The sequence below is a fragment of the Athene noctua genome, chromosome 23 (assembly GCF_965140245.1).
Source record: "Athene noctua chromosome 23, bAthNoc1.hap1.1, whole genome shotgun sequence".
NCBI lineage: Eukaryota > Metazoa > Chordata > Aves > Strigiformes > Strigidae > Athene > Athene noctua.
Genome location: NC_134059.1, coordinates 8,383,341 through 8,518,255, shown reverse-complemented (window position 1 = coordinate 8,518,255; position 134,915 = coordinate 8,383,341). Strand labels below are relative to the sequence as shown.

Genomic DNA, 134,915 nt, shown 5'->3' with positions numbered 1-134,915 from the left:
TTCTGCCAGCAGCAGCGGCGGATCGGTTCATGCAGCTGGATTTAAGACTCTCTCTTTTTCCTGCAGACTTCACAGCTCCTCCCGCGGGAAGCCCCCGGGACACGTGGGCTGGCGAGGCCGCGCAGGCGCTCGTTGGTGTCCAACAGGCGTGGGTGCTCTTGTAACTTCTAATAAATGAGCTCAATTAGAGCCACACATGTGACTGGTACCCACTTCCTTGACGGTCGCCTGTGATCTGCCGGCTCGGCGGGGCTGGGGGAAGCGAGCGGCACAGCCTGGGCGGTGGCTGCTGCAGATGGAGAAGCCCCCCCGGTTCCCCGAGGAGCCGTCGCGGAGCTGGTCGGCCCCTGCGAGGGGCCCATGTCCCGCCCGGGCACCGCAGCCCCACCCCGCCCGTCCTCCCACCCGGTGCTGTGGCCGACGCGGGCGCGGGGAAGCCGGGCTCAGGGAGGCTGGAGCTCAGGCGGACGCTGGACAAAGGGCCAAACCCGTTTGCCCTTGGACCAGCACTGGGTGCCAGCTCTGCTGCCGTGGGCAAGCGCTGGAAACCAGGTGAAGGATTTATTCGAGGATACTCCGGTGAGGTGGGGGGAGAGAAACGCTTCTCCCTGCCGCTGCCACCACGGGCTGCCCTGGGTCCAGGCTCCCGCTGAGCTGAGCCGAGCTGAGCCAAACCGAGCCGAGCCGAGGGTCTCCGCAGGAAAGGTCGCTGTGCAGAGAACAAATAAACGCTGCTCACTGTAGAAAATGAACTCAAATTGTAGGTCTTGTACAGAAGAGTGAGCAGGGGCTGGGAACAGGCAGAGATGGGAGAGGATGTATAATTTCACTGGTCTTAATAGTAGGTGACGAAGCCAGTTTTGAATAAATTGGTGAAGGAACTGGTAGTGGCTTTCCCTCGTGTCAACAGGCCAAGAAACATCTGTGGGTTTACCATCTCCTGTTTCCTCTCTTCCCGTTTACCACACTGCCCTGGATTGCTTCCTTTCACACTTCATTAGGATCAATAAAATATGTAAAACTGCAAGGAGATCAAACAGAATTTTGAACACTTCTTCCTCTGCCTGTGATCTGGCCGTGTGCATCCCGGTAATTCCAGGCAATGTTTATTTTATCTCTGCAGAACATTGCTGTCAAAACCAACCTGGTCTGGGACATGAGCTGTGCTCCCCAAGAACGCAAAAGCATTTTATTCTAAAATCGCAAGTACTTTGTTTCATTTTCTTTCCTAATCTTAAATAAAAAGAACAATCCCACTGTCTTGTAATTAAGTGCCCCGGAGTATTTCAGCTCTCCAAGAGGCCTCAATTTTCCAGCGAGTGTTGGTGCCTCTCACTGACAGGTGAAGCAGCTTAAAGGGTAGGAAACACAACTGACAAATCAGGGGACTTCAAAACAGTTCCTGCAGCTCTGATTTTTTTATCCTGCAAGCATGTGCATACATGGCATCACTCAGCAAGTGAGCTAAACCCTTGGGGTGTAAAGCATACATTAAAAGTACAGGATTGAAGTCAAAGTGACGAATTTAAGGAGATTATTTCTGTAAGTGCGATTGTGAATTTTCTGTCCTTTTCTTTGCAAGAACATTTTTATCCCCTCCAGACACCCAATTTCCATACCAAGCTCATTGTTGTAATCGCAGCCAATTTTTTTGTACGTAGATTTGATTTAAAACTGTTTTCTGTTGATCGCCAATGTTTAACCAGCTCATTAGGAGCTTTGTGAAAAGGCATAAAGCCCACCCAGACATTGGAAAGGCTGACGTGAGGAGCCCAAGCCCAGGCCCCACGTCTCACGGCTCTGGGAGGTCGGTGACGCTGGCGGAGACGCAAGGCCGGGCGGGTGAAGCTGGGCCCGAGCTCTGCCCCTGCCCTCGGCATCGCGGCTGCGAGGAGCGATCGAGGACCGGGGTGTCCCCCCCTGCAGCCGAACTCACCCCTGCAGGCTGTCCCCAGGGAAGAGGAGCTGCCTGAGTGAGAGGACGGTGTTAGCGGAGGGATAACGAGGTCTGAACTGAGGAATAAATTTAGTCTGGAATTATAAAAAGGTTTCTAAGCTCAAAGCAGTGTGGGTCTGTGGAGCAGCGCTTTGATGAGTCTCACGCGGGCCTGCGGGGAGCGGCGCTGGTGATGGGAAGCCACTGGTGAGGAGTTCCCCTCCGGCCCTCAGGAGAGCCGCAGTGCCCGGGGCAGACGCGCCACGTCCTGCCAAGCCCCCGCTTTGCTTCAGCGGGACCAGAGTGCCCGTGCTGGGGGGCTGCTGGCGGGGACACCCCCGGTGCGGGGCTGGGGCCGCTCTGGAGCGGGGTCAGCACGGCCGTGAGAGCTTCCAGGGGCGCCGCCAGAAAGGCCCTGCACTTCTGCTGAACGGGATCGCTCCCTGCGGTGCTGGCAGGAGCCAGAAATTCTTAAAAAAAAACCCCAAACCAATACACCAAAAAGACAAAAAAAAACAACCCATAGCACCAGCCAAAGACATACAGGGACAAACAGGAATCTTCTTCCAGTCTCTAGGAAACACCAGCGGGAATCGCCCCGTGCTCGGCAGGGCTCACACTCTGCTCCCTTCCTCAGCCAAACGCATCCCCTGGAAAAAGTATTGATTACATGAATGCAGACTAATGAGAGGCAGGCAGCATCAATGAAGGCAGTTAATTGCTTATTGCGCTTTCCTTTGGCTGGTCCCTGGTGATTTTTTCACCGATGAATAATTCAACAGCCACTGACACATAAGTAATATCTCCTGATTTGCATTGAGCATCATTCATTAGGAAGAGGATGAAAACCTCACCTATCCACCAGCTAATGCCAGGGAAAGGGATACGCCACGGCTTCAGCTCCGTGTCTGGGCCTGGAGGCACGACGGGGCGGGAGGGACATGCCCTGATCCCCGGGAGCCCAGCACCTGCCAGGGGCGTGGGGGGCTGTCGCCCCATCCAGCCCCGTCCACGTGTGGCCTCCAGGCGCCGCCACCGTGGGGACGAGGCCTCTCAGAATCCGCTTTATTTCCAGCATCAGCCTTTTGGCATTTTAAATCACTGAGCACTACGCAGAGCTGATAATCAGATTTAGTGATGGAGCTCCTCTGTCTCAGAGACCCAACAAATCCCTTTTAATCCTTTTCTTAAACTCTTTCTTACAAGTGCTTACAACAGAGTTTATCTTTCAGCTTTGGGTCTAATTTTGGTTTCCAAATGTGTTTTCTTTTCAAACGAGGCTGTAGCTGCACTCGTTATTTCTAAATGACTGAAGTGGAGCCTATTCCGCACACTTTACAAATATTCCAGCACGCTCCCAGGCCACCTGCCAGCCCCCCCACCATTCCGGGAAGCGCATTGGACCCGGCTGTACCCCGGGGGGGCCGGGTAAGGCTTTGCTGCCCCGAAGGGCACAGGCAGGCAGCTGGGGGCCAGCACTGACCGCTCAGCCTGGACCTGAACCCGGCCACGCGAAGACATTTAAACCCTTTAAACCAGAACCGCCTCACCTGTCCCCGAGCCCCGAGCCGTCCCCAGCAACACCGGGGCATCCCCCCGCTCCAGGCTGACAGCAGGGAGGGTTTCAGCTCAGGGATGTTTTGTAGGAGAGCTGGGTGGGTTTGTGGCAGGTGACACACTGCCAGGACAGGGACACGGCAGTGCCACAGCTTGTCAAGGTCCTTTCCACAGCTGGCAAGACTCTCCCACATGGAAAAAAAAATCCATTTTTAACCTGTGGCCAGTACTGGTGAGACAAAGCCGAGCAAGGGCAAGGGGAGGAAGAGCCTCTTGCCTTCCCCCTGGCAGCAGATACTCCCCATGCCTTAGCAGTGATCTTTGCCAGTGAAGTTACAGGTGATTTAGAAACCAGGAGACAAAAATAAATCACCCACTCCTCTTTTTTTTTTTTTTTTTTTTTTAAAGTAGGAGCTACAGTCGTTGCAAAAAGTGATGAGATTGTTCTCCTGTGAACATCTCCTCATTACATTGCAACTCAGGCACCAAGGCACCTTTTGGGATGGCTGCAAATTATATAAAAGCCCAGCCTGAGTCACACCAATTAATCTCTGCATCAGCAGCACCACTCACTGCTTTTCCTGCCGCTTCTGCACGTGGTTTTCTCATCAACCAGCTCAGCCTGTTCCCATAGAAACCAAGCAGCACATCACTGGAGTCACGGCTTCTGGGGTTTTTTAAGTTATCATCAGACCTTTATTCTACCCCCAGGAAAGCCACGCGGACAGCTGGGACTGGGGACGGCCACTCCGCCTGGCTCCAGCAGAAAACGGGGCTCAGCTGCGAGAGCGCCCGTGCGCGGCGCCTGGGGAGCTCGGGGGGCTGCAGGAACCTCCCTGTCAATATTTGCATCTCATGAATCTACTCCAGCTGCAGCTTCATCTTCTGCATCTGCCGCCCGCAAGCATTCGTCTCTTCCCTGGGCGGCGTGTGGGAAGTTTTCCCGGCCCCGAGGCTCCCTCGCCCTTGGCGGGAGGAGGCACCTGCCCCTCGCCAGGCCCTTCACACAGGGAGATGGAGCTTAAGGCCCCCAGTCTGGGTGCACGTCCCAGGGGAGGAACAGAAGTGGTTAAAGATGCTTCTGGAGCAAACGCTTGCCTAGGGCTGGGGTGCAGAGACCCAGGGGCTCCCGCTGCAAGGACCCGGGCAAAGGTGCCGCGGGGTCCCGCTCTGCTGGGGAGAGCGGCACGGAGAGAGCGAGTCTCAGCTGCAGCTGGTGGGAAACCTCGGATGTGTTGCCTGCAGTATTGTTTTTCTATCAAAAGCTGCTAATGTAAATATTTACTGGCAACTATTCCCATCCTATTAGTGACAGGGCTTTGTGCAGACTGTGTTTCTTAAGGAAATGTTTTCAAAATCGGCTTGATATATTTAAATCATCTTCATGTATTCATTTAATTTGCCTCTTTTTTTTTTTTTCAGGAGTGAAACTCCTGCACATATGGCTATGCTTATGCAACTAGTTGATTAGATTTTACATTTCCATGTGTAATTTATGGTAAATTGCCCAAAGACTCTTTAAAACACCCCCCCCCTCCCCTCCTTTAAATATGTCCTGAATAATCTCTTCCATGCATTTTGTATAGAACAAAAATACTGTGATTCTGTATTCTAAAGGGACACCTACTGATAAGAACGTGTTGCATTTGTAGTAGTTTAAATGCAGGATATAGAAAATGTCTATCTTGCTGGGATTTTTAAAGCCCCACCAAAATGTATGTCAAGGAATCAGTCAGTTCTGAGTCAAAGTACAAGAATTGCTTTAATAAATCTAAATAGATGTGTCAGGCTCTAAGTGAATCGCACATTAAATGAAATCTGATTCTTCATCGAATGTATTGATTATTGTCATTAAGAGCATATTTGTTACGCTTTCTGAGCAGGGGGCTGCTGGAAATCAGAGCAGCAGCCAGCAGCGTTGAGCGCGCAGGCGGCCGCGGGCTCCGGAGGGGCGACCCGTGTGTCCCCGGGAGCCCCGGCAACGCCTCAGACCTCCGTCCCACACCGGAGAGGCCTCGGCCCCCACGTGTCTCCATCGTACATCCCTTAAGCGGGCACGAAGCACGGGAGGGATGTATTCCGTGTGCACCCCTGCGAAGCAGCGCGGCTGTCTCCATGGGCACCCTCCCGGCTGCGGAGCGCCCGGGGCGAGGGCGTGAGCTCGGCCCAGGCTGGGAACGGCTCCGCCTGGGCTCTGGACACGAGGCCAGTCCTGCTCCGGCCCGAGTCACCCAGCCCTGGCCCGGCGCAGCCTCGGGTCATCGCTCGTGCGCGGGGGACGATGGCGAAAGTCCAACAGTTGAACGCTGCGCTCGGGTTCGGTAAATCAGCTTTGCTGGGGAACGCACTCGGCTGCTGGCGGCGCGGAGCAGGACGAGGGGTTTAGCCCCATGTCGTGGGTGCCCGGAGCAGCACGCGGTGGGGGGAGCAGGGGTGCTCCCAGCACCGAGAGCATCCGGCACTGGCGGGGCCAACCACGGTACAGGGACGCCTGCTTTTCCTTCACACATTTCACTTTCATTTGCCCTTAGGTTTTCTTCATCCCTGTTAGGCAGTTTGGGACAGGTATTCCATAAATGTATTTTCTCCCCAAAAAGCTGTTTTCCAAGTGTGGGTTTGATGTACAATAAGCTGTTCCAATGTCTGATTTATAAGGCATATGAAGTTTCTGACTGAAAAAAAATATGATTAATTTCTCAGGTGTCTCACTGATTTATTGACCATGTGGCAATTTATAAGTCATGTCAGCAACTTCATAAGTAACACAATTAATTCTGAAGTTATCCCGGAGTTACCCAAGTCCTGTGTCACTGATGAATACGTGATGGGTCTGAGTTATAGGCTGGCTCTGAACTATGACTGACTCTGAAATAAGTCACAAAGCTGAGTCATAAATCACAAGAGATGGATCTGGGTACACCGCTGAGCTGCGAGCGTGTTGTTGGATCACACACCCCGATTTACCGGCTGGCGAGGTGGCGTCTGCATTATCTCATGCTCATGAGTAAATGCCGGGTGTAAATCTGGGACGGTGCTGCCGTCGGGGCAAGGAGCCAGCGGGCCCTGGCGGCCCCTCGCGCTGTCCGCGCTGCCCAGGAAAGGGCAAATGGCTCAACAGCCACCGGAGAGAGGGGTAATGCCTGACAGGGCAAGAGGCTGCTGCCCGAAGGCAGGTTCCTCCATCGCTGGAGCGTCTCCAGCACGGATCGAGCCAGGGTGAAGGTGCCCGAACGCTGCCCTGGCCCAGCTGGTCCGTCCCCCGCACCCCCAGAGCCCCCGGGGTTGGATTCACCGTCACTATCAGAGATGCTGCGTCAGCCCCGCCGGCAGCGGGCGGGCAGGGGCACCGTGACGGGCACGGCGCTGCCGAGGGACCGTGCTGGGGTGGGACGGGGACACCGCCGGCGGGTCCAAAGGGAGGGATGCGAAGGGACGGTGACACCGAGGATGGACACTGCTACTCGCCAGCAGAGGTGGCTGCTCGCCCTCGCCCCCATCCCTCCCGCTTGCCCTTTTGGAGTGGAAGGAGGTCATCTTCGGTCTTTCAACTTGCCTGTTGTTTACAGGAACCAACCCCAGGCAGCTCCGGGCCCTGAGGGTAGAGCCCACCTCTACAGCAGGGCGGCTGCTCCCAGGGAATCGGCCGGGACACCCAATGCGCCGAGCTTACGACTTTCACTGGCACTTGGCGTTTGCCCGAGCGAGAGGGGGCGGCTGGCCGTGTCCTCGGCCATCGCCAGCGGGTGACATCCACGTCTGCCACCGGCGTGTCCATCCGCTCTCCTGCAGCAGCGTGTGTGGGCCCGGTGAGAGCAGCAGCGCAGCCGCGCTGGCCCCGCCACTCGTCTCAATGACACCGATCAGCAGGCAGGCACACGGAGGGGGTGCACCCTCCCACCAGCCTGGCCCCGCACCTCGCTTGCACCCACAGGCACACGTTGGCCCCTCGCCGTGCCCTGCAGGTGCCGAGGCGTTTGCCGCCGTCCTGCTCGTGGCCGCAGTCGGGGCGAGCGCAGAGTCCGAGTGACTGCGGCCGAGCCGCGGGTCTCTCCCTCCTCGCTCTTCCTGGGGCACCGACTCGCGCAAGCCTGGCTGGCACCGGCAGATATCATAGGCTATTAATTAAGATGTCATTTACAGGCCCACTGGGTGACCTTAATTAAACTGTAAAATGGCAAACACTAATAAGAAAGATGATATCCCTGTGGGTGGTGGATCAAGTACATTAACCTCCCCGTGAGGAAGCTTTCCTTCATCTGACGGGAACAGAGATCTCCCCGCTTGCTGCAGGGGCCGAGCCCCGGTGTCACGCTCGGTGGCAGCGGCTCCCCTGCCCACGGGACACCGTCCTCCTGCACCCGCGGCACGGCCACGGCTCCTCCTGAGTGTGACGGGACGGATAACTCCTGCAGACCTCACGCTGGCAAAGGGACGGTCCTTGGGCCTTTCCTCAGAGCATCAGGCACCTCGCTGAGGCACCACCAGATGCGTTTCCCTTCTCCTTCCGGGGATCCTCTCCCCTCTCTGTTGCGCTGGCGTTTGCCACGGACGGGGACGGAGATCACCAGAAACTGCACCGGAGCTTTTCTGTTTGTTTTCCTTCCTGTGCATAATTCAGATGCTGTTACACTAAACACTCATTTCATATTCCCGGGAGGTGAGGGAGATGTCATGGGAGACACATTTACATTTGTAAACTGCAATCAAAACTAATTAAAACCAAGGCAAATACTGATTAATAGAAGAGGGAACCTGATGCCAAGTCCCATGGCCCCACCCCAAATAACAGCAGCTTATTTTTTAAGCGGCGGATTTGCTTGTTCTCTTTCATTCCCAACATCTGGTGGCACATCGCCGGGTCCCGGCTCGGCGGCAGCCTGGCAGCTGTGCTGCCTTTGGGAGTGATGCGGGGGGGACGATCCGACAGCCGGGGCTTGTGCTGCCTGAAACGCAACTTTTCTGTCAAAACCTCACCGTGGGGACGAGATGAGGTAAGCTCCATCCCTGCTCCCGTTTTGCGCTAGGCCACTGGTTTTGGTTTATTTCATTGAAGCTGAATTTATTCCTGCAAAGCAGTTAAAATATTCATCTCTAGTCTCACCTCCCTTAAGGCTCCCGGCTCCCCGCGCTGCCCCTAATCGCCGACTCCGGGCAGAGCGGGGTGTCAGCTCTCCCGGAGAGGCCTCGCCTGGAGCAGGCGCTGACGGAAGGAGTCGGAGGTGCAAGCAGCTCACACCAGAGCCAGCTGCCTCACGAGCACGTTGTCACCAACCCCGTGACGAGCACAAGCAGCAAGAAAAACCCTTCGCACATGGACTGGGTGAGAAAACGCCCAGCACGTAGCTTGCTAAACATGTAAATGGAGCACTGAGCGGAACCAGATGGAAATGGCTCTAAGCGGAGCAGGAAGCCAGTTTGTTTAAAAAGCAAATTATTGATTAATGTGCAGAGAAAACAAGCAGAACTGCTGGATGGGGTACGAGTGATGGACATTTTTAGGAATATAGATTTGAAAGTGGTAACTGTGGCATCAACCACCAGCCCTGTCCTGGAAGAAACGGACCCACCTGCCCAAGCATCTGCCAGCACAGGGGCACCAACGGGGGGGGCCTGTCCCCCGGCCCTGCCCTCCCCCCTGAGCCTGGGACCCAGCGAGCAGCCCCCAGGGCAGGAGGGGCCGAACGCGGGACGTGGGCAGGGGAGCGCAGCGGGGAGAGGCTGCAGGCAGGGTCCTCGGGGCTGCCCTCCCCGTCCCAGGCTGCCCCCGCAGACCCTCGGCTCCGTCTGTGCCGGATTTTCTGCTGCAGCTTCTCGTAGCACCCAGGCAGGTGCCAGCACGGGGGGACGCCTGGCTGGGCTGGGCCGTGGGCGAGTGATTCCTGTCCATGAAGCGGCCGCTTTTACACCAGCTCATCTGGCTTCTCCCTCGCAGGGAGCTGGGACGGTGCCTCCCAGTCACTATTTTCACATCACATTTTTTCACGGTAAAAGGCTCCTTTCCCCAGGCAGCCAGCAGGGATTTTATTGTTTAAATAGTGTGAAATCCTTCTTTATGAGGGCACTCGCCTTCTGGTCTACAAGAACGGCCTTTTGCAGCATTTAATGTCTCCTGTTATCCCCGATGCTCTGTGTTAGAGGCAGCCTGTCCACACCGGCCCCGCTGTCCTGCTCTGCAGTTGCAAATCACTGAGGATTTAAAGATAAAATGACCGATGCTGCGGGTGAGGACTGCCAGGTGCTGCAGCCACAGGTGGTTAATCTTCCCGTTTCTTGCAAAGGATTTTAACATCATTTCCTCGTGGAAATGGGAGAGTCGCTCTCCTTACGCCTCCCAGCTCTGCCGTGCAGGGCTTCCGATTCAGGGGGGAGGTGGGGGAGCCAAAACCAAACAGTAATCAGACCCCGCAGAGCCACAGCGCCCACCTGCCTTTTCCCAGGAGCAGCGTCGGTCCTGACAGAGCCAGCGCCAGGGGCTGAGCACGAGGAGGGGCTGCCCAGAGCCCCCTCTGCCCCCTGGCCCCGGCCAACGCCGATCTCTGGCGCGGGGACTGCCCCGACGTCGGTGGGGTTCAGGGTGCAGACACCCCGCATGGCGACGGCACCGCCTCGCTCGTCAGCATGACTGTCCAAGGTTGATAGTCCGCCTTCAGCTCAACTTATTAACCCAGTGTTCCTTTCAAACAAAATATCACCCCGCTTAATTATTTTTTGGCTAACCGTTTGCAAATGCCATCCATTACCGAAAACATGACACCGCTGCCTTTTGCCAGGCTCTGGAATCAGACTCCATGTCACCCTCTGACAGGAGCATCGTAAAACTGCATTAATCAAATTGCATATCAGTCACAAAAATTGAGGAGTAATTTGTCAAAGTCACAGCTGTGCTCAATAACCGTTTGGAGATGACTAAGTAATTAATCAATAACGCATTCTCACCTTTTCATTCCCCATGGTTTCTGTGACTGGAAAATCACGGACGGAGTTGCCCGGTGGCTTTAGAAGGAGCAGCTGGTGTTACTGGGGGGCTCGTTCGGGCCAGCCCGGGCCGGGCCCTCCTCCGCCGCTCGTCCGCGGGGCTCCCGCAGCCCAGGCTGCGCCTCCCGGCCACACGAGCCAACGCTCCTGAGCCCGACTGGGGCCAGGAGGCACCAAACGGGGCCTGGCACCGCGGGCGCCACGCGCAGAGGCACCGCCGGAGGGACGGAAAGTGCTGCCGAGGGCACCCAGGCGGATCCTGCCCGAACCCTGCGCTGGGCTGGATCACCACGGAGCCGGACACACGCTCCAGCTCCATCAATCCAAACCAGGCGTTTAACCTCAACACTCGCCCTGTAATCTAAACAACTGCTTATCAGAGATACTGTTAATTTAGTCTAAATTCTTCTTTCTTAATGTTCTTGAAATAACACTCTCCCTAATGCAATCCAAGAATAACCCATCAGTGTAATGAAAAAATTTCCCTGCGAGACTGAGCTGCTAATTCTTGAATGCCCTAAAAGTGATAATTTGATTAATAAAATGGTCAGATTTGCAGTACCGAAGGGCTTTTCAACTCAGAATCAATCACTTTACATCTATTACTCAATGCCGGATTCACTGAATGCGTTGTTGAACTCATTGAAAACTGTGTTAGTGATATTAAGTAATTAGTAAGATTAATGCTGTTGCAGAGCTATAACCTGGGCAGAATCCAGATTGATTAGAGTTAATTATCTTCTGCCTGCTTAAATAATTTATATACTGTTTTCCCCACTATGTAAGAGCAGAAAACACAGAAGAAAGGTTCCCTTCCTCTGCACCGCGGGCGCGGGCCTGAGCCCGGCACCGTGAGCACCCGGCAACTGGGGGGTTGCCGCCGCCTCCTCCTCCTCCTCCTCCTCCTCCTCCAGGTCAGTCCATTCAGCGCCTCCAACCGCCAGCGCTCGCCGCCCGGCCCCGTCGCCCACCCCGCTGCCCGGCCAGCTCGGGCACCCCCACCTCTGCAAAGCCAAAAGGTTTTCAGCTGAACTCACCACCGCTACACGCTGTTTGGCCCGGAGGGCTGATGCAATAACTTATGCATGATCCTGGCTTTCTAATCAAAATGTCATTATTATAAATGATTGCAAAAGTTTTCATATTCTACATTTTGTCTTTGCAGAGAATTTTAAGCACTCTTTAATATTGTCCCTCGGTGCTGGTGTGTGTAATAACCCCGCTGATCCATATTCATATCCTCCCGGCCTTGCAGCTCCTGCACGGGTTTCACAACTCGTGGAATCATTTTCTTAAAGAACAGAATATCCACAATATTTGTTATTGTTATTAAGGCAACATGATTTCAGCCCCTTTAATAATCACAGGACATGACTCCCAGTGTATTTAAATAATTGATTGACTTAGAGCTCACTAATATGAATGCATCCACAAGTATTTAATTGGGTCGTTACTTGATCCTGGCTCCGTGCAGTGCATCATGTTACCAATAAATCAATTATGCATCTCTCTGCTCACAGAACCTCTCTCCTGGTGGCTCAAGGACCAGGCTGGGCCGGGAGCGCTGCGGAGGGGTCGGGCACTGCCCCCCCGGGGGTCTCTGAGGGAGGAGGCGATGGGAGGGTCCCTGTTCCACGGGACCCACGGCACAGCCGGCTCCCAGCCCACGTGGGGAAGCTGGGACCAGAGAAAAGCCCATCCTCCGAAGGCAATGGAGCATGTGCTAATTTGTGCGTGTTTTCGGCTAGTAGGCATTTATTAGGGAAGTCTGACTTATTCGTATTCAGGTCAACCCGCTAATATTATATTAACCTCTGCTGTGCACCGCAAAAATCCAAACCATGCTTGGGAGGGATTTCACACGCTGGCCAAGGCATCTCCTGGCCGTGCTCAGTGTGCTGCCGGCCAGAGGCACCGCTGGGTACCCCCATAGCGCCCACCAGCCCCCCCCAGCGCCCGCCAGACCCCTGGCAGAGGGCACAGGAGAGCTCGTCCTGCCCATGGGAACCACGAAGACTGGGCCCGATTCTGCAGCAGCACGTCAGCGCCCCGCGACACTGCACCGACCCCCGTGCCGCGACAGGGGCTTCACGCAGGTGCAGACGGGTCTGTCCCGCACCCAGCGCAGGTTCCGTCTCCCAGAGCGTCTCACAGCAGCTTCAGTCCCTGCAGGGGACGGGGCTGCCGGGGCAGCAGCACCACCAGCCCCTTCCAGGGGAGCAGCTCCTGCTTTAGGGTGCTGGGGCCCGAACCTGACCGTGGGGGATCGGGACCCCCTGAGATGGGCAGCGGGGGATGCCGGGCAGGCCAGGAGAGCAAGTGCTGGATCGTCGGTTGAACGTTCCTGCAAACGTCAACACAATCATACACATATTTTCCTTTTTACCTGTTTCACCCGTTAACCAACTACAGAATTTCTCAGTAATCCCCAGCAGATGAGCATCAAAGAGAAGACCTATGGTCCAAGCTAATCCCTTTATTATGAAGTAATGCTACAGAAATCAAATACCAGCAGTAAATCGGGAGATTAACAGTCTGGGAAGTGCGCAGATTAAATTGTATTCTCCCTCGCTGCTTTGCCCCAGCCAGTGGCTCCGTTTCTGCTGTGGCCACTGTAGCCCCCCCAGCAGGAAAACAAGGTTAGAAATCACTTTATAAAAATAAAAGATTCCTTTAATCCCGGCTGCAGGCAGGGAGCGGAGCCTGCCCAGAATGAGCCGATGCCCAAGCCACCCGGCCCTGTCTCCGAGCGCCTCTCGCCGGGGCAGGGGAGGGCGTTTGGCTTTGCCAAACTCTCGGGGATCAACTCTGGAGGCAGAGCTGTGCCCGGGAGAGGGGCCGAGGGCCACCGGGGACCCCCGGGGCACAGCAGGGCCGGGTCTGCAGCTGACCCCCAGCAGCACGGTTTGTGCCCTGACTCTGCTTTTATTGCACGGTAACAGCTGAATGAATATTTTATTCGTTCCCTTAAGAACATCCCCACAAATGCCCATTTCAATAAAACATGAGGATGCATTTTTGGAAGAGCCATCTAATGCTTCAGACAGCCCCATCACAGCCTATTAACCAGAGCAAAGGCTGCGCCGTTGTATTTTTATCTCGGTGACTCTAATGGAGTCCCACTGTGAGGGAGGCGATGGGGAAGGTGCCCCCAGCCCCGTGTCCCCGGGGGGGCCCGGCAGCACCCAGGGCTGCGGCTGCTCCTGCTTCCAGCCCCAGGGCCAGTGGGACGGAGAACGCGGGAGCCATTCGCTTCACCCCCTGCACCCCCCTCGGTCAAACAGGGATGTATCTGCTTATGAGCCTGACAGAGAGAAAAAACACAGAGAGGTTCTCAGTGAAAGGTCTCAGCAAACTAGAGAAACACTGAACCACAGGCTCACGTGCAAACACACGCAGGTGCCGCAAGAGCTGCACGCACCTTCCAGCCACTCGATTCATGTGAACTGGGCGAGAGGGACGCCCCTTCCCATCTGATAAAGCCGATTTTGGTTTTCCACATCCCTAAAGATGTGATGGGAGCCGCATGGTAGTTTTTTTTCTGTAGCTGAGGTGATTCCAGCAAAAATCTTGCTGCTTCTGGAAAGACGAAATTTTGGCTTGTGTTTGAATTCATTGTGAAAGCAGCAACGAACAGAATGGCCGGAGAGGAGCAAGCTGGGTGACAGCAGTGGGATGGAGGAGGCAGAGGTTACTTCTGCCTCTTCCTGCTACAGGGAAAAGGAGCCAATTAAGTCTGAGAGGAGGAAATTTAAAGCCAGTGACAGAAAACCTTCCCCCAGCCCTACCCTGGGCTCTTCAACTCCCGGGAGCCAGAGGCCACCGAAGGTGATTTCCCAGCGGGGTGAGGTAGGAGCTCGCTGGCAGGAGTCCCAGGGGTCGTTGGTTACAGCAGCAAACCCCCCGGGAGAGCGGCCCAGAGCTGGGGAGGGGCACAGGCCGCCCCGCAGGCTGGGCGAGGGCAAGGGACCGAGCGCTCGGCTCCTGGAGGCATCGGCGGCTCCCCGGAGCCGCGCGGCTCGGGGACAGCAGAGCTCCTGCTCTGGAAGGGCTCTGCATTGCTGCTGACAGGTAGCGCTGATTTATAAAGCAGGAATAAATGAGGCTGCTCTGCAATTTCACCTAATTTTGTCTCCCATTTCAATTTGCCATCTTTCAGCGTAATGCCGGGTGGTTAATTATGTTTCCATCTTATTTCTCAGATAATACCCCCCTTGTACTGCGTATCGTAGCCACTCAAAGGTTTCATTTTACCTTTCATTTCACCTCCTAGCACAGCTCTAAATTTAGTCAGCTTGTAATTTTGGGGTATTTTATACATTATGCCTTTATTATTGTGAGGTAAAATGGAATCCTTGTCTTTTAATTCACTCTCTAATAATTCTCCACTAAGCCTTAATACAAAAGGCTTTTTTTCCTGAAGACTAATTGAGTGGGGTGTAATTATAATACCCAGGGAGATGATATTGAAAGTACCTTAACTGTGACAGTTTCCTCTGACTAATCGCCCCTTCCGCGACTCGCAAGTCTCGGCTGCGCAAGCTCCCACCAGTTACTGCACTAACGTGCCCAGAGCTGGGGGGGATTTGGGCCCGGTGCTGCTCCCGGACGGCATCTCCAGGTCTCTGAGCCACCGAGGCAGCCGCAGGGGCCTCTCTGCCCCCCAGGACCAGCAGCCTGGTCCCAGGCACAGAGAAGGGGACGGGGTGTCCGTGGCAGCCGCGGGGGTGGCACCGTCCCGCCGAGGGACCGAAGACGCGGGGCATCGCGCAGGGAGCGGGTGTCCAGCAGCCCCAGCGCAAGATGTTCCCACCCCCCTTACCCTCCGCCTTGGCGTAACGCTCCTGCTAGAAACGTCCTGCCTGTTTGGCCCCAGGAAAGCACTGAAAACACAGAGAGCGAGGCAAGGCCGGAGTGCCAGGAGCATCCTCCGCGGCTCCCCCCGAGAGAGACAGGAGATAAAGCCAGCAGGGCTGCAGCGCTTTCCTCCGAAAAGCGTTTACCTGCCGGGAGGGGAGCAGCGATTTTCCGTATTTGTGTACTTTACCGAGATAGCAGCACACAACAGGCAAGGTCAGCACTCAGCAGAGACACCAAGGGGCTATTTCCTCACTAAACCACGGCTTGCGGTAAGTGAAAAATAAACGTTAAGGGTGGCTATTATGCAGACAATAAAATGTTCTTTATACCAGTGTAGGTGTCAAGCTCAACACTTCTGCCGAGTGGTTCCTTCACGTTGTGAGCCGACTCCGGCTGTGCTCAGCCGAGCAGGGACGCTCCCAGCAGCAGCCCCGTGTTTGTCATTAGAAATAACAGGTTTCCACCCTGCACTCGCCAGGGAGGGCTCCTGCTGGGGGATGGTACGCACACAGGCTGCCCTGGGCCGGGGTGGCATCTGCGGGGACATCGCGCTGCAGCCGTGGGAGCCACCGTGCAGAGGAGAAGGGACATGGCGGGGGCAGCGCCCTGCCAAACCTCCTGGAGAAACGAATGCCCGCTGGTCAGGGATCGCTGGCAGCTAATCAGCCTTTGCTGGCCAGAGCGGGCTTCCAGCTCTCCTCCAGAGCCAGACATTTTTCTTTCCCTCAAGCACACATGCGTTGAGGCTGCTGCCAGTACCAGAGGGGACGAAGGAGTTTAAGCAGAGCTCGCCAGCCTCCAGCCCCGTGATCGCTTGAACTAACAGGGGTCAGGTCTGGGGGTGGGGGTTTCCCAAGGTGCAGTTTACTCACGGTTAAGCTTCTGCCACCCCGGCTGAGCGGATGCAGGGATCTGCTCCCGGGGGCACAGCAGCACTGGTACCCCCGTGCACCCCCAGGCCGCTCACCCTCCGGCTGCACGTGCCCCCTGATGAGCCCTCGCTGCTGCTTCCCCGGTGCAGTTGGGGATCACCCATTTCTGGCATCTCCCTGGTTAAACTTCCTTGGCCAGAATCCACTTGGGTATAGACTAGTCCTAAAAGCCTTGAGAGCAGAAACCTCAGCAGGGAACAACACCAAGAAATGACACGGCCAGAGCCTGGAAGCAGGGGGAGAGATGGGAGGCCCTCCCCGCACCAGGCACCGAGATACCTCCACTGCCCAGGACACAGCAGCAGGGCACTGCAGAGACGCCCCAACAGCCCAGTACAAACCAGAACTGGGAAAAGAGAGACACAGGAAGGTCGCTAAGAAAGCACACAGCCAGAGCATCCTCTCAGAGACACATTGCTCCCCAAGAGCAGAAGAACCAGCAAGAAAAGTTAAGAGCAGTACCTCCTCCTGCAGCAACCCCTCCCGCAGCAAGACATATTGCTGATTGCCCCCAGCTGCCCCCACTCTGCACCCTCCTGCCCCCCCAGCTCCCAGGACACAGCCCCTCTGGCCCTGGTCACGCCGGGGAAGCGGCAGCTCCTGCTGACAGCCCCGTGCTGGGGCTGGGGGCACCAGCCCAGGGGCTCCAGGCCTTCACCAGGCGGGCTCCAGCAGAGCCGAGCCGAGGGGCGCGCTGGTTTATGCAGCCCAGCCTCCCGCACCAGCCCCGGCTCTCTCCCGAGCTGAGGGTAAATTATTCATGCTGTGAGCTGCGCTCGATAACGGAGCTCGGTGGGGTGTTTGCTCCAGCCTGGCAGCCCTGGCCCTCAGCCCGTGCCCTGGCCTGGAGCGGAGCACGAGTTGTCCCGTCCTGTCCCCTGCCCTCCCTCCTTGCTAGTGCTGCCCCGTGCTCAGGGGACGAGTCACAGAATCCCAGAATCATCCGGGTTGAAAAATCCCTTGCAGCTCCCCCAGCCCAACCATGAGCCTCCCCCTGACCCTTCCCAGCTCCCCCAGATCCCTCAGCGCTGGCTCAGCCCGACTCTTCAACCCCCCCAGGGATGGGGACTCCCCCCCTGCCCTGGGCAGCCCATTCCAACGCCCAACAGCCCCTTCTGCACAGAAATCCTTCCTAAGGGCCAGTCTAAAAACTGGCTCTCTGCCAGGACAGACCCTCTTCTCTTCAATGTGGAGAAATCTCTTGCCAATTACCCTGAATGTTTCTTTTTTCCTCCCTCCAATTCCTGTTTTTAACTGATAAGATCTCCCACCAGTCACGGCTCTGCAGCAGGAGAGGTACAGAAAGCCGACGGTGGGTTTTTCTGTATCTTTTGTCCATCTCATTCTTTCCCCAGGGAAGGAGGCTCCCGCTGTGCATCCCTTCCCCGTTAGCTTGTGGCCCAGGCATCTCTCACTCCTTTTGATGGAGGAAAGAGATCTCAAGGGTATTTTTGTGCCTTCACCTGCCCAAGACAAAGTCAGGGCGCAGCCAGGGCTGTCCCACCGGGAGCTCAGCGATGTCCTGATGTTGGGAGAGCTCGATGGCCCTGGGTGTGCGGGCAGCTGCCGGCTCCTCCTCTGCGGGGCTTTGCCCTCTGCTGCTCCTCAAACCCTTCCAGCCAGCGCAACGGGGAAGAACAAAAAAATGTAGTTAAACACTTGACAAAAGAAAAAGGGTCTCGAGGCATGGCTACCTGCCCGCCGGGGCCGGGCAGGTTCTCAGGGGTCAGGTCTCAGCGTGTGGAAACGGGGAGACACAGGCAGGCTCATCCCTGCCGCAACGTCAGTGAAATCGAGACAAAACCCAGCATCGCCTGAACTGTTCCTCTGCGGTTCGGCTAAATGAAAGAGTATGCCTTTTTAATGCAACGTGTAATTAGAGAGTGTAAGTCACAGCCAAAAGATTTTATTGAGCCAGAGAATTAGACAGTTGCATGAGTAATGAGAGCGGCCGCCGCTGCACGAGCCGGTTGGGATTGGAACGGCTGGGGCAGAGCCCCCAGCCCCTCCGCCTCGGATCTGGTCGGCAAGAGAAGCGCTCCCACAGCCTCCCTTCGCTGCAGAATTAAAAGATCCTTTGCAGAGATTAAAATGAATTTATTATTTCACAGTCTGGTATTTACATCACATCTGGAGCAGGTATTATACACCCCGTTACAAAAACACCTAAATAACGAGTCCTGCCAGCGGCAGCCGAGCACGGCTCCAGCCCCGGCCCCTCCTGAGCCGACACATCCCCCCGGAGCGGGGCCGGGGTGCTCGGGGGGGGCTTTGGCCCCGCGCCCTGCAGCTCTTGCTCCAGCCATGTGCCACCAGCCCCACCAGTACAGCTGCCCTGGGGACCCCGGCCCTGCCGATGTCGGGGCCACAGGGTTCCCATCCTCTCCCCTTCGACCTGCCACGCAGGGGGAGTTGCGTGTCCTGGAGAAGGCCACGAGCTCGGGGCCAGGAGATGGTACCTTTCTCTTTATTTTGAATTAATGCAGTGAAGCCTGGCTGGGTCTGGTCCCTGGTGGGCACCTGCACAGCGCCAGGCACGCCAGGCCCGCGGGCAGGAGAGGCTTCCCCCGCATTACTCTGACATTCCATTGCGAACACAAGCAGGAACTCGGTGCCTGGGACTTGCACGGTAGAGAACAGGTATTAAACTCACAGCCTGATTAATGCAGTTACCGAGGAAGGAGAAACCAGCAGCACGCTCCATGAGACATTTCACCATCTCCGGGGGCTGATGGGGTGTCAGACACCCCCGGCCACGCTGCCGCATCCGCCCCACGTGGTCGCAGGAGCCGGGTCCCGTGGCAGGGCGAGCACAACGCTGGGGGTCGGAGCAGCCCCCCGGCCCCTGGGTGACACGAGATCAGGCCGGGGCTTGGCGCTGGCTCCTGGGAACCCACCGGGCCAGGAGCCAGGACCCAAACGGGGGAGGGCTTCACACAACCACTGGCTCCCCAATTCCTGACAGCGACCCCGATTCGGCATCTTGGGAGATGGGGAAAGGTGACTCACAGCAATGACTTCAGCTATTTCAGAACAAAGCCCGTTCTGGGGGGCTGCTGTCTGTCTGTCTCTGTCCTGTCAACAGCTCTTACATGACTGGCGTATTTTATTTAACGGGATAGGAAAACGAGCCCATTTCTTGGTCAGCGAGTGTGTCCACAGAGGCGGAGGGGACCATGGAGTGACAGGAGTCTTGCAGCTGCGCTGGGCTCCCATAGCCGCAGCCTCCGGGGCAGCCGGGGCTCAGTGGGTGCTCGGATCAGAGCAGCCCCCGAGCATCCCGCATCCCGCTGGGCCACGTCCGGCTGCTGAGGGACCCGCGCCGAGGCTGGTCGGCCACCACTGAGCTGCACGGGGGCTACCGTGTGACCTGCGGGCAAGGAGAGAGCGTGGCGGGGGCCTGCTCACAGAAACCCTCAACCTCTTTGCAGCGGGCGAGTTACCCAACACATCCAGCTGATTCCCCTCCGCCGCGAACAGCCTCAGGAGATGCAGACAGGATCTGCTCTCTGTGTCCATTTAACGGGGTGGCTGTTCCAAATTTCAGCTTCTGGGTCGTTGTGAACCCCAAGCTCTGGTTGTAGCTGCCCCCGGGGCTCTGTCGGCAGAGGGGACGGGGAGGGGCAAATCCAGCCCCCTGGGCAGGGTTCCTGACAGGGCATGGAAAGTCCTTTTGAAACACAGGTCTGCATTTCCAAAACGCCACCTCCCCGAGGCGGGCAAGGGACCCAAAAGGGGTGTTGGAGGGTGGCCACGGAGGTTGGGGCTGCTGGACAAGGGAGGAGAGCCCTGGGGTCCTGCGGATGGGAATGGTCCCCAGCGAGAGCCCCGGACAGCACGGCCAGAGCAGAGGCTGTGGGCTGAGTTAGCAGCTGGGGGAAGAATGAACAAAAAATACTGCAGGAAAAAGACAACGAGCTGAATGTAGAACTGCAGTTACTGGTCAGCGATGGATGCCCAGGGCCAGAGGAACCTTCTTGGACATCCAAAAAGGCACGTGAGCACGAAAGTGCTTTCTGTGCACAAAAATATTAGCGATAATGAAAAAAAAATCCCCACATAACAATACGATAATTTTACGGCAGAGGAGGTGGGGTGAGAAAAACTAAAGCATAAGGAATAATTACACTCAACAGTATGAACAATGATTACAAAATTATGCAACTGATTAACCATGGCATATATGTAATTACTAATGAGTTTGATAAAATTTTAATTACACCTTGTTCTTTGGGGCATTCAGCAAGCCATGAAAATAATAATCATGTAGCGCTGTGTCGCAGACGGCTGCCTCGGACGGGGGAGCGGTGACAGATTCAGGGCCGGGCCCAGCAACCTGCTGCCCCGACGCGGCGGCGATGCCGGGGGGCGGCCAGGACGGCCCCGCAGCCCCCCCGGGGCTGGTACGGAAACATCCCCAGCGCGTCTGCTCGCGGGCTGAGCCACGCAACGCCCTCCTCCCCGGGGAGCTGCCGCTCATCAGCACAGCCCTGGGCCCCGCCGGGGTCTGCGCTACCCCTGCCAGCCCCGGCGGCCGCAGCCCGGCCCTTCTGCTCGGCCCCGGTGCATCCCCTTCCCCCGCGGACTCTGGCGACACTTCCCTGGGTTCTGCTTGCCCGGGGCAAGCGCGGCCGGGCTTTGCCAGGGGACATACCTTGGTCGTCTTCACTTTGTTGCCGCTACTGCAGCTCCAGCCTGAGAGGTCGGGCAGCACCTTGCACTCCTCCCCGGCGAGGCAGGGCTCCATCTGGCACCACCACTTCTGCAGCACGATGGAGGCTGGGGGCGAGGAGGCCGTCAGCGGCCGGAGGGACAGCCCCTCTCCCGGCACAGCCCACGTCTGCAGCGACCCTGCCAGGAGCCGTTTGCCGCCCGCCTGGCCTCCTGTGACCCAACTGTTCCCCCGGCCTCCCAAACACTCTGTTTTCTCCCACTACCCCGGGTAAAAAGCCTAATGGCAGCCCTGTGCTCCCAGCGCTGTCCAGTGGCCTCTTGGGGCTCCTCTCGCCGGGGCAGACGGACTCTGCTCTGCACGGCCCGTGTAATTTGTGACTCCAATGCGGGTAACCAGAGCAGGGCCCCTTCTGTTTGGGAACGACGACACACACAACCTCTTTGGGACAACAAAAGCCTTCCCTGACTCATCCTGGCATTTCTTGGTGTTGCACATGTATGTGCTCGCGGAAGTGGTGAATCGATACCGCGTTGGCGGAGGCTGCCGCTGGCTCTGCCGCCTCCTCGGTGACGCCACGTGGTGCCATGTGATAAAATACACACGGTGTGAGCTCTGCTGAGTGCTGCTCGCCAGTGACGGCACTGCCCGGCTGCAGTCATGCCCCTGCCCCTGGCTGCAGGGCCCTGGGCAGCAGACGCGCAGGGATCGATGCTGCGGCGCCGGCCCCACCGCAGCGACGCGCCGGAGGAGCCCCCACCGCTGCAGCACCGTAACCCTCCCGTGGCACGCAGCACCCCGGGGCTGCTCGGCGTGGGGTAACACAGCCACACTGACAGGGAGTGTCCCCAAAACGCTCCCTCTCCCCCTCGGCTCCGCTGACCATCCCAGGGGCACGGAAGTCCCACAGCGACCGGGAGGAGGCAGCCGGGGTTGGAGGGGACCCGCCGGTGGCTGCGAGGTACCCGGTGTACCCGGTGGCCGCGGGGTACTCACCATCCACGCAGGACGGAGCCGCCCGCGTGGTCCCCGCCACCTGCCCCGGGAAGCAGGAGCATTTCACCGTCTGGGAGCGCTCCTCGATCTTGTTCTTATTGCAGCACCGGTGAGCTGCGATGACTTCGCACGTGCCCGGCTCTACGTGCACTGCGGGAGGAGAAACGGCTGCCGTCAGCGGGGCTGTGCCCTGGGCCCCCCCGGGTCACCCCCTGCTCACCGTCTCGGTGCGTGACCGTGACCGAGGCACCGGCAATCACCCCAGAACTGCCAGTGACGTACACGTGGCTCAGCCCAGCACCTCCCAGCCCACTGCTCCTGCTCCAGGCCTCCTGCATCTGGGCTCTGAGTCCTACCCAGGCCACGCCAAGAGCTTTATTGAAAGGAGGGAGCACATCAGTTAATTGCAGCTGATAACGAGACACACACTTCGCTACAAGAGGGGATGGTGCGTGGCGCTGCCTTTGGCTTCAGCGTGCCACCACCACCAGCCCCAGCCAAGCCAGCACTCCCCTCTCGCCATCTCGCACCGCGCTCTGGCTGCAGGAGGGAGCACCGGGGTGGCGTTTCCACCCTGCGGTGACACAGCAAATCCGGGCGGTTCTGCTGCTCCCCCTCCCAGCGCCATTAAAATATGAAGGAAGAAAGAAAACTAATGTATTGGGTTATCACCTCTGGGATGCGGCTTTGGAAGCTTGTTAGCATCAGGAATCAGTGACTTCTGCTGGGTAATGGCCCACACAGGCACGACGCAAATTAGCCAGACAGGGCTGGACAGACTCACTGTCGTGATCGAGAGAGCGGGGGGCGATCCCTGCAGCTCCTGTTTAACGAGCTCCGGAGGAGCCAGGCCCCGAGGAGTGTGTGCCCAGGGGTTTGTGCCGGTGTCCCCTGCCCCGCTCTGTGGGACGTGACACACGAAGGGGGCCGGGAGCTGACCTGTGCCCTGGTGAGCGCTCCCATGGCTCCCCGGGAACAGCGGCGTGTCCCCACGCTCACCAGCGCACGCCGCCCACCCACCAGTGGCTCCAGGGAAGCCGCTGCTTCCCCTTCTCAAATGCAAGCTCAGGGCAATGGGATCCCTCCCCCGGCGCCGGGGGAAGCCCTTGCAGCCAGGTCTTCACATCCCTGCGGGGGAACGCGGATCCAGCACAGCCTCACGGCTTGTGCCAAAGCTGTCCTGGCCCCTCGCCTGCTCCCAGCGCCGGGACACGGGGGGCAGGACGCGAGGATGCCCCCGGGCAGACACTCGACGGCTGCCGTGAGGAACGTGGGCCGAGCGGGAACGTGGGCAGCGACAGCAGCGCTCGGCCCTCGCCGCCTGCCCCGTCCGGGAGCCACACAGCCCTGCCCCTGCCCCCCCGGCACTCGGGCAGGATGGGCCACGCAATTACCACGGGTTTAATTTGCCTTTATTTATTGTTATTTCATGGTCATTTTCTTTTAATGAACCATCACTTTCATTTCTGCCCATAATAATTACACAATTACCTATCCTGGAAGTATTTTGTAGCAGCATCTCTGGCCATAAATTCTACCCTCCCTCTTAAATGCCATCATAATTCAGCTTTAATGATAATTTCCATTCTTTTTGTATGCAGAAATGGTAGACTTCCGTGAAAGTGAGAAGGAAAGCAACTCATTACAGAATGAACGTGACTGGTTTGCTCCGTTTTTATGGTTAATGGGATTTTTCAAATAATCTGAGGAATAAGCAGAGGTTTTGGCTGACTATGAGCCCACATTCCCACCACGCTCTGGTCCAGGACCACAAGGAGCCACTCACACTCTCCTGCATCCCAACACAGCCCCCCCCACCCCAACAGGGAATTTTATACCCTCCAACTTCAGCGCTCACACCTAGCTGTGGTTTTGACTCATTTTTATAAAAACTTCCCTGCAAAGCTTCATTAGCAGAGCTCTTCCCAGGAGGAAGGGCCAGACGACCCCTCTGCTCCCTCTCACTTCTGCTCTCTGGCTTCTCATTTTCAGCTAATTTGAAAAGGTTCAGCAGAGGAGAGCCAGGCAGAACTGAGAAATTGCTCATTACAGCCATGCAGTAAGAGTTTGCCAACGTGCCAAAGCCCTTTGAATTTGCTCGGAAAGGTGCAGCACCGAGATAAAGAAAATTTTGCCTCTCCTCCACCTCCCTGCGGCTGGCTGAGCACGGCGGCACCGCGGTGCCGGACCCGCGGCCTCGGAGCCCGCGGGCACCCACCGTGTCCCTGCCAGCCGCACCGAGGACGCCCGGCCGTCCCGGCCGACACTCGGGCACGGTCCCACCAGGACAGACAGACGTGGCCCCTCTCCAGCTCGCAGCTCGCCCCCAGCCCACCGCGCGGGGAAGGCAAAACCCGCGGCACACGAGGGGCTCTCCAGCCCCTGGCAGACGCTCTTGCTGGGAAGATGCGGGGAGCACGGGGGGCGGCCGCGAGCCTCGGAACAGAAAGGTTCAGAAAGTCTTTGTTTTCCCTCAAAAGCGTACAGCTTCCCTTTGAGCCAGGCAGGGCCCAGGCAGCCGCAGCCCGCGGGCTCAGGCAGCAAACTGCAGTGCCTCTGCCCCGGGAAGAGAACCCTGGTGGGACAGACACCCCATCGCCCGCAGGCTGGTCCCTGCTCCGGGATCCAAACCCTGAACAGCTCCAAGACAAACCGACGCTCCACGGGGGTGAGCAGAGAGCCTGAGCCTGAGCCCGAGCCTGAGCCCAAGCGCCCGGAGAGCGCCGGGCTCCTCCAGAGCTCCCTGCGGCTGCTGCTCCTCTGGCTGAGCAGCAGGAAACTTCGAACCAGATAGGACTGAGAACACAAGCCGGATGGATGGTGTTTTTAACACCGAGAGCAGGAAACCCCCAGAGAGCCTGGGATAAGTTCCAGAGCTTCTGGCATGCTTCTCCCTCTCATTTAACTGGTATTTCCCCACTGGAACCCTTTTCAAAAAAATCTTATCTCATGGAACCATAAAAGCATTGTAAGAACACACGGCCTTTGAATCCTTCACGCAAAAATAAAATAAGAACGCTGTCCTACTCTGGCTGACCTTTAAGTCAGCGGCAGAACATGGTTTTTTATGGCATAACCTGAATGACACATCTTGTGTGTCTCAGGGAGGCGTGGGCACAGCTCCACATGTTCAGTGTAAAATATCGCTCTGCTTGCTGGTGGAGAGTTGTAAAACGAAGAGAAGCTGGATGCAAGTAACTGCCAGGCAGTGCCCAACCCCTCTGCGTCAAAACCCCTTCCCGCTGGGCACCGAGACACCCTTCGAGGGGTCCAGGTGTCTGGGGAGGGCTGAGCGGCACACGGGGACGGGCAGAACCCGCGGGGAGGCAGAGGGGGGGCTCGGAGGGTCTGTGCGAGGCGGCACGGCCCGGGGGGCTCCAGGGAACGGGCGGCCCCTGGGCAGGGCTGGGCAGCCACGACCTGACTCGTCTGTGTCCCGTGCCCCGCAACAACTCCACTACTAATATTCACTAAATAATTAACATCTTAAAATCACTACTGCCTTAGAGGCATGCATTATTTAAGAGGGTTTCAGAGAGAAGCAGGCTTGTTTTTATTGCTCGTTATCACTGCATATCAGCTGGGATTTTTTACTATCTTGTCACCTCATGACTCCGTATCATAGAATTCTAGAATGGTTTGGGTGGGAAGTGACCTTAGAGATCACCCAGTGCCACCCCCTGCCCCGGGCAGGGCCACCTTCCCCCAGCCCAGGTTGCCCAAAGCCCCGTCCAACCTGGCCTTGAACCCTTCCAGGGAGGGGGCAGCCGCAGCTGCTCTGGGCAGCCTGTGCCAGGGCCTCACCCCCCTCACAGGGGAGAATTTCTGCCTCAGATCTGATCTAAATCTCCCCTCTGTCAGTTTAAACCCATTTCCCCTCATCCTGTCCCTCCCTCCTTTCCCTGGGGGGCCGCTCTAAGGTCTCCTCGCAGCCTTGTTGAACTTCATGAGGTTGCCATGGACCCACCACTCATGCTCTGTCCCCCCTGTTGCACGAGCGAGTGTGTGCACGTCCACGAACTGCTCGTGCAAATCCTGTCACTTCGCGCTTGCAAGCAGAAAACCAAATGCCTGGAGCGTGGGGAGAGCAGCCGAGCGGCCGCTGGGCGACAGATGCACCTGCGGGTGGGGGATGCAGCTCCCTGCCTTCCTCCGCGGCGCTTCCCACGCGCCCAGCGCCGCTCCTGCCTCATCTAGAGAGGGTGGCTTAGAAAAATACTCCGTCTTGATGTAAAGGCTGCACATGACGGAGAAGCCAACGCTTCCCCAAGCGAGAGGGAATCCTGCAGAAGCATCTCACAAATGAACGCCGCAGGGCCACCGCCTTCACTCCACGCAGCGACGCGCTGACCAGTAAATCTCTTACAGGATCATCAGGAACCGGTGCTCCGCTCCCCATTCACTCGGAGAACCTCATTTCCCGAAAGCAAATCCCAGCTGACTAAACGCCTTTACTTCTGCTCCGGCTCCGGCCAGAGTGATGAATGTGAACTCAGGCAAGGGCGGCACTTCGATTATCAGCATTCGGGGGCTTTATCTGAAGACGCTGGGGCCACCTCTGCGGGGGCTGCATCCAGGCTCGTCCTTCGCGACGAGCTCAACGTGTTACGGGGGGGTTAAACTGCCGGTGAATGATTCTTCACTGAGGAGTCTCCCATTCCATTTCCAAATGACTTCATCTCTGCACTTGATTCACGTGGCTCTTTAAATCCGAGCACGTACCCCAGGACCCGTCAGCGCTGCCCGTGTGCTGGGGCAGCCCCAGGGGTCAGACCCGGTTTCTGCAGCCAGATGTTCACAGCGCGGCGTTTCCCTGGACAGGGGCTGCAGGGGGGGGGGCTCTCGGCAAGAAATTAATAACTTTGGGTGCTCAGAAACAGTGTGGCCGCCCTGTCACAACTAAAGGCCTTCCTCTGCGATTGCTCATTTTTGGGTGCCACACCTGGTTTTAGCTGTGAATAATAAACGCAGCGCTCTAAACTGAAATCTCTGGATGAGTCTGTCCCTTTGTGCAGCCAGTCCCTCGGCATCCCCGGCTCTGGGGGTCACGGGCAGCCCCACAACCATCCCCCCCCCCCCCCCCCCCCCCAGGAACGTAACTGCGGCTTCCCAGGACAAAAATGTCATTGCAGCCAAGAATGGAACCTTGTGAACCTGTGTTTCAAACATCACTTTTACCAAAACCTGTCCCAAACGAAGCAAAAGCAGTGGAGAGACAACAGGTAAATAAATCCCATGAAGTCAGCAAGCAGACTAAGAATTCCTGCTTTGAGCCCATGGAAATCCAGCCCAGGAGAGGAGGCAGCCACACAAAACACTCACAGTGCCAGGAAACCAGGAGGTGCAGAGAGAAACCGTGTTAATACAGACACAGAGCGGGGTCAAACTTTTAAGTATTTGCTCCTTGTACGCCCTCTTTGCTGTGGATTAGAATTTGCTGAATAAAATGTACAAGATTTGGTTCACTGTGGATAAATCTGTGTGAGGGAAAAATCCCCAGCTCCCTGCCTGCGAGCACGTGAATACGTGAGCCTGTCTCCTTACGTATGGAGCGAGATTTATCCATAATTCACACCCCGTGAGTACACTTGGGCATCTGCACTTTAAACCTGGGTGAGCTGCTGCTCGGGTAATGCCAGGCCTGAGTGTTCCCCGAAGGAGCAGGTCCCCTGCAACCGCTCCAGCCGGGGAGCAGGGGGCTCTGCGGGGCTCTGCGGGGCCGGCCCCAGGGACTGGGCAGGTTGGGCGAGTGCCCGAGCCCGTGTCCCAGGGAGTCCAGACCTGGTGCCAAAAAGTCTTTCCAGAAACAACTGAGGAGTTTTATCTTCTCGTGCACCTATGTCAGAAAGAGGAAGGCAGGGAAGTGCCGGCTGGCGGGTTGAGGGAGTCGCTCTGGAAGGCTCATTTTGGTTTTAAGCAATGAGGATGGGGATTATAGGATTAGAGCTGCTTTAACTGTCAGGCAAAAATGACAGAAATAGAACAGGGTTTGGTGTGGGGTCAGGCGAGAGCATGAACAGTTTCAAATTAACCCTTAAATACCTCCTTTTCCAAACACAGGCACACGGAGCGGGCGGCGCGTGCCCCAGGATTGCTCCGTACTCCAAGCACCCGCTGCTGCACAGCTCTGCCAGCACGACTGGCTCCCACCCACCCCATCCTCCCACCGCGCACCAAGGAGAGGAACCCCCAGCCCTGGAGCACCAGATCCCCGCTCCAGCGCGGCCCGTTGGGCCCCACGCCCGGCACACGGACGCGAAGGGCTGAGCACAATCTCTCAGCTGCTTCCCAAGCCACAAGCTTCAACCGTGGGTTCACGTAACCCCCCAAAGTCACATCGACGGCACAGAGCAGCGTGCCAGCGCACCCGCATCGGGGGGATCTCGAAGCCACCGCTGGGAGTAACAAATTCACACCCCAGAGCCAAGGCTACGCTGCCCAGCAAGACCTTCAGTTCTACATCAATTTATACTCGTTCCAGGTTTCAAGATGATCTTTACAACCAGAGAGCTGAAGGTAAGTGGAGTGTCCATCACCCAACAAGTGTGGTTTGTGACACTCATTGCAACTTAGGTGGAAAGAGTTATGTCTCCCTGCTCCCAGATCATGAATTACCTCGGTAATATCTAGAATGTCTAGAAGTGTCTCAGATTTTGCTACAGACGTGAAGAAATTTGCTTTTCAGCTCCCCAGACCAGCTAGGCTCACCGAGCAACAGTTTTTAAATGCCCCAGATTAAGTATTTACAATTTATAACTCCCAGGAACAGCTTTACTGCTATATGGCTCCAGGCTGCTTCCGAGGAGCAGCCCAGGGAGCTCCCTGCACACGTGGACACTTGAAGTCTAAATCCCACGGCCATCGCAGCAGCACCAGAGAGAAAATGTCAGCGCCTCTTGATGTTTGCTGGCTGGATTCTGCCCTGCACCTTCAGCACACTCATCCTTACCGCCCGGACCCCAGCCACAGGGCTGGACACCGAGGTCCCCCGGGCCGATGGCTCCCGAGACACCCGCCCGCTCCCGCAGCCGCTGCGTGACACGACTCGAGACCACCGGCACTCGCCCAGGAATGAGGGACGGACCCTCAAACATCTTGGCCCCACGTCAACCCCTCCCCAGGCATCCCATGGAGACCCCAAGGTGCCACCAGTGTCACGGGGGCCTGGGGCGATTGCACGGGAGCGCGATGCACGTGGCGAGGACGCCGCTTCCCCTACCTGGATGGCTTCTGTGATGGGTGGAGGCCAGCGTCAGTCTTCCCCACAGCGTGGTAAGGCAGAGAGTGAGCACAAAAACCCATCTGCTCAGGCTCTGTATGTCTCTCTCACTCATTCTACCAAAAACAAGAGGAGACGCACGGAGGAAGCGGGGCTGAGGAGGGTTGGGAGGTGCAGCCCCCACTCCTCGAGGCCGCTGCACGCAGCCGAGCGGCCCCCAGGTGCCTGTGGCCGCGGGGACGGGGCGGCCTGGCTGCGGGGACACGGCCCCGGGAGACAGGACACGCGCCCGGGGCTCACCCACCACCCTTGGATGGGCTCAGGCTCCTCCAGCAGCGCTGGCCGTCGCGGCGGGACAGAGAGAATCCCAGCAGCGGGAGCACGGAGCAGTGATAGTTACCTTTTACTGGAGGTTCACACTCACGCCTGCGCATCTGCCAACCCGGGGGGGGTCAGGTCTTTGCAAGGGGCAGACATCAGCGCATCTGAAAGGAGAGAGAGGAATATGGGGAGTACGAGCTGCCGTGTCCCCCCGGGAGAGTGGGGGACACCCCGGAGCTTGGACGGCCCCACATCAGCACACGAGCACACACCAAAACCTCTCTGGGGAATGAGCCCGTAGCCCTGCTCACCCCTCGCCACGCCAGCGGGGCTCCGATTCCTCCTGCCAGAGCACCCAGCCGGGCTGTTACAGCAGCTAACGCAGACCACAGACAGCGAATACAGCCCCGGGGTGTGCGGGAAGAGCCAGAGGAAAGAGCACTGAGCCAGTCCAGGTGTTGCCTTTTCCGCGTGCGGTTACTGCGGTTACGCGCTGTCATCGCCCCTGTGTCACCGAGGTCCCTGGCGGTGACGCCCAAGGTTTGGCTCTCACAGGCTGGGCACTGTTCACCGACAGACAGACGGACAGACCGACCGCCCCGGCCGTCCCAGGGCCCAGCCACCTCCTGCTCCGCGGGCAGACGAGGAACGGGGCGGCTGATGCCCAGGGGGACACGCACGGCCCGTGGCAGTGCCGGGACCCACACCCCGCCGTCCCCACCATGCCACCTCCCGGGGCTGCTTCTCCTCTCAGTACAGCTGCGAAGTTCATAAACCGACGCAAACCCACGGCCTCTGAACACACCAGGAACCTCCCCGGGCGGCTCCGCGCACCGCGGCACGGCGCTGGCACCCGCTCCCGCGCCACCCGGGACATGTGTGGTGGGAAGGAGCCCGGTTTTATATCATCTGGAGCCCTTAAGGAAAAATTTAAATCCTCAAAGAGTTGGTATTTTACTGTCGACTGCTTTAAATACATTCCCTGTACTATTTATCAGCCACCGCCCTGCAGGTGGAAACGGCTCCAGGGCTCCGGCGGCAGCAGGAGCGGTAACGGCTTTGACAGCAACGTCTCTGCTGTCAAACAACGCGGAGCAAATACCAACGTCCCCCATAAAACTTCAGTGCCGGCTCATCATTTATTAACGAGAGGCCGTGAAGACGAGTGGCGATGAGGCCGAGGCTCGGGAGCGCGGCCAGGAGAGGCCGTGGGTGCCCGGGCTGCCCCTCAGTGCCCTCCCCGGGGAGCTCCGCCGCACCATCCCCGCTGCCCGCACCGCCGGGGCCCACGGAGGCAGCGAGGGCAGCGCGGGGCTTCGGCCGGGCACTGGACAAACTGGGGCTGCTGCCAGAAGAAATCTTTTCATTTTCAACCATCTCCTAAATTTCTGCCTGCTCTGGACCAGGCTGAGACAGGGCAAGAGACTCCTACGATGAAGCGCCAGAACAGAAAATGCTGACGGTTTTAATCAAAACAAAATGATTTGAGGTGGTAAAAGGGCATTTCTTGTTTTGAAGCATTTCAAAATGAATTGCTCTGTTTTAAACTGACATTTTAAAATGAAAAATGTTTCATTCTAAAATGCTGATTTAAAGTGGTATTTTCCATTTTGATTCTCCCAGCTGGAAAAAAAAAAAATAAATCAGAAAATGTCACCAAAAACGTTGACATTTGCCCAGGAAAAAAAAAAAAAAAAAAAGAAAGGTATCTTGACAAAAACACATATTTTATGCTAGGAAAGAATCCAGAGGTAAGAAAATACTCCTAATTAACACCGTGGGGTAGTCAGCTCGTCCAGGAGCAGGCGGAAGCGTGGTCGGGGAGGTCAGGGAGGCGCCGGCGTCCTGCTCACCCTCCTGGTGCCATCCCTGCCTGCCGGGTGATGAGGGGCTGATCCTGCACGCTGCGCTGCGGGGCCCGGGGGGGCTGCGCAGACCAGCCCCGCTGCCCAGGGCCAGGCAGCCCCGAGCCCCCTCCGCCACCACATCGCCAGAGCGGGCCCGAGGTGCCTCAGTGCGCCGGGAAGCCATCGCTCCCTGGAGCGGGCACGAGCCGCTGCGACCAGACTGCGCCCACTCCCTCGGGTGAAGCCGAATTTCAGCACCCTCCGGCGCTCTGGCTGTCGGCAGAATCTGCTCCTTGCAGCGGGGGGATTTCCACACAACAGCCTGCGCTGCCGGAGTCCCTTCGGGGATGTCACAGCCCGTCGTGTAAATATTGATGCCAGTTTGGAACGCGTGCAATCTCCTCGAGGAAAAAGTAAACAGCCCGGAGCTGGTCAGCCCTGCCCATAAACCCAGGGGCAGCGCGGGCGTCAGCACTGCGCCCGGCCGGGAGCCCTCCCGCCCCCCGACCACGCTGGGCCAGGGAGAAGCTGTGCCCACATCTGTCCTGCCCTGGGAAGGGCACATCTGCCAGCCCAGATGTGAGGACAGCAGACACGACGCTGTCCCCAGCCTCCACGTGTCTCGCAGCAGCGAGTCCCCGACACCAACACACCCCGTGCAGAGCAGCCCCTCTGCCTGCGCCCGGAGCCCCTGGGCACAGCCCAGCTCCCAGGCATGAGCCCCCAGCCCCGCAGCACGCTCCGGAGCCCCCCCCAAGAGCCCGGCCCCAGCTCTGGCCTGTGGGACCCTCCGGCTCTCGCGAGGTCTCCGGGAATGTCCCCAGGTCTCTCGGCTGGGCCAAAAAGCCAGCGCAGCGCTGGCCACCTCCATCCCACACAGGGCAGGGACACACTCCCAGCGCAAACTATATTTAACTCGGAAAGGCCGAGCTGTTTGCTATAGCCACGGAAGGATAAATAAATCCCGGAGTTATCAATAATGCAGCCTGCGCTGCCCACGCCGCGCTCAGAGAGAAGCTGCCACGCCAAGCAGCAGGAGCCGAGTTGGCGGCCGGGGAGAGCATGGGGGGGCTGGAGGAGCACGGGGCCGAGGGGGGCTGGAGGAGCACGGCGCCGAGGGGGGCCATCCCCCTCAGCGGCTGTCGGAGCCACGCTCCCCCCGGGAGCCGCGCAGGCACTCGGGGCTCCCACTCAGGCACAAACTCCCATTAGAAAACAGCTTCGCAGAAATTGCTATTTTGACAGTTATCAACCTCCATCGTCGTGAGACTCCAGCTACAAATGTTTGGTCTGACTTGAAATTCTTCAGCCTGGAATGTCATTTTGAAATGAAGAGTGGTGTTCTGGCACGTCAAGGCACTTAATTTTGATTGAAAATATCAGTATTCTCTCCTCTGCTCTGTCTGGAATTTTGTGGAATTTTTCATTAACATTTTTTGGTTCGCTGTTTTCCGCCTTTCGGTTCTGAGCTGGGACTGGAGGGCAGGCGAGGAAACGCTCAGACACGCAGAGGCTGGAGGTTTGGGCCCGGGGTCTCCGAGAGTGCTGCTGCCCGTCCCAGGAATGAGCTGCGAGGTCGGGGGTCCCTGGGGGGGCTGGTCAGCAGGACACTGCCATCCTCTGAGCAGGGACCCCTCGGCACCCGCAGCTCGGGGCTCCTCAGCACAGGCCAGCGGCCCAGCTACACCCCAGCCCCGAGGACGCTCCGTTAAGGCAAAGGCGAGAGGTCGGAGCGACGGCGGCCGCAGAGGCCGGTGTGTCCGCGGGAGCTTCGCCCAGCAACTCCTGAGCCCTCCCCGGACGCCACACCGCTCCTCCCCGAGGGGAATCCCTCCGCAGGGGCGCCTGGCCCGAGCCCCAGAGCTCCAGGTTGAGCCGAGTCCTTTTGCACCCTTCGTTTCTGCTCCTCCTCGGGGTGCACCAGCAGCGCTCCAGCCCCGCAGAGGTGCCAGCGAGGGCAGCCCGAGGCACGTGCCCTCCGGCCGGGCACGGAGGCAGCAGGGCAGCGCGCCGCAGCACAGAGGACTCCTTCCCCGAAGCGTGCTCGCTCGTCCTCTCCTCTACCCTGATTTATTTCCAGCTCTTTGCTCATTCCTCCAACGTCTGCAGCATTTCCTTCCCAGCCAAGGTGAGCTGGAGAGTTTTTAGCTAATTCCGCCCAAGCACGGGCCTGTCCCTGCTCCCTCCCGCGGCGCATCCCACCGCCCCACTGCCGCTGGCGTTGTGAAGGTCGGTTCTGCTGGCAGCTCGAACCTCATCCAGAGCCAGGAACTCGCTGGCCGAGCGCGACTGCTCACGGGGGGTTGACACCCAAGGTCAAGAGCAGCTCAGTCCCTCTTGTCAGGGGAGGAGAGCAGAGGACTCGGCTCACGGGGTTTCCCCAGGAGATACAACCCCCCCGTGCCGGCTCCTCGCTGGGGTGCGGGTGCCCCGGCGCAGACGAGCTCTCCCGGGCCCCGGGCAAGGGCACCTGCGCACCCACTAGCCCCCAGGCCTCAAAGGGGATGGCTAACGGGCAGGAGGAGGGGGCTCCTGCTCCCTGCCCACCGCCATGCCGCGGATCCGCTCCCGCCCGTGTCCGGCACAAGCTCCCGCTCCGCCGCGGCCCTCGGGGTGAGGGGACAGGGGACACGCGGCCGGTGCCAGCTGGCCCCGTCCTGCGCCCTCGAGCCCTGCCCCGCTCCAGCCCGGCCCCACCGGGCGAGGCGGAGGGAGAGGGAACCCCCCGTCCATCCCGGGGCTCCGGCTGCGGGGCAGCTCGCCGGGGCCAGGCGGGGGCTGGTCTCGCGTCCCCCTCCCGGGGTGACGGAGGGTTTTGGGCTGCCGGAACCTCGGATCTCTCAGCGGAGCTTCGCCTCCCGCAGCCGAGCGGCTTCGCGGGCCGGGCAGGATCGTTTCACCGGGGGTAAATCGCACCCTTGGCCGGAGCTCGCCCCCGCCGCAGGCCCCGGCCAGACCCGAGCCCCAGCGGGGCGAGCACCCCCCCCGCGGGCAGAGCCCCCCGCCGCGGGGCGGGCAGGGGCCGGCCGGGACCCGGGGGGGAACCGAGCCCTCGGCTGGAGCCGCCGCGGAGAAACTTACCGGGAAGACCCGCCCGAGCCCCGGGCCGGCGGAGCAAGGGTTGGGGGCCCGCGAAGCTCCGGGAGCCTCGCACCGCCCCGGGGGGCGACACGGGACCGGGACACGCTGCACCCCCGCAGCGACGTGCGGGGACCGGGACCGGGCGCGGGACCCCGACGGCGCCACCGCCGCGCCGCGCCCGGCACCGGGGCCGTCCCGGGGGCCCCGTCCCACAACTTTCCGCCCGAGCCGCACGTACCTGCCGGTGCCGTCCGTGCGGGCCGGGGCCGCCGCTGCCCATGGCCGCCGTCCGCCCGCTCCGCCGGGTCAGCGCCGCCTCCGCGGGCCGCTGCGGCCGGGGGCCGGGGGCCGCGGGCAGCGCCGGGCGGCGGCGCCGGCAGCGCTCGGCTCGGCTCGGCTCGGCTGGGCTCGGCTGGGCTCGGCTCGGCTCGGCTCGGCTCGGCTGGGCTCGGCTCGGCTCGGCTGGGCTCGGCTCGGCTCGGCGGGGCTCGGCTCGGCTCGGCGCGGTGCGGAGCGGGGCGGCGCGGGGCTGGGCGGGGGCGGCGGGCGCGGAGCCGAGCGGGCCCGGGGCGCGGGAAGGGGCGCAGCGCCCCCTGCTGGCACCGGGAGCGGCACCGGGGATCCCGGGAACGGAACGGCACCGGCACCGGGAACGGGCCTGGCACCGGCTCCGGGACTGGGAGCAGGACTGGGGATCCTGGGCTGGCACCAGGACCAGTGCTGGGAGTGGGACCAGCGATCCCACACTGGCACTGGGACCGACACCGGGCCTGGCTGGCACCGGGAGCGTGACCAGCAATCCCGGGCTGGCACCGGGCCTGGCACCGGCACTGGGAGTGGGACTGGAGATCCTGGGCTGGCACCAGTGATACTGGGCCTGGCACTGGAGATCCCGGCCTGGCACCAGTGATCCCGGGCTGGCACTGGGTCTGTTCATTTACCTGAGAACCAGCTTCCACCTCCAAAAAAAAGGTGTGACGTGCCTGGCAAGCAAGGACTGGTACAGTACGGTGACAGACGGACGGACGGACGGACAGCCCCGCTCCCGCGGCACCCTCCTGCGCCAAGCGGGTCCTCGGCTTCGGCTCAGCCCGGCACACCCCGGCTCTCCTGGAGCCAGGAACTGCTGAGACACCGGTACCGGCCCGGCCCCAGCTCTGCCAAGACCCTCGAGCCCGACACAGGGGACCCCAACACCGGCCCGGGGTGGCCGGTTCCCAACTGACGGGCCCAGCCCACCCCCCTGGGCCCCCCCGGGCCCCCCCGGACCCGGCTCTGCAGGCGCTGCTGGTACAACCGGCAGCAAGAGGCTGTGAAATGCCGACGGGCAGCAAAAGCCAGGGTTGAATTTTCACAGTTGCTGCCAGGAGCGAGTCCCACAACCTCAGGACGGCTGAGAGGAGAGGCTGGAATTACACACAACTCATTTTCTGTGCTTTACTCAAACCCGTTTGTATATCAGGGAAAGCCTTTGGTTTCTGAAGACCGCTCAGTTCACTCCCAGACCTTTCAAGCTCAGCTGGAGGCACTGAACGATTTCTAAGACGGATCTGAGTTACAGATCAATGAGCTGTTCAGGCACCCACGTGTGGGCAGTTTGCAGCTCTCCCAGCCATTTTCTCTCCATGAGCTCACCGAAGCCTCCGTGCGTCCCCTCTCGCACAGGGCTCAGCCGAAGGCCCGGGCAAGAGCCACGCTGGGGGCAACCTCACCCGGCACCCGCTGGCCCCGGGTCTGTACAAGCCCTGTGGCCCCCGAGCGCGGCGGGGGCAGCACCTTGCCTCTCCACACACCCAGGGACACTCCAGCCACCGCCAAGCCGGGCCCCTCGCTGCCACCCAGCACCCGCGCCCGGGGCTTTGCCGCTTCCCAGAGCCCTGCTCGGCTCCTCCGGCGCTCCTGACCAGCCTCCCCTGCCCCGTTTTCCTTCCTCTGGTCCGAGCGGGTCTCGAGCAAACCCCAGCACCCCCACAGCAGAGCTTTCCGCTTTTCCCCAGGAAAGGACGCGGGGCAGGGCCGGTCCCCCCACTGCGGAAGGTTTCTCTCCCCTTCACGTGTCCGCAGCAGAAACCTGGACCTGTCCCTCTTTAATCTCGGTTTGATTTATAACAGCTCCAGATCAGGGGAACCAATTTGTGCTGGAGAAAGCAGAGCGCAGGGCCCAGCCCCAGGCGGGCTCCCCCTGGCAGAGGCAGATGTCCCAAGGGCACCCACCAGCTCCTGGGGACACCAGACCTTGGCCGCCGCTTCCCTGGGGCACCCGAAATGCACACGGGGAGCCAGGGGAAAGTACCTCGGCTTTAAGAGGCCCATGATAAGAACAGGTTTCTCTGATATTTTATCTAAGGCAGCTGAGTTCTTTTTTTTCCCTTTAAGAGTAGAAATTGCCATATGTTAAATTCCAATTAATTAGTCTTGGTTGCTCAAAAGAAAAAGGGAAAAGCTCTACAAGATTAACCCAAACCCCAGTAATAAGATATTAAAGAAATACAAGCATCTCATTCTTCAGATCAGAGGGGTTTAATAATAATGGCAAAAATCAATATGAAACTAAATTAAATCTGCTGTGTATATTCATCAGGTGATTTGATAGAGAGTCTGCCAATTCAGGTCTCTATTGCTATGATAAGTAAATATAAACCTATTACTTTTCAGATCACAAAGTTGTAATGGAAATGATCAAGAGCAGATGCAATCAAAACTACCTTTCACACCAGCCAAATTCCAATTAAATTAAGCCAGATTATTCAATAAGGAAGCCCACAAAAATCAAGCTCTTTATTGATGTAATGGTTCAGAAATACAAACTTGCTGCTTTCCAGATCACAGCATCTCAATGCAGGGGAAGAATTAAGACTTCAGTAAAACTGATTTCATTTACATTCCGCTGGCAGTGAGCACAGTAATTCCTCCTCCCCGCGACTTCTCCTTTGCCTGCCCAGAGCAGCCCTCAGCTTTGCTCTCCCGCGGGCTGTGAGACTCCCAGGAGCCCGTTATTTTACCGGGGAGGACGGGGGGCACGGCGGGGAGGACTGCTTAGTATCCATAACAAGTGTGGCAAGGAAAAGAGCTGCACTAGAAAACCTCAGTGATGAACATCCCCTCTAGAGGGGAAGAAATCTTTTCCCCTTAGACTGGCCGGCCGGCCCCTACCTGGGCCCCCCTGAACCCGCCAGACAACCAACTGGCTTTTCCTCAGGAAGAAAACTCGGGGTTTTCGACAACGACTTGTGTCAGATGGTTCTGCCGAGGCAGCTGGGCTCGCCAGAAGACTTTAAATCCTCAGTGCAATCAACTTACCGGCAGCAACACACAAACGATTTTATTAAAGCCGGAAGAGGCAGAACTCCTGACGTTTTATCCCTGGGGAAGATTTGTCACACCCCATTTTCAGTGGGTCACTGAGTTAAGATTCAAACTTACTTATCCCCTTCCTCTGAGGCACACGGGTGCCTCCGGGCTGTCTCAGCCCCCAGCTCTGAGGGTTTTGCTCCCTTTTGGGGAGGCTTGGCTGGCACGGGGCATCTCGGGGCGGGTCCCTGGCGGTGCAGGAGGGAGCCTGGGCACCCTCCGCACAGGCAGGGCCCAGTCCCGCAGCCTCTGGGCTTCCGATCTGAAAAATAAAATCCCTAAAGGCTCCGTAAATTCCAGTCAGCCTTGCTATCACACACTGGCTATTGTCCTTCCGTGCTCCCGCTGCCAGGTGATGTCACACCAGAAGTGGCGGCTCCGGAGGCCGAGAGCAGAGTTTATCACAGAGACCTCACAGGGGTGAGGGAGTTTCGGCAGCAGCAGAGGGGGAAAAGCCAAGTGACCCAAGGACGGGAGGAGCGACGGTAAAAACCCGCAGGAAATTGCACCAACTCCCAGCGATCTGCTCTGCAAAACCCCGACTGCACCTGCCTGCGGGGAGGTCACGCGCGCCCGGGGCCGCGGCGCTCCAGAGGCTCCTCGGCCTCGCGCAGGAGCAGGCGCGGGATGAAGATGTGTGCTTGCAACCGAATTATCCCTTGGAAGAAATAACAATAAATCCCAAACTTCCCAATTACAGGGGACAGGCAAACCTTGGAAACCATTAAGAGCTGCTTCTTCTGCTGATGAATTATCCAGAGTGCACAGAGCTATTTGCTGAGCTTCACTGTATTACACTAATTATAAATTAATATATTGCTCATTACACAGTAAAGCTGTGCAGTCAACTAATGCACTGCTGCAAAGAGCCTCTTTTAAAACATCCTCCAGTACTTTTATGATCTAGATGTTTAATTTACTTCTGTTCTGCCATAAATGCCACCAACATGTCATTCTTTCAACTCGAAATATCTCTCTGGCTTCATCCTACCTCCTTTGGGGCTCGGCAACACGGAAGAATGATGAAACTTAGGTTTTTTTAATGCTAAACATTGCATGAGAAATTAAGCAAAACAACATAATTTAAGCCTAATTCCTGGGTTAGTAGTCTTTAAATCAGTGTTTATCCCGGCAGCAGGCTGGCAGGAGGTTATCGGTCCTGGTGCCAGTGCTCCCCGTGCCCAGGGAGCTGCTGCCCCGGTGAGCTCAGCTCCTCCTGCCCTGCAGAGACGGGCAGAACCAGCAAGAGATCTGCTCCTGGTGAGGAAAAATGGCATTAAAACCTGAAAGGCATTGAAACCTCCACTCCTTCGCAATAAGCTTTTCATTTAAAAAGGGCTTGGGAAAATTGTTCCTCCGGTCCTCCCCTAGAAATTAAAAGGAATCATTTTCATCACCATTTTCACAAAGCTTTGTCCAGAAACGAGGGGATGTCGTAACCTTACATCTCCTGCGCTCTGCACAGCAAACCCCGGGCAAGGAGGCAGGGGAGGACCGGAGGGAAGGGAGCTCATCGGGGAGGCTCCGTGGGGAAGGAGACGCCCGCGTCCAGGTCCAGCAGAAACCCTCAAACGACGCTGAGTGACGCAGAAACCTGGCGTCGATCAGCCTGCACGATCCCCACAGCTCTGGAGGCTGCAGGAGAGTCTCGCCAGCTTTGCACCCACTCGAGGAGAGTTTCTGCTCCGCTGCAGTCGCCCGGCGCAGCCCGGGGGTGAAGAAGCGTCTCCAGAGCGTGGAAGCAGGCAGTGGCTGTGGCAGGAATCCCGCGGGACAGCAGTCTGTCCCGTCAGGCATCGGAGGCTCACGAGGAGCCGTGCCCGGCCTGTGCTCGGGCAGAGGGACACGTCCCGCGGGACAGAGGGGCAGAGGGCAGAGCTGCGGGCGGCCAGCGCCGCGTTTACCAGCATCAGCCTCCCCGGGCCGGGACTCTGACTCGGTCTGGAACTGCCCCGTCCTGCCAGGCAGCCCGGGAGGGGGGACACTGGCCCCCCACAAGGAGGAAACGTCACTTTGACCCGGCAGGAGGGATGAATGGGAGGAAGCGTAGCCCTCTGTCTTGGAAACCGTTCAGCGGCACCGCATTGTCCCAGGAGCGTTCTTGCAGCGTGGTTTTATGTCAGAGCGCTCTTCCTGCGCAGCGCTTGGCGTAAAGGAAACAACAAAGCCCAGGGAGGCTCAGCCCGCCACGGGAGGCATTTTGGCAACTGCCATTTCCTTCTTTCCAAGGAGAGCATCCCGGTGACTCAGCAGCACAGGGCCGAGCGGCAGCCGGGGGGAGGAGAGGAACATTCCCTGGAGGAACCGGTGATGTTCAGCCTCAATAACACGAAGGACATTGCACTCCCCATACCTGACCCCCCCGCGCGAGCGGCAGCAGGACACGCTGCAAGGGGGAGGGTGTGCGGGGCAAAGAGAGAGGCGCCGGGGATGCTGGCGAGGGACAGGGGGGCTGCTGGCCTCCAGGCTACCACAGGTCCACCGCTGCCCACCACAGGTCCCGGCCACACTGGGGCAGCCCCGGGCCCCCCCGCTGTCCCCCCATGCCCAAAGCTGCCAGCGCAACAGAGCCAGAAGGCACCGGGGAGCCAGGAGGGGAGAGATGGGCCCAGCACCTGAAATAGGAGCCGCGTGTAACCCGGGCGTGTGCCAGGCTGCCAACCCGGCCAAACCGCGGGGCTCCCGGCCCCCCCGCCGGGACGAGCCCCGCCGCGCCTGACGGGGAGCTGCACCGAGGAAGGGGCCCAGGAATAATTTGTAGGAGGCAGCTGCACGCTCCGTCCCTGCCACCCCCCCGCCAAGGGAAGGGCCGGCGGTGCCAGGCACCCACCGGCAGGTTTTCCAGCCCGGGGGGGTCGGGGCCGGCCCCGGGGCCGTAGCGCAGCCTGTGTCGCCATCCAGCGCCACCTCGGGTCCCTGCACACACCCCCCCCCGGCGTCGCTGCGCACCCCCGGACGGAGCTCGGTCCCCTCGCGTTGACTCCCTGCCCCTCCCGGGCCGGGGGGGGCTATTAATAGCCCCGGCTGGCTGCGCGGGGGTCGGGTGTCCCTGGGGAGCGCTGTGGGGGGCGACAGAGCCCCCGCCACTCCCAGGGGACGTTCTATCCGAGCAGGTGGCTCTGCCGGAGCCCCGGGAACGCCATGTGCCCCCCCCCCCCCGCCGGTAAACCCCCCTCTCCTCGCTGCTTCTGGGGGGCCGCCGAGCCGCGGAGCTCGGCCCCGTCCCCCCGGGGCTGACAGCGGCGACCCCCCCACACCCCCCCAGCTCCTGGGTGACCTCCTCAGGGGCTCCCCCTCTGCCCGGGCCGGGGGGGGCCCTGCGGGGCGATGCGCGGACGCGCTGCGGCGGGGAGCTGTCGCGCCCCCCCGACTTTCTCCTCCTCCTCCTCCTCCCCGCGACGGGGCGGGGCGGCGGGCTGGGCCGAGCTGGGCTGAGCTGGGCCGGGCTGGGCCGAGCTGGGCCGGGCTCCGCTGGGCCGGGCCGGGCTGAGCTGGGCCCATGCTGCTGCGGGTGCGCGCCGCCGTGGCGCAGCTGGTGGCGGGGGCGAGCGCGCAGCCCCCCGCGGAGCCCCGGGGGGGCGGCGGCGGCGGGGGGGGTGGCGAGGGGGACTCGTCCTTCTGCCGTCCGGCCTTCCTGCAGCTCAGCGCCGAGGAGCTGCGCCGCGCCGATGACCACGGGGGCCGGGCGGTGCAGAGCCCCGACGGCCGCCGCCGCCGCCTGCCCTGGAGCACGGGCTACGCCGAGTGAGCTGGGGGGGCCCGGGGGGGGCTTCGCAGCTCGGGGCGGGGGGAACCGGCACCGCAGCGGGGCCCCTGGGGGTGAAGTGGGTCGCAGCCGGACGGGTTTGTTTCTCCAGGAGTAGCGGCGGGGGGGGGCTGCGCCTTGCACGGGAAACCGTCGGTGGGGGTTTATGCTCTCACCCCCCCGTCCCCGCGGGGTTCCGGGCTCCTCTGTCCCTCGTTCTCCGCTCGGATCTGCGCAACAGCCGGTGTCGCTGATGGGGAACCGACCCCGAGGGGTGGAGGAGCTGCTGCGGGGCTCGGCGGGAGGAGGGGCTCGAAGCTGCCTTGGGAGTGGGGCCGGATTTGGGGTTCCCCTTCGAGGGCCCGATCCTCTTCTCCTTTTCCTCGCGGCGGGTTTCACCGTCACCGCGGGCCGGGGGGGGCCGGGGGGGATGTCAGGCGTCGGAGCCGTCAACCCGCTCCCGCATCCCTTTTTCAGGCTGACCTTCCCCATACCCGCGGGAGCTTTTCGAGGTGTTAATTTGCCCCAGGAGGTACTGGAGAGCAACCCCCCCCCTCTGCTCAGCAGCGAGACTTCTCTTCCATCTCCCAGGACTTCTCTTTGCAAACCACTTGCAAAGTCTCTGCCCAAAGGGCCCGTCCCGCCGGGCACGTTTACAGCTTCCTCCCGTGAGCAGGTTTTGCAATTCAGAAATCTGCAGAGGGGGTGAAAAGTTGACGTGACTCTTTCTGCAAAAGTTCTGCTGGTTCCATCCTTGTCACCTTCTCCCTCTCCTCCTCGGGGAGGGAGCCCTGCCCCTGCGCCCCGGCTGTGGGTGCACCTTGGGGCTGGATTTGGGGCAGTCGCCGCGGTTGGGACCTTCAGCAAAACCAGCTTTTACTGGTCGCCCCCCTAGGTGCTGGTGGGGGCAAGTGCTGCTGCTGGCCCCGGACAGACTGATCGGGGACATCCCGCCCGGGCGCTGCCCCGGCAGGACGGGAGCACCCGCAGAGCCCCCGATGTGGGGCACGGGCAGGCGTCAGGGGGCTGGGGGCCCCTGGGGTGGGAAAGGAAGAGCCCTTACACCGTGTTTCCTCCCGGCAGGGTGATCAATGCGGGGAAGAGCCAGCACAACGAGGACCAGGCGTGCTGCGAGGTGGTGTTTGTGGAGAGGAGGCCCTGCCCCAGGGGCCAGCCGCCATCCCGGGAAGGTGGCGGGGAGCTGGACGGGGTGAGAGCCCGCGCAGGCGGGGACGCGATGGGGGGACGCGAGGTGGGGCACGTGGCGATGTCTGTGTGCTGAGGGTTCCCTCGGTCCCCGGGCTGGCTGCCCCTGCTCCTGCCAGCGTCCCTGCTGCACTGACCAGGGCTGGCTGGCCCGGGGCGGCCACCGGCCCGTGTGCCCCGGCAGGCTGCGGAGGTGCCTCCCCTTCGGAGGAGCCGGCTGCCGGGGACGCGCTGCTGGCAGCACGAGGTGTCTGACGCAGCCAGGGGCTGGAGCCAGGGACCAGCTGTGTCTGGACAGCCTGGATCAGCTGCCCGTGTCACCTCTGCCTGCGCTGGCTGCCAACCGGAGGCGAAGCCCCGCGTGTTGTCCTCAGCTGGTGACCCCACTGCTCTGAATTTCCCATCCCATCTGCTTCCTCGCAGGCTCGTTTAACCTTCCTTCCTCTCCCCGCAGGGCAGGAGGGGTTTTTATTTCCACTACTGGGCCTTGTTCGATGGCCATGCGGGCAGCGGCGCTGCTGTCCTGGCATCCAAGAGGCTCCATCTGCACATCTGTGAGCAGCTCCGGGACCTCGTGGACATCCTGCAGGACCCCTCCCCACCTCCCATCTGCCTCTCACATGACACCCGGGCCGGCCCCACCGAGCCGAGCCGGGTCCCCCCGGCAGAGGACAGTGGGGAGGTCCCCAACGATGCTGTGCCACGGTTTCACCTGGAGAAAGAGGTCTCCCACGAGAGCCTGGTGATCGGCGCCATCGAGAACGCCTTCAAGCACATGGTGAGTGAGACCCCACCCGCGGGGATGCCCGGGGCACCCCCGGGAGCATCTCCCTGCTGTCCCTGTCTGCACCGGCACGTCCCCTCCGGCGAAAGCAGCTCTGCAGCAGGGAGGGGGCTGCGGTGAGGGCTCCGAGCAGGGCGGGCTTGGAGGGGCACTGTGATGCTCTCCCGTATTTCGGGGGCTCAGGACGCAGGCACCTGGGTCTCCGGTGTGGGTGCAGAAGGCTTCTCTGCGCTTCGTCCCCAGCCCTGCAGCCGCCCTGCATGGGGAAGGGTGCCCGGCCCCGCCTGGAGCAGGCTCTGGGCTGGGCTTGTAGCCCAGGTGCTGCCGGAGCAGCCGGGTGCTATTTTGGGCTGCTTGCTTTGGTTTGTACCTTTGCCTGCCCGCCCTGCCTGGAGCCACGCTCTGTCTCCCCAGGACGACCAGATCGAGCGGGAGCGAGTGTCCCAGCGCCTGCCCGGGGGCTGCTGCGCCCTGGCCGCCGTCTACCTCATGGGCAAGTTCTACGTGGCCAACGCCGGCGACAGCAGGTACGGCCCCGCGGAGCAGCTCCCGCCTTTCGCCCCGTAATCGAGGAGCTCCCCGGCGCTGGAGGCTGCTGAGGAGCAGCCGGCTCCGTCCCTGAAGCTGGGCTGTCTTGGGGAGGGCAGAGGCAGCGGGACTGGGCAGAGCCGTGCACCGGGGACAGTGTGTCCTGCCACCGTCCCCGCGTTTGCCCGGCGCGCAGAGCGGGCTGCAGAGTCACCTCCCAAAATCTGGGACTTGCTCCTTCCTTCCCGTCTGCTTCTGGATCACACCCCAGCCCCTGCTGCCAGCGCTGGTTTGGGCTGCAAGTTGGGGAGGGAAAATTGCCCTCAGCAAAGCTTTCGGAAATGTTCAATAAGTTATTTTAGGGCACACTTTGTACCGGTGAACTGTTTCAGGAGAAGGACACACAAATCTTTGTGCAGAGAAGTCCCGTGGGAGCGCAGGGACTTTGGCTGATCTGTGCGTTGCCGTGGGTGCGTTGCTGTAACTGGGCCTGCGTGTGTTCCTACCCCCGAGCCATGGCAGGAGGGCAAGTCCACCTTGTGCTGGGGGTGAAGCTGGGTTGAGTAGCTCTGTATTTACTCCAGGGTTTGCTTGTCCTCGGCAGGGTCAGGCCAGCAAATACAGGCTCTGTAATTGTCTGAGGCTGGAGGATGTGCTTCCAGCTCTGGGATGGAGGGAGAGGAGGAGGAGGAAGACCTTCATGCCTCCAGTTTTGGGTGCGGGGCCCCTCCGTGGCCGTGCGGGACGTGCGCGGGGCCCCGGGGCTGTAACGGTGCCTCTGGGCGAGGGTCTGTTCCCTCCTCGGGCTCTGGACGCTGCCAGGGCTGGGCTCAGAGCTGGGCTCAGAGCTGGGCTCAGCCAGGCCCGGCATCGCTGGGGCAGAGCCGCAGCCCTGGAGGGACAGCGGGGGGGACAGCTGGGCCACCACTGCTGGAGATCCTCGATCCCCCCATGCCATCCAGAAACATCTCATAATCAGACTTTTAGGTTTTTTAGCACATTAAACCGTCGGAGCAGCCCCAGCCGTGTCCTGCTGCTGCCGAATTCTGCCTGGCTGGCGTGTGGCTCCCCTCTGGGGGGGGGTCCCAATTTGTGCTCCTCCTTTACTAACCATAGCCTGCCCTTTGGTTTGCTCTGCTTCATTCCCCTCTGCCCCATGCTTCTCTTCCATTTTCTCTGCCTCGCAGCCCATCCCGCACGGGCGGGGGACGTGCCCTGCGTTACGCAGCGGATTCAGGCCGCAGCCCCCGGCCCGGGGCTGGGAAGGGGCTGGCAGCCAGGGGAAGGGCTGCACCGCCCGCAGCCCCGCAGGGAATCGCCCCGGAGCGCCGGGCTCAGCTCCCCCGCCACGGCTCCGCTCCGCCTCTCTAATCCATCCTTCCATGTTTCATTGCAGGGCCATTATCATCCGTAATGGGGAAATCATTCCAATGTCCAGGGAGTTTACTCCAGAGACAGAGAGGCAGAGGCTGCAGTTTTTAGTAAGAAAGACCTTTCTTCTAACCTCATCCCTGCTGAACCACTTCCTGGCCCCTTCTCAGCCCCCCGCGCTGCCTCCTTGCGGGGGTCCCGGGGCCGAGGGACCCGCCGGGACCTGCCGGTGGCTTTGTCCATCCCGGCCAGCTCGCTGGGTTGGGGAGGGGTGTTGGGACGTGGGGAGCTGCCCTGGCCCACTGCCGGGGGGCATCTCCTGGCCGGTGGAGCCCCGGTTTGCTGCGGGGTCAGCGTGGGGGTCTGCGCCCAGCCAGCACCTGGGGACCCCGGGCTCTCAGCGTGGGGCCGGTTGGGTGCAGCTGCATGGAGCCAGTTCGGTCCCTCTGGCCCTGCTCCTGCCCGGGGTGGCAGCGGGCTGGCTGGGCGGCGACCGGGAGGAGCGGGGCTCCGCTCCCTCCCCCCGTCCTGCTCCCTCGCACGCTCCGAGGAGCCGCAGCGCTTGCGCCGAGTCCTGGTTTCTTCCCCGGCTGCTCCCTGGGGAGGCAGGGAGCTGACGTGTGCCAGCGGGTTTCTAGCTCTCTTCCCAAAAGCTCCTCTCTGCCCGGCCTGGACAAACCCCCCGTGCCACACAGGGAGCCTTTTTAAGGTTATAAAGACCTCTCTGACGGCAGCACGGAGGAGGAGGCGCTTGTGCTGGAGGAGGTCTTGCTGGATGCGATTTCCTGGCTTTCAACATACTTGGAAAAACACTGAGGCATTTTTTTCTTGGATCTATTTTTGAATGACTGAGAGGAGGGAGCTGCTGTGAGCAGGATCCTCTCCAGCCGGCTACGATGGGCAGGGTGCAGGCAGGGGGCCAGGCACACTCTTGCTCTGCTGCACAGAGCCCAGGCTGTGGTCAGGGCCCCCCCGGCGCGGGACGGGGCTCTCCGTGCCTCTGCACTGGGCCCTCCCGTGTTCCCAAGGGCTCTCCTGCTTTCTTTCAGCTCTTTCTTCCTCCACCTGCATTTCCCAACGCTGTCCCTGTTCCCGGTGCCCTGGGGCTGCGGGTGCTGCCCGGGGAGGGGGCCCTGTGCTGCTTCTTGGCCAGGACACGGTTCCTGAAAAGATCCTTCAGCTCTTATCCTTGGACAAGCGCCGTGCCCGGTGCTGGGCCCGGGGTCCCGGGAGGTCTGTGGCTGACTCCTCCTGGCAAAATTCCAGCTTCTCCTGGAGTTTGCTGTGTTTTGACCCCTTTTGGAGATCCTCATTTCCCAAAACTCTCCATGCAAAAGCTTCGCTTCTTGCTGGGTGTTGGCGTGGCTGTCCCCGGCTCCTGTCTGCCCTCTGGGTGTAGCGCAGACGGGTGGTTGGAAGCTGCTTTACCACGGCCCAGAGCAGCTGACGTTACCCCTGCGGCCCGACGGAGGGGCCGGGGTGCTGGCGGGCCCCGTGCCGCGGCGGCCGGTGAGGTGCTGCGGCTGAGCCGCCGCTTCGTCCCGCAGGCGTTCCTGAGGCCCGAGCTGCTGGGGAAGGAGTTCACCCACCTCGAGTTCCCCCGCAGGATCCAGCCCAAGGAGCTGGGGAAGAAGATGCTGTACAGAGACCAAAACATGAACGGCTGGTAACGCCCCGTCCCGTCCCGCTGCGCCCGGCTCCAGCAGCCCGTCCCGTGGGCCGGGGCTGTGCCACGCCGCGTCCCCGGGTCTGGAGGGGCCTTACCCTGGGGGAGGCCCTGTCCTGAGCGGGCAGGGGAGGTGCTGGGAGCCTTCGCCTGCTGACACGCCGTCTGGTTTGTTTTAACCAGGGCTTACAAAAAGGTAGAAGAAGATGACCTGAAGTTTCCGCTTATCTACGGGGAAGGCAAAAAGGTGAAGTGCTGTGGCAGGAGCTGTGTGGGGGTCACACCCTGCCCACCCTTGATGAATCCGGGGGTTCCAGCCCCTTTTTGCTAACGCTGTCGCCAATGCCAGCGTATCTCAGCTGGGATTGAAGCGGCTTAAAGTTTCCTTTTGATTTCTCCCTTCTCCAGGCTCGGGTGATGGCCACGATTGGAGTCACGCGGGGCCTGGGAGACCACGACCTCAAGGTGTTCAGCTCCAACATCCACATCAAGCCTTTCCTGTCCTGCTTCCCCGAGGTGAGCCTGGCTGCCGGCCCCTCTGCTCCCGGCGGTTCCTGCAGCGGCCGGAGCCTGTCGGGGTGACCAGACCCGTGGTGCGCCCAGAGCAGCAGGAGCCTCCTCTGCCTCTGCCCCTCACCCTTGCACTTGCCCCGTCGCTTGCCAGGTCAGGGTGTACGACCTCACGGAGTATGAGCACTGTCCCGATGACGTTCTGGTCTTGGGCACCGATGGGCTCTGGGATGTCACCAACGACAAGGAGGTGGCTGGCGTGGTGATGGAGGTGCTGACGAGCTACGAGCCCAACGACCCGTGCAGGTGAGCCACGAGTGGGCAGCGGGACGCGCGTGTCCTGCACTCCAGCACCTCCTCTTGCTCCGTGGAGCCGTGTCGTGGCCGTGAATCCCTCCGGCCTCGGGGCTGGTGCTGTCTGCAGCGTGCCCCGCTCCCCTGCGCGCGTGTCTGAGCTCAGAGCTCTCCGAGACCCTTTCCTGCACCGCTGGCTCCTCCAGCTTCTCCGTCCTTGCCAGGGACCGCAGGAGGCTGCATCAGGGGGTCTGGGGTGCCTTGCTGAGCCATGCGGTGCTGTGCCCCCCAGGTACACCATGGTGGCCCAGGAGCTGGTGCTGCGCTCCAGGGGGGTGCTGAAGGAGCGGGGCTGGCGGCTGGCCAACGACAAGCTGGGCTCTGGTGACGACATCTCTGTCTTCGTGATCCCTCTGGGTGGCCCGGGCAACTACACGTGATGCCCGATGAGCCCGGGGCAGCGGGGCTCGCCTCTGCCTGGACGGAGCCGAGTGGATGCTGGCGCTGCCTCGGGGCCACGTCTCCCGCGAGCACTTGTCTCCTGAGCCGACCGCGAGAAGAGAAAGAAACCCAGAGCCTCCGTCTGTGCCCCGGCCTAGAGCATCCCCCTCCACGTGCTGCCCCCCAGCCCGGGTGGAGGTGGAAGGGCCTCGGACAGAGGGTGGGGATGGGGATTCGGGAGATTTTTTTTGTGCTGCCACTTTCTTGATTGCTGTGAAAAGCCTCAAGGCTCCCGGCCCTCGGTGCGTCCTTCGCCCCGGGCTGGGTGCGCTGGTTCCCACCGTGTGCCGCGGCCGTTGGGGCACTCGCACCTGGCGAGGCCTGTGCTGCTGCTGCAGTCGTCCCCCCCGGCCCTGTGACACTCGCGCCGGTGACACCGACGCCGCTGCTGGGGCTGGGCCGGGCCGGGGCCCGGGGTGAAGCCCAGCTGGCAGCCGGGCAGTGCTCAGCCGGCAGAAGTCTGGTTGTGGGGCCGAGCCCCACGCCCCACACCCTGGTTTTGTGCTTGTGGCCCCCCGCGCCCTCGTCCCGGCCACAGGCCGTGTCTTAGTCTTGGGTTTGGGAGGATGGGGCCGCGCTCGGTCGCTGCGGGGCACCGCGAGCCCCGGGCAGGGAGTGGGCTGTTGCACTGCACGGGCTGAGCCGCGGGTTCTGCCCTCACCCCTCTTCATGCCTTGGCTCACTGCTGTGTTTCTGGAGCCAATTAATTATTATTAACTGGAGAGCCGAGCTGGAAAAGGTCTGAATCCTTTCTTGGTGAGGGGAGTCGCTATGAACGTGTCTGCACTTCTGAGCGGCTCTAAGCTGGCCGCTGCTGAGCCGCCGCTGCACGGAGCAGCCCTGTTCAGCCGAGCTTAACGGCTTAAATGTGCTGCGTAGATCTGCTTAGCTGAGGGCTGGAAACCCACGATAAAAGCACTTTGATTGTGACTGGGGGGGCGGGGAAGACAACTCCTCCTTTTTTCGTAATAATCTTGAAGCTGGTGCTGAGCAGAGCTGTAGCAGCAGTTGATCACTGCCCAGGGTCTTTGCACCACGCACACCTCTGACCCCGAGGACCCATTCCCTGGATCTCTGCAGAGCGTCGCGTCCTCCCGGAACGCGAGGGGTGGGCCCGGCGTGGTGGGGGGAGAGCTGGGCCCTGTCCCTTGCTGTGGGAAGGCTCCATGGCACCAGTAGCCTGTGTCCTGCTGTCACTGACTGGAGCCACTTCTTGTCAAGTGTCACCTCTGGTGAATGTTGTTTGTCTCTTGTAATCAGTGGGATGTAAATAAACTGGGTACACTTGATGGGAAGTGAAAGTGATCCAGTGAGATTTTAACCTGTTGGCGTCTGTGCTGAAGGGAGCGGGGAGTGATGCTGGGGCCAGGAGCCTGTCCTTGCGTAGCACTGTGCATGTAAATAAAGGTTTTGCCACTCACGATCCCGGTTCAAAGTCTTTCTTGCAGAGCTCCTGCAAAGGCCTACCTAAAAGCCAATTAGCTCTGATTAATTTACGTAGGCAGGCTGGGTAGCAAACAGACCCAGGCAGAGCCCTGTGAGCTCCTGCCGTCCCTCTGCCCTTGGCGCTGCCCAGACCCTGTGGGGTTTCTCGCCCTGGGGAGTGGGAACGGTGGCCGTGCGGCCCGGGGGGGGCTGCCCAGGGCTGGGGGGCAGCGGCGATGCCTGGTCAGGTCAGACTGACCCCAGAAGGGTCACAGGGTGGGTCCGTAACCCAGAGCAGGCCCAGGCTGGCGATGGCTGCGCTGGGCTTGGGTGAGGATTGAGAAGCAGCACGCCCCAGGCTGGGCCCCCCCGGCCGCAGGCAGCGCCCGGACGGACGGACGCGGGCGGTGGAGGGGAGGAAGGGCTGATGGTTCCCCCGCCCGAAGGGTCCCTCCTTCAGGGAGCGGGTGGCTCCCGGGGAGCTCCCAGGGACGCGACCATGCCGGAGAGGCGGGATCCCTCTCTGGGGGGGTCCCCCGTCCCCCTGACGGGTGCTCCTCATGCTCACAGACGTTTTCCCCGCTCCCCCACAGTTGTTTGTGCAGCCCCATTCCCCGGCGCGATGCTCCTGGTGGTGGTTCGGCTTCTCCGGGTCACGGCCTGGGACCTGCGGGGTGAGGCGAGGAGGCAGAGGCTGCATCTAAAGCTCCCTCTGTGGTCCCCTTTTTCGCTAAGGAAACATTTCCTTTGGAACCAGCTCCTGGCCCGGGGCTTGATAAATTAAGAAAAATTGTCTCGGAGCCCTTAAAATAGCAGCGGTGGATGAGCCCGGGTCGGGGCCAGGCCCCCGGGGCCGCCTTTCCCTGCCCGAGCGGCCGGGGCACTGCGGGCAGGAGCAGCCACCCGGTCCCTGCCCAGGGCACGTCCCCAGCCCGGTGGGAGCGGGAACGGCGGCCGGGCAGCACGGGGGGAGGCAGGAGGGGCGCGACGGCGTCCGGCTGCCGGGCACCGCTGCCTCCGCCGGGACCTGCCTCATTGGGCTCTCCCTGCCCCGGCAGGTCTGGCCTCTCGCTCCCGGTGGCTCCCGGCGCTGCCGTGATTCCCTCCCCGGGGGAAGCTCTCCACGTCTCCCGGGGATTTGCTCCCGTGGCCGGGGGCTCCTGCCCGGGGGTCAGGCCCAGGCCGGGCTTTGCCGCTGCTCCAGCGCGGAGGGGGTCTGGGAGCGGCGCCGGGATCGCCCCGCTCCCGCCTGGCGCCGGTCACCGAACCGGGGGAGCGCCGGACCAGGCCGGGGCTGGGGGAACCAGCGGCGGGTCGCGGGTGTCCCCGGAGCCGGGGAGGGGGCACAGGCCCAGCGAGGCTCGGCTCAGCTGAGCCCGGCTCGGAGCGCTCCCGCCCCGCCCGCCGCGGAACGTCCCCGGACGGGGCGGGGCCGCCCGAGCCGCGGAGCCGGGGCCGGGGCTGGGACCGGGACCGGGAGCGGGACGGCGGCGGAGAGAGGTGCGGGCGGGGCCGGGGGTGCGGGGCCTGGGGTAGCCGGGCGGCGGGGGGCGCTGCTGGGGGTGGGGGCGCCGAGGGGTCAGGGCAACTGGGGTCTGGGGTTACTGGTGGGGTCTGGGGTTACTGGTGGGGTGCGGGGTTATGGGTGCTAGTAACGCGTGGGGTTGGAGCTGGGGTGCGGGGTTACTGGTGGGGTGCGGGGTTACTGGGGGGCTGTGGGCGGGCGGGTGCCCCGGCCGGGCTGGGTGGGGCGCAGCGGGACAGGACGGGGCGGGTGTTCCCGAGGTGGAGGGGGGGTCCCTGGGCACGGGGCAGGGACGGGGCAGCGGCCGTTCGGGTCGTTCCTCGAGGGCGGCCGTGGGCTGCGGCTCCTCCCGGCCAGTGCCTGACCCGGGCCGGGCTGGGGGGTGAGCCCGGGGGGTGCTGCCCCGACCCCCAGCCCTCCCCGCAGCCCCCGCTCCGGCTGCGCCCCCGTGTGCGACCTCGCTCGCAGAGCGGCTGCTCCGGGTTTTCTTCAGAAAAAGGAAAAAAGTTCCCTTTGCTTACTGCTGAGCTCATTTTTAAACGTTTATATTAGGGGGGCTGGGGGTGTGTGTGTGTGCTAGAAATAATTGTGTAATGTCTTAGGAGCAAGGGAGCATTCCAAAAGCATGACTGCGCCGCCCGTCCCAGCACTCAGTCTGGCAGCAGAGTCTCGGGGCGGCCGCCAGCCCCCCTAAACCAGCCCCGGCCCCTCGACACCCCCGTGGGCTCCGAGCTGCCTGGCGGGGAGCATCTGCGGGGGGGTGGGCTGGGAGCGGGGCCCCGGCTGAGCCCCCGGGCCGGATCGCCAGCAAAGCGTTTGGGTGGTGAAACCAGAGGCGGGGAGGTCGCGGCTTTGGCCGGCTGCCTTTCACTGAGGCCACTTTAATTTTATTTTCATTTTGCCAAGTGCCTTTTGGTGTCCGGACAGTTTCAATTTCTGTTCAGCTCCTCCATCCCCGCTACAAGCAGCGTAGGTAGAGGCTGTGTGAGATTTTACGGGCTTTAAAACTGAATCCATGTTCCTGACGGCTGCAGCTTCTCCAGGGAAACGTTTTTTTTAAGCGGAAAATAAGCCAAGTCACTGTCTTCCAACAGGTTATCGGGAGCGTTTAACCAGGCTCACCTCCTAACTTGCTGTTTGCGCTGGAGAGGCGTATTGACATGAAAAGTAAGGAATGTATTAGCAAATATTGATTGGCCCTGGGGCAGGGGCAGGCAGGCGCTGCACAAGGACAGGCGTCTGCCGAGGCTCTGGCACCTCGGCCGAAGCTTTCGGCGAGACCCTTGCGCTGCCCTGGGCCTGAAGGCCGTTGCTCCCGCGGGAGGTAGAATATGAACGTGGCGTGGTGGCCTCTGGAAACAGAGGTAAGGGCAGGCAGCGTTTTCTCGCAAAGCTCGGGAGCCTGTGCTTCAAGCTGTGTTTAGGCTTTCAAATCCTTCTGTTCCAAGTCCCTTCCTCTGTTTTGCTTGTGGTTGTTTTTGTGGGATTTCGCGGTGGAAACCAGCCAGCCCGGGTCTCTGCCCCGCGCCTGGCGCCGGGCTCTCGCCCTTTGCTCTGCGCTGGGGCGTGCTGCAAAGCCGGGCTGGCGGCTCGGCCCGAAGCACAGCTCGCCGGTTTGGAAGGAAACTGCTGAGGTCGAAAACGTTAAGCAGGGAGTTTGAGCTCCTTCTCTGATGATCGCTCGTCGCTTGGATGTGGCAGCTCTAGGTCTTAAGAAGGTTTCAGGCAGCTTTACCGGGGGTGGGTACAGACGGGTGCCGGGTGCCGGGTGCCGGGTGCCGGGTGCCGGGCAGGTTTGGCAGCGGGACCGGAGCCCCCGCGCAGCCGGAGCCGGCGCTGCTGGCGGGGGTGGGTGGTGCTCTGGGTGTCAGCGATGGTTGTTGGCGCAAGCGAGGCTGGAGGCTGGTCTGTGCCGCACAGAAACGCAGAGCTTGGCCTGCCCGCGGGCTGCTGCGCGGCCAAACCAGCGCTGCTGTCACCGACTCAGAGCTCGAGCCCCACGTCTGGCCTGGCCGTGGTGTTTCCCTTTGGCTTCAGCCCCGTTTGGAACTGTCTTCTGCGTCTGTGTAAGGGTCCCTCGGATATCTGAGACGCTTGCTGGGACGCTTGTCCTGTGCTGCCTTGGCCACGGTTCGGATGTTTCAGCAGATTAAATTCCCCTCGATGGGCGAACCTGTCTGATTTTAGTTTGGAAGTTTACTTCCTTTTTCACTGCCCCAGCAAGTCCCACCAGCTAAACCCATTTCTGTTGTGGAACAGCGCTGTGGGGCTTTCTGCTAGTGACGCCTCCGGTGACCGTGTGCCTCTGTCATTCTGTCCCCATCCAGTTACTTGAACTTGGGGACAGCTGTGGCCTTGACACCCGCTCTGGAGGTTCCCTGCTTGTGCTGACCGTGGTAGGGAGGGAGGAGAGCTGCTCCGGGGGGGCCTGGAGGGAGGCACCCCCGTTCCCCCAGCCCCTGGGGCTCCAGCCGTGCCCGTGGTGGCCTGTGGCTGCCCAAAGTGGCTCCCGTTTGCCCGGTGGCGGCTCTCCAGGGCCCTGTCCCCAGGTGCCCTCGCCTGGCGCGCTCGGCGGTGGCAGCAGCCCTGTGCACACACACGGCCACGTTTAGAAGTGGAGGTTTGGCTGCACTGGTCAGAAAACATTTTCTGAGCTCCCTGCTGGTGCTCCGTGCTCGCTGGATGCTGGGAGCTGCCTCAGGCCTCGTCTGTTTTACAGGTTGCCCAGCCTGAGCCCGAGGCGTGTTTTGGGGTTTTTGAATCCAGTTAAACGCCTCGTGGCTGTTCTAACCTTGAGCCTGGTCTGTGCTGCGCTCGCCCAGCTCCTTCCCAAACAAGAGTTAAATCAAAACAGCCCAGCCGAGCACTCTGGATGCTTTTGTTTGTTAAACCACTGAAATATTTATCTGAGCTGAAGACACAGCAGCACCGGGAAGATCTCGGTCTGTTCAAAGCGGTGTTTTTCCTTCTGTGGGGGATCGGGGGGGTGCCTGTGCTCCAGGGTCCAGGGCTGGGAGCAGCAGGCTGGCTGTTCCCTGAGCACCCAGGCTTGGGGGTTGTGCCTCTGGCCAGGGCTGTGGCCAGCACAGAAATTCAGCTGGTTTTGCTGATGGGTGGTGTGACAGGTCCGGCCGGGATGGAGCCGTCAGTGGCAGCACTTGGGAATTTCTGCTTTAGAACAAAACCCCTCTGTTGGCCTGGGGAGCTCGAGCCTTGCCAAGGAGACTCGCTGAAAGATTTCTGTCCCTAGTTTGAGGATTTTTTCAAAGCGTTAATGCCTTTCTCTGCCATTTCCTGAGATCCCGGAGCAGACACTGGATGACGGACACATCCTGCTCCCGGAGGAATTCCCCTTTTCCTGCTCAGCAGGAACTTCACATTTTGAGGGACAAAGCTGGGGGGCGGGGGGGGGGCAGTAACGCAAGGGCTGTCCTGGAGCCCCGGCTGGTTTCATGGTGATGGCTTTAGAATAGCCGCTTGGAAAGCAGAGCATTTTGGTTTCATTTTGCAGTTTCTGGGCGTGCAGGAGGAGCTGCCTGCTCGGGATGGGGCCCTGCTGGCGGCAGATTGGGCAGCGCCGCGCTGCCGGAGATGCCGGCACGAAGTTGCTGCTCCCTTTCTCTGTCTCTGGGGAGGCATCTCCGGTGAGGCACCCGAGTGCTGCTCACACCCCAAAACTGCGATTGCTGTATGGGCCGACATGGCTGGGCAGCCTGTGCTGTAACTCGGGGTGGTTAACGCTGGCAGAGTTTAAAATCTGAATTTCCGTGTCTGATGGGGGTGGCTGCATCTTTTTACTCATTTTGCCTGCCTGCTGTTATAGTAAAACTGTCCTCCCCAAGTTGTGCTCACGTTTTCCACTCTCTTTTCTCTGCTCTGGCAATGGTGCAAAGCCCGTTGTGTCGGGCTCCCCTGTCCCAGGGCCTGGCCTCATCCTGCCGAGGGTCGGAGCATCCCCTGGCCGGGGAGCTGGTCTGCGAGTGCCACCGGTGTCCGGTGTTGGTGCCGGCCAGCTCGTGGGGCGAGGGCAGGGATGGGGCCAGCCCAGCTGGCCACCGAGGCACGTACTTCTCGCAGCCCCTTGCCCCGCTCGCCTCTGCACGCCAGCTCTGGATTAGTAATGGGCTATTTATGGATCGCTCTCATGAGTAATGGAAGGAGCTGTGCTGAGATTTTGGGTGGGGACAGTGCCTCTGCCCGCTGAGTCACCGCTCGGCACCACGCCGGGCTCGGGAGCTGCTGGGGCCCGGGGCCGTGCCGGGTCAGGGGGGACAGCGGAGGCCGTGGGATGGAGCCTGGGGAGCGGCGACCCGGCTGGGTTTGGGGCATCTCCGTGGCCCCGGCCGGGCCGGCACACAGGCTGGCGAGCGGAGCTGGCAACCACACGGGTTGGTGTTGGTTTAGGTCCCACGTCCGGCAGACGGGGCAGATCTCGATGTCTCCTGGGAGTGTTTGTGTCCCCGGGCAGCCGCTGTTCCTGGCGCTGCAGATGTGTCGTCTCCGCGCTGTGTGGGTTAGATAGCGGCGCGTCCCACACCGCCTTTCTCCCCCCTTCATCTTTGAGATACGGAGTCGCAAAGCAGCAAATCACATTTTGTTGTGGACAAAGGAACTTTCTGTCTAAGTAAATAGACTTTTCTGCCCACGAGCTGCTCTCCTTTCCCCGTGCTGTGGAGATGACGGGTGGGGAGGGGACGAGCCTTTGGTCGGATGAGGATGGTTTGCATGGGGGGGATGCATTCCTTGTGACCCCGGGGATACGCTGTCCTTGAGGGCTTTTCCTCCTCAAGTGGGCCGGAGACAGCAGAGTCCTCCAGCCCTTTTATCTGCCTCTAACACAAACATCACGTCTCCTCAGGATGAGCTCCTGGCTGGCTGCCCGTGTGTGGCGCCACCGGCGTCCCTGGCCCAGGCAGCCGTGGGGCAGGGGGGCACAAGGAAAGGGGCCGGGAGCCGTGCCGGGGGGTTTCCCCTCTGCGCTCAGCCCCCGGCAGTGGGACCCTTTGGGCACTCTTAAGTTTTTTCTTCAACTTTAGTGTTTCATCAATTGCTCACCCTCTTTACAGACGTGCTGCTCAATGGGATGTGTGCTTAACACCGAGGGTCCTGACCGGGCAGTGCTGGATCCTGCTGGGCACGGCCCTTCATCCTCCTCACTTTACAAGTGCCAAATTACTATTTTTATTAAAGGCTCCACAGCACTCAGCACCATGAACCATTTGGCTTCTGAGCCAAAGTGCTCATAACTTGTGAAGCGCCGGGGCTCTGGCAGGGTCTGGCCTGGATTCGGGTGGAGCCTTTCTCTCTTTTGCCCCAACCACACGGTTGGGCAGTTTGATCTCTGAGAGCTGGGGTGGTCCCCGAGACTCCCCCGGGGTTGGTGTGAGCCCTGGGCAGGTCTCTGCCAGGCAGGAGCTCAGCGGTGACCTGCTGAGCGTGCAGATGAGAGGAGCTCTCCTCAGCCTGCTTTTGAAATGCAAGTCAGCCGCTGAGCCTAATTTCTTAATCCTTCACTTGCGGCTAATTACGATGCAGCCTGACTCGGGTTTTTCTTTTCCTCCCTTTCCCGTTGGCACGGGGGGTGGGTGTGATCACCCCGCAGGGTCCTTGTTAAGGTGTCAAGGCTCTGGTTAAATCCCAGGCTCACGATGGCTGGTGATCCCAGTGCCATCCCAGTGCCATCCCAGTGCCACCTGCTCCCAGCGCTTGCAGCTGGGTGCGTTGGCGTAGCTGTGCGCGTCCTTCCCACATGGTTCTTTCCCACGTACCTCCCCAAGGCTCCAAGCCCAAACCAGCCAGGGGGGTTTGGAGGGGGACGTTGGAGCGTCCCCACCTTCCTGAGCCATCCTGGTCAACTCTAATTTCCCCCAGCCCACAGAGCAGCGCGCACCTTTCCCGGGATTAAACCCTGAGCCATCAGTGAGCGTCTGCCCGCGGTTTCTGCGGGGAGAGCGAGCTGGTGATGTGCCAGAGGCGCGTGAGGACTGGGTCAGGCTCTTTGCACTGAGGCATGTGGGAGGCTGGGGATGGGAAAGAGATTTTGGGCCCGAGGTCAGGGAGGGATGTGATCCCGCCTCGGCTGATTTTCTCATGCCTCGTTTGGGCACCACGGCAGGAGTTTTGTGCCATCGTCCTGGGTAATTCCCAGGCTCAGCTCTAATCCCCTTTTGAAGCTCAGGGATGCAAAGGCATAGTTTTACTTCCAGGACTGCATCCCTTTTCCCCGGGGCAGAAAGCAACCTCCTTTACTGCGGGGTTTCGGCTCTGTTTGCTGAGCGGTGGCTGGCAGCTTCCCCCGCCGCCGGTGCCAGCGCTGGCTCTCGGTCGCTGTGTGGCAAAGGCTCCTTTGTCACACAGGCTGGGACGGGGCCAGCCCGCTGCTGGGTGCCGGGCGCGCAGGTTGTGCTCGCCCGCCCCGACCTCTGAGAGCTCGGCTCAGCGCGTTCCTGCTGCTGATCGGATTATTTGGGAGCTGGCGAGCGTGCCTGGGTGAAACCCGGAGTACAGTTTCTGCCCTGAGGAATTTATAATCCGAAATAAAACCAGCGGGTGCGTGTGACTCTGAGGTCGTCAGAAAAGCCACTTGCCCGGGGTGGTGGCCCAGCGTGGAGGGGTTGGATGGCTGGGGCAGGAGCCTCCCTGCCGGCGCAGGGGGAGGGCAGGACGGTTCGTTGCCTGGCGTGAGGTGCCGCCCGCAGCCGCCGGCACTGCCCGGGGCATCAGCGTGGTGGTCGGCGGCGATGGATGCGAACGGCTCGGTCGGGCTGGTTCTCGCAGCGCCGGTGCCCGTGCGGGCTGTGTGCGGGGCTGGAGCTGAGCCTCCGTCCTGCCGGTCACCAGCTGCTGGCGCTGGGGGGTGCCAGTGCCCGGTGCCCCCTGCGCAGGCTGCGGGGCCGGGAGCGTGGGCTGCCCGCGGCTGCTCTGTCCCGCTCAGCCACCCTTGTCCCCGCAGCGATGGCGGCCATCAGGAAGAAGCTGGTGATCGTGGGAGACGGTGCCTGCGGAAAGACGTGTCTGCTGATCGTCTTCAGCAAGGACCAGTTCCCCGAGGTCTACGTGCCCACCGTGTTCGAGAACTACATTGCCGACATAGAGGTAGACGGGAAGCAGGTAAGGGCCGCCGTGGGGTGCCGGCGCTGCCACGTGGGTCGTTCCACGCAGCTCGGGTGCGCTCGGGGGAGCCCCACGGCTCCCACGTTTCTGGGTCACCATGAACCTGTCCCAGTTTGAGGAAGACCGTAAGTTATAACTGAGGAAGAAGAACCTGCCCGCCCCTGACCTGCTGAGCCGCGTCCCTCTCCCCTCGCAGGTGGAGCTGGCCCTGTGGGACACGGCGGGACAGGAGGACTACGACAGGCTGCGGCCCCTCTCGTACCCGGACACGGACGTTATCCTCATGTGCTTTTCTATCGACAGCCCGGACAGCCTCGGTAGGGAGCGAGGGGGTCCTGGGGCTCCCACAGCGCGGGGTGAACTGGGGGTGCTGCCCCTCTGGGGGATGCTGGTCCCTCCCCTCCACCTCCTGATTTGCGGGCGCTCTGGGAAAATGCTGGGAACTTGCTGGAGGCGGTGGGAGAGGAGGATGCTGCGGGGCGAGCTCTCCCCCTTCCTGCGGGAAAAGCCCAACGTCGGTTCCGCGGCTGCGAGGGGGCCGGGGGGGAGCAGCCCCTTGGCTCAGGGGTGTCCACGCGTGCTCGTTGCAGAGAACATCCCCGAGAAGTGGACGCCAGAGGTGAAGCACTTCTGCCCCAACGTGCCCATCATCCTGGTGGGGAACAAGAAGGACCTGCGGAACGACGAGCACACGCGGCGGGAGCTGGCGAAGATGAAGCAGGTGGGGGGGCAGCCCTGGGTGTCACGGACCCGGCGCCGAGGGCTGGGCGCCCCGGGGGCCGTCGCTCTGCTCTCGCTGCTGTTTTCCCGTTTCCGAACCCTCTTTTTTATGCTTTCCAGGAGCCGGTGAAGCCGGAGGAGGGGAGGGACATGGCCAACAGGATCAATGCCTTCGGCTACCTCGAGTGCTCGGCCAAGACGAAGGAGGGCGTGCGGGAGGTCTTCGAGATGGCCACTCGCGCAGGGCTGCAGGTCCGGAAGAACAAGAAGCGCAGAGGCTGCCCGCTGCTGTGAGCAGCCCGGGGGGCCAGCAGGCAGCTGCCTGCGCCAGCCCCCGGCTGCCCTGCGCCGCGTGGGGAGGGAGCGCTGCCCGAAGCGGGCCCTGGTGGTGCCAGGACCTTGTCCCCAGCCCTCTGCCCGAGAGCTGCCGGCCGAGTGTCCCTGCCTGGCTGCAGGGCCGGTGCCTTCGCTCCCCTCTGCTCACTACGGGCCGGGCATTTGTGTAGCTCCCCGTGTCGCCCCGTTTTGTACTGATCTCCCCGTTTTTGCCTCTCCCCTGGGGATTGCGGGAGGTGCCGCTGGCTGCTGCCTGCAGCTCGCGCCTGGGGTCTGCCGGGCCCTCGGGGCGATCGACCCGCCCGCGGCCCTGGCCCTCGGCTGTGCGGGCAGCACATGCCGGCGATTTACACAGACTTGCCCGGGGCAGCTCTGGGCCCCGTCTGCGTGCAGGGCCGGCAGTGCTCTGCGCCCGGGACTCTGCCGGTGGCGCCGCCCTCCAGTCTGCATCGGGCACGGGCTTGGCACCGGTAAACCGAATGGTGTAATCGGGAGAATAAATGCAAACTGGTATTTTAGTAATGGTAACTCCGCTTGTGTGGCATCCTTCTGGCTGGCCCTTGTGCCCCCATGCTGGTCCAGGCAGCTGCCTGCGGGCTGGATCCCTGCGCTGCAGGGTGGGGGCTCGCTCTTGTGTTGGCTGCTGGGCAGGATCGGGGCTGGACACCGTGTCCTTGGGCAAGATCCTGGGAGCAGCTCACGTGGGAAGGGCCGGGCGGGAGCTCCCAGTTGTGCCCAGTCCCTCCCCTGGAGCCGTCCTGGGGCAGGGCTGCAGCACGCCTGGCCCCACGCCCGCACCCCCAGCTGCGGCGGCAGGGCCCCAGGACACGACATCAATACACCATTTTTCTCTAAACCTTTATTCCAGGGAAGCAAAAGTGAAGTGTGGCAGCTCTCGGGCCTGGCGGGGAGCTCAGCCTGCGCCCGGCGGGTCACTGCCTGCTCCCCGCTGCCCTCCGCAGCAGCACTGAGCTCCCCCGCACCCAGAGATGCTCTTTGGGGGTTGGTCTCTCGCTGAAGCCGTTCACTGAACGGTGAGACCAGTCACAGAGAACTGGCTTGAGACGGACGTGTCAAAAACTTTTAAAAAATGGTGAGTGGTCCCAGGGTGGCGCTGGCGCGGTCCTGCTCTGCGGGAGGAGGGGGCTGCCCCGGTCCCTGGCAGCGAAGGCCGCGGGGACGCCCTTGCCATGGGCTCGGGGATGCACCGGGGGAGAGCAGAGGCAGGCCAGCGCGGGCTGGGGGGTGCTGGAGCTCCACGGGGCTTCTCCTCCTTTCCCAGGCAGGTTTCCTGCAGAGAATCCCCGTGGCAGAGCTGTCCCCTGAGGCGGGGGGGACCCGCACCCCTCAGCCCTGTCCCGCTCACCTGCTAATCGCCGAGGCGCAGCGCGTGGAGGTCGGCGGCGAGGCCGTCCTCGGCCGGGCTCTCGTCCTCGTAGGGGTAGCCCGTGTAGCCGCCCTCCTCCCTGCAGTACCCGAGGAACCTGCGGGCGCAGCGCGAGGGCAGCACGGGCACGGGGGGCAGTGGCCCCGCTGCCTGCACTGGCCCAGCGGGGAGGGCGGGGGCCAGGCTCACCTCTGCCAGTGCTGGTCCTTGCTGAGCACGGCCGGGTTACCCACCACGATCAGCAGAGCCTTGGCCCTGGTGATGGCCACGTTGAACCGCTGAAAAGGAAAACAGGGGTGAGGCTTCGGCCCCCGCCCAGCCCGCCCTGGGTGCAGGCAGCGGAGGGCAGCGGGGGGTGCCCAGGGAGCAGCACGGTGCCTTGGGGTTCTTGAGGAAGCCCAGGTTGAAGGTCTCGTCCAGCGGGAAGTACTCGCTGCAGCTGCGCACGGCGGAGATGAGGATGACGCGTCGCTCCTGGCCCTGGAACTCCTCCACGGAGCCCACCTGGGGCGGGGGCGGCAGCTGAGGGGCCGCGGAGCACCCCCGGGCTGGGGCTGGCGGGGGTCCCCTGCCCGCAGCGGGGTGGGCTCCTCTCCCCCCGCGCCCAGGTCCGTACCTTCAGCAGGCTGATGTCCGGCAGCCTCCGCAGGACGGGGTCCAGCGAGGTGATGGCTTTTCGGATCTTCTCCACCTGCGGGGGGGGACACACGCAGCATGAAGCCACCCTGACGAGCCAGCCCCAGGGCTGCCCACCCGCCCCTGTGTCCCTCAGGGGGGTCTCTGTCCGTCCCTGCCCCTCACCTGCTTCCTGTAGGGAGAGATGATGCCGACCTCCTTGGGCGAGACGCGGGGGCAGCCGCCCTTGCCCTGGCTCTGCAGCAGCTTCTTGAGGTAGTGAGCCAGCACCTCGATCTCCGCCGTGTTGAAGAACGAGGGGCTCTTGGCCTCTCTCTGCTCTTCCCCGCAAACCCCGTGGAAGATGATGGGGAAGCCCTGGGGGTGGCGAGTGTTGGGCTCAGCTCTGCCTGCGGCTCAGGGCCCCCCCTCCCTGCTGCCCCCCTCACTTTTTTGGGAAGTTCCTCCCAGGCACAATACACGCTCCGGACGTCGAGCTCGTCGCTCTCGCAGGCCTTCAGCTCGCTCTCGTAGAAGAGCTCGTTGGGGATCCTGAGGATGGTCTCGTGGGACCTGGCAGGGGCAGAACAGTGCCCGGGGCGGGTGCCACGTGTCCCCAGCACCCCGCTAGGCACCGCGCACCCCGCGGGCGCGCTCCCACCTCCGAGGCTCGGCTCTGGGGAGCCGGAGCCCGGGGTGCACGCACAGATCCTGCGCCGAGCCGCGCGCAGCGGAGCGGCCCCGTCCCCACCTGTAGTTCCAGAGCAGTTTGGTGACGAACTGCGGGTTGTACCCTCCGCTCGACTTCTTGTACAGGGGGTTGTGCAGCATCAACCTCTCCAGCAGCGAGGTGCCTGCGCCCAGCGAGACCCTGTGGCTCCCCGCGAGGCCCCGGGCGCCAGCGGCGCTCCCACCCCTCTCCCCACTCACCCAAGCCGTGCTCGATGGCCAGCGGCGACCTCAGGACGGGGCCCAGCTGCTGGGGGTCTCCTGCCAGCACCAGCTGCCCCCCGTTGGGGTTGGTCTCCTGGTCCATGGCACTCAGAAGCCCTGGGCACAGAGGAGGAGCTCAGTGGGAGACGGGGGGGTCCCCGAGCCACGCAGACGCTGGTCCCTGAGACGGCCAGCGGGCAGCACTCACCCGCGATGGCGACTGCGCTCTCGGGCTCCACGGCCTGGCCGCCCTCATCGATGAAGACGTGGGTGAAATACCCTGGGGGGAAGTTGGCTGACACCAGCCTGGGGGAGAGGTGGAGGGAGGCTGCCTCAGCATTCCAGCCCCCGGCTGGCTGTCCTTCCTCCCCTCACCTTCATCCTCATTCTCCCCTGCTCCCCACCCTCCTCCCCCCGCTGCCGCACCCCAGCCTGCTGCCAGGCAGCCCCTGGGTCCCCCCGCCCTGGGTGGTGGGGACAGTCCCCGGCCCTCTGACCTTCCCGCGGTCACCAGCGTGGTGATGAGGATCCGGTAGCGCTGCAGATGCTCCTTGCTGGGGTACACGTAGCAGCTCTGCTCGTCGTCCCAGTTGCAGCAGAGCTGAAACCCAGGTGCTCAGTGGGACCCTGCTCCCCCCGGGGGCCCCCAACGTACCACGGGGTGCCAGGACCTACCCTGATATCAGTGGGCACCTCCTTGTAGTTCCTGGAGTTGGTGATGAGCCTGTAGATGTAGCGGGGGGCGATGTCCTTGATGAGGCGCTGGCACAGCAGGTCTGTGGCACTGTTGGAAGGGGCGCAGGCCAAGATCCGGGCGTCCTGGAAGCACGTCCACACCTAGGGGGGAGCGGGGGGGATGGCACTGAGCCCCACGGGCTGGGGTGGGCTTGGGGCTGGGCCTGGGCATCAGCCACTCACCTGCTTGATGGCTTCCACCAAAGTGACCGTCTTGCCGGTCCCAGGGGGGCCGAAGATGAGGTACGGGGCTGGCCTAGACATCCCTGTCACGATGTGTGTCACGGCTCTGCACTGCTCCTCGTTCGCCTGCAGCTTGCGGTCAAACCACCTGCGGGAGCAGAGGCTGAGCGTGCCGGGTCCCCGTCCCCTCCCGTCCCCATCCGTCTGTCTGTCCCCTCCCACCCCGCAGGCACGGGGACTCACCGGGGCTGGAAGGTGCCCGTGAAGAGGGACTGGTGGCAGGAGGCGGAGGGGAAGAGGAGCCTGGACAAGCCGCGCTGCATGGCCAGGGCTGCAGCCCGGTGCCGGACCTGCAGCGGCAGCCGGTTGAAGGTGAAGGTCACGTCGAACTTCAGGTTGTTCACAAACTTCTGCTGCAGCCTGGGAAGGAGCGGTGTGAGCAGGGCACGGGGACGCTCCCCCACGCCCGGCCCGGCCCTTCCCAGCCCGTGCCCGGCCTGCGGCGCGTCCGAGCGGGGCTGCCGGGGCCCTGACACCACTCACTTGGAGGAGAAGCCCAGCCGGACCTTCTCCAGCTCCACACTGTGCACGTAGCCCTTGTACTGGACGAGCGGGGAGCGGTCCCGCTCGCTGCTCAGGTGGACGAAGAGGTGATCCCCCCTCAGCACGGACGGGCGGCTCTCGGCCACGCCGGGCACCTGCTCCAGACAGCCGGTGTGATGGCGGGCACCCGGGGAGCCCCGGCACCCCCCGTCCCCCCGGCCTCCCCTACGCACGTCAAGGACCAGCAGCGCCCTGTCCTGCACCATGGTCACGTCCTGCATGTCGTAGCGCCGGATGTCCACCTCCATCTGGATCTCCTCCAGGTGCAGCAGCAGCTGGAACTTCTGCTGGTAGTTCTCAGGCTGCAGAGGGGCCTCCAGAAGCGACCTGCAGGCAGCTGGGATGTCACCGTGCCCTGGGGACACCTTGGCCAAGGGTCAGCGGGTGGGAGGTGGTTGCCCCCACCCCTCGGCACTCACTGCATGGTGGCCCAGCCCGAGCTGGCCCTGGGGCCGTGCAGGATCGTGTCCTTGAGGCTCTGCGGGTACTGGTAGGTGTCCAGAGGGATTTCGCTCTCCAGTTGGTTTTTCAGGGAGCTGGATGGAGGGGACAGCAGTGCCACAGGGATGGGATCCCCCTAGGCAGCAACCACCCGTGGCCCTGGCAAGCAGGGTGTCCCCAACCTCCCCAGTGTCCCCAGCCCCTCTGTCCCCAGCCATCGCACGGGGATGAAGCGCAGAGCCGGGGTGCCCAGCGGCCGGGTCCCAAGGAGCTGAGTCTTGTCCTGGCTGGAGAGCAGGCTGGAGCCCTCCGTGCAGGATGGCAGCGGGTGATGCCCGTCACGTACCTGTCAGGGGGGATGCCATCCTCAGTGATGATGGTGACGGGCTGCTGGAGGCTGGCCTGGTAAGGCTGGAAAGGCGCCGAGGGCCCCAGGTCCTTGGCCAGCTGGCTCTCAGCGATGGCAGCGATGAAGCGCCCAATGCTGAAGGGCTTGTCTGGTTCCTTGGTGAACTCGAAGACCACCACGGCATGGAAGTAGCCATTGCAGGTGGCCAGGCACCGCGCCTGGATGGGGTACGAGCTGCCTGCGGGGCAGAGGGGCAAGAGCTGGGTCCTGCATCTCCCCCAGCGGGGCAGGGTGCGGGGCAGGGGCCGGGGCACTACCTGGGTGCAGCAGCAGGGACTGGCCCTGTGTCACCCCTTGCTCGTCTGTGAAGGAGAACTCCCGCAGGCGCCGCCGGGGCTGGCACCGCCGCAGCGTCACGGCCTCGGCCCCGTGGTTCTGCACCAGGACGGTGACGGTGCGGGCCTTGCCGGGCACCACCGGGAAGCGGATGCGGCCATTGCCCTGGTCGTGATCCGAGACGATCTCTACCCCGTGCTTCCCGCAGATGAACTGGGCCCTGCGGGAAGGAGGGTCAGGCTCCCCCAGCCGGGGTGGGGGGTCCCCGGGGCCGTGCCGGCGCAGGCGTGGGCAGGGTCGTACCACTTCTTGGCGCGGCTCTGGGGCGCTTGCGGACTGGAGCTGGGCTGCTGCCCTGAGGTGGTTGTGGACGGCGAGGCTGTCGTGTTCCCGGCTGTCGTGTTCCCGCGGGGTCTCCGGTACTGGTCGGCCACCACCACGCGCCTCTTCTCCTGCGAGGAGCCACCGGCATCAGCGTGGCCCCAGGGTCCTGCCAGGGGCCGGGGGCTCCCGCAGAGCCGGTCCCAGTGGGCACCGGAGTCGCTGCCCCAGCCCGGGGCCTCCCTCACCTTCTTGAAGTGCACCAAGTCCCCGTTCACCTGCGCCCGGTGGGTCACCCTCAGCGCGTACAGGATGCAGGAGAAATTCGGCATTTTGGTATCGGTCCTGCACAGGCGAGGGAGGGACGTTTCTGCCGGGGCTGCCAGGGGCGGCGGCAGCAGAGGGAAGGAGAGCGGGAAGGGAGGGTGAGAGGGGCACTGAGGCTGGGGCGTGGGACCCTCTGGGGACTCCCCTCTGCCCCGGGAGAGGGAGGAGGGCTGGGGCTCTGCACCGGCCCCTGTTACACCCCCGCGGGCTGCTCCAGCCGCCCCACGCTGTGGCGTGGCCGTTCCAGCTGTCGCACGGGCGGCGACAGGGCAGGGACATGTCCCCTTCCCCAGATCCTCAGCAGAAGAGCCTGTCCAGAGGGGTCAGCCCCCCCCCAGCCCCAGGGGCTGAGCTGGCACGGACTGGGGCTCCCCGAAGGCACGGCCCCTGTGCCCCCACAGCGATGCCTCCCCGGGTGCCTCCTCCCGCACCCCGGGGCACGTCCCCCCGCCCGCCGGCGGGCTGAACCCCGGCTTTGCCAAGGATTAAAGCGGCGACGTTGCACAAGGGCCAGCGTGACCCGTGCCAGTGGGCGAGGAGGGGAGCGTGGCGGGCAGCGGGTGTTCGAGGCCGTGCCCAGGCAGCGGCCGGGGGGCGTCCCAGGTGGGCTGTGGCGGGGTGGAGGGGCTTGGGGGCACCAGGGGAGGCTCCCCAGCGATGCTGCTGCTTGAGCCGTGCCTGGGGGATGCGCGGCCCCTGCGGTCGGGTTTAACTGGTCCAGGTGGTCCCCGCTGCTCAGAAAGCACAGCCCCCCCCCATCCCGCCCAGGCTGGGGATGCAGGAGCCCCCGACGGCCCCACGTGCGCCCCAGGGGGCCCCTCACACCCGCTCCGGGCTGGAGCTGCCTCGGCGCCCCCCCGGGAAGCCCCCGCGCTGCCGGCGGGGCCCGGTGATGGTGGCCGGGCACTGGCCCTGCTGGCCAGGGGATGGGCGATGCTGGCCAGGGGAACGGGTGTTGCTGGCCGGGGGGGCCGGGGCTGCCGGCTCTGGGCGAGGGCTCTCACCTCCCGCGGAACTCCTGGTTGTAGATGCTCCGCAGCGCGTCCCGCCGGCTCTCCTGCTGCCGGCCCGTGTCCCGCAGGAACCGCACGAACTGATCCCCGCACTGCCGGCTCTCCGCCACGCTGAACCGCGGCATGGCTGAACCGAGCCGAGCTAAGCTGAGCCGAGCCGAGCCGAGCCGGGCTGGGCTGGGACTGGCTCCGCAGCGAGAAACGAAACCGAAAGGGGCCGTGCACCCTGCGGGCCCGCCCGGCCGGGGCCGGGGGGGCTGGGGGCGGCTCCTGCCCGCAGCATCGGCCCGTGCCCGGGGGGGGAGCCCCGCCCGAGGTCTTCACCCCACTGAGGGTCCCGGCAATTGCCCCGGCTGCGTGCGGGGGGCTGGGGTGGGGGCTGGCGGGACCCCGAGGGGCGCCCCCCCCCCCCGCAGGGCTGCCCCAGAGCCAGGGGCACACGCCCGAGGCAGGCCGTGGTTGCGGGCCGGGGGGAGCCGAGCACTGTTAGCGGTGCGGGCTGGTTGTCACCCCCCGGCAGCGATTGCCGGGGAGGGGGCTTGCCCAGGCCCATCGCCCCGTCCAGTGCCGAGGGAAGCGCTGCCACGGCTCCGCGGCTGCTCTAGAATTAGGGCGGCAGCGGGAAGAGCTGCTTTCTGGGTCTGCGTTCCCCGCCGCCCCCCTCCAGCCTGCCTGGGGGGGTCGGGGAGCCCCGACCTGCTGCTGTGAGGCTCAGGACCCTGGGGCCGCTCCCGGCGCTTTCGCCGTGTGCGGCCCGCGGCTGCGGGGGTAAGGTGCTGTCCCCCCCCGAGCTCGGGTGGCTTTTCCTCTGCCCCCGGCTCTGCTGCTGACCCGCCGCTGCCTGGAGGTGGCTGGTGGGCTGTGACAGTGTAGGGCCCCTCGCGGGTTGCTCTGAGCCCTGGAAAACAGGGGTGCTGATACAGAGAAACGACCACTTTCCTTGCAGATTATTTACTTATAGCAAAGTCTGGTGATTTCTGAGCGTTGTCTAAGAATCCCGCTTGTCCAGACTTGTTTTGTGGATTCACTGGGGTTCACCAGAGAGCTCGGGGATTGGCTCTGATGAGAAAGTAGCAGGCAGCCCGGGGGTATGAATTAAAAGGACAGCTCGCCGATAGCAGAAGCAAAGCCCTCAATGGGCACTTAGGCAAACTTAAACTTGAACAAAAGGACTCTGAGATGCTATCTAGAGAGGAGGATCTCGCCCATTTAGCGAAGGAGACATCTGGATTTTTGCTTAACAGCGCATGCCCCGGGGAGAGCCGACGCTGTGAAGATCAAGTACTTCTCCCCTTGAATAATTATAATAATCACACCTATTCCCCGAACTCATTGTAATAACCCAGCCCTTCCTAGTGAATGTGTATGTTTTGTTGTAAGAAATATTTGGCTACTTGCCAGCGACGGTGTGCAAGCCTTGTGGAGAAATCAATCCCCTTGCACCCCGGCTGGAATAAACACGCCTGCCTTAGAACTCCGAGTCGTAGAGTTGGTTTGCTGCCTCTGGAGAGGCTGCTCGTGAATCCTTCTGTTTGCTCTTTGATCCTGCGAACAGAGGAAAACGCTTTCCCCGCTGGGCAGCCCGGCTGCGGTCCCTGGGCTGGCGCTGCCTCCCCCGGCCCAGCCAGGCTCCAGTCCCGGCTCGCTGGGATTCACCTGGGCCGGGCTTTGCCTTTGGGCCAGCCCGGGACAGGCTGTGCTGGAGCTGGGCTCAGTCGCTGCTGAAGCCTCTGGTCTCCAGCAGACAGTAGCCAGTGGCTTGGAGGATTAGGTTGCCTCTGGGGGCCAGGGCAGGACTGAGGGCTGGGAAGGGGCTGGGGCTGGGCCAGCTGCAGAGAAGGCTGGTGTGGGAGAAGGGCTGGGCGGCAGGCCGGGGCCCAGAGGATGATTAGCTAAAGATTTGGACAAGAACAAAGAGATAGAGCCGCTCTTAAGGCCGGAACAAGCGAAGTACAGTGTAACCCGGAGAGGGCCAGCCTTGAGGCAGATAAAAGCCCCGTTGTGTGCCCAGCTTTATCTGGGCCCGCTGCGGCTTCACATTCTTGGGATTGCTGCGGCGCCCGCGGGGCTGGACCAGGGCCGCGCACCTCGGGCCCGCACCCACGTAACCTTTCGTCTCCTCCCGGCGCCCGTGCAGGGAGGAAACCCGGCGGGCAGAGCCCTGTCCTTGAGCAGCTCCGGATCCTCCAGACAGTCCCGCTTGTGCAGCACCAGCAGAGGAGAGGAGGGGCACAAGGAGAAAATGGGTGCGAGGAGAGGAGGGGTACACGGAGAGGCGGGGTGCATCCCAGCAGGGCGCAGGTGATGAGCGGAGGAACCTCGCCCGCCGCTTTCCCCGGGGTGAAGTGCTCCATCAGAGCTGAGCGACTGGTTTTCTGTCCATCTGGGAGCCCTCAGGCCTCCAGTTCCCTGCTCCGGGTGCCAGGGTGGGGGCATCACTGGGGAGGGGGGGGGTTGCAGGCAACACTCCCCCCCTCCTGCAGATCTGCTGCCATCGGGCACCAAGAGAAGCGAGACCACGCACGAACTGACACAAATGGCTTTAAAAGAAAGAGCAGTGTATTCTGCCAGACTGCGTGGTACAGAGGCGGCCTGCAGGACCAACGGCCAGTCTCAACAGCAGATACAAATGTATGTTATTTAGACAAAACTTCTCACAAAGGATAGACACACTTATTTTGTGGTATTACCGTGCAAAACAAACGTGAAGTGTAATGCACACCAGTCCCATCCCTAGCTGCCCACCCCCTTTCTCTGTGTTTTTAAAAATAGGAAGACACCAGCCAGTTTAAAAACCAGAAGGTGCAGGAAGGCCAGAGGTAACCAGGTGCAAACAAAGCCAAGGGAGTTCCCCAAAAGGGTTTAATTCCACAGCGAATCCACGTTCTGAGTTCTGACTGAGAAAGGCACACAAGTGCCCCTTCAACCTCCCCCCTAGAGGCGGGGGACACACACTGCCATTTCTGATTTTACAGAAAAAAAAGTGACATAGAGCAAGCATTTAGAGAGCAATGGAGAGATTAATTTCAAAACCCCCTTTAAGCATGACAAGAAACTGGCCACAACTGAGACAAAACGGAAAGGTTTTTTTCTCTCACTTTGGTGCAAGTTTATTTATTTTGTACACTATCCATCCATACACCTGTGATACAAATTCTATGAACCTGCCACAAAGCATTAAAGCACAACATACCTATTATTCCATAGACATTTGCATTTTTAATCACCAGCCAGCCTACGTGGAGCAGCAGTAATTCAACCCCAGAACTTGTAGATCTGTAAAAATGCAGATGTCTGATAACCGTACATACATGAGGGAGGGGAGAGCAAAAATGTTCACTTTTAGGGAACATGGCTCAAATCTTCAGATTAAAAAAAAAAAAAAAATTACGTCCCTGGAAGAGCTGGCTGCTTGGGGGTTTCTGTAAAGGATCCTGTAAACTCATTTGGTACAGTAAAATCTGAGCCTGCAGGTTTTTGCTCTGTGGAGGTCAGCGGGAAGGGCAGAGGAGGACTCGCTGTGGCTCTGTCTGGCAGCAGAGCGCCTGGAGCTGTTGGCAGGTCGGACAGACTTGCTGGGTACCTGGAGAGCTGTAGGCGGGCGGGGGAAGGCTCTGCCCCCGCCCCGGGTTGGTGGTAGGGCTTTTCCAGCTAGGAAGTTTTCCAACCGGTACAATCGGTGAGCGAGAACAGCTACACGTCTGAGCCACGAACGTGGCTTAATTCGACTGACCTACCAGTAAATGCAGTCACGACAGGAAGTTTATGTGGCAGGAAACACAAAACACAAAGACAACACTATTTGTTCCACAGTTCTCTCTGAGGCTAGAAAACCTGTTAACTTTGAAAGCCCTAGAAAAATGCTGCACTGGTTTAGAAACCATCTACTTGGCATAGGACCACATTTTGTTTTTTGCACACAAACATTTCATCAACCCCCTCACTTCTGCATTAAGCGTTCTGCATTTCTTTGCCGATCTTGTAGCTGAGGATTTTGTTCCAGTCGATCTTGGTGCGGGTGACGGGCAGCTGCCGGCGTAAGGCCTTGAACGTGGTGTCTGACATCGTCTGGTAGTTCTCGCTGATCGCGGTCTGCAACGGCAAGGAGGTTCAGTTACCACTGGAGTGAGGTACCCCAGAACCCCCCAAACCCTTCCTACGAGGCCAAGGCACGCCAGTGACCCAAATGAAATGCAGGCGCCAGCGTGTGTGCAAGCGCAGGGGTGTCTGCTCGAGTCCCCTGTGGAGGTGGCAGTGACTCCTCGGGTGCTCCACTGCCTTTTCTGCACCGAGTCTCCTCACACACAGGCCGGGACAGTGTAAAAAGCTGTCAAGCTGTCACACAAGTTTCCTCTCCAGTATTTTTAACTGTCGCAGAAGAAAACATTTAGACTCGCTCACCCCCCTTCCATGCTTGTTCCAGGCGCCATTTGTAACCCTTTAAAATAACTATACAGCAAAACTGATTAATAATTACACACAGCTTGACGACTAGGTTCTTTATTTAAACAAATGCTACTGCCCTTTTCTAAGTAATTCTTACAGTCAATACCAGATTCAGCCAGAAACAGAACTGAGGTCAATTTTCCATGTTTCCATTAACAGAAAATGGGGACTGATATGATTCTATCATGTGTATTTAGCCACCACTGATCTTACCTGATACTCGTTTTCTGCATTTTCTATTATCTTAATAAATTCCTTAGCTGTCTGGACATCACTCTACAAAGGGAAAAAATACATTTTTATATGTTTTAGAGCAACTTACAAAAGCTACTCAATAGATTTCTCCTCAAACAATAGGCCGAGGCAGATGCAGTGGGTAACACCAGCAGCTCTGCCCCGTGTCTGCAGCCGGGCTCCTCTGGAGACGGGCCCAGGCTGGCTGCAGCTCCTGCTCCCCACTGAACCCGGACTGCACCCTAGTGCCGGCAGGGAAGCAAACCTTCCTGGTACAGTCGGGGATTTTGTGACTGCTGCTCCATCTGCTGTACTGCCGGACTTTGTACCTTCCCTTGTACACTGCTCTGGCTGTTCGTTCCCCTTGTGTATAGATGGAAAAGCATATTCTGCCCTCTTTACCTGGAACTCGTCAGATAAGCGTTCCAGCAGAGACTGTACTTTCTAACACACTTTAAGCAGTTGAGAATCTGGGTTTCCCACATAACTCTATAAACACTACGACTACACCGCCTAGTCACCCTAAAATTACATTAAAATCAAGAGAATGCAGTCGTAGCAGTGTATGCTTCATGAGACGTTTAAGAATTAGAACAGTTTCCTTATCTTAAAAAAAAATCTCTTAGCATACTTACTGAAACCTGTACAGAATCCTGGATATCTTTATGACTAACCAGTTGAACGTTGCCATCTTCGTAGTAATGAACCTGAACAAAGAGACAAAATGCAGGTTATCATTAACACTCATTTCATAATCCCTAGAGCCCCCAGATGCTACCAGAATGGCACAACAGCACCGCTGTGCCAGTCTTCTCTGCTTACGTGGAGACTAAAAGCAGGATGGATTTTCTAAAAGGTTTCATTCTTTGTCAAGACTGTTCAAGATTATGTTAACGCCTAGAGTTGAAATAAGAGCAATTATAAAAGAATTCATGGTATAGGTTTTAGCCCTATAAAGTGAAGCAGACTGGGAGGCACACTGGGAAATGCTACATAATAAACCACAGGCCAGATTGTAGATGATGTCCAAAACACTAGATTTAAGAATTAATTTACTGAATAGTATAGTTTAATAGCATCTTGACTTGAGGAGGACATCTCGGCTGTACCCCGGCATCTCACTCCGAGTCGAACGCATTCATGTAAGAGAAGCACAGTGCAGCTTCTCCTCTTGTTGCCAGAAAAAGTAACTCACCTGGATCTTGAGCACTGCAGCCACTTGAGCCATGGGCGGTGTGATGGTAAACTTCCACTCTGATCTCCAACGGCCGTTCCTACAAACAAGCCAAGCGTGAAAACTATTTCCAGAAAGCTCTAAGAACAAAAAGACCCAAATAACAAGAGCTCCCTCTGTCTCATGACCAGTGTCACAGTGCCTTACACAGCACTGAACTGTGTTTCTGCAGCGCAGGTGAGAGCAGGGGGCCCACTCCAGCGTGCTCAGGCTCTGGACACGCGTGGGGGTCCCTGTCCCACCCCACTGACGCCCCCCTTCCGCGCAGGTGACAGCCACAGCCACGGCTTTAGGAAGCGCCGCGGGGGCTGCGAGGCCGAGCAGCAGAACTTCTCGGGAAGCCCAAGCCTACCCGTCCTTCAGACTGTGTCAGAAGACACAGAGGATGGGTTGGTTTGAGGACTAGTCAAGGAAGAAAATACACTATGTTGAAATAGTCTTACCAGAAGTTTTTGGGCTGGAACTGGTGGCTCTCAATACAGGCAATAATTGTCTGCTGCCCATCTATAGATTTACCATAAACCTGTATTTAGAAAAAGAGTTAAAAAGGCCCAAGAGCTGAGGAAAGCCATTCTTAATTTCTGTTCTTGGCAGCACTGCGGAGGCGTGCTCTTGTGGCATCTCACTGGGAACCCGTCCCACTAATGACACTGCCCAGCACCTCCACTCACGCAGGGGCATCAGCGCCTCCCTCTCACTACCTGCAGGCCTGACGGTGCCTGGCAGCCACGGCTATGGAAGATAAGGTCTAGTACATCTTTACCACTGCCTGCACACCAAGACATCTGCACCTTCTTTGGAACTTGTTATTCCAAAGTTAGCAAAAAGACCAGTGCGGATGGAGAATTCAAACAGCACTGCCCAGCACAAAGTCCACAAGGTCCCGCCTGCCCCAGAGCAACGAACTTCCAGCGACAGAGACGGACACTCACAGTACAGAAGCCGTTGGGGTAATGATCTTTCACATAAGCCCTCAGCGCGCTGTCACAGGCGTCTCTCCACTGTTTTAAAGCTGATTCCGTGTCCTCCGGCTGGGGGTCGCTTGCTTCTTTCCTTAAATGATCGAACTTAAAAGAAAGTTTGTTTCTTGGGTCTAAAAATCTGCCATTGCCCAGATCACCATGTTCTGTGATTAAGACCTGTAAAAAAAGTGGCAATGAAGAGACGCTTACGCTGCTGTAAATGCGCTGGTTTGTGGTTTTCTCTGTCTGAAGAGACGTCAATGTTTCAGCCACGGCTTCCCCTGAGCTATAGCATCACATAAAGAAACGGGGACTTTCAGTAATAATTTCAACTAACAGTAGTTGTAGTGAAGCTGTAGGTAAACTTTCTGCTCTTCACAGTAATATTGCACCTGGTCTTGTGTCCCAGAAAAGGCCGGATTATAACACCAATGTATTTAGCTTAAAGTTGGACATCCTTACAATACAAACAGCTAGGTTTGCTTTTAAAGTTATTTTTGCTGATTTCCTTCCCCGTTTCTAAAGGAAACAAAGAATTTTACTCTGCAATTTACCGTTTATTGTCATGTTCCATGTTGCAACAGCTCTCCTTCTGGTCAAGAAGGGTATACAGCCGTGGCTACTTCTAACATACACACACTGAAGCACGCAGCAAAGCAGCACTGTACCTTCCCTCTCCTTTGTCTTAGTCACCATAATTCTCTGGCTTCTCAAACACTGACTTTTTTTTTTTTTTTATTTGCAGGTTGTACTGTAACTTCTGCTTGTCAAAGCTCTGTCTACGGACAGCTCTCTTAAAAATATCTGCCTGCCATGGACATATCTGGGACACCAGAGAAGCTAGGTCAGTACTTGGCTCAGAGAAGAGAACAGCTGGGCAGGCCAGATTTCTATCTTCTGGAGGACTTGCTGCTTGTTCTCAAAAAAAAAAAAAAGAAAAAAAAAAGGGAAAAAAATTGTTTTGCTGGCATAGACTGGCTAGTATTAGCTTGGTATCATCAAAGGCACCATATGTTTTTTAGAGTAGCCGAGAATGGATTAAAAATGAAAAAGAAAATATTATTAAGAATCTGCTACCGGTTGTTGGTAGGAACTGCATGCAGGCAGCAACACAAGGATTTGCAAGTGAGCTTTTAAATAAATAGTAATCTTTAATCATTCATACTGTAAGTAGAATTCCAGCGACTTCAGCATGGAGCTTTACTCAAGGAGCAATGAATTAGTTATCAGGTAGTATCAGACCGTGCTTCCAGAGAACATTTCACCCATGCTGCTTCTGTGAGAGCAGAAGTTTGGTAACGTAATAATGTGTGTGGGAAGGAGGAGAGCTGACAACCTGTGATTAGAATGGAACTAGTCAACATCTTGACGAAACAACATTTTTTATTGGTTTTGCACAGTGTAGTTACATAAACCTCAAGTATAAAAAGTTTTCTCTTACCTGATCATCATACCCTTCTATCTTCACCGGAGTGAACTGGTCCATGTTATACTGTGCAAATGCACTGTTAAGAATGAAAAGAACATGAACTTTATTGTACAGGCTCATTTATTTGGACTCAAAACCAAGTACACGGTGTGGTTTACATTACAGAAAGCTTCAACTTAATTTGGCAAATAATACACACAAGCACTCTTAAAGGATTTTTCAACGCCTTTTATTGACGATAGCTATGAAATCCCAGGTCTAAAGCCAGGTTTATTTAATGACCAGGGAAGTACAGAGTTCAAAAGTAGAACAGCAGGCAGCCTGGGGGAATATGAGCAAGTCAGGGCAAAACAGGAACACCCCAGCTACAATTAGACAGTAACAAAGTAAACAAACGAGTAGACTAATATTTACAACAATTTTCTTATGTAAAGACCTGCTGACTGATATGCCACCTAGCTTGAAGTAAAATCTTGGTAGCAAAAGTCTTGTGCATAACCTTTAAGGCCCTTCTGATGAGGCTGGGCAAGTAAACAAGATATTTTGAAAGCTTTTTTTTTTTTTTTTTGAGGGCAGTTCTTTTTCTATACTTCAGCTAAGGATTACTCAGTATTTCAGGCTTCACTTGCTTTACAAATCATGCTCCAACAAGATCAGACATTCCTGCTGCTGCCGAGTTAAACTTTTTGGCAGAGTGCCTTCCTGTCAGTTTTATATGGCCTCTACAGCACAAATTCTAATCTAGGGCTTTTAAAAAGAATCATCGATGCCTTTTATTATTTATTTTGTTGGGGGGGCAAGGAACTACAGAAGATTGCTCTCCATACAACAAATGGCTCGCTTTGTTACAGAATGGTGGGCGTGAGGAAGCACGTGCATCTCTGGGAACTGGACTTGTGTTTGAAATTCTGGTACTTACTGTGCTGCTCCTTCCCTGAGAAGATTGTCATTGTTAAGCAATAACCGGACATCTGGAGAAGAGAGAGTTCGGGTAGGTTATTGGATTTTTTGATCAAATGTTTCTCTTTATGCATTTCATTTTCAACTGTACAAATGCAAACATTAAAACAATTAAAGCATACGTAGTCACAGAATGACAGGACGCTTTTCCCTCACCTTAAAAGCAGCATATTATGACACAGCCTGAGATTCTTATAATAGACCAAACTTGAAGAAAACACCACCCATCATTTTTCCTTATTCACTTACCATTGAATACTTCATTGAATTCTCCAGGGGGGGCATGAGTGATGAATTTTGCAGCTATACGCACCTACAACGAAGCAGAGAAGTAATTAAACTAAAGATAAAAGACAATTTCCTGAGTTCATACATACTGCAACCTACACTGAAGCAATCCACCAGCCAAGCCAACCCTGTGAGTGCTAGGAAGTGCAGATTTAGGCAGAAATCCAGGCGTGCATTGTCAAAACAGAAACAGTTTCGTAAGGTAAAATTTGTTTCGGTGTAACCGAGCAGAGTAATCCCAAACGTACTCAGGAAGAAGTGCAAACTTCACATGGGCACCTGTAAAAATGTAACTGTTCAACCTGCACTTCTCTAAAGAACAGGAATGCTGGCTAGCCACTCTTTCTGGTGACATTCCTCACTGTTTTTTTCCTGATCGTTGCCAGTAATCAAAAACCTAAATGCCAGCTAGAGAAAGGGTAAGAAACGCCTGCACCAAGTGACAGGGTAACTGGATGGAAACCTACAGCACAGCCCCCGGCTAAGGAGTGTCTGACCCCTCCTGCGGGACGCCCTGTGATGCAGCTTGTGCGAGGCTGAGGGCTGGCTGAAGGAGATGCCACTGCCCACAGCAAACGGCGTGAAGGATGAGAGGCGGATCCCTCGACAAATGGAGCAGTAAATCAATTACATCAACTGCCACGGGACTGCCTCCGGAGTTCGTTATGCCTCATGGACTTTGAAAAGCCACTGATGTGCTCAGAGTGCAGAAGGTGCTACGGACACACAAAGGAAAAAACTGGGAACTGACACGAACGGGGAGGTGAGGGAAAGTGCCAAAATGAACCAGAGAAGTCAGACAGAGCCTCCAAATGAAACCATCCAAATTTCAGCAGGTGCTGTTTGGGGTTTTTTGGGCGGTTTTTGTGTTTTGTTTTCGGTTTTTTTTGATGCAATAACTAAGTGAAAAGGCCAACTGTAAGGAAAATACCTGAACGTCTGCAAACTTTACAGCTGGGAAAGAAAAACCCATTCTCCTCTTAAAAGTAGCAAAACTGCACCGTGTGCTGAAATCCAATATACATGTCTTGCATTGTTAGAATTCAGGCGGTCTAGGTATTGATTCAGTAGAAACTAGTAAGGGTTTATGGCTTTCATAATCCAATCTTTTATGGCTTTCATAGGACCAAAGGGAATAGAATCATCCTGGAAGACTCAAACCAGGAAATGTCACAAAATTAAACCTCTCCCTTAGAGTAATAAAGCCGTCACATTTCTTCCAATAAGCACAGCTAATAAAGCTGTGCAATAAGCCTTTCTTGCTCAACTAGACACGTATTGAAGATGAGTGCAGAACGGTGCTCATTATAACTCTGATTACTTCTTCTACTTTTCATTTTGAGTAGTAAAACAAAGGAATGTGTATATATTCAACTGCTCCAGCTGAATTATTGCCAGAGCTGTAAATAACTTGCTTCTCTCAACAGTCTTCCCTGGTTTAATTAGAAATTGTTGTCTGTGGTATTTGTCACATGATTTAAAGCAAGCCATGAAAGGAAATAAAGACCCTTCTATACAAAGGCTATATTGCCTTATTTCAACAGGATCCAGTAACAGCTCTGCCTTAACTGGATTGAGCTTCAGATAAAGAGACTGTCTTCCAAATTAGCATCTGCTTCAAAAAATATATATACATTCTTTATGCCATAAGTAATTATGCAATACAGATGAAAAACTAAGAAGTCAGTAACTTGTGCGATACAATACAGAACGTCACACCATTTTCTCCTAATTTTCTGCTTTTAGATAAGGTTAGCCATCCTAAAAATGTAGCTCTTACTGTCTGAAAAATTTCACTATCTGAAGAACTGTAGTTAGGACACATTGCTGCCATAATCTTGTTAGATTTCACTGTCAGAAATCTGGATGGTGATGAAGATAACATAGCAGTAATTAGGATGGACACCGCTGCTTGATGTCCTCTGTGGACTTCGCTAGGACCAGCCTTAAATGACTGAAAGACTTCTGAAATGACACCATGTGCTTTTCTAAGAAAGCCCTAAGCACGAGTCCAGGCGTACCACCCTGCTAAGGCACTCACAAATACGGACCAGCTCAGTGGGGGGACTGCACCAGAATACATCCTGCAAATTAATTCCCCGGATGAACAGATTTCCTTTGATAAAATGCTTCAGCATATGGAAAAATAAGGCCTCTAAAAAGCCATAAAACGCAGTTATCTTATCAATTTATGCAACAACGCTGTGGCTGCAGAATTGTACACGGCACACTCATAAAAGGGACCACTGTTTTAATGGGTTGAATTTTAGATCAATGGAGTCTCATAAACAGATCCTTGTGAAAAAAACAAATACAAACAGGAGAGACTTTTACTCTTCCACAGATTCGTCCACTTGGAAGGAAAAATTAAATCAGCAGAGAAATGACTACATTTCAATCAAACATTGTCACAAAACCAGCCACAAATACTGCAAGTGAAAAGCGTTCACTTCTCTGAAGCATCCCTAGCCCTGCCTCCCTTCTGCAGCAATAACATACAGAGCATTTAAATCTATTAAAATGGGGAGTGGAGCACAGGAAACGGGCCGGGGAGCAACTAATTCTAATGTCAAGCATTTCAACTGCTGCTGAGTTTTCAGAGTTGTGTTTCAAAGCGGTGTCAGCAGAGTGGCAGGATGTTCATTTGCAGAAGCATGAAAATATGACTTTCTGCAAACTGACCTACTTCCTGGCCATCGTTGCCATTTCAGGTAGCTCTGCAACGCGCTCGCAAAATGAACTTCCTGCTTCTAAAATAGGGCAAGTGCCTGAGAGGGAAGCTGCTCAACCATTAGTTTAAGCTGGCGAAATGGCAGCAGAATGAACTTAAGCAGACAATAGGGTACATCACAGTTGACTTTAAACTAAAACGAATCCCTTCCCTTACCTAAAATATGCCCATAGAGGACAAAGAAGTGAGGCTGGGCACGGGGGAGATGGAACAAATTAACTTTGTTGCTCTTTTGTTTTTTGTTTTTTTTTTTTTTATTTATTATTTTAAAGCACTGATAAACTCAGACTTAAAACCAGAAATGTAGAAAAGTTCTAGACCTAGCTGAACAGCTATAAAATGGATACTATAGTAAACCTTTGCTGCATGTTACTTTTTCAGATCCTTGCTTAAGATTATCCTTGTCTTAGCTAGGCATGGAGCTACTTTAAATTGAGTCAGGACATCAAGTAGAATGTAGGCTCCGATTTCAAGTGAAACCCCATCTACTCCAACAAATAAATCCTTGGGCACACGTAGTTCTGAAGAGCCCCGTCTTAAAGGACAAGCCTTCCCCACAAGTGGTGTGAAAGAACTGCAGGCTTCAGGTGAAGGCAGTGGGAGGAGGGAAAAAAAACCACCTAGTGACTCCAGGTTCTTGCAACACTGACTCTCACTCCCAGACTAAAGAGCTAGCCTAGATGTAAGCCTACAAACAGCAAGCCCAGTTGTACTTCCAGCTCTTTAAGGACTCGCTAGGGGCAATTTACATCACCTCCTTTGCTCTCAATCCTGTACCACCATAACCCCAGAGACGATAAAGCTTCAGTTTTAATTTTCCCATCAAATTCAATGATAGCTTCAATTTTAGCAGTTCAAATGACCAATTTTATACACCACTAGATAGATTTCAGTTAGGTGCTATAGACCATATGAATTCTGTTCTGGAACACTCATTTCAAACAATGCTCGTGTCAGCCGAAGTATTAACTAAAGGATGAATGACGCCCTTAAAGCTCTATCAGTTTAAGGGAAAAGTGAAAGCGGGCTCCAGACTCATGGGATACTTAACGCCCCCTCCAGAACGTTAAGAAACAAACCAAAATCCTATATATAATGTATTTATGACATAAGGAAGAGTAACGGTGGATTTTTTAACTACCGTTTGTAGGTAACTAGTACTGCCTAGCAGAAAAGGCGACCTTTTCATTTGTTAAATGAAACTCAAGTGCTGCTTGTAAGACTGTAATTTTCCCACATTCCTACGCACGAGGAACAATCTGTTCACTTCTCCCTTTCCTAAAATAAATATTGCTCTATTTGCTTCTGCTTAGTCCCTTCCATCCAGTGTAACTTGCAGGCTCTACATTAAAGTTACTGTCAGCAGCTAGGGCAAGCAGAAAACGCGAAGACACGCTCCGGAGGCGTTTTGGAAGAGAAGAGGCTGCACAGCACCTTCTACAGACGCCGCTAACTTTGCTGACCTGGGAAAGGAAAGCCAAAGAGCAGAAAATATATTTTCATGCCCAAAGACGCGCCGAGACACCTCAGCCGCACCCAAGCAACAAGGAAATCGAAATGCAAAGCGTCGCGCTGATAAGTAACCGCTGGTCGCCGGCCGGCCGGCCTCTCCCCCGGGCAGCGGCGGCCCGGCCGGTCTCGGGGGCGCGCCCGCCCCGCGGCAGCGGGAGGCCAGGCCGCGGACCGGCCCGCCAGCACCCGACGAGCCTCCCCACCACCCCCCGCCCGCGGGTGCTGCGGGGGCAGCGGCGCCGGCCCACGGCGGAGGGGCGGCCCCATCCCTACCTTCTCCTCATCCGACACCCGGTCCTCGAAGTCGGCCATTTTGGCAGCTCTGGGCCCGGCCCGGCCCCGCGCGGGGCATGCCGGGAGCGGCGGACTGGGCGCCGCCGCCGGGCCGGGCCGGAAGCGCCTCCGGCGCCATATTGGCTACGGGCAGAGGCCGCGGCGGCCATCGCGGGAGCGGGCGGGCCGGGCCGGGCCGCGCTGGCGGAGCCGCGGCGGCGGGGGACGGCGCGGGGGGGACGCGCGGACCGTGCCCCGCCGGCGGAGGAGCAGCGATGGGCTCGGGGCGCCGCGGTGGGCGCGGGGAGCGGGCTGCCCGCGCTGCCGGAGCCCACCGGGCCCCGCCCCGCCGCCCGCCCCGCCCCTCTCCCGGCGTCCCCCGGCGGCGGCCATGGCGGACAGCGGCGGGAGCGGCCGGGGGCCGCCGTGCCCCGGTACGGCCGCGGCCCTGCGGCGCTGGGAGCAGCTGCGGCGGCGAGCGGCAGCGGCGGCGCCGTGGGCCCGCGGGCTCCTGGCCGTGGCCGCTGGGCTCGGCCTCTGCTACGCGGTGCTGCGGGTGCCGCTGCGGCTCCGGGACGGCCTGACGGCCGGTGAGAGGCGACGGGCCGCGCCGGGGGGGGCTGAGGGCTCGCCGGGGGACGGCTGCGGGGCTCCGGTGGAGGGCTGCGGGGCCGCCGGTGCGGGTGGGGCTGAGCCGTGCGTCCCGACAGCTGTCTGCGGGCCGGCCCAGCGTCCCGGGCCCCTGCTGTGCCGCCACCTCCGCGCCCGGGGACACCGCGGCAGTTCTCGGGGGGGTGCCCGGCCGGTGCCTGGGGGGATGCCGGCCGTGTCCCGGCTGCGTCCCCGGCCCGTTGCTCCGCGCCCGGCTGCGTGTCAGCGCAGACACCCGCTCCCCGCCCGGGGCTGCCTCGTCGGGCCTGGGGGCGAGCCTGCGGCGGGCGAGCTCGCCATCTCACCCCGGGCCGGGCCTTGCCCCGGCCCCGCGCCCTCCCGGCCCGGGCTGGTGACGGGGGTAAAGCTGAGGTGCGGTTTGGGTCAAAGCCGCGGTCGGAGTAGCACTAGAAAGCGGCATTCCCCGCCGCGTGCTGTAAAAACCGGGAGGGAGAGGCCTGTGGAAAACGTGTGTTGTAACCCCGAACGCGGGCTTTGTCAAAACAGCGCGTTTCTGTTTGAGATTAAAATGAAAGAACACATTAAACTGGCTTGTTGCTGTCCACGAGCCACGATGTGGGTGAAACCGCAGGCTGCTTTGTCTGAGAACTTACACCCAATCTAAAAAATTCAGTGTATAACCTAAATCAGTCCCAGGTGGTTACAAAAATAATATCTGGAAAAGGCTCTCTAACAAAGTAACGTTATCTGTAAAGTGATTAGGCTGTATTGTATTGCATATTTGCATAACGTTCAGCATTGTTTAATAAAAAGCTAGTTGTGTCTTTCAGTTCTGCTCGTTAAGGCTTTGTTTTAAGGCTTTGTTTTTGTTTCTCTTAACAGTGACGGTGTTCTTAAGCACTTTGACACCGAAATTCTACTTTGCCCTTACAGTGACTTCGTCTTTTATATCTGGATTGATATTTGTAAGTAGTCCACTTTTATGTTTTTTTAAACAACTTTAGCACCTCTAAGATGCTTTCATTAGGGGTAAACGCCATCGGCTTTTTTTCGGTCGGACTCTAGAGGGTGCCTTTGTACTGGGAAGAAACTTGTTTAGTATTTTCTCTGATGTATTGTAGGACTCTTGCCATGCGTGTTGTACATTGGGGTGAGGAAGGAAGATAACTTGTGCCTGTTTTAAGGAGATACATGTCCATATGAATGTGTACGTGTGTGTGTGTATAATACATGCATTAAAAAGACAAAATCCATATGCAAATGCTGCAGACCTCTCTGAAAACACTGAGATTTTCTAGTGTAAACCATGTAGTTAAGAGTTTTGTTTCAGTAATTTTTTGGGGGGTTTTGTGCACCTGTCCTCACACAGCTTTAACAACTTTGGTGTTAAAATGAGCCGGTGATTCAGCTCATCCTCAGAGGACAGTGCACAGTTAGTCTTTATTTTCAGTATTAAAAGCTAAAGCAAATGTCTCTTCTTGTTAATTCACCATATTTACCAGAATGTGCAAAATCTGCATCATAGGTGATATTTGTAGCCACCATTAAAAAACCAAGTCTTATTTATGTGGCAAAACCAACTTGTTTGCTGTAAGTAATGTTGCTTGGGTTTTGATTGAAGGATTTGAGGAAAGTCATTTAAGGAGATGGGTTCTGCTTGTGATAAGCCTTTTGCATGGGTTTGCTTTTTGGAGAAAAAAGTGATTATCAGTCATCCACTATTTACAGTAATGCTGCTTAACGAAGAATACAGTTTGTCTAAACATCCTGCCTTTCTGCTTGCTAATGAAAACACTCAGATAAGTTGGTCCAGGGCTGACTGTGGTAAAGTGCTTGAGGACTTGTGATGCACAGGGATTCTTAATAACTTCAGAGAGAGAGAGATGGTAATATTTTTGACTCAGAATTTCTGGTAAGTGGGCTTGATTGCTGTTAATTCAGCCTTTTCTCTCTGGACTTTTCTGAATGGCAGAACACATCACTTTAACTGTCCATTTTGTGCTTTATTCTTTTAGAGTATTTTTGTGAAATGAAAAAACTGCACCTGTCTCGAGGTCCCTGCCTCTGTGCACAGTTTCCCTCTACAGGCACTTTCTGAGAGGGGTTAGAAGTTATCCTAATGACTTGGGGAGGGAGGAACATACGTTGACTAAAATTTTACTGGTGTTTTTCAGCCTCTCATGTTATGTGGGTGATCCTGCATGACGAGACAGGCCAAAACAGATAATGAGTGTTCCTTTATATGTAGATAAGTTCCATCTTAGTCATTTGCAAGGACATGTACTCTCTGTGAACAACTGGCTCTTCATCTCTGAAGTTTATGTTGGAAGGGTGTCACCTAAGGACATTTCTGGTGTTTTTTTTTCTCCTGTGACAGGTGTTTGAGTGGTGGCATTTCCGAAAATACGGCACGTCTTTCATTGAGCAGGTTTCTGTGAGTCATTTAAGGCCCCTCATCGGCGGGGCAGAAAACAGCCCTCCAGCAGCAGCATCCTTCTCTGCTGGAGAGAATGAGGCGAGCAGGCAGAACATGCCAGGTGATTGTTGGTGTGTCCCGGCAGTTTTCCTTCAGCTTCAAGGCGGCTGGTTTGCATGAACTGGCTGTTAATTGGCTTTGACTTCTCGTTAGTGCTTGTAAGAACTGGAGAAAGGCCTACGTCTTACAATGCCTTCTGTTAATAACGGGAAAAATAAATAATATTGTATCCTTGATCTAAAATTGTTGTTATTAAAATATGATTTAGAGAACGTATTACATATTTAGCTAACAGTGTTTCAGTAACATTAGATAACTATTAGGTAACTATTAGGTAACTATTCTGAATATGTGCAAGATGAACATTGCATGAGTGTAAATGGCAGTGTTTAATCTTTACACAGTGTGCTTTTGTACCCCAGCAATGTTGGGGAGCAAAAATATTTATGGCATAGCAGAAGTTTGTGGAGAAGATTATATGATTGTGCTCAGGTATATGATGATAAAGCAGCTTTTGAAAGTAAAACATCTGCATTTTGAAGTCAAGGGAGTATTTCCTGTGCTTTTCATTCAAAAAATACCCTTTTTTTTTTTTTTTTTTCCAGAATGCAAAGTGTGGCGAAATCCTCTCAATCTTTTCAGAGGGGCAGAGTATAGCAGGTATTAATTACTTTCCATTCATATTTTTAAAATTAATGGGGGGCGTGCCCATGACTTCATCCCGGAGGTTGCACTAGTAATATCAGGAGGTGGCCGAGACCTGCGATAGGGGAGATTGATGTCAGGCCTGTGTTTAAAAGGCACCTATCCAAGCTTTGATTCAGTATTAAGAATGCAAATATCACTAACATCATCAGTTTTTTTTGAAAGTAGGGGAAAAGCTTTATTCAGAGGTTGAAAGAGTGATTCTGAATTTAGATTCTCTTTTATGAAACTGATATGGCCGTACTGTAAGTCTCCTTGTGTTATTTCATGGGGAAAGCTGCTTTCTAGGAAGCCAGTTCCCGGGTTGTTCCGAACTTTACAGATTATGGAACAGTAGTACTTGAAACTTCTGGTAAGTAGCTCCAGTCTTTAATAAAAATAGTTGGCGCTAGTTTCAGTTGTCAGGCCCATCAGCCATCCCCCCAGTATCAGTGTTATGTTTACTAGGAGTGCTGCTTACTGAAATTTCTCCTGTTAAAGATACATGTGGGTGACCGGGAAGGAGCCTCTTACGTACTATGACATGAATTTGTCTGCTCAGGATCATCAGAACTTTTTCACGTGTGATACAGATGCCCTTCGGCCTTCAGACACAGGTACCAGTGTCCCTTGGGTCTGTAACTGCTCCCGAGTGTAAACGGGGCTGGCTTTATACTTCAGGGGAGCCCAAGCTGTTGTGTCAAATATTTTGTGAAATGAGAGCCTACTAAGGAGGTTTAAGAAATGTATTTAGTAAAAAGACTTCTTTTATCTTGTGCTTTCTCTACTAACTTTAAGGCTGTCAGGATCCTGACGCAGTTTAAGATCTCACACTTTTCAAATAATTAACAACACAGTGCTGAAAACCTGGACTGTATTCTCAACAGCCAAAGATGTGGTCTCGTTAAACCTTAGTCATGAATAGTGCGGCCTCCAGAATTTTTTCATTGTGTTCCACGTGTTTAGTGCAGAAAATGTTCTCTACCTGGTTACTGTCAGCCTGGGTGTGAACTATTGTCAGTTTGTCACATTCCGGAAGCGTTACTTGTCAGCTGGCTGTGACAGGCTTGATACGAACGATGTGTTTTTGTTTGACAGAATGGAGTGTATTGTCTCGCTTGCTAAGCCAAGACTAATATTTTGTTTCCAAAAGAAAACTCAAACATTTTTCCACGTTATTCTTGCTGGACAGCAGGAGGTTTTGTTCCAAAAGAAACATGTATAGAGTCTTCGGTTTTCTTATCGTACTTGAGATAGGCCAGATATGTAACTCCGTGAAGTAAGGTTCTGGAGTTCTTTCAGGGCTGTTAGTTCGTGTGAAAGCTGTTAGTTCTGCGTAGAAAATGGTAGCCTCAAGTATGTTGTTTTGCTAGAAGCTGGTTTTTAGTGTGGGATTTCTATTTTTCCCTAACGGGAGCGTAGTGGGGAGGGGTTTAGAGTCATTGTATTGAACTTTGTTTGCTCCTTATCTGACCATGATTTTGAATTCCAGATGTAATTCAAATGACCCTTTTGAATAGATTTCACCCTTTTTAATTGTTTCCTAGAACACTTTCTAAGAGGGTGATAAATTATTATAGTATATCTTGAATGGCTTTGCTGTGTTTGGCCGCTCAAATGTGCTTTGTAAAGTTAAACAGGAATTGTTTAACCCTTTAGGATCTGGTAGTTTTCTAAATACTTAAGTATGAAGCTACACCTGTGCAAGACATCGCTTACTCTATCGCTGTTTTCTTTGAAGTTCTGTTTGAAAGCTTAAATTAAAATTCTGTGCAGGTCTGTGCAAGAACCTGGCTTTAACAACTGCTCTTGCCAAGCTTTCAACAAGTCTTGGGAAATGTTTCCAAAAATCTGTAGCGATTTAGAAATTCTACATCTGCCTGGTTATGTAAGCTCTCTTTGCTTCTCGGTGAGAGTTCTTAAATGGTCAGTGGGTCACCCTCCTGGTGGTGCTTTCCGAGATGAAATCTGGAGTGTAAGGAGAAGTTGTGAGATTCTGCTGCTTGTGGTAGAAACTGCTGGAATTAAACCACTTGTTCACTCTTCCCTTTAACAATCATCTAGCGAACAGGAATTTGTAAAATGGTGAAGGAATGTTAATGTAGAGCACAAGCAGCAGCGTTGCCTCCGCTGGCTCCTGCGTGTTTCACCAGTGTCTCTGTCCCTCACCAGCCTCTCAATGTTTTTGCAACAGTTATGCAGAAAGCATGGCGGGAGAGAAACCCTCAAGCCCGGATTAAAGCAGCATATCAAGCTTTAGAGTTGAACAATGAGTAAGTTTAGTGTGTAAGTTCAATTGCTGTATTTCTAGTGTAAAAGATTAAGTGGACTGATATTGAACACGCTGTCATTTTCTCGTCCTAATAATTTTAGCAAAGTTCTGAATAACTTCAGGGGGACTTCTGTGACATGGGGCTGCCAGTATTGAATGGTTCTACAAAAATGTAGCTTTTGTTTTCCCTTTTTCTTGGGAGAGATTTTTTTTTTTTTAAGTCTTTGTCAGTAGCACTAAATGAGAAATCCTATTCAGATGTGGAACAGTCTGAATACAAGATTGTATGTGTTTCAGAGATGGCGTTGTGGTGACGCTATTTGGAGTCCACAGATGCCACTCCTATAAAGGATTTAAGAATATAACACAAACTGAAGAATTTCACACACAACTGTGATCTGTTTTGTTATGTAGTCTCATTTTTTTTGTGTGTAAAATGTCTACCTGCTGGTTTTAAAATAGGAAAGCAAACCAAACAAAAACCCTCTCCAGACAATTACCAGAGCATTTTTAATATTTCAAGGAAAATAATTTGACTCACTGTTACAACTATTCTTTTTGTTGATCTTTCTCCAACTGTGTGTGTTTTCTGTAAAATGGAAATGGTTTCTGTTTTCCTGGCATTCACCATTTGAACTCAAGTCAGTTTTTTGATAGTTTAATATTGTCCACACTTAGATATTAAACAAAAGTGAAAACTGCCCATTTCTAGTGATCTTAACACTTATCTAGAAAATACTAAACTCTTGTCTCCCAGAATAATTAGTGGGTTTTTTTCCTTATTACAGTTGTGCCACTGCGTACGTCCTTCTGGCTGAGGAAGAAGCAACAACTATTGTGGATGCTGAGAAGTATTTCAAGCAGGCTCTGAAAGCAGGAGAAATGATTTACAGGAGGTCGCAGAACTGCCATTCCCAAAGCCCCCAGCACGAGGCACAGCTCAGTAAGGGCTTCTGAGTCGCCTAAATTCTTGGGTTTGTGAGAGAAGAAGTGTAAAACTGGGGTTAAAATTAGTGATTCTAGTTTGGCTCCAAGTTCGGAGAGGCCGTTCCTGCTGTTCCAGCCACGTATCCAGCGACGGGATCTGCTGCGGTGCCTGGAGGGGTCGTGGGAAGCGGCCGGTGCGCTGGGTGTTCCTGGTGGCCTTGGGAAGTGGGATGAGTAGAGCGTTTTATTTCACACAAAGTTTTGTTAAACAGATTATTTTTTTTTTGTCATTTAACCTAGTTAAAACTTGCTGGCGTTGGTCTAGATGGGCCTGGGCTGGGACAGCATTAGGAATTATTTTATGCCTTTACATCTGGATAGAAAAAGGTTGTGGGGGTGTTGGTGTTCGGGTTTTTTTTGGAGAGAGGGAAGGAGAGGTGAGGATTGAAGCTGATAGTCTATTTGCTTTTTGTCTTTGTAATCAGGAAGAGACACCAATGTGTTGGTATATGTGAAAAGGAGGCTAGCTATGTGTGCCAGGAAACTGGGAAGAATACGAGAAGCAGTAAAAATGATGAGAGATGTAAGTAAAAATAAAAAAAAGTGGTGAGCAACTGTTGTTTTCAATCACATTGTCCAAATCAATGGTTTAAAGTTCCTCTCTAGGCATCATAATTAATCTAGCTGAGATATTTTCCGATGAGATTTGCGCATCATGATTCGTGATTTATTTTGACAGCAGTTTTTTCAGTTCCTTCGTGTAGGTTTTAAATTTTTGTATAATACAATGTCATACGTTAGCAGTTCTGTTGTCCAGTTTGCTTCATGCTTGACTTGGGGACTAACTTGTCAAAGTAGCCAACTTAAGATTTCACTATCATTTTTCTTTCGCTTGCCCAAGTTGTATTCTAAGTTCTTTTTTCATAGGAAAATATCACTGCCCAGGCCAGCTCACCGTGGGAGCTGTGCAGATCTGGCCTGGGAGTGTGTTGTATGAACCTCGACATACTTATTTTCCATTAGGTCAATACAGGGAAGAAGGCAGGTAGAAATGATGGAGTTCTTTTCATGCTGGTTATGTGCCAGTTTCTAACAGTGTGAGAGACCAGAACTTTGAAAAAGCTTAAATATCGTACTGATTTCTATTAAAGTGTTTCAGGGATTCAAGTGCAATTCTGTCCGTGCTTAATTTATTTCTCTTTCTTGATTTGCAGTTGATGAAAGAGTTTCCACTTCTCAGCATGCTGAATATTCATGAAAACCTCCTGGAGGCACTGCTGGAGTTACAGGCTTACGCAGATGTCCAGGCAGTTCTAGCAAAGTACGACGGTGAGTGGTGCCTGTTGGGAAGTGCGGGTGTTGTGGCGTCAGAACGCGGGTGAGGTGGGCACGGTGTGCCTGGCCAAGAGCAGGTGTCTGCCCGTCACCTTGGCTACGTTCCCTTCATTGGCAGCAAACGGGCGCTTCCAGAGTGCGAGTCAAGTTTTTTCTTGTGAATAATGAGGTCAAATTTAGGCAAGCTAAACTGCATATAAATTACTTCTTACATTTTTAAATTCCTTCTAATCTGTAAAGAAATCTTGGAGCTCACTTTGCTTCAATTTAAGGATTATTTTAATTTTTTAATCTCTTCTACATCCCTGGTTATGCCTAAATTCATCAGCCTTTTTCTTCAGTCAGCCTGTAGCCCCCTAAGTAATTGATGTAAATAAGGTGGAAAATGTAGTTTTCCTTTCTGTCATCTTCCAGGCTTGGCCTCGTGATTCTGTAACACGGAGGTTGCTCGCCGGAGATTAGCACCGTGCAAGCATGCTGCTTGCCAGAGATTAGTGGTGTGCAAGCTTTGGGCCGTTAAATGGCGGTAGTTTGCTTTCACTTCCCATCTCAACTCATATGTTTCGGGTGGTGTGCAAGTCTAGATAAAGGCTAATGAAATATATACTTTCTTATTGTCCTCAGAGTTTTGCCACCTAGATAAATGCCCACATCATTAGTGTACAAAGCGCTGCTGTCAAAGCTGGCCCTTCCATCACCTCCAGAATGGAGGGACATAGAAGCAGTATTTTGTGGCAGTCGCTCCCTGCCCTTGAGAAGTCGGGACGTTCTCTCCCGTGTCTCTGTTCTTTATTGCTTCAGGGAATCAGAAGTACAATATTCCTGCCCAAATCCTGTGCCCCCTGTGCGTGGCCACCCTAGCAGCCTGCTCTTGTTACTTGGCCGTCCATGGTCTTCTGTGTGGATTCTTACTGATGTAACAAAGCCATTTGCTCTTTTCTTGGTGCTTCTTTATATTAACATCGGGAATTGTGACACTTTCTTAAGAAAGGGTTGCTGATTTTTTTCCCGAAGCATCTGGAAAAATGAGTATGAGCTTCAGACTCTCCGTAGCGCCCCTGTGTTTTGCTTGACACGACAGCCAGACTTCTAGTAAGTGATGGACAAGCCCAGGATGGGATTTACAAAAAAAGCAAGAGCCATCTGACTATACACAACATGGTACTTGGGAATTAGACCCCAGACTTTGTCTGCTTTTAAAGTAAACTTTAGTGTGAAGTGCTAACTTTCTAATCTGTAATTGTCAGCTCAGACTTGGCCTCAGATGTTCTGCAAAACCTACAACTAAAAGCATTTTTTCCCCATGGTACTGGAAAAGAATGGAATTTGCATTTTTGTTAAAATTTGTCTACCTGTCTGTAATGCAGTTTTTTTGGTCAGCTTGTAGCTGGTCTCTCAGTATTCTGTAAAACTGTGTTAATGTAAATTTGCAAAATTAGGGAAAGATTAGAAGCTTATTTTAAACCTCCATGGGTTAATACAGGAAAAGTATGCTGTTCTTAAGTGTGTATTTATACAGGCATTTCTCTCTGAATTAAGTTTCAGTGTCTTGGTATGTTTAGAAGAAAAAAATTACTCTTTACCAGCTAACTACAACTCAGATTTTTTTAATCTGAGACTGACTGGTGTCCAGGAAGAAGACTGTGCAAAGAATTAAAAAAGTTTCTAATCATTGCTGAAATGTTCCAGATGTTACATTCACTGTCTGGTATACCCAACTCCAAAATCTTTAAGCTCAAAGGATGTGGGTTCAAAATGTTTGTCTTAGAATCTTACAGCTCAATTATTTTATTTTATCATAGATATCAGTCTTCCAAAATCAGCAGCAATATGTTACACAGCAGCCCTGTTAAAAGCCAGAGCTGTTTCAGAAAGGTAAGCAAGCACATTTGTGAAAACAGTGGTTTGTTGCTAATCTTGAGTTATGCTGTAAAATATGAATTAAAAAGGTCTAAGTCCGACATGTAGCAGTTACATTTCTAAGAGCAAGTTAAGTGTATTTATATACACATATATATGTGTATATCGTTAAATGTAATTTGAAGTTTTTTAAGCGTCCACGAAGCTAACACAGTTTAAGGTATTTCCCAAGAGCCCGTGTACACACGTGTGCTTTTGTATAGTTTCCGTTTTCAGCGTCTTGCTCGTGATGTTCAGCCGTTCTTTGTGGGGTGGGTCGGGTGCAGGGTATTTGTGGTAGCTCACGTTGGCATTTCGCTCCCTGGTCTCTTTGCCCTCTGGGTGGGGGATGCTGGAACAGCCGCGGGAAGGACTCGATCACCTGTGATTGACGTGGAGTTTCAGAAAGTTCAACACAACTTTGTCGTGTGGGCATGGATGACGGTCAGGATACCTGAATTAACGTGAACATTTGTCTCCTAGAAGGCTTTGTTTATCTTTCTTGACAAATCAGCCAGTTTTTAATGAACTGCAAGCTTACAGTGCAAATAAACACCTGGTTAGCATTTATTACTTTTGGTCAATGTGGGTTTTTCCCTTCAGGTTCTCCCCAGAAACTGCCTCCAAAAGAGGGCTTAGTACAGCAGAAATTAATGCTGTGGAAGCAATTCACAGAGCTGTGGAATTTAACCCTCATGTTCCAAAGGTAAGAGTATTTTATTTCCTATTGGACCACTGTTAACGTCTTCTGAAAAAAGTCATGTTATCAACTTGTTGTTGGAGCCTTTCTAGCCCTGTGTTTTCTTGAAGCTGGTTGTATCTCCAGCCATTGAGTTGTTAAACACATTAGTATTTATATCATAAATGTTTGGTGGCCAGAATTAGTTGTTTGCAGTAGGTGATGATAAAACAGGGGTTTTTTGCAAAAAAATTTAAACTCAAAATTTTCAAACTCGATGGAAAGTCCAGCAGTGTATTACTGAAGGCCCTTTACTGGGTAAGGGCAAGCGTTAATAAATATAAATTCAGGTATTTAAAATCCCTGAAGCCAAATTAAGTTCTCCAAACAATAACCACTCGTAGTATCTCAAAGTACATTTTTTTTCTGCTGTGCTTCCAAGCACGGCTCCAGGACTTGGGTTATTGAAAGATCCACAGTCGCTTATTTTCTTCACCCACGTGTAAGTGAGAGAAAGAGTCGGTGTTGCTGTAGGCTGGAATTTAATGTCTGGCTTTGCTTGCCGTGGCCAGGATACGGATTCCACTGAGCGCTGGGTGAAAATAAAATCTTACATTGCTTTATACTGTACTAGCACGGGCGATGCGTTCAGTTTGAAACCTCGCATGCAGAAGGTTGGCTTAGTCCTGGACCTAATCCTCTGCAAATGATCATGGAGTCCCAGTGACTGTTGCTGTGAAGGCTCGAATTATCCCGCCGCCCTCCTCTGTCTGCCTGTCCAATCTAATAGAATGTGCACTGAGAGAGCTAATTGCTGCTTGTGTGCATGACTGATCAAGAGCGTAGCAAGTTCATTTCAGACAGTCTCAGACAGATTTTTCTTTAGCCTCTGCCTTCAGGGGAAGAAGATTATAACGCATTATCATTATCTACAAGTTCTTTTTATTTTGTGTATCCTCCAGTTTCGGGAGCCTTCCGCACCTTTTTAAAGAAGTTAGATATCATTTCAAACAGGCTGTTTGCAAAACGTGCTCCGTAGTTCTACAGACAATCACCGACACTGATTCCAGCTTGCAGTAATTTGACCTTCTCTTCTAATCGTATACCTATCCAGTTGTCTTCATGATTTTTTAAAATTACAATATTGCCTCGAAACACCAATTTATTAGACGACAGGGCAGAACTTTCTTGGTGCTGTCTAGAGCTCCGAGATGCTCATAGTCACAGCAAACAAGTGAACGAGGGCACAAGCAAGTGAATTAACTTGCCCGATGGGTCACGGTGGTGGAGAAGAAAATCTGGTTTTTGAATTTGCAGTCTGTTCTGTCCCACGGACTGAAAATAAATGAGAATGTAAAGTAGAAATCCCTTTGTTCTTGCATCTGGTGAAAGTGGTTGTCTTTGCACATAACATCGTTTTGCATAAGGAAAATAAAATAGTGTTTGTTTCTCTTTGTTTGGAGTTATGCTTTTACAAGGGTGGGTTTTGTTTGGAAAGTTAGGAAGGCGTTTTACACTGCGAGAGAAATGGTACTCTTAAGCCATTTCACATTAGAGATCTGTAACTACATTTTGATAATGTATCAGACAATCTTTTCCAGTCATCTTCTAGTATCTTACAGATTTTTTTTGTGTATAAAGACTTACTTAAATCTGCAAACCCCAAGATACTTTCAGTACTGATACCTTGCCTGTTTTATGGTTAAACACAGACACGAAAACCTGCCAGACTGTGGAATTTTTCCATTTTTGTGGTGACGCGGGCAGAGAGAGCCAAAGCCTGGAGTTCAGCCTTGGCACGTTGTGGCAGTGCTGGCAGTGGGGCTGCCTCACCACTCTCACGTTTATATTCCCATCCTCTCCGCACAGTTCGTACAATGGGAAGGGGCACTGCGGAGAGCATGAGGAGCCAGGGCAAGGGTCAGATATTTGAGACCATTTTCCCACAGCAGCCCTGTGTGAGTGATCCTTTACTGTGTTAAAAAAAAAAAAAAAATAAAAAAAAAAAAATTGAAGAGGATTAGAGGGGATTAGCAAGAATATTACCCTCCGGAGTGTAGGCCCAAGGCACTAAGAGAAGAACCTAGCCAGGCAGTAAATGTGCTTTATTTGGCCAGGGCACAACCCCTCCTACATTCCTTCAAGAATCTGAATGGGAAAAGTTAAGTCCTCAAACTGGATTAGTAAATAATCTCATAGTTTGTGGCATCTGCTGAAATAAATCGGCGAGTTAGCTGCATTCTTACACTTTGGGAGACAGTCAAAGGAATTGCCAGCTACACTGATCAAAGATGTGGATTAACTTGGGCTCTTATTGAATGAGACACTCTATGCTAGGAGAGAATAACTCACAGGTGAATTCTAGAGCTGAAACTGTCATCTCATTCTTGTAGAAACTACTGATCTGTTTTTAAAAGCTAAATTAAAATGAATACCTGTCTTTTTTTTAATGTACCAAAACAAAATTGCGTGTCCTGTGTTTCAAGGGAAATAGAAAATGATCAGTCCTTGTGTTCTTTGACCCTTGTGTGCATCAGAAATTCTGCTGAGGTAGGGAGGAGGCCAAAATTGAAAAAATCTGAAATCGGAGATACTTTGTGGTAGTCCAGCAAAACCACATTAAACCCAGATTTTCCTGGGTTTGGTTTATTGTTCTTCCTTTGGTTAGCAAACTGTCACTTTCTGGTTTGCTACTCAAGAGCTGGCAAGTACTGAGCCTCCTACACTGAGACTTTCAGTGATAAAACCCTGAGCAAAAATACCGTTGGTTTGGTGGGTTTTTATTAACTTGGACTTGTAGCTCGTTGGTGTTGTGCCTGCAGCATTATACTTCATGTATATTCCACAAGAACGTATTTTTATTTTGCCTTACTGGAGATGCTTTTTTTTTTTTTTTTTGGTGATATGTTGTGCGTGAAAACCCCAGTTTGAGTCTTGCACAGGGCTGAGTGTTTTGCTGCTTTTCCCTTCCCGTGGCTGCCTGCACTGTGTCAGCATCGGGCTGTTTCTCCAGCGGGCAGGAGCTGGCCCCTGCGGGATGTGCTCAGTTGTGCCTCGGCTGATCGTTTACATCTCACAGTTAAAGATTTTGGAGCATTCCATGTAACCAAGCATCCTTACCACTTTCAGTATTTACTAGAAATGAAGAGCTTAGTGCTACCTCCAGAGCACATTCTGAAACGAGGGGACAGTGAGGCAGTAGCATACGCTTTTTTCCACCTCCAGCACTGGAAGAGGATAGAAGGGGCTCTAAATCTGCTGCACTGCACATGGGAGGGCAGTGAGTATTTCTCCTTGTTTTAGTTCTTTCTGTAGAGCAGACTAATCTCTCTGCTTTATTCACCTCAGACACGATTGGTTCTCTTTGTGAGAAGCCGGTCACTTGGTTTAGATACAGATCTGATGTCACTCTCTCTCTTTTCAGCATTTAGGATGATCCCGTACCCATTAGAGAAAGGTCATCTTTTCTATCCCTATCCGAGTTGTACAGAAACAGCAGACAGAGAACTGCTGCCAAGTAAGTGGTTTCTAAGCAGTAATGATAATAAAACACAAGCTGAGGACACGTTCAGTTTGTGGTATTCTGTATTTACCTTACTGCGATTTTTTTTTTAGTTTGAGCTTCCTGTGAAGGGGCTTCAGCTCTTTGTTGATGTCCTTCCCAAGCGATCCTGGAGCACTTGGCGTGTGTGTGTGGTAAATGTTAGCTTGACTCTCTAATGACAGAAGTCCTTCAGAGATGAAGTCTGTGTGTGGTACATTCAGATTAGATTTGGCCAACTTCGAGAACAATAAAATGGACCAGTTCTTTAAATGACTCTTAAGGGGATTCATGGCTTTGACCGCTGGGAACGGAGGCGGGGTTCCAGTCCTGCCTTGGGGTGTCTGATCTTGCAGAGAATCCTCAGTTAATCTGTAGCTCACGGAGCACCTATTGCTTTCTGTCCTCGATTCGTTGGTCCGTGTTTGTCAGCTGGGCAGTGTGCTTCCTGGGGCACCTTACCTGTTAGGTATTTCTATGGATTCATACTGACACTTGACCCTGAAAAGTAAATCTCCAGCTGCCCGTTACTGCAAGATTATTTCATGCAACTGTGAGCCTACATGGGATTTTTTAGGTAAGGCAAACAAACCAAATCACTAAGGCCCATGCTCATCATCTTTGGGAAAATAGCATCAATTTAGGTTAGAATTAGACTGTTAATTGTACCTGTTAATAGGATTCCTTTGGGGGTGAACTTCTACATCGTAAAGAAACGCAAGTCCCAGGGGTCTGGAAAGGGCTACTGCAAAAGCACCAGCAGACCCACTGAGACCACAGCTGTGGAAAGGAAAACTACACATACGTGTTTCTATTTAAAAGCCTGAAGTTATATTTAAAATGTGTAATTTAAATTTGCCCCCAGACTGCTTTAAATTACTCATTTCTCACTTATGCAGGATATTGCACAAGGAATTCCTTGGTTAGCGACTAACCCTAAATTGTAGACTTCCCAGCATAATTAAACACCAACACATGCAGATATTTCAACACGATCACTCACGCATTCCTGTTATGTTTTAAATATAAAACTACCCATAAATAAAACAATCTTAACACTTTTATTGCAGTACTTCCTTGAGAAATCTTGACACTTGTTTTAAATTTATCTATTTAGAATAATGTTGGCCAAATCAGTGATTCAATAATCCTGTGTTGGTCTGACTGGTAACAATTCTCAAGTGGCCACGTACATATAGAATTATCTTTACTTGTCCTTATCTATTTCAATCTATTTTGATTTTAATTTCCCAGTGTAGGAAAAACTAGTGGAAAAACTAGTGAAAAAAAGAGTCCTTCCTAATTTTTTTTTTTAACACTTTCCTACCTTATGTTGGATATTGCTCCATGTTTTAAAAATCGGGCAAGCTCCCACCCGGTGGGAGTGTCCCGCTGTTCTCTGGTGGCCGAGTGGTCTCTGGTTGCTGGGGGAAGGGACCGTGGTGCTGTCACGCTGCCTCGTGGCCCGGCGGGGCTGGTTGTGTGTGCGGAAGGTGTGAACTGATAATCTCTGGGATAACACTGAACGTTTCTGGTGGGTGTTAGACGTGGAACTCCGAGCGTTCTACTTAGTTGTGCTCCAAAATCAGACGCTTAAAAGCAAACCAAAAGCCAAGCATTTTGCCGTTAATGCTTTGCAAGAGCATGAGCCACTGCTGCTGGACTGCTCGTACAACGGCAGCTTTCATGTGCCAGCACTCGGAAACCGTAACTGGGAGGGTGAAGTGTCTTTTTCCTCCTCAGTCTTCAGTTTAAAAATGAATACAATTGTATTTTCTTGTTTTACAGAAAGGCTTACTTAAATTTTGAGGCTTTTGTTAGATTTTTAAAAACAGCTTGTGAAGAAGTGTGCAGCCCTTTCATAATTCCTGATGTCTATAGAAACTATTTTTTTTTCTTTATTTAAAACCCCTTTAAAATCATTGGACAAAAGTCAGGGCCGCAGGTATTCAGAGCCAGTAAGTAATTGCAAATTCCCCAAACAGGTCCTGGGCTAGTAACCAGTAGTAGTGTCTTGAGTGCTGAAAGCTCCATATGCCAGCCCTTAGCCTGCCTAATCAGCTTCTTTTGATTTTGTTACCATAGATTGGAAATCGCAAGGAGCTGCTATGTGCAGAATTTATAACCTAGTCCTGGTGCTGTTTTCTTTGAGGTCTGCTCTGTCAGCTGCTCTGAAAAAATTTACTGTAGCCTACCAACCAGAAATCTTTGAAAAGTATTAAGGAGGTACCTTGCATGTATATATAATGTGAGGATTGTTTTGTACTTGCTGAGCTGCTTATAGGACGGGGAGATGTGCTGTTCTCTTTGGGCAGCAGGATTAATGCTTCAGAGGGTTGAAAACACCAGAATTGTTTAAATTGGTCTAGGTAATTTTGACAGCTTGTGAATTTTACGGTTCATCCCTCTGTCCTGTTAAAAGAGTAGGTACCAAAAACTAAACCTGATTAAATGCTTCAAAAGTAAAGCCCATGCAAGTGAAAAAGAAGGCTGGGAAGAGAAAGATGTAATGACTGTTAACAATGAACACAAGCATTTAATGTAGGGGGAAAACTTTTGAGAAGTTTAAGTTCTGAGACCTAACACGTGCTGCACAATAGTCTTGAGTCCACACTTACTCCTTCTGAAAGTGTAGAACTGAGTTACAAGACTGTGTAAATAATTCCTAAAACTGTCCTCGATTACCAAATGTCAATATTCTTAATTTTTTCCTTTCAGCATTTCACGAAGTCTCCGTTTACCCGCAGAAGGAACTTCCCTTTTTCATCCATTTCACAGCAGGCCTCTGCTCCTTTTCAGCAATGCTCGCGCTCCTTACGCACCAGTTCCCTGAGCTGATGGTCATTTTTGCTAAAGCTGTGAGTATCGTCTCTGTCACGGGGCTTGCTGAGGTAACTTGGGGGACCTTGGGGAGTTTTGAGGTCCCTGGTGAAGTAGGCTCTAGTCAGTCTCATGCTCCTGGGCCATGAATTATTTGATCTCCCTTTGTAAGAATCTTAATTAGTGACGCATACTTGTTGAAATTTGGGCAAAATGTCTATTTTGACAAGGTGAACTGTTACTATAACATACCTTGGCTTTAATTTGCACTCTAATGGTGAGAGAGCAGCATTTCAGCACCAGAGAAATTTTGCCACGGGACACTGGTGAGTATGGATTTTGTTCTCATAGAAGTGAAAGACTGCAGTGTGAGAGCCTCAGAAAATAAATTTGTTGGCTGGAGATTTTGAGAAGTGAGCAAAAGACAGGCTGGGCTGCAGGAAAACAGATCTCTTGCTCAGCATTGGAAACTAGTAGCACGATGTGGCTGGAACGGATGAGAGCAGAGGTAAGGTAACTGCTACCTTCCAAGCCAGGTTCAGGAGTTAGTTACCTAGTTGTCACCTACCTTTTGGGAACTAGACTGGTGGTTTTGTATCTCATCTGGTTACAGCTCCTGGATGGGGAATGTGTTCGGTGACCTCAGTTCTGTCATTTGAGCACCCGTTCAGGGATGGAAATTGGTCTTGACAATGGCGACACGTTTCTGATCTCCGCTGCCTTAGATATAGCTAAATGTGTCTGCTGTTACTTGTTCCTGTGGGTGCCTTCTGCGCCCGTCTCCTTCCTCCCTCTCTCTGCCCTGCTCTCTTCAGGGTTTCTTTTCCTTGCTTCTCTGTTAACATTGCTTCTGGCTGCAGCTCGTCCGAAAGCTGGGCTGCCTCGCTTCGGCAGGGGGAGAGACTGCCCAGGCAGCTTCCCCTCGCCACTTCCAGCCTGAGCCGCGCAGTGTGTTTGGCCTTTGCTGAACTGTGGCTCTCGTGCAGAAGAGCAGAGTGGCCAATAAAGAGCCCTGCACTCTCAATGAATCATTTATTCTAACTTTGCTAGTGTAATAGAGGGTGAAAGGCGTCAGGCTTCCTCGCTGTTGTAAGGCAGCAGGTAATGGAGGCCCAGGAGGTAAGCCCTTTTTCTTAAGAATCCATTGTTCCTAAAAGCATTGGCTTTGCTAACAATTCTAGTCCGCAGTGTCCAAGTCATGCAGGTCTGAGAGTGGGGCCTCATTTCCACACAGTTCTGTTGATCTTTTTGTTGGAAAATGTAGTTGGACATGCCAGTGACAAATTTCAGTGCTGCTCATAATTGGCTGGGTTCATAGTAACTAGGGTCTAACTATCTGCTTGATTAATTCTGTAAGGACTGCATTAGCAAAGTTGTATGATTTCCAAAGAGATACAAGGTCAAATGTTATGCTAACAAAGAATTGCTTGGTGAAGTTCTCTCTGCTGGGTTTCTTGAACCAAAAAAAGACTCTGCAAGTCAGTTGGCTTCGCGCACTGGCATTTTGAATGTCAAGTGACGTGTCCAAATGTGGGGAAAAAACTCCCGGGGTTTGGTCATTTGGCAGTGTGTTTATTTCGTTTATTTTCTACAAAAATGGATAGATAGTGTCTGTTCAGCTGAAAGGATGATCAAGAAGCCTGTGTGTTGTCGTGTCATTCCACCAACCGAGTCACAGCGGGGGCAGGCACAGGCAAAGGGGTTCTTGCCCCTTAGTGTGCTAGTTTAATACTGAAATAAAGAGCCCAGTAATTAATTCTCTGTGAACTCCTGGGGCTGACAGCTGAGAAGGGAATGCCATCTTCCAGTATTCTGCTGGTTTAGACAGTTAATGTTAAGTCCCAGTCGTACGCTAATGACTAATATTCTTCTTTAATTATTATTGTACTCTTGATCCCATTCCTGATGTTTTCAGAAGCATTCAGAAAACTTGTAAGAAACAATGATATTCGTTATCAAATTAACACTTCCAATTTTATTCATAGATTGCTTCAGTATTCCAACTTCAGATAATGCTGTGACTGCTGCATCACCCTTTATAAAGCATTATCTCTTGTGTTCTGGTTGAATTTTCATACTGAAAATGGAAGTTTACCTTCTCTTTAATGACACCTGTCTGCACCCAAGAATACTGTAATAAAACAATTATCATTTGCTGTATCTAGTGTTATATCTGCAGGTAATTCCAGTGCTTTAAGCTTTCGAAATGAATTTTTTTTTTTCTTGTGTGTTTCATAATCTCAAGTATTTTTTCATGATACTGTGTTTTAACTTACTAAATACAATAATTGGAGGTAACAAAGTTCTAGACGGTAGATACCTGGAGTGCTTTGGCCTTGGTGAAAAAGTGATACAAAATGTAATTCCAACAAATTGTTGAATTTCCAACAACTCTAGAACGCAGCTTTAGGAATGACGATTGGGAAGGACCGTGTATATGGAATTCTTCCCTACAGGTCTCAAAGCAACTCAAATCTGACTGCTTAGGTTACATTTCAGTTGGTTCTTGATCAAACTGTTGCTCCCAGCAGTTGAATCCCCAGCGACCTGCATGCCTCTAACGGGTTTTGAGAAGTTGAATACCTTTCTATTGACTTGAAAAGTCTGAGTTTACATACTTTCATTTGTTAGTGCTTGAGTTTGTTTCCTCCATAATAAATCACAGGGTAAACCTTGGCAAATTGCTAAAACTATTCCAAGTGGCCAAAAATCACAACAGAGCGTTTGCTGGTTCCAATGTACACAGCTAATCCCCCGTCAGCAGGGCCCGGGGCGCTGGCCCCGGCTGCGGGGGGACGGGGGCGCCCCTGCCTCCGGGCCAGGCGCGGGGGGCTTCCGCTGCCCTGCCCGGGGCCGGGCCTTGTGGGCTAGGACTGGGCCTGGCAGAAGAGCCGAGATTTACAGAGCCACTTAGAGCCATGTGTGGCTCGCTAGGACGTTCAATGTCCCTTGAGGAAGGGGAGGTGTGCTGGGACAGGAGCGGGAGAGCCCCGCGTGACTCGCGGCGCAAGCGCTCTCAGCGGGTCGGAGCTCAGCCTCGCTGCTTGTTTCAGCTAGACTTCTCATCTCCTGGAGAAGCACTCTGCTCTTGATCCTCGGAGACAGCTCTGTTGTCTCAAGTAGTTGCTGTTGAGAATTTTCTCAGTAAGTGACAGAAGGGAGGAGGTAGGCGAAAGGGCTGGCAGCAATCTCTGCAGTTCACTGAGCAAGCCGAAAAATACTCTGTTACGTAAAACAACTTCTGCTGAAACTGCAGACAAAAGGGTCTGAATATTTTTCCGTTCAGTATGAATTCTTATTTTTTAATAATTACCTAGGTGGAGAACTGGGTAGCTATGTATCATCATGCAAAAGTGATGTTGCACACTTCCTCCTGTAATATCTTAAAAGACAGCGAGAAGTCTGCCCTCAAGAGCACTAGAGGTGCAGAGTGACAGCAGGCAACTGTGCTCAGCAGTTCCTGGAAACCACCACCATGCCCACCTTGCAAGGAAATCAGTCCCATTTTTTTAAGTCTGAATTTTAGGCTGCTAGAATAGACCAATATTAGTTAATATTAAGTACTGAAAAAATATTGAAGCAGTGTTCCTGCTGAATCCTTCTGAAAATGACTTCCTTGTTCACGGAGTTGGACAGAATCCTGAGACAGTCCCTGTTCCAAAGTGTTTTGATACTGATCGCTCGATATTTTCACAACAAAGAAAAAAGTTGTGGGACTCAGATTAAAAATTGGCTGATTTTTGATGGCGAGATTGGGGGAAAACATTGCTCACTCCGGTTGTTCTGCCGCTCCCCGTTGGAGGATTCCTTGCCGGTTTGCTGATAGCAGCCATCTAGAGACAGAAAATAGGCCTAAACAGAGCCCCGCCTGGCAAGCCCTGCTTTCTGTGACACGCTGCTTTACTTTCTGAACAAATCCCCCTACCACTTTCCCCAAAGCTCATTAAGTGAGGCTGGAGAATTAACTTTTTAGCCAGCTGCTGAACTTTTCATATTTATAAACACTTGAGTCTTTTGCTTATCTAAGAGAAAATGTGTATAGTTTGGAGATGTGCACTTCTCTGCCGATGATGTGTAATGAGTAGTTCTACACTTGGTAGAAAAAAAAAAAAGCCTGAAGTCTCCTGTCACAGCTGAGTGTCGATGCCAAGGGCAAAGGTTTCTTGCCTTGCTAATCTACATCTTAACTCATGCACTTAATGTGGAGGTGCCACACGCAGGCAGGCAGGGGAGAAGCTGCCTGCGGCGGAGAGCCCCTGCGCTGCTGTGAATGTTGTGTTTTAAAAGCCCTTTTAGTGTAATATTGGAGGTTATGATAGAAGCCAGGAGGGCCAAAGTAAAACCCTCAGAGTAAATGAGTCCTGTCACTCCTGAGCAGAGGCTTTCCACGGGGATAACGGAGCCCCAGCGCAGTCGCTGGGGGAGGCGCAGGGCAGCTGCACCATCCGTTTTAGCACCATCTTTGGGAACTGTTTAGGTGGCACCTAGAACGTGGGTCCTGTCTGGAGGCATGGGCCGGCCTTGGTGGATGGTCTGTTTGGTTTTTGGACGTTGATGAGCTATAAACAATCCTGGCCTGCCGAGGTGCCGCCCCCCTCCCCGCGTGCCGCCGTCCTGACCCCCCCCTCTGCCTTAGGTGCTGCGGGTGCTGTGGCCTGTGAGTGCTCCCAGCGTCCTGGCCTCCAGCTGAGCCGACCCTGCCGGCGGTGAGTGGACAAGGCTGGGGCCGGGGCTTCGGCGGGATTTTTCCTCGTTTGTGTGTCTTGCCTAATATTTAACGTTTGCCACAAACCCGTGTCGTGGCATCAGCGCCACGGGGGCAGTAGCTCTGCTGCCTTGAGGCGGGAGGATACAGGGTTTTTGTTCATGCCTTGAGCCTGTAAAAGGCCGTTGGGTTTGAAACTGAGCTAATTTTTTGTTGCTGTGTTCTGTTTCTTCTAGCGCTTTGGGACTCTTCCTTCACCCTTCAGCTTTATGACGGAAAACACTGAGGTGCCCTGTGCGGTGCCGGGCCTCGGCCGGCCCCGCTCCGACCGGGGCGTGCTGGCGGGATGGTTCCGTTCCCTTGTTCTCCCGAGCCTCGCCCCGCTGGTTCGCTGACCCCCGGGCGTGGGGGGCAAGGAAGAGGGCTGAGCTATCCAAACTGGTATCTTTGACAGGCTTCCACGTTGGTAATGGTGCTTAATGTATGAATTTCTACTTTGGCCTTGGTCGGTAGTCATCTAGGAAAATAGCTTTTGTTGAGCAATACCTTACTGCTCCCTTAATCACTTGTACAACTGGAAGCTAATACTTCCTCTGTAAGAAAGGAGAGGACTGAGCAGATGTTTGGAGTATTGACACTTCCTTCTCAGCTGCAGATGCACCAGATAATTGGCTTAGATTTAATTTTATAAGCCTTTTTCAAAATATTTGTTAACCGCAAAGTATGGTTCTGCTTTCTTTATTAAAAAGTTGCTTCTTAACACATTGAATTTGTTGACTTCTTAAGTGTCTGTTTAATATAGATTACAATGTGCAAACAAAGATTTGTTTCTTCTGCGTCCTACAAGCTTGCACTGCGCAAGGAAATGGTAGTATAAACTCTGTTCTGTATTGCAGCTACTTTAGATGTAATTGTGCATCTTTTGTCTTTCAAACCACTTTGCCTTGAGGAACAGGGTGGTTTCTGAACCTGCAGAAGCCGTTGTGGTGGGAGGTTTTTGGGAGACCTGCACTTTCACGTGTTGGTCCGAAGTACCGTTGTTGTTGACGCCGGGACGTGAGGAGACCTGAGGTGCGGAGCGATCTCCGAGGGAATCGCTGCCTGTGCAGCCCGGCCCCAGGCTCGGTTTGCTGCAGGGCTGTGGCAGCCCGGGGGGTGGAGGTGGTCGCTGCCACCTCCATTCCTGCTCCCCGTTGGAGCAAACGGCCGCGTTTCCACCTTCAGCTCTGCTGCTCAGCACTGGGGAAGCAGAGTCCTGTTAGCCATGGCAGCTGCAAAGTGGAAGTGATGAAAATAGCCTGGGCTTGTGAATGAATGCTAATTCTGAGCACATGACAAGTTGTCCATCATCTTACGGTTTACAGATAAACACATATACCTACCTGTAATAACCAGGGGGATTTTATGTGTTTAATCTTCACTGATCTTTGTGAAGGATGGATGTAAGCTGTGACTTTGACGGCTTCTTTCAAAGGTGGTGTAAATTATTCTGGTTTCTGAATCCTGGCTGGAAGAAGCTTGTAGCCGCCTCTATTCCCTGAAATAATACCTAAATCAATCAATTACAGGTTAATTGGAGTTGACCTATAATCTGTCTTGATGCAGAAGACAGAATGGTTTTTTTTTTCCTTGTTCTTTCCCAAATCCCTCTTTACCTTGTAAACAGAGTACTCCGAAGTGGGCAGCTGCCTGTGCATCTCGTGTAAGTGCAGCTTATTAGTAACCGCCTGAGAGGAGACACACGTGTTTAGGTGGAAATGCCACTGTTCCTCCCCCTGTACACTTCTATCGACTGGGCTTTAATCCAAGTTAAATACTTGAATTCATTGAGGAGTCGAGGGGGGCCCTGCAGACAGGTAGTACCAAATTTTTTTGAGTTGCCGAACTACTAGTAGGTAACTTTCTCAACTTTCCTTCCAGTTGAATGGATGTCACTGGGGCTGTTTCTCTCTGTGGAATCATTGTGGTGATTAATAGGTATGTTGTGTTCGTGTAATTTCGCTTCTTGGGCCGCAGGGGCCCATAAGGTAACCAACCTAATGCTTTTTAAAGTTGAACGTTTTCCAGCGTTTGTGTGGGGTTATAAATGAAGCGCTGCCTCCCATGTATCATCCCAAGAGCTGCTTTCTTTCACTGTCCTCCCCTGACATAACAGTAACAGAAAGGGGATGGGCTTGTGCTGAAAGTATCGCTGGCAGCGGGCTGGGTAATGAAAATCTTCCTGTCTCTAGAAGTGCCAGTAATTCTTGCGGAAGGAGGAGCTCGCTGTCATTTTCTAGCAGGGCTGTTCGTGCTTCGTAGGAACACGCACTTGCCACTTACGAGCAGGGACTTGCCACCTGATCCACACCATGGTGATGCCGTGTCAGTCCACATGCAGTTCAGTGGTGTGCATGCGTGGGTGTATATATGAAAAAACGGCAATTATGGCTCAGGGCAGATAAGCATTGATTGTGGCCATTTCCTTGTAACATGCCCCAGGGTGACGCTACAGCTGTTGGGGTGGCAAAAGCCTTTCCACGAGACTGCCTGCGGTGTTAGACTTCTCAAATTCCCGTTTCAGAGTAGCTGGGGAAAGTCAAGGAACTTGAAAATCAGCGTTTATTTATATGCCTGATGCTAATATGTGTATTTGTCAAATAGGGTAATTATAGTCTCTTTGATTCGTTTAGGCAGGATCTGAGCTTGGGGTGGGTTTGGTCTGTTGGGGTGTTTGTTGTTGCTCCCAGTCTCACCGTGCCACGACAGGTCAGTTTTTGATCAGAATGCCGAGGAGGAGCAATGCTGCGTGTCTTCCTGCCAACCTCTTACCCTTCCAGAAGTAATCTCTGAAAAGCTCAGGAAGGGGAAGGAAAGAGGGAAGTGTTATCACAGAGTGAAGCTCTTGTGAGGCAATTAGGCAACTAAATTCTTCACAGAATCGCAGAACACCAAGTTCAGAAGAGCGACTGCCCCGGCCCCTCGGTAGGAGCAGGCGCGTTCCCTGGTGTTGGTGCTGCTGTGATAATGAAACTCTTAAAGCAGCGGGGAGGCACTTCAGACTGAGAAACAGTTCTGGGTAACAGGGTCTGCTCAAGGCAGCTCTAGTCCGTGTGGGCTTGGAGACCATCAGGATCCCCTCTGGGGAGTGAGCTCTCCCGCGGGCGCTTCCCATGCTGTGAGCCGTCGTTCGTTGACTCGGGGCACAGGCGCCTCCGTACTGGCTTTGGCACGTGCTCGTGCGTGGCAGCGGGGCTGCTCAGGCCATCGGACACCCCGGTCACCGAGGCTGCGCTGGCAGAGGCATGGCAGAGAGGTCGCCTCGGCCCTGGCTCCGCACTGTAGCAGCTCTTGGGCCGGGTTTGTCGTGGGCCCGTTCCCATCCCACATCTCCTCCGGCGCTTGTTTATTCCCCGCTCCTCGTCCTGGAATTGTTGTGAGGGTGCCAAGGCTCGTAGATCCATGACTCTGAGCAAGGCAGGGTTTAAAGGTCGTAGTCAAGACCATTAATAACAAGGTGCAAACGGCTGGTTTATATGTAATGTGAAGCTTTTTACTTATTTCATTTTTGCACTTTGGGGGCTCTGTTTGCTTATGGAGCACTTGGTGTCTGGTACCTATTTAGGCTGAGAGCAGGCAATTGGGTTCCTTCAGGCCTTCAGAGGAATGCAGAAAATTGTTCTCTGGTGTTGTAATTCTGCTGGGATAACTGGAGCTTATTTGTCTCACTGCTTATTAAATGCATACTTGTCTTGAGGTCCTCTTTTTTTTTTTTCTGAGAAACATTGGGTGAATCCCAAGGACCACAAGTGAGAGGAAGATTCCAAGGGGAGGGGGAGAGTGAAGTGCCTGCACCTCTCTCCGTGCTGCATCACCCGGCTCCGGTGCCAGCAGGCTGAAGAGGTTAAACTGGAGAGCAAACTGCCCTAGAGGAGAGGAGACGTACGTACGGCCGGGGCCGGTGCAGACATAAATTAGTTTTGCCCTTCCCCCTGCCCAGAGGTGACGGGCTGAGGGGAGATGCAGCTCCCGCACTACCAGGACACGGGGGCTGTGGTTGGGAGCCGCTGGTGCCCCGTTGCGGAACAGGGCCGGCTGTGGAGGGGGAGCGGGTGTGTGCCAGGGCTGGATCCTTCGCGGAGGACAGTGTTGGTAGCGAGGGCAGAGCGTGGCCAGGGTTCGGACTCTCAGCAGTACTCAGCGTGCCCTGCTTGGCTGTTCCAGAGGACCGGCCGGCTCCTGCCTCCCTCCTCTGCAGTTAGGGCTGCCTGGCTGCACAGGTGACGTGCGGGAGCTGTTCAGGTCTGCTTATGGGTCAGAACCCTCTAAACATCAGGTCACACTGACAGCAGCAATCAGGGGGCTTGTGTGCAGCCTTCTGTGGTCTGAATTCACCCGACTTTTAATACAGGTGGCTAGAGAGGAAAGGCAGCTCCGGTTTCCAGCTCATCTCCTGGTTCCCTCCTCCCTTTCTTGAGCCTCCGAAGCAGGGTGTGCTCTGCCTGCCCCAGCCCTCAGGCTGTAAGAAGACGATGGTGATCGGGGATGCTGCTCATGTACTTGGAATTTTCCTCACTGCCAGCTTCGATTGTTGTACTGGGATTTTTGGTAGGCCTTTCGGTGAGTCTGGTCACTGGGGAAGGCTGGGTGACACACCCACACTTAGCGCACCAGTAAGGGTGCACCCGCAGAGATGAGTGTGTTTCTCCATTGGGGATCTTCTTGCTTTGGTTATTTCTGGCCCCAGGACATTTTCCTTTTACTCTGGATGCGTTGAATTGTGAAATCATACTGTGGCCTCATCAGCTCGGGCCCTTCTCTTAAGAACCTCTTGATTTCTCCTTTGGCTGCAGGTTATCGTCAGTTGTACAGCAGTGTGACACAGTGTGTGACTATTGCATTCTCCTGCATTGACTCACCAGCTGAGATTCCAGAGCCGTAACCCCCTGCTGCGGCGCTGGAGCAGCCCTCCCTGCCTGGGCTGCAGCAATAAGGGACGCGAAAGCTCCCGCACCGCCGCGGCAGGTTACGCAGATGTCAGAATGCCCCAATAAACCCGTCCCCGAGAGCTGGGCCTGGTCCAGCAGGTGACCCCCGGGCCCACGGCAGCAACGGGGGGGTTTAGGCCCGGGGTGTAGCTGAGCAGAGTATTCACTCTGTGTTGCCAGGGCTCAAAAACTTTTCTCAGTCTTTTCGCTGCATCCATGCAGGAGAATGGTGGTGCCACCTGGGCTAAGGCTGCGCTCGCTTGCACGTAGTTTAATAGAGGAAATACCCTGAACTGATGTGGGTCCCGTGTTTCCAGTGCCTCCCTCCTCCTCCTGTGTGTCCTGCCCAGCTTCTTCAGAAAAGGTAATTAACTCAGAAGCTCACTGAGCGATTAACTGTGCTCCTTGTCCTTGAGTTCAGACATGCGTTTGACTGGAGGATAATTAGATGATCTTGCTTGAAAGGCTCCCCTGCATGTTTTGGGCAGGTTACTTTAGAGGGGCTTGTGAGAGGAACTGAGTGTTCCCTGATGAGACTGCAGCCTTCAGAAAGGTTTATAGATGGAAAACATCTGCCTGCTGAGGATGAGTGTGCTGAAGGGGAGCTTCGGTAGGGCTCGTCTGCGGGGAGGGACCAGCCTGACCTTCCTCCAGCCCGCAGCGGGGCATCTTCTTGCACAAGCGCTGGCTGTTAGCTCCAGCTAACCAGCCTATTCCTGACTCCCAGGCATTGGGCTTTTGCTAATTGCTTGGTCGTAAACAAGAAGCAAGTGTAGCCTTGAACAGCCCTTCGCAGAAGAAACTGCTCACCTCTTCTGTGGGGCAGACTCGAGCCCCTCGGGCTGTCTCCACCACTGCTCCTCTAATGCTGGTACCGGCCTCCAAGGGTTTTTCTGCTCTGATTTCCTGCCGGGCTGTGTCAGGGGAAGGGCTGGGCAGGGAGCCCCACCGTGGGGGGACGTGGCAGGGCTGTCCGAAGCTGCCTCCTCTGCTCTGGTTATTCCACAAAGCGCTGAAGGCATCGAGCTTCGGTGTCTCAGTGCTGATACAGGAAGGGGGCAGCCAGTAAACCCAAGACAACGTGTCCTCGGGAGTTTTCTCCTTTGGTTGGCATTGATGCCATTGATTGATGGCAGATGTTGAACGTTGGCGTTCAAGGGGAAGACCTGTTTGGCAGCAGCCATTGATTGAGGTGTCATTCGTTGGGTGGGCCCACAGATCTGCTGGGGAGCAGTGTTTCTGCTGGAAGACACCTCCTGGGGCCCAGTGGAGAGGAAGAAATGTTTATTGACGCTCACCCCGGGTCCCCAGGCACTGGGTCCCTCCCAGCCCAGGGAGCGTGTCCTGCTCTGGGAGGGAGCCTTGGATTGATTGCCCAGGGGGCAGCATTTTTTTAAAGTCTGTCGTAAATTGATGGTAGGTGGAGCAGTAATGAAGATAAATGAGGGAGCTCTTCCCGGTAGATCAGCCGCTGTGCTGACGGATGCTGAGCTACAGGCGGGCTTGAAATGCCTTTGGCCTGGCTCAGGCCTCCCGCTCACCTGCCAGCATTCCTCAGCACAGCCCAGACGGAGCAAATCGGCAGGGAAATTCCCTCCCCTTGAAATTCAGAGGGCTCTGAAGGGGCTGGGCTGAGAGCCAGCAGCCTCCCAGGTAACCACCAGCTTGAGCACAAGCTCTGCAAGAGCAGAGAGGGCGAAAGGCGCTGCTTGGCACGGTGCGAGAGGGAGATGGGCTTAATCCTCTAAGAGATGGGTGAGGCGGCGGGGGGGTGGCGTTCCTGTGACGGTTTAAGAGCTCTGTTGAAACGTCACCTTTTTGCTAGTCCCGGGCTCTGCAGCAGCTCTGCTGAGGGGCCTTTTTCTGCGTGAGCAATCTCGGGGGTCTGGCAGGGAGTAAGGTGCTCTGATCTGGCCCATGGCAGACTCTTTAAATTCTTTGAGCAGTTCCCATCAAAGCAGTTTTCAAAGTGATTTTCTCTCACCCCTTCAGCTAGCATTTCCTAGGGCCGTTGGGTACAATCCCTGTTCAGATATCTCCGTGCAGTAGCTGATGGGTGGTTTAGGACCAGAATAATCTTCTTTGCCTTAATCCCATCCTGCCACTTTGACCTTCCTCAGCCATCGCCGCTGCAGCCCGGTCAGCTCCCTCTGCCCACACACCTCGCTGCTGCCGGGGAGGACCCCGACTCCCCGGGGAGCTCTGACAGCCCCTGCAGCACCAACAACCCCCGGCAGCAGCATTTACAGGTGAACGTTAGTGCTGAGTCGTCCTGTTGCTGTTGTAAGCTTATAACTGCCATGAAAACTTGCTTTGAGTATGTGAAACGTCCTTCCCTGCCCATCAGCGTGATGATTGTCAACATCAGGAAAACTGCCAACATTTTTCCTGGGGCGGGGAGGAGGCACAGCCTGCCCGGGGCAGCCGAGCTCTGGGAGGGCAGCGTCGAGGCACCCCGTCATCGGGTCAGGAATCGCAGTGATTGAGGTAACTGGGTTTTTACCAGGGTCAGTCTAGACTGCAGCTTCAGCTCTCTGTCTTGTACCTTAAGTCTGTTTGTGTGGATTGATATCTTTTGACCAGACTCTATAAAATACCTGTACACCAAATAAAGTATCTGTGTAATCACTGCTTGCCCACCTTGGGGGAAAAAAGAATTGAGGAAATTTCTGGAGACAAGAGGGGTCGATCTCTGACATATCTACTGGCAGCTCTGCCTGCCCCTCCTCTCATCACCTTCGATTTTAGTTGATAGATTAAGTTTTGGGGGTTTGGTTTAGTTTCTGTTGTTGCTTTGTGGGTTGGGTTTGTTTTGTTGTTTTTTTTTAACGGGAAAGGTTTGGAAGCTGATCTAGCATCTCCTGCTCAACCCAGTGCCATGTCATCAGCTGTCCTGGGGGGTGCTGCTGCTTAGGGAGGGTTCCCCGGGGGCTTTGTGCCCAGATGCTGCGACTCTGCTTTGTGGGAAACAGCTGAGAACTCCCGGGGCGGGGAGGTCTGTGCTTTAGGGCCACGGGACCTGCAGCCAGGCAGGTCCAAGAAATGCTGCAGCCCGATGCCAGGGGGAGTGCCCAGTGGGGGGTGTAGGAATTCAAAAAGCAAAGAACGTCATTTTCTGATATAAGTTTATAATGAATTTTGACTTAAAATAATAAGCAGTATACACAACATACAAGTGAGTTTTACAGAGACGCTGTTGTATCTGTTGGCTTCAGAACCTACCAGTAAGTTCACAGAGTGTGTTTGCTTTCTCTAGCCCTCCGTGTCCGCCAGCATCTAGGGGCGGCCCTTGTCTCTGCGCAGTCCCTCGGGTCTCAGTTCCCATCTGCAGCTCCGCTCGCCGCCTTCGCGGGGCCGACGGGGAGAAGCCTCGTGCAGAGAACTCGACTCTGGGGAGAAGCCTCGTGCAGAGGTTGCTCTCGCTCAGCGGGGTCAGCAGTGCAGGTCTGCTCGAGGGAAAGGCGGGATCGCGGAACTGTCTCACGGATTCGCGACACCCTTCCTCTGGCCTTGCAAAAAAGTAAAAGCAAGAATGCTTTCTGCAAGAGTGGATTATTCTGAACTAGTGTTTTTTGCTGGTGAAGCTTTACTGCAACATAAATTCTCCGGGGAGGTGCAGCTCTCCTCAGCCCTCGCATCCCGACGGCCGGTCCTCCACGTCCCTGGCGGCTGCACCGTCCCTTTGCAGAGAGACCAACGGGCAGCGGCAGTTTCACAGTTTAAGCAAGGATCGCAGACTCCTCCTAGGTAGGGGATTAGTTTTGCTGAGCAAATAGAAGGGTCCACAGTACCTCCTGGGAAGTGTAGTCCTTTCTTTAGTGCTTTGCAGAATTAATTAAATAAAAGCCATGCAGTTGAACTACAGCTCCCAGAACGTCGTGGCCCTCGGGGCACAGGGTTTTAAAAAACTGCGAGGAGGGGTGGCAGCGGGTTCTGCCCTCGGCGCTCCCCTCTCCTCAGGTCTGGTCCAACCACTCGGCCCGTTTGGGTGCTTTACAGGTGTGCACGTCCACAGCGTCCTCGCACTCCTTGCAGCGCACAGCGCAGCACCAGTGGAATTTGCACTCGCACTTGGTGACGCGCGTGACGCGCGTGGTGTCGTACCCCCGCCCGCAGCACATCACCTCGCAGCCGTCCGTCCCCCGAGACATCTTGTTGCAGACGCGCCCGGCCGTGCCCAGGGAGCCTGGGGAAGGAAGCGAGAGCGGGTCAGGCTCTTCCTTCTCCGTCCTGTTTGAAGGCTTCCTCCGCCCCCCGCCCCGCAGGTGGGAGTGGGGGCAGCTACCGCCTGCAGTGCAGCCCCCGCCAGCGCTGCCTCGGGGACCTTGAAGGGTTTACGTTTCAAGGGCAGCGAGCGGGGCTGGGGTGCAGCTTTAGTGACCCTCTGCATGGCCCCTTCCCCACCCCTCTGTGCCGGGGGGGGCTGGAGCAGCCTACACCCCCTGAGCTGGGCTTTGCAGCTGGCACAGCTGGAAGTGGCCCCTCTGCTCTGAGGGGTGGCAGGAACACGCGCTGCTGCCCCCACCGAGCCCCCACACCTACTGCCAACCCCGACACGGGGATGCTCCGGGCTGGGGAACCGCTGCAGGGCTCGAGCAGCCCAGCCACTGCCTTCCCTCCTCTCAGCCCGGCCCTGGGCTCTGCTCGGGGAAGCTGGCACCTGTGGCACGAGCTGGGGCTCTTTACTGCCCACGGATGGAGCTTTGCTCTGAGGGAACGCTGCGCTACGTTCACTGCAAGAGGCCTCATGGGTTTGGATCTTTGGTGTAAAGCCTGGGGATTTGGGACAAACCCAGTGCTCTGTGTGCAGGCGTGAGGTGCTGGGGGGACCTAGTGCTCCAGCGAGCACTGACACCCGCTGAGGGTCTGGGTGACCCCCCCAGCACAAACCCTCACCAGGGACCAGGGTTTGGTGCGGGACCTGACGTCCCGAGATGGCTGGGCGAACTGGGAGCTGCTGGTCTATCAGCAGGGGAGGAAGAGCTGGTTTTGGGCAGCGACTGGAGCTTTGGTTTTACCTGCTGACTTGTCCATCACGCAGTAATCAGGCGAGTTCTCAAAATACACCAGATCTGTTTTTGTGGGCTTCCTGAAGTTTTTGTTGGCCACCGTGAAGCCAGTGCCATCCTGGTTCATCGTCACCTGGATGGCCCCGTTGTATTTCTTCCTTAGGTAATCCCCCGTTTTTCTAAAATCTGACATTGCCAGCCAACAAGTCCTTAGTGTGCAGGAGCCGCTGACCCCGTGGCACTTGCACTCCAGCTTCAGGAAACGCTTCACAGCCTGCGGGAGGAGGGAGGGGGTGAGGACCAGTGGTTGGTGGCACCGGCACCTGCCTCTGCTCGTCCCTGGTCCCCCCCAGCCCTCGCCTGCGCCCACGGGGCTCCCACCGGGAGAGGTGCTGCCTACGGAGGACGCGTTCCGACCGACGCCAGCGGGGACACGTGCTGGGGGCAGCTGGGGGCTCCCCGGGCAGAGCGTGCGGGGGCACCGGACAGGACCTGCCCTCCCCGGGCACCCGGGTCCCGCTCCGCTGCCCTGGGGAGGTCGCGGGGGCTGCACTCACCATCCTCCCGCAGCGGTTGTTGTGCAGGTTCATCAGTGCCCGGGCGTCCTTCACTTTCTTCTCCTTGGCGTCCACGAAGGCTTTGGCGAAGCGGATCCCGTAGTTGATGTTGTCGCTGCAGCCGCCCCAGTCGAACTCCCCGCGCTCGTCCTTGGAGCGGCCCCTCTTGAGCGGGTCGCAGCCACAGGCCTTCAGGTCCCCCTGGCTGCAGGCCCGCGTGATGGCGTAGACCACGCCGGCCGAGGAGATGGCGTAGACGAAGGCGGCCTCCCTGCTGCCTGCCGTGGGAAGAGAAACGGGGTGTCAGCAGGACAGGATGGGCTGGGTGCCCGCAGGGCACCGTGCGGGGGCACCTTCGCGGTGGGGGCCAAGCCCAGCCATCCCTGCTGGCCACCGGGTCCAGCCTCGGCTTCCCGGGCACGTTTCAGACTAAGGAGGATTCCACACTGAGCCTCAGGGCTCAGCGCTCGGGGTGCTGGGCTGCTCTGAGGGGTGCCCGCCCCTCCCCGTCGCTGACCTGTGGCACGGGCCCTGCGGGCGCCCGGCGGTGCCGAGGCTGCGGGACTGGCCAGCACCTTCGGCCGGGGCCACCTCCCTCCCGGGGCGATGCTGAGCGCGGGAGCGGGCGCTGGCTCCGCCCGGGCTCGGCTCTCCCTGCGTGGCACAGCTTGCTGCCTGCTAGTTTATGTCTCTGGTTCGAGTTCGCAGCTGTTTTTATAACGCTGTAAAAGAAGCTGCAAATCAAAACCATGTTCGTCTTCATTGTGAGAGCCTTTGAAAGCAACTTCAAAGGCAGCAGAGCTCTCTTTGGGCCTCGCAGGATGGGGCTGTGGCGAGGAGCTTTCATCATTCCCGGCCTTTGCCAGGAGAGGATGCAGGCAGGAGTGAAGGTGCCGCTGCGGGGATGGAGAGGCCGGGGCTGGGCGGGCTGCGTCCCAGTGCTTACAGCCCCTTTCCCCCCAGCCAGCTCCTCTCCGGGGTCTGGCTCGCAGGCTCGGCCGCTCGCCCGCCCCGCCGGGCAGCCACCCCCTCCCCCGCCAGCCGGGAGCAGCCCCCCGCTCCCTCGGCGGGCGCTCACGTGTCCTCCATATGGGCTGCTCCTGGCGAGGGAAAAGGCTCTTCCCAGCCGCCTTTGATTTGGAGCCCGCGCGGGCACGTCACGGGGCGCAGCAGCATCTGTCCCGGGGCTCACGCCGGCTCCCGGCGTCCGCTGGAGCCCACGATGCTGCTCCTGCTCCGGAGCTGCCCCTGGCCCCGGCCCCGTCGCACCTTTCCTCTTTGCCCCGTGGGCACGTCCCTGCCTGTGTCGCTCCGTCCCTCGCGGGGGGCAGACGGTCCCTCCCGGGCAGGGCTGGACCCCGTCGCCGTGGTCCTCCTCCACCTCGGAGCCCGCAGCGAGGACTGGAGCCGCGGCGCTGCCTGGTCTCCCTTTGCCATGCGAGGGAACAGCCCGTTCCCACGTGAACTGCTGAGTCCTGGCCAACCCTGCTCTCCAAATATTTATATATCCCATTACTGTTTACATATGAGCCTGTTCTCTGGAGGTGTCTCCTCCTTCCCTCTTCTCCCCCCAGTGCTCCCCCTGCTCCATCTCATCTGGTGCAGCTATTCCAAACGCTGCGCTCTGCTCCCATTACGGCTTGATTAATTTACAGGGAAAGGCAAAGTCCTCCCAAGGGAGTAATCCAAGCCCCCGGCCGGGCACGGCAGCCCAGCGAGAGCAGAGCCTCCCAGGGAGCCGAGGCACGCGGCGGAGGGAAGGGGACGGGGCAGAACCTACTTCGCAACATGACCCGGCCGAAGACGGTGTGGTCGCGGTCCAGCGTGCTGCAGTTCCAGCGGTGGTGCCGGAACTGGTGCTGGCACTCCCGGATCCACTCCTTGGCTCCCTCCCCGACCGACTGCATGATGTCGGGGTACCTCTGGCACAGCTGCCGCTGCTTGTTCACCAGCCCGGGGATGTTATCGCAGATCACCCTCGCGCCCAGCGCCCCGATGTACCTGCGAGAGAGAACGGCGCTGCGTCACCGGGCTGCCCGCAGAGGGGGAAGGTGCCAGGCTCTGGCTCCCCGGGCACTCACCCCGCTCGGGGGGTCTTACATTGAAGCCCACCTTGCCCTCTGCTTTCTGGCTGTGCCACAGCTGCTGCGAGCTCTGCCGAGGGCGTCCCGTGTGCCCTCCTTGCAGCATCCCCTCGGCGTGGCCAGGCCTGCCCTGTGCTGTGGCTCAGAGAGGAGGGCACAGGGCCGGGGCTCTGCTGAGCCATCACAGCCGCCGGGCTTTGGTCTCTGTGTTTAATAAAAAAAACCCCGGGGCGGCAGGAGCGTCGCCCCCGGCACCCACCCCCGGGGCGGCAGCGGAGGAACTCGCCGATGTGCAAAACCCCCCTCCCACCCTCTCCCCTGCACCCCAGCCCCGCTCCGCAGCCCGGCCCTGCTGAGCAGAGCAGGATGGAGCCCAGCTGAGCCCAGCGCAGGCTCTGCAGCGTCTCCCGCCTGCCCGCGGGCTGGGCCACGCTGGGAACAACAGTCGATGCTCAGGTCGGGGAGAAGGAGGAGAAGCTTCGCCTCTTGCTGCCGCAGTCCTCGTTCACACCGTTATCCCCCAGCTACCTGCTCCTCTCCGCCGGTGAACACGTATGATCGTGCCCTGGGGCAGGATAACGGAGAGCGACGCTGTATCCCCTGTCCTGCCGTACCCTGCTGCATCCCGGCACCCCCGTCCTCTCCCTGCGGTGGCGGGGAGAGGGGGGAGCTCGGAGCAGAAAGCCGACGCACAAACAAGTCTGGTAGAGCCTGGCTGAGCCCCGCGGGCAGCTTTCCACGGCCACGGTGGAGGGACCCCGCGCTCGCCCCAGCCCGGACAACGGCGGCAACAGGGACTTTCCCCTCGTGGTCAGGCCCTGCCCGCGCCACCCACTCGCCCCGGCCAGGCAGCGGCTGCTCGCGCTGGAGGAGGATGATCGCCACAGAGTGCGGAGCCGTGATTCTGGCTGGAAGGGATGAGGTTTGAGTGGGATTCAAATTTTTCAACCCCACAGATTGGAAGTGAGACCCTTCCTTTAATAAGAAGAAGCAACGAGCTTGGGCAATATTTCATTGTCTTTCTCTGGCCATGTTCTATCACTTCTATCAGCCCCAGAGAGAGCTCGCAGGCTCAGGAAAGCCCTGCAAGCACAGAAAGCAATGGGATCTGTTCCCTCTTTTAAAATATTTTGTTTAAATGCTGGCAGAAGCACAAGGTCATCTCAGGCTGGAGCTGAGGATAATAAACCCGGCTCCCCATGGCTCTGCAAGCCCCAGCTCTGAGGGCCAGCGAGCATTATTTTCACAGGCTGGCTCGTCAGCCTTTCATCCTGCACCAGGGGGACAAGGGAGATGGCGGAAGCCATTTAGGAAAGAAAAAAGCCAACGGGGAGCTCATCGAGCAGCGCTGACTGCGAGTGTTTAATTGCCTCGCTCATGCTGGGCCGCGAGAGCGGCCAGTTCCTCCCCGCGGTGAGCAGGGCAGGGCCGAGGAGCATCGTCCAGCTGGAGGATGGCACGGGCCACCGGTCTCGAGCGGGGCTGCCGAGATCCCGCGGGGAAGCGTGCCCAGGTGCCCTGGCCCTGGATTTGCTCTGCCCAGCCTGCCTGGTCCCAGCAAGGAGGGGGACGGCTGCCATGTCCCTGCCTGCGCTGCCAAGAGCTGGGACGCCGCAGTGCCGCAGTAGCCGAAGCTCCCCTGCGCTGGTGGGAAAAGATGCTGGGAAAGCTGGAAAAGGGAAAATGTTCTTCAATGGGCACCTGGGCAGGGGCTTTGTGGGGACCCTGTCCCCCATCCGGCACCGCGGGGCTGTGGCACTGGGCTGTGGGGCCGGCGGTGGGCTCTGAGCAGGGCTGGCTCTGGGGAGACGCGCTGGCAGAGCCGCTGCCCCCCGGGAGAGCCGGCAGATAAAGCACCGACTAACACCGTCCCCCGGGAGACAGATCAAGGAAAACCCTCCAGACAAGATAAACACCAGGCACTCCCTTTTTCACACTGTCAGCTAATTACTCCTCGTTAATTCTCCTGCCAAACGCCGAGATCAGAGCAAACATTATCAGCAGGAGAAAGTGGAAGGAGAGCAGGGCGAAGGGCCCCGACTGCCAAGGGAGCATCTCGCCGTGCGGGGCCCCAGACCCCCCCGGGTCGGTGCTGCGTCTCCTTTGCCTGTGGCTGTGGTACCCCCAGGCCTCCGCCAGAGGTGACGCACTGGAATCCATCCCACGAGGGCCGTGGCGCTGGGAAGCGGCATGGCACAAGGGGAGAAATTCCTCACGTGTCTTGGAAAGGCTGCGGTTATCTCGGCGGGACCGAGCTCTTCCATTTCGTGAGAAATGCTCCAGTTGGGTTCAGTTACTCTGAAATGGAGCGAGACGGGGAACATCAAAAAATTCTGCCAAGCAGGATTTTGGGAGGGAAAAAACCCAAACATTTGTTTTGGATTGATTAAAGCATCCCTTTTGATTTTATTTCTAAAAATTTATGACATTTTAAAAACATTGAAATAGGAAAGACAATGGATGTTCTGAGAAGTCCCCAGCTGCCTTATCAGAACTTCATTTTTAAAAAATGAAGTTGTGCTGGAAGCGGCAAATTTCTGTGAAATGCTGTACTCTTGGGGAATCTGCATTTTGACAGCAGAAAAAAAACCCACAACCAAGCCCTGAGTTCAGAAAAGTCTGTGAGAGGGAACAGCTCCTGATGCTGGAGCTGCTCGGGCCTGGACCTCTGCGTGGTCAGGAGCGAGGCGGCAGCAGCAGGCGAGGAGGGGCTGGGCGGGAAGGGGTTAATAATTAAGTGTATGTGGGGATGATGATCCCCCACCCTGTCAAATGGGGTTCTGAGGTCCTCAGGTAGCCCTTGCATGGCCCCTGGTTGCCCAGCTCAGGCAGAGGAGCTGGCCCCGAGCCCTCCAACAGCCCTTGGCTGCGCGATGCTGGGTTTTACTTCGTGCAAACCAGCGTGTGACCGCAGCCTTGCTGAGCCTCCACTGATCCCAGCCTTGCTGAGCCTCCACTGATCCCAGCCTTACGGAGCCTTCACTGATCCCAGCCTTGCTGAGCCTCCACTGATCCCAGCCTTACGGAGCCTTCACTGATCTCAGCCTTGCTGAGCCTCCACTGATCCCAGCCTTGCTGAGCCTCCCCGCTGATCTCAGCCTTGCTGAGCCTTCACTGATCTCAGCCTTGCTGAGCCTCCCCGCTGCTCCCAGCATTCAGCTGTGGGGACCGGACAAGCTGCAGCTCCAGTGCTACCCCCCCGTCTCTGCAAGAAGCACCGGGCCCAACAGCAGCGGCCGGAGACTGCCCGTCACCAAGGCAAGTGCTTTGCGAGCCTGGGAGGTGAGGCAGGCCGTGCTCCCCGCAGCCTCCCTCCCGCAGCCTCCCTCCCCGCTGCAACCCGCGGCTGCGCGGCCGAGCCGAGGCTCTTCCTCAAGCTCCCGCGAGCGCTGGCCGCTGCGACGCGCGGGGGAACAGGAGACAACTGTCACGTGTTGGCTCCCAGTTGTTCTTGTTCTAAGAGTCTGCTGACTTCGACTCTTGTAAACAAGGAGAAACCTAAATTGCTTCTAAGATAAACATGCAAATCAGAGGCAGACGCATCTATTTACTTGGCGGCGTGCACTCCCTGCTAACCCCCTTCCACGGCGTGCCTCCGGGCGGTATGTGTCCTGCTCCCGCGCTTCCCACAAGAGCTGCCCGACTTCCCGAAGGACTTGCAGGCTCCTCAGGGGGCTCTCGCAGAACCGTGTGGCCCCTCTCATGTCTCTGCCCCCTCTGAGCCGCTCAGAGCCTTCCTCCCCACGGCTGCTCTCCTCCCTGGACATGCAGCTCCTGGGATTTGCTGCACCTTCTCCCAAGGACTGGATCCCAGCACGCCTCACTCCCTCTCCACCTCCACCGTGCTGGAATCTTTTTCCGGATCAATAAACCGTGCTTTTGGCACCGACACAGTGCACGCAGCTTCCCAGTTGCTGAGCTCTTTCAATGGGAACGACCAAAAGACGTGGGGAAAAGCTCCATACCCCAGGTGTGGGGACACCAGAGCATGGCTGAGTCTCAGGCACTTCAGCCACGGGCAGATGGGAGCTGTGGCCTGGGCCAGCCCGCCCTGAACGTCTCAGCGGGAGCCTGGCCTGGTGAGCACACCAGCCTGCGTTTGCGGGGCCTGCGGGCTGCTCCCCAAAACCAGCGGTCAGAGGGACCCCGAGCCCCACAGAGCAGAGGAGGAAGATGCTGCCAAGGGGAATTCAGTCCCCCTTTCGTAACAAATAAACAGCCCCCTGCAATGCAGACCTGGGGCACCTCCAGGGTTTTTTGCTAACTCAGAGCTGTTGGCAGTAATTTTAATTACTAAAACTCTGCTGGCTGACCCAGTGTCTGTGGGGGCAGCTCTCCAGTCCCGGAGAGGCAACGGCAGGGAAGTCCCAGCGTGATCCCGGCTCCGGCCGTCACCAGCCCCCGTGTCCCTGCGGCGTGCCCGGCTGCTTGGCGTGGGGCTGGGCCGAGCCTGGCACGGGCACACCAGCCACTGCGGGGCTGCGGTTGCTGCGGTGCCCGGGGAAAGCTCCGCGTCTCCTCCCGCTGCCAGCCCGGGGCTCCCCTTGCTGCCCCGAGGAGCCGGCCCGCGCCCCCCAGCACTGGCTTGGCGAAGGGCTGAGACCCACCCCTGAGACCCGAGGCCAGGAGAGGCTTAGCTGGGGCCACACCGCTGTTCCAGACTCACTAGTAGGTATCGGGTGGAAAGTGTCTCTTGGAAAATGAGGTTTTTTCACGAAAACGGGTAAAATTAAGTGGAATCGGAACTTGTTCTTGTTTGTTGCTTTTCCGTAGCACCACGGCGTTGAGAAATACGTTACTGCACTAATTCAGTTTCTGATTAAATTTATACTCGACACACTGCTGTATCTAATGCTTCATTTCACACCTTTTTATATGGTGTTGAAAAACCGATTTGAGCATTACTTGATTTCAAAAGGGAAGTTTTTGGAATTGTCGTTCTCAGGCAAATCTCACAAGTCTGATGTTTTGCGCTCTGCTTTAGAATGAAAACAGCTGCTGAAATGTTGGGTGTCCCCACTGCGGGACGTCGGGGTTGCACCGATACCATTAAAGACACAACTTTAAATTAGGTTAATACAAAATGAGCTTAACTAAAATCACCCCCATAGGTTAACCGGATGCCAGGGGATGTTTGTGTGAGTGGCTTTGCTGACGCGGCCAGGCAGAGCCCCGGCGCGGGGCAGCTCAGCCGGGGCAGCCCCGGGAGCCCCCGGCCGCCCCCCAGCCCAGCGGGACGGTGCAGGACAATCGTCCCCGGGCAGGGCCACCGCTGCCACCCGCCCGCTGCGGCACACGGGGAGCTGGGGCACGAGGCCTCCTCACCATCCCGTGTCAATGCAGAGTTTGTTCGTGGTTGAAAAACGATGGCGGGTGAACAGTTCCGCTTCCTGGGGCTCCTCTCTCCCCCGGGGTCCCCGAACACTTTGCCAACTGTCCCTAAGCCCTCGCTCGGCGGCAGAGCGAGGCGGGAACAGAAGCGCGGGGGGATGCAGCGCCTGGGGGGCGGGAGGTGCTCGGGCCAGAGCCAGCACCATGGACCCGTCAGCCCGATGGCTTTGAAATCATCAAGAGATGCTCCTCCGACCCGAAGCCGGGTCTCGGCTCCGACATCCCATCTGATGGGTTTCCAGCTGGGGAACTGCCTCTCCCGGTACTGCCGCTCTCCCCACCTGCAGGGTGCTCTCAGCTTCGCTAAGGCGACCTGGACAGCTTGAATCCCGGACCCCGGCTGTGCCAGCTGCTCCCAGGGCTCCCAACAGGCTCTTTTCTAACGGGCAGCCTCGCACTGTGTGCAGAGCAGCTCCCGGGGGCTCTGAACTTGACCGAGCCACGTTTAAAACAACAAAAAACAAAACAAAAGAGCAAGCAGGCAAGCAAAGCACCAAGGTGGTGTTTCCGGCCACGTTACGCACTCCTCTCCACTCGACATCCTCTGACAGCCCCCGACTGCCTGTCCCACGTAGCTCTCCCACCTAATATGACTCAGGCGAATGACCTCAGCACCGTTTGGAAGAAATGTGGAGCTTGGGGCCCCTCCCCAGCTCCTGTCGGTGCCACCAGCTGTAACTGGGGCTCGGTCCCTGCTCGGGGCGTTCCTCCCGCGCTGGTTCTGCTCTAGCCCTGAGCGTGCCGTGTCGTGCTCAACCGGGAATGCTGCCCGCTCCCAGGAACGTCCCTGCCAGGGGAGGCCTGGCGCTGGTTTAGGCTCTGCCGTCTCTCACAGCGCTGGGGGCTTCTCTAGGTCTTTCTGCAGGCCAAGTGCTGTGACACCCCCGGAGTTCCCCTTGTCTGGGCGAGGCGTAGTCCGGCCGTACCCCTCCCCACCTGCCGTGCGCCCCAGCACGGTGCCTGCGAGCACGGCTCCAGCCCTGCCCCGGCCCCGGCTCCTCGGGCGGGAGATGCTCGGCCCCTTGCGCAACCATCCCGTGATGGTCCGTGAGGTTGTTTGCACAGAGCCTCGTCGCTGTTGACTTCTGCTCCGAGAGCGCTGAGGCTGAGACGAGAGCACGGGCTGGCTTCTTGGTGGCTGTTGGAGTCCTTCCCCTGGGAAAACTGATTCACCTCCCCGTTGCTCTCGTAACCACTTTGACCGTCCTGAAAGATCGACTTGGGAGCCAAACTATCTTGGCTTCTGTTCTCTTCCCATTCCAGTGAGTCGACACGAAATCCGTACTTTGGTGGGAGGCTGGAAGGCCCTAGGCAGCTGTTGGAGACACCTCGTGCAGATAGGATCAAATCCAACATCCCTGCCTCTTCGTCTGATAAAAACCGAATTCCAGCGCGCCTGGCAGCATTTCACCTCCTTGAGTTCTCTGCATACTTCCCAAGGATGCTGCACTTGCCTTCCTCCGCTCTCCCTGGCTGTGGGCAGACAATTTATAGCCAACTGCAGAGCACTTTGGGTTGCAAGGTGCTGCAGACATTTGAGATATTATTTTATTATTATAAACTCTGAGTATTTTATTAAGCCCCACTGGGAACAGGGCCATCCTGGCCTGCTGGAATTGTTAACGCCTTGGAATGATTAATAGTCCTAATTTCCTCACTTAGAGCCACTGCTCTGTACGTTGAGAGTGTTAGTCTCCCTTGAATAATTTTCAATATCATAATGCTGGGCCACTACCCGTGCCACCCAAGGGACATATTTTCCATTTTCTGCACCACAATCTGTTCCGTGTGCATCGCCCCTTCTGCAGTGATGGGCCTTTGGTTCCCCGTCGGGGTCCCCTCCCTGCGCTGAAGGACTGAAACGGCCGGGCAGCGCCGCGGCCCCGGGGAGCTGCAGCTGAAGGAGCGTCCTGCCCCGCCGTCCCCGCGGCTGGTGGCACCGAGAGGGACCGGGGCGCCCCGGGCTGCTCCGCGCGCTGTGGCCTAACGGCGAGGGGTGGGGTGCGCGGCAGCGGGGCAGCTGCGGAGCCGAGGGGGTGAAGGTGGGAGCTTATAAAAGCACCAGGAGAAAAGGACTCCGGTGCCTTCTGCAGCGGTGGCCAACCTCTCTCTCAGCTGTTCCTCGGGGGCGTTCTTGGTGATGCATGAATACGATACAAATTGCTCATCAAAAATATTATTTATCCTTAAGTATCACATTTTCTCTCCCCAAATCTCAAAGCACTTTGCTAAGAGGAGGTAAGACAGGCTCTGATGGTCAAGTAGGATGGGTCATGACTCTTCTCCTGCCCGTGGTGCAGCCTGTGTGCTGGCTGCGAGCTGCTCAGAGCTTCGGAGTTTTCAGGCCGGGTGTTTCCCCCGCCCAGCAGGGAGCTCCTCACGGTGGGCTGCAGGCGCTGCTCAAATTGGTGTTAGTACTAGTAAAAGCTAATGAGTTTGGAGGAGCAGAAGGATTTTCTCTTCTGCATTTCCCTGTAAGAAAGATTTCCTATAGGTGAAAGTGACCCTAATGAAAAATGAGCTAAGAAACACAATTAGGATTATTACAACGGCGCAGAGCGACTGAGAGAACCCATCTGTTCCATACACCCCAACCCAGAACACCAGGGCTGCTGCAAAGGCCACAGGGTTCATTCTCCATCAGTCTGATGTTACTTTAAAACTTATTTTTCAAAGCGCGGCTGCCTGGACAGCCAGAGCTGTGGAGCGCCTCAGGATAAAGACTTCCTGGTCGCTGACCTCCTGCTTTTATTGCCACGCAAAGCGCTCTGCAACAACAAACGTGCAGCCGGAGCGACCCCCCCGGAGACCCCCCGAGCCCCGCGCAGCTGCCAGACCCTCTGCGAGCGGAGCCGTGCCGGGGCTGCGGCGGGGCTGCCCCGCTGGGACGGGCACGGAGGGGAGGGGAGGCAGCGGCACCCCCGCGCACCCCAAAGGGTTACACCAGCGGCCGCGGAGCTCCTCCATGCAGCTGTCTTTCCCTTGGCCTAATTTCAAACATTCCTATTGATGCTATTTCCCCTCCCACACACCTCAGGGTGATGCCTGGTGAGATGAGCCCCCTCTCTCCGAGGTCCCGTACCCGGGCAGGATTTTTCCACCGCTCCTCGTGCCCATCCGCTGCGCCCGGACCAGGACCCAGGAACGCGCGGCGAACGACGACGGGAACGCACGGCGAACCCCGGAGAGGAGCGGCCGTGGGAGCACTGCTCCTCCCGCCCCGGCCCGGGGGAACGTCCCCTTCTCCACCTGCCACGGGGCGTAGGGGCCAAGCCGCGGGACGAGCCGGACACCAGCTCCCAGGGCTGCTCTAGTGCGGGGGGTGTGACGGGCACCCCGGCTTCCTGACTTGCCCGTGGCGTGTTTCCCCCTCCCGTGAGCACAGACCCGCGTCCCCGCACCAGGGCGGCAGCTGGAACGTGGTGGCTGCTTAACTGGGGCTTAGAGCACCCCGGGAGTGCCCGCCCAGGCATCGTGCCCAGGGTGCAGCGGCTCCCCATGAGCCCCGAAACCCGCCGACAGCCCCCCGTGGCTGCCAGGCTCCTGCACCTCCCCGACCCGCGCCCAAGCTCGCGCTGGTCTTCCTTCCACAGATTTGTTTTATCTCTTTGGGAGCCTGATGCCTCCCATCTGTTCCAATGCCAGATGAAATTAAATATTTGTAGTTTCCAAGGGCTGTGGTTAGCAATAAACAAGTTAGCTAACGAGGATTTGGTGCGCCGGGGGGTTGGGGGGTTCATGTGGGCTTGCAGGCAAGCGGGTATGTGTGAGGGTGGGGTGCAGGGGTGTGTGTGCATACGGCTTTGTGTACATTTTTCTTTGACCAAACCTTCAATTTAAAATGGCTTTCCACACCAGAGCAGCTAGCGGGGCTCTCAATAGCAAGTAAACTCTACTTAGTTATTTACACCAAGTTTGTTTATTGCACAGTTTGTGTTTATAAGCAACATTTGTTCAATCTTCCAAATCTTTCGGAAGGAATTTCAGAGGCCGCTTTTGGGGCCCGATGTCCTCTCACAGCGCGCGGGGCACAGCCCTGCCCGGGGAGAGCCGAGCCGCCGGCCCCGGACCACGCTGGTCGCCCAACCCGTGGGCACTCGAGTGGAAACGGGATTTAGGGATTTTCCCGTTGCATTCCTTCTTAATTTCCGTCTGTGTTTCAGCTGCTATTTTGTTGCTAAGTAACACTGCACAGTTTGGGGGCGTTTCGGTGCGGATGCTGCTCCCCGCAGCCCCGTCCCGTCCCGCGGGGGCCCCGGACCCCGGTGGTGCCACCGGCCACCACCGCACGGGCCCGCGCCCGTCCCCTCGGCCCGCGCAAACCCCGGCCTCGCCGCTACGTGCTCCGAGCACATGCACGCACACACGCGCACTCACGGACACTTTTTCGAGTGCCAAAGTTCACCAATTCCTGGCGTTTTTTGTGAGGCGGTGCAGGCCGTGCCTGACGTCACTGAAAATTAATAATTTGCAGTTGTTTAGAAGAAACATTTGGTTGATATTTCCTTTCCATGTACCGTGATCAGAACTGACACAGTTTTTTCTATTAATTTACTTTAAAAGTTGACTCTGAAAATGAGAAGCATTTCCTCTATTTCCACAAGTTTATTGTGTGTGAATCCCTAGAAGAATTTGGCAATAATAATAAAAATAAGGAACGATGATGCACCACCAAATGTATTTACTGTAATATCAGTAGTGCTAAAGATGTGCTTGGAAACCTATGTAAATCACTGAATAACTTTTTCCCAAACCACAGCTGGCTGAAACCATTTTCAGTAAAACACAATTTCATCTAAACATGCTATTTTATCAGAACTGACATGTCCAGCAGAACAGCACTCGCTTCACTCAGGGCTTGTCTTAGGAATGTTCTGGTCTACAGAGGAGAAAGTACAATTGAAAATGTGAACTTTAGAGTTTAATATAGTTGGGTTCTAATTTTTTTTTTTTTTGTTTTAAAAGTCACGTACTTAAGGTCCCTGGGACCAATTCTGCTTGCCAAAACCAAAGGGCTGGTGCCTGGCAGCGCTGGGGCCGAGGAGCCAGCCCGGCCCCGGCCACCCCAGGCTGAGCTCTGGCCCCGGGGCTGCCCCACGCTCCTTCTGCCCTCCGAGGAGAAGCTGCCAGCCGGGGAGCCGGGCTGCAAGCCGAGAACACAAACTGCTGCCGGAGCTAAATCTAGCTGCCTCCCACCAAGCCACAGCTACCGAGGCGTAAAACGTGGCCGGTTTTCCTCCCGCTGCTTGGGAAGAGACACGCTTGGAATTAGGGCAGACGCTGCCCGGAGTTACGGTGGGGAGAAGTGGGGTGCAACAGCAAGGAAACACGTGTTCTTCACACAACCCCTAAGGAAAGAATTTTCACCCCCCAGCCAGCATCCAGGCGCGTCTCCAGGACTGCCCAGCTCTGGGCAGATGATGCGCGACCACGCGAAGCCTCGGCCTCTTCCAGCGGCTCTACCCCGCGCGCCCCCTCCTCACCCCCGGCCAGCCTCCCCCTGCTCTTGCCTCCTCCACAGCGAAGCGACACAACCCGACTCCCCCGCTGCCCTCCGGCTCCTCCTTCCCTCCGCGGCTGTTACACCGCGGCGGCATCACCCGCCGCACAGATGCCGGCCCGCCGCTGCCCGCCGTGCCGGGGGGGCAGACCCGGCAGCTGGAAGCCAGGATCCCCCCCGCCCGTCACTCACTTTCTCGCCAGCGGTTCCAGCTCCCCGCGGGCTGCGGGAGATCCCTCGGGGCACGGCCGGGATGGGCCCCGCTGCGGCGGGGTCGTGTCACCGGTGCCCCCCGACGCCTTTGTGCCCGGCCGCAGCCCCCTGCCCCAGCAGCGCGTCCCCCGGGCTCCCCGCTCCCTCCCGGCCCTGCGGCTTTCCCGCTCGCCTTCCCCACCCCGAATCGCTGTCCCGGGGGTGCCAGCCTGGCCACAACCGCCCCGACGTGCCCCCGAACCCTCGGAATACTGGTGTTACTGGCGTGACTGCCGAGCTGAGGGATTCCCGAACCCACCTTCCCTTTCCGTGGCAGACGGGTTGAATTTGATTAAATTCTGCTTCACCCACTGCAATGTGCTACCGATGATGAGATCGGCATGGGAAACGGTGTTTCCCACAAGATTAGAGAGGACTTTTATAGGGTGGGGGGCACGGAGAACTTTTTTTTCAGCAAACTTTTTTTTTTTTTTTTCCGTCCAGTGTTACTGAGCTACGGAAGCAACAACGGGGTCCTCGGAAAACTTCCCAGTCCTTGTTTTGCTCATTACTCTCATTCCGCATACGCGAACTGTCGTTACAGGCAGCGGGGCGGGAGGAGATTCACCTCTAGCAGGGGGGGACTGCCGAGGGCATCGCTTGTACCTGCCACCGAGCCTCACCTCCGCGGACCGCGGGAGAGCAGCGGCCTCTGCGCTGCCGCGGGGCGATGCCGCAGCCCGCGGGGCTCGGGGAGCTCCGCCGTGACCCCCCCGCCGCGGAGGGCGGGTCAGGGAGCGGCTCGGATCCGCACCGAGGGGCTAATCCTGCTCCCCGCCGCTGCCGGGGCTTGGATGGCTTGGGCGGGGGGGGGGGGCACGGCGTGGCGGGGCTCGGCTCCCCGGCGGGGGTGCGGCAGGTCCCGTCCCCTGGTGAAAACGGGCGGCGACGGAGCTTTGGGGTGCCCGGGGGAGAGCCCCGGCCCCGCGGCAGGCCGCGGCGAAGGCGCTGAGCCCCCCCCCCGGGGCCGCGCAGGTGGAGACGGGGTGTGTAGGGGGGGGGAGCCCCGAGCCCGTCCTGCCGAGGGGCTCCCACCCGGGACCGGGACCCGCGATGCGCCGGGGGAACCGGGGACCCCGCGCAGCCCCCGCCTGTCCCCGCCGGCTCCCGCTGCCCCGCGCGGGGCTCCCGCGGCCGCACGTCGGGCGCTGCGCTCCGGCTCCGGCCCGGCGGGACTCGCTGCGCTCCCGCCGGCGCTGCCCGGCCCCCGGCCCGGCTTCCCCGTCCCCGTCCCCGTCCCCGTCCCGCGGCCGCGCCCCGCGCAGCTCCCGCAGCTCCCGCCGGCGGCGGCCCGGGGACCGTCGGGGCGGCCCCGCCGCGGGGACTCACCACCACGAGGAGTCGGCGCGGGGCGTCAGGGCGAGCAGGAGGAGGACGAGCGGCAAGCAAAGGCGGGGGGCCGCGCCCGCCGTCCGAGGGAAGGCTCCGCACTCCGCACGCCCGGGGGCCAAGGCAATCCCAGGAGACGCTTCCAGGCGGTTTGGGCTGAGCATATCTCTCCGGGGCGGGGTCCAGACGCAGAAATGACCGGGGAGGGGGGTCCTGCCCGCGCTCCCCTCGGGGCACTGCCCGTCACGGCCCCGCGGCGCGGCTGCCGGCTCCGCGCTGCTGAGCGAGCCCCGGCTGGGCCCCCGCTCCCAGGCACATGCTGCTGCGCGGGGGGCGGCGGGGCCGGGCCGGGCGGGGGGGGGCGGCGGGGGCCGCTCCCCGCGGGGTCCCGGGCGCTCAGCGGGGCCGGCGCCCCCCGAGCAGCGCGGGGCGGGCGGCGGGGCCGGGCCGGGCCATCTCGGTCCTTGCGCGGAGGGCGAGGCCGCTCTGGGGATGGGAGCGCGGGGGCCGCGGCCAAATATTGACGGCGCCCGCCGTGCTCCGGGCTCTCATTGGGCAGAGTCAGAGGCGCGGAGCCGCCGCTGCCGCCGGACCGACCCCCCCCACCCCCCAAGGGCACGTCGGACAGCCCCCTCCGGCTCCGGCCCCCCGCCGCCGCCGCGCACCGGGGCCGCTCCCACCGCCCGCACCCGCGGAGCCGGCGGCCGCCCCGTCGGGTTCCGCCCCGGCGCAGGGGCGCAGCGGGATGCGCGGGGCCGCCGCCGGCTCCCCCCGCGCTCGTCCCCGCCGGGTGTCACAGCGGGGCGCGGAACCGCCTCCTGCGCGGGGCTGCGCGGGGCTGCGCGCCCCGTCGGGGAGCGCCGGCCACGCTGCACCCACCCGCTTCCGCCACCTTCCGCGGGACCCTCCGCTGCTGCGGGCGGGTGTCGGGGCCGGTGCGGACCCCGCGGGGGCATCCGGGGGGACGAGGGGCGGGGGGCAGCGCCGCTGTTTGAGGACACGCGTCCCCGGGCCGTGCTGTCCCCAGCCAGGGCCACCGCCTCCCTCCGCTGGGCCACCCGCAGCCCTGCGTGCCACTTTGGCGAGAGGTGGCCAGTCCCTGCCGCACCTCCATCCCCCGCAGCTGCGGGACTGGGCGAGCGGGGAAGCCCCTGGCCCTGCGCTCCCCTTCCTTCCTTCCTTCCTTCCTTCCTTCCTTCCTTCCTTCCTTCCTTCCTTCCTTCCTTCCTTCCTTCCTTCCTTCCTTCCTTCCTTCCTTCCTTCCCTCCTTCCTTCCTTCCTTCCTTCCTTCCTTCCTTCCTTCCTTCCTTCCTTCCTTCCTTCCTTCCTCCTTCCTTCCTTCCTTCCTTCCTTCCTTCCTTCCTTCCTTCCTTCCTTCCTTCCTTCCTTCCTTCCTTCCCTCCCTCCCTCCTTCCTTCCTTCCTTCCTTCCTTCCTTCCTTCCTTCCTTCCTTCCTTCCTTCCTTCCTCCTTCCTTCCTTCCTTCCTTCCTTCCTTCCTTCCTTCCTTCCTTCCTTCCTTCCTTCCTTCCTTCCTTCCTTCCTTCCTTCCTTCCTTCCTTCCTTCCTTCCTTCCTTCCTTCCTTCCTTCCTTCCTTCCTTCCTTCCTTCCTTCCTTCCTTCCTTCCTTCCTTCCTTCCTTCCTTCCTTCCTTCCTTCCTTCCTTCCTTCCCTCCCTCCTTCCTTCCTTCCTTCCTTCCTTCCTTCCTCCTTCCTTCCTTCCTTCCTTCCTTCCTTCCTTCCTTCCTTCCTTCCTTCCTTCCTTCCTTCCTTCCTTCCTTCCTTCCTTCCTTCCTTCCTTCCTTCCTTCCTTCCTTCCTCCTTACCTGGGGGCTCCGTCTGCCCCTTCTGCCTGGTCCTTCCGTGCCCGGGAGGGCACCGGGCACTGGGCTGCACTGGGCAGCCTCTCCCTGCTGGCACGTCCCAGTGCGTTTCCTAATTATTTACTGGGTTTGTAAACCCCAGTACCCACCACAGCCCTTTCGCACTGCGGAGCCCTCAGCCACCCCCTCCCCTCCACCCAGCTCAGCTCATTCTGCTCTTCCCTTCCCGTTCCCGTCGCAGATCAGAGAGCGACTTCCCCGGCCGGAGAGAATCGGGGACCAGCGACTTGTGCCCGCTTATAATCCAATTATCCTCGGGAAAACTGCAGCGACAGAGAGCTGGTGCGGGCAGGGTGCTGTCCTTTTGTCTGAGAGCCCAGGTGGAATATTCGTTACAGCTCGGCCATAAAGCGGTTGCGCTGAAAAGGCCGATATTTATAGACGCGCGTGGAAGGGCCGTCACAGCGGGCACGGGCCGGGGTCTCTGCTGGTCCCCTTTCGCAGGCTCTTCTCTGCTACCGGGTTGTTTTGTTCAAAGAGAGGAGACGAGTTCCCCGTACCCTGCCCCGATGGGGGGGGTGACAAGCACCACAGTCCCCCGGGGGTGCAGCTCTCGGCTGTGACGGGCTCCAGGATGAGGGCAAGAGGCAGCGGTGCAGGCAGCGGTGCCGGCCCTGGGAGGGGAGGGCGATGGGTGTCTGGGGGGGTCCCAGCTGACTTGGGGTGTTGCAGTGGTGTGTTTGGGCCGGGTCTCACAGAGCTTTGTGCCCCACATGCTGAACTTCTCTCAACCTTGGGCGCTTTTCTGATGCTCCCCCCAACAAGCCCTGAGCAATGGCCCACGCACCGCGCCCTGGGCTCCCCGGGGTCCGTGCCCGGCTCTCCCTTGCCCACCCACCTCCAGCAGCGAGAGAAGCAGGGGCAGCGCTCGCTGCTCCAGCTGCGGCCCCGTCGGCAGAGCCCCCCATTTGATCTTTCATTCAAATGAGCAGCGCGCTCGGGGTGCCTGTGCGCTTCGTCCGCATGAGCCGTGGCGGGTAAATAAACAGGGCTCTGCTTTCAAAGGCTTTCACGATTCATTAACTTCAAAGGAACCATCTCGCTATTTTCTTAGCAGGTCTCTCCCTCCGGAGACTCACTCCGGGTGCTGGAGGTGGCGGCTGCTCCCGACGGGAAGGCGGGTGCAGGGCCTGGGGTCACGCCAAGGGGCAGAGGGACAGTCGGCCCTTGGTGTTGGCCCTGGGGAGGGAAGCGGGGTGGGGGAATGCCCCGGCGAGGCCGGTTTGTGCCGTTCCCTGTCCCGAATTGCTGCTCTGCAGGTGGCATCCAGCCTGCTCAGGGCAGCCGGGGACACGTACCAGAGCCCTGCAGCAGTGTCCCCCCCTTTCCACGGCGGCAAAGGGTGGGAGTGCTCGGCCCTGGGAGCGGGGATGCCTCCGGCAGCGCGGGTGGGAGGCCGCACTCTCCCTCCCCAGCTGCCTCCCCGCTCCGCCGCGGCGCTGGGTTCCTGCTTGGATCGTGTGGGTGCAGGTGCTGGGGCTGCGCCAGGAGCGTGCGGAGGTGGCAGAGGGATTGCTGCACCCCCGACATGCCCGTGCTGGGCACAGCTGGGGAGCTCACCTTTCATGTGGCAGCCCCAGGAATAACTCGGAGCCTTGTGTAATCGCAGCTGCCTGGAACCCGGAGGGGAAAAATCCCTGTCCTGGGATAACCCGCAGCACCAGGCCCTGCTGGCCTCATGGGAAACCTATTTTCTGAGGCAAGAACTCCCCCTTATCGACGTATTTATTGGGAACTTATTTTGGGATGGATGGGGTGGCCTGGCCAAGCTCCTGAACCCGTGCGAAAGGGACCAGAGAGGGGCCGTGTGCTGGTGGGGGCAGCGCCACGGGCAGAGCCTCTGTCCTGCTCGTCTCTCCACAGCACAGCGGCCCTGGGCGCCGCGGGGACGCGGGGCTGGACGTCGGCACTGCCCAGCACAGCGAGAGCCGTGCTCGTGTCCCGCTCCACGCTGCCGGCGGAGCTGGTGGCCCCAGGTCCCCGTGTCCCCCAGCCTGTGCCAAGGAGGTTGCGTGGGGAGAAGCCGGGGCGCTGGAGGCAGGGAAGGGGTTTCCTTGCTGGGGGGCAGCACTAGGGCACAACAGCCACGAGAGCCGAGTGCTCTCTGCGAGCTGACGTGTGGTCAGAGCTGAGCCGCGGCCTCGGGTGCGCTGAGCCCTGATGGCTTCAGTCCTCGGTTACGAAAGGAAGGTCTTTTATCCCCTAAAAGCACGACAGCTCCCGAGGGCCCAGCAGTCCCCGGTTAGCCCCTGGCTATCTCTCTGCAGTCTGAGCTGCTAAGAATACCTTCTGGATAGCTGCAAATAACCAGAACGATGAATCGACTCTTCACAACAGCCGCCACCACCATAGAAACAGGAGCCAAACAAAGAGGCACGAGCCAGCCCTTGCAGCAGAGCGATGGCCCCGCTCCGCCCGTCTGCCCCCCGGTTCCCCAGTTAATTGTTTTGTTCCTTCTCCCATGGGGTGATGAATCGCTGTGTGAACACGCAGCGCCTGGCTTTGCGGCCGTATGGTGTTGGGAACCCTTTGGCCTCTGCTGATACCTGGACACATGCAGCGTGGGGACGGCCCCCCCATCCCGCGCCTCGCCGGAGGTGGGCGACTCCTGCCCGGTAAATGTGGGAAGGTGTTCAGGCAGCGGGTCCAGCTGCCAGCAGGGGTAAAGGTTGAATAGGGAAATTAAAACCTTGCCTGATGTCAGACACAGGTTTCCACCCAGGAGGATTTGTGCCTGGGGAAGAGCCACTCTCCCAGCGCAGGACCCCTCCTGCACCACAGCATCGGCCTGGAGCTGGCCCCATCCCTCCCGTCCCCACCCGCCAGCCCGACGGGCTCCTCTTGGCCGGCGAAGCGCAGCTCGGGGTGCACAAGCAACCGGGGTCAGATTGATTGCTGCAAATCCAGCTGCGTTAGTCATAAAAGTCACCAAAGGCCAGAAATGGCGCAATAACACCTAAAAATACCTGCGCCGAGCCAAGCAGCCCCGGTTTCCGTCATCCTCCCGAGGCATCTGTGTATTGTGTGTGCGGCGGGGAGCGCGGGAGAGTGTGCCGGGGAGAAACCGGCCATAAATCCTGCGGCCTCCGCTCTCGGCTTCTCCCTCCCACCGACCGCGGCCGTCCCGGGGCTGTCTGGCAGGCGCAAGCCCCGGCTGTCATCGGCAGATCAGACGGGGCTGAAATTTGACAGGCCTGTGGAAAAACACGGGGTGACATCACGCAGAGACACCGGCCCACTGATTAATCTCCGAGGTCAGCGGCTGCTTTATTTATAACCAGGCAAAGGTTTGAGGTGGGTTTTTACGGGACGGGAGCGGCGTGGGCTGCCTTCCCCCGCCAGCGGGGACACCTCTGTCCCCTCCAGACACTGATGGAGCAGCTGGAACGGGGCTCAGGAGTGCCAAAGCCAAGCCTGGCTGAGGGGACCGGTCCCGCTGCGGCACCGGTGTGCCCTGTCCCTGTTTCCAGCTGCTTTCTTTGCTCCTGGAGTTTTTCCTTGCCCTCCCCAGGAGGGACAATTCGGCTGCCCCCAAAACACAGCACATCAAACTTGAAATGTTTTGTGAAACTCTGTCAGGCTTTGGGGGAAAGGGAAGGTGGTCCCCAAGGCACGAAAACGTTCCGTTTCTTTCCTTTCCAAAACAACCTTTTCCATTTCCAATGACTTTTTGTTCTGAGGTTGTTAACGTTTTCATTCTACTTTGCAAACAAAATTACAGTTAAAATAATATATTTGGAGTTTATCACTTGAAGCATTTCAAGCCATCCATTTCTCCAGGTTTTCTTTTACAGATAACCTGGAAAGCGTTGGGGTGGGTGATTCTGAATTGGAACAGAAACAGGCTTCAGAATGTTTTGCGAAGGCAGAAATTCACCTCCGTTGCCAAGTGGTAAGTGGCCAAGGGGAAAAAAAAAACCTATCAGGTATATCTCTAGCATTGTTTCTAAATGGAGAATTTTTTCCTGTGATTAATAAAAATGGGGAAATGGGGCCAAATCCTGCACATACTTTGACCGCAAAGCTTGTACAAACACGCTGGTTGGGCTTTGGCTGGAAAGACCAGGCTTAATTAGTTCCCTCGTATCTAGGGATGTGGGTTGTCGGTGTCAGCGCAAGGAAGGATTTATGTTTCCTTTTCCTCGGGAATACGATCAGTGTCTAAGTATTAAGAATAATCATTTCACTAATGTAAGGCAAATTTCTTATCCTGTGCAGCTGATGGATAGAGAGGGGGATGCTGCAGCGCCGCGGGTGCCGCTCGGACGGGTGCCCAGGAGTGATGGAGATTTACTGCTGCTGCCGTGACCCCGCGCTCGGCACTCGCCCGCTCCCGGGGCTCTCAGACACGGCGCTGGCGCTCGCCCGGGGGAGGTGAGAAACCCTCTGGTCCGCTGCCCGCGCAGCCGGCCTGGCTCACCGGGCGGGACCCGAGCCCCGCTTACAGCCGGGGCCAGCTCGGCGGCTCTGAGTTGCCTTTTCCTTTAGGTTGCGAGCCCGCTTGGCTGCCAGCGTCAGCCCTGCGGGACCGAGCCCCCCGCAGCCTCCCGCCAGGTCCCAGGCTGAGCGGAGGAGCTGCTCGTGGTCTGGTGGCAGCATCGAAGCAGCTTTTGTGGTCAAATTCTCCCTTTTTTTGTTCTGCCCTTTGAAGCCGGGAAGGCCGTGCCTCCCCACGCCTGCTGTGAGCAGCACAGACCTGATCTTCCCCAGCTGCCTGCTCGCTGTTGCAGCCCCGGTGTAGCCACCCAGTCCGGATGAATCTCCACTGGATTACTCACAATTTCGCAGCTCGGCGTGGCGGGGAGTTTGAAAGGAGAAAGGGAAGGTGGAATAAATGAGGATGTGCGGAGGGCCCAAGCCTAACTCCAAACTAGGGCAGGAAACGCACGGCACACAGCTCTAACCTTATCGTCGAGGATGGATTTTAAGTGCTTCTTCAGTGACTCATAGTCCCTGAATGGGCTGGAAGGACTGTCCGCCCGAGACGAAAGGCCAGAGCACTCCAGATCAGATAACAGGTTACTGCAAAGCCGCTCGCACGAGGCATCTGCCCGTGGGGAGGGGAGGGACCAAATCGGGTTTCTCAAGTGTGGTTCCGGATGGGCAGGGGGTGCAGCCCACACTGGGAGGTGCCGGGCCCTCGGGGAGCTGTACGTGGGCGAGGGACGGGACGGGACGGGGCAGCGCTGCCGTGCCTGTGCTTGCAGCAGGT

At 56.8% G+C, this 134,915-nt stretch overlaps 7 protein-coding genes across 15 annotated transcripts; 3 read left to right on the top strand and 4 right to left on the bottom strand.

Moving 5' to 3' along the window:
- Positions 1–18,182: 18,182 nt before the first annotated feature.
- TAFA3 (TAFA chemokine like family member 3) lies at positions 18,183–34,762 on the bottom strand. 3 transcript variants are annotated; one of them, XM_074925383.1, is made up of 6 exons: positions 34,635–34,762; positions 29,548–29,632; positions 29,148–29,263; positions 21,929–22,078; positions 20,915–21,039; positions 18,183–19,630 (listed from the first exon to the last, which is right to left on the bottom strand). In XM_074925383.1, the coding sequence occupies exons 3-6, from the start codon at positions 29,260–29,262 to the stop codon at positions 19,619–19,621; spliced, it is 402 nt and encodes a 133-aa protein (XP_074781484.1). In that variant the 5' UTR covers position 29,263; positions 29,548–29,632; positions 34,635–34,762; the 3' UTR covers positions 18,183–19,618. The 3 variants fall into 3 exon arrangements, with proteins under 3 accessions (XP_074781484.1, XP_074781485.1, XP_074781486.1); XM_074925384.1 differs by lacking the exon at positions 34,635–34,762 and adding an exon at positions 34,397–34,412; XM_074925385.1 differs by lacking the exon at positions 34,635–34,762 and adding an exon at positions 29,780–29,799.
- A 6,419-nt stretch (positions 34,763–41,181) lies between these two features.
- Positions 41,182–49,775, top strand: PPM1J (protein phosphatase, Mg2+/Mn2+ dependent 1J). Of its 2 annotated transcripts, none has more exons than XM_074925517.1 (10): positions 41,182–41,491; positions 42,576–42,692; positions 43,161–43,476; positions 43,897–44,009; positions 45,407–45,491; positions 46,929–47,047; positions 47,231–47,294; positions 47,456–47,563; positions 47,712–47,863; positions 48,144–49,775. In XM_074925517.1, the coding sequence occupies exons 1-10, from the start codon at positions 41,247–41,249 to the stop codon at positions 48,289–48,291; spliced, it is 1,467 nt and encodes a 488-aa protein (XP_074781618.1). In that variant the 5' UTR covers positions 41,182–41,246; the 3' UTR covers positions 48,292–49,775. The 2 variants fall into 2 exon arrangements, with proteins under 2 accessions (XP_074781618.1, XP_074781617.1); XM_074925516.1 differs by having other exon boundaries at positions 41,184–41,491; positions 42,576–42,702; positions 43,153–43,476.
- Positions 49,776–51,149: 1,374 nt separating this feature from the next.
- RHOC (ras homolog family member C) lies at positions 51,150–59,999 on the top strand. 3 transcript variants are annotated; one of them, XM_074925429.1, is made up of 5 exons: positions 51,150–51,277; positions 58,255–58,412; positions 58,612–58,732; positions 59,006–59,136; positions 59,256–59,999. In XM_074925429.1, exons 2-5 carry the CDS (start codon positions 58,257–58,259, stop codon positions 59,427–59,429), a joined length of 582 nt encoding a protein of 193 aa, XP_074781530.1. In that variant the 5' UTR covers positions 51,150–51,277; positions 58,255–58,256; the 3' UTR covers positions 59,430–59,999. The 3 variants fall into 3 exon arrangements, with proteins under 3 accessions (XP_074781530.1, XP_074781529.1, XP_074781531.1); XM_074925428.1 differs by lacking the exon at positions 51,150–51,277 and adding an exon at positions 52,402–52,469; XM_074925430.1 differs by lacking the exon at positions 51,150–51,277 and adding an exon at positions 57,885–57,968.
- Positions 60,000–60,329: 330 nt separating this feature from the next.
- On the bottom strand, positions 60,330–66,896 carry MOV10 (Mov10 RNA helicase). The gene is made up of 22 exons (XM_074925420.1): positions 66,706–66,896; positions 65,623–65,719; positions 65,357–65,505; positions 65,035–65,273; positions 64,715–64,955; positions 64,347–64,463; positions 64,101–64,254; positions 63,868–64,022; positions 63,568–63,744; positions 63,325–63,472; positions 63,082–63,243; positions 62,904–63,007; positions 62,615–62,712; positions 62,404–62,523; positions 62,225–62,327; positions 61,923–62,046; positions 61,660–61,851; positions 61,475–61,549; positions 61,237–61,362; positions 61,048–61,136; positions 60,838–60,955; positions 60,330–60,762 (listed from the first exon to the last, which is right to left on the bottom strand). The coding sequence occupies exons 1-21, from the start codon at positions 66,837–66,839 to the stop codon at positions 60,841–60,843; spliced, it is 2,919 nt and encodes a 972-aa protein (XP_074781521.1). The 5' UTR covers positions 66,840–66,896; the 3' UTR covers positions 60,330–60,762; positions 60,838–60,840.
- Positions 66,897–69,798: 2,902 nt separating this feature from the next.
- CAPZA1 (capping actin protein of muscle Z-line subunit alpha 1) lies at positions 69,799–80,851 on the bottom strand. Its single transcript, XM_074925639.1, has 10 exons — positions 80,784–80,851; positions 76,229–76,292; positions 75,939–75,990; positions 75,032–75,095; positions 73,561–73,767; positions 73,072–73,151; positions 72,590–72,668; positions 72,030–72,101; positions 71,374–71,436; positions 69,799–70,806 (listed from the first exon to the last, which is right to left on the bottom strand). Exons 1-10 carry the CDS (start codon positions 80,820–80,822, stop codon positions 70,666–70,668), a joined length of 861 nt encoding a protein of 286 aa, XP_074781740.1. The 5' UTR covers positions 80,823–80,851; the 3' UTR covers positions 69,799–70,665.
- Positions 80,852–81,174: 323 nt separating this feature from the next.
- Positions 81,175–111,493, top strand: ST7L (suppression of tumorigenicity 7 like). 3 transcript variants are annotated; one of them, XM_074925549.1, is made up of 16 exons: positions 81,175–81,373; positions 82,278–82,360; positions 83,773–83,932; positions 84,477–84,531; positions 85,057–85,172; positions 86,750–86,828; positions 87,616–87,770; positions 88,240–88,337; positions 88,969–89,083; positions 90,892–90,964; positions 91,592–91,694; positions 94,797–94,947; positions 95,092–95,184; positions 97,927–98,066; positions 102,665–102,734; positions 102,970–103,106. In XM_074925549.1, exons 1-15 carry the CDS (start codon positions 81,175–81,177, stop codon positions 102,716–102,718), a joined length of 1,674 nt encoding a protein of 557 aa, XP_074781650.1. In that variant the 3' UTR covers positions 102,719–102,734; positions 102,970–103,106. The 3 variants fall into 3 exon arrangements, with proteins under 3 accessions (XP_074781650.1, XP_074781652.1, XP_074781651.1); XM_074925551.1 differs by lacking the exons at positions 81,175–81,373; positions 82,278–82,360; positions 102,665–102,734; positions 102,970–103,106 and adding an exon at positions 110,957–111,493 and having other exon boundaries at positions 83,800–83,932; XM_074925550.1 differs by lacking the exons at positions 81,175–81,373; positions 82,278–82,360; positions 102,665–102,734 and having other exon boundaries at positions 83,800–83,932; positions 102,970–103,502.
- Positions 111,494–111,638: 145 nt separating this feature from the next.
- WNT2B (Wnt family member 2B) lies at positions 111,639–128,075 on the bottom strand. 2 transcript variants are annotated; one of them, XM_074925553.1, is made up of 5 exons: positions 127,823–128,075; positions 115,047–115,267; positions 113,267–113,544; positions 112,719–112,983; positions 111,639–111,886 (listed from the first exon to the last, which is right to left on the bottom strand). In XM_074925553.1, the coding sequence occupies exons 1-5, from the start codon at positions 127,984–127,986 to the stop codon at positions 111,657–111,659; spliced, it is 1,158 nt and encodes a 385-aa protein (XP_074781654.1). In that variant the 5' UTR covers positions 127,987–128,075; the 3' UTR covers positions 111,639–111,656. The 2 variants fall into 2 exon arrangements, with proteins under 2 accessions (XP_074781654.1, XP_074781655.1); XM_074925554.1 differs by lacking the exon at positions 127,823–128,075 and adding an exon at positions 115,379–115,535.
- Between the last annotated feature and the right edge of the window lie 6,840 nt (positions 128,076–134,915).

Excerpts from the sequence above, each read along its gene's own strand:
- CAPZA1 (XM_074925639.1), bottom strand. The coding sequence starts at position 80,822 with ATGGCCGACTTCGAGGACCGGGTGTCGGATGAGGAGAAG. Across the intron at positions 73,152-73,560 it reads ACCCCAACGGCTTCTGTACT|GTTTATGGTAAATCTATAGA; the intron begins GTGAGTGTCCGT and ends TTCTAAATACAG. Across the intron at positions 72,102-72,589 it reads CTGCAGTGCTCAAGATCCAG|GTTCATTACTACGAAGATGG; the intron begins GTGAGTTACTTT and ends CTCTTTGTTCAG.
- ST7L (XM_074925549.1), top strand. The coding sequence starts at position 81,175 with ATGGCGGACAGCGGCGGGAGCGGCCGGGGGCCGCCGTGCCCCGGTACG. Across the intron at positions 84,532-85,056 it reads AGAGGGGCAGAGTATAGCAG|ATACATGTGGGTGACCGGGA; the intron begins GTATTAATTACT and ends CTCCTGTTAAAG. Across the intron at positions 90,965-91,591 it reads GCCAGAGCTGTTTCAGAAAG|GTTCTCCCCAGAAACTGCCT; the intron begins GTAAGCAAGCAC and ends TTTTCCCTTCAG.
- PPM1J (XM_074925516.1), top strand. The coding sequence starts at position 41,247 with ATGCTGCTGCGGGTGCGCGCCGCCGTGGCGCAGCTGGTGGCGGGGGCG. Across the intron at positions 45,492-46,928 it reads GGCAGAGGCTGCAGTTTTTA|GCGTTCCTGAGGCCCGAGCT; the intron begins GTAAGAAAGACC and ends TTCGTCCCGCAG. Across the intron at positions 47,864-48,143 it reads GAGCCCAACGACCCGTGCAG|GTACACCATGGTGGCCCAGG; the intron begins GTGAGCCACGAG and ends TGTGCCCCCCAG.
- MOV10 (XM_074925420.1), bottom strand. The coding sequence starts at position 66,839 with ATGCCGCGGTTCAGCGTGGCGGAGAGCCGGCAGTGCGGGGATCAGTTC. Across the intron at positions 65,506-65,622 it reads ACTTGGTGCACTTCAAGAAG|GAGAAGAGGCGCGTGGTGGT; the intron begins GTGAGGGAGGCC and ends GGCTCCTCGCAG. Across the intron at positions 63,745-63,867 it reads CGGCTGGGCTTCTCCTCCAA|GCTGCAGCAGAAGTTTGTGA; the intron begins GTGAGTGGTGTC and ends GCTCCTTCCCAG.
- RHOC (XM_074925428.1), top strand. Across the intron at positions 58,413-58,611 it reads TAGAGGTAGACGGGAAGCAG|GTGGAGCTGGCCCTGTGGGA; the intron begins GTAAGGGCCGCC and ends CTCCCCTCGCAG. Across the intron at positions 59,137-59,255 it reads AGCTGGCGAAGATGAAGCAG|GAGCCGGTGAAGCCGGAGGA; the intron begins GTGGGGGGGCAG and ends TATGCTTTCCAG.
- WNT2B (XM_074925553.1), bottom strand. The coding sequence starts at position 127,986 with ATGCTCAGCCCAAACCGCCTGGAAGCGTCTCCTGGGATTGCCTTGGCC. Across the intron at positions 115,268-127,822 it reads CGCGCCGACTCCTCGTGGTG|GTACATCGGGGCGCTGGGCG; the intron begins GTGAGTCCCCGC and ends TCTCTCTCGCAG. Across the intron at positions 113,545-115,046 it reads CGGCCGGGTCATGTTGCGAA|GCAGCAGGGAGGCCGCCTTC; the intron begins GTAGGTTCTGCC and ends TTCCCACGGCAG.
- TAFA3 (XM_074925383.1), bottom strand. The coding sequence starts at position 29,262 with ATGAGTGAGAGAGACATACAGAGCCTGAGCAGATGGGTTTTTGTGCTC. Across the intron at positions 22,079-29,147 it reads CCATCACAGAAGCCATCCAG|TGCACGTAGAGCCGGGCACG; the intron begins GTAGGGGAAGCG and ends CTCCTCCCGCAG. Across the intron at positions 21,040-21,928 it reads GGCTCCGTCCTGCGTGGATG|CCTCCATCGTGCTGCAGAAG; the intron begins GTGAGTACCCCG and ends CCTCGCCCCCAG.